The following is a 144,179-nucleotide window of genomic DNA, read 5'->3' as shown; positions in this document are numbered from 1 at the left end:
AAAAATGGAGCGTTGGAATATGCTCATCGACATAATCATCAAGAGGTTGATGTCACAATCACGGCATCAGGAGATTGACCATTAATCCTGTTGTCGTGCTTTTCTTAGTCGAGATATTGGATACAAACTAATTTTCGACGGGTTATCTCCTGATAGTAGTAAACGATAATCGAAAGTTATTTAGATCTTCCGACGTTGTTATTATGGCCACGAGAGTTTGTTACATTTCCCTACGTTGTGATTACAACATTAGGATGTCACATTTAGAAAACCGTATTCCTTTTCATTTTCCATATTCAGACTTGCCTCCTCCGTTCCGCGTACAAAAGAACCTATCTTTTGTATTTCTGATTCTTGTCGTTGCCACTTGCACCATTTAATCTCTCGTCATCGTCGTCTGTTGAGAGGCAGAGTCTCTCGCTGCAGTAGCATGATCGTTTTTTAGTTTGTTGTCACAGTCTATATCGTTTCTTGTTGCTTCATGCCGCTTCACACTGGTTTGCAATGTTGTTTAGTTTTTTATTTGTGTTTGATTCAGTATTGAATATAATTTTCTATGCTTTTAATGTGTACATTTGTTTGATTATTCAGATTATTGGTAGAAAATACATATTTGGATTTAATTTTGTTGGGAGTAAAAAAAGATTGGTTTGTTTATGTCTTTCAATATTTTTGGAAATTGTGTTGCTTGGAAGGTTTGTTTGTTCAGTTGATTTAGGTAAATGTAATTAGCCGAAATCAATTGGTTGTTTTAAGTATTGATATGTCTAATCTAAGCACCTAATTATGAAAATTGTAAGTTAGCTAACAGTGGCTTATGTTATTTTTCGTTAATTATTTGAGTATATGTTAATTGGTGGCTTATATGTTAATTTTTTTCCACCGACTATGCCTAACTATGAAAAGTTTAAGTTTAAGTTAATGCTTTTGGTTCAAGTATATGATCGTTGGAATGAGGCTTCGGTGTCCAAAGTCTTAAAAGGTGGTGTACAAAATAATTAAAACCCTTCAAACCATAAGGTCAACTTGTCACAACTATGAATCGGTACAACTTTTATACCACAATTACACACTTGTTTTGAAAGGTCATGCGTCTAGTTCAATGTTGTAAATGATATAGGTTGTAACTTGTCATGGACTACATATTTATTTCAAAAGGTACATAACTAAGAATGGATAAGAGATGGATTAAATTAAAAGATAAGTTGTCAATTCAGTATAGAGGATTCACCAAATTTCTAGATACGGTTGAATTCCACCTTAATAATTTGGAAAAAACAAGATGTCCATCCAAAAATTGTATGAATTCAATGTGGGAGTCATTAGAAAGAGTGGAGTGACATTTATTCACACATCAAATATCTTCCACCTATAGCCAATTGGTACATCATGGAGAACCAGAGGACTTAGAGGATTTGAGAGTCATCAAACCGATGAAGTAAAAGGCGCTCCATTAAATTTTCTAGAGGGCAATGGAATTGAAGAATATGAGATGTTTAATCTTCTAAAATAGCTGCAAGTTCGAATTGACCATGAATATGTATAGGAAGTTGAGAATGAGATGCCTATTAATGTACATGAAGGGGATACTACAAATATCGTGTACCAAAATTTCCTCATTAAACTTCTTAGTAAAGTTGATGCATATCAAACTTGTTAATTGGTGGAGTAATAAATCATCTGGCATGTTACTAGAATTGTTGAAAGAAGCATTTTCAATCGATGCCTCCATACCTAGTTCATTCTATGAAGTAAAACAAAAATTGTGTGGTTTGTGGTTTAGGTCTAGACTATGAAACTGTATTCATGCTTCCAAATATGATTGTATATTATGCTAGAAAGAATTCGTTGAATACCAACATTGTCCAACATGTGACGAGTCAGGATATAAGTTGACGATGTTAAAGGAAAGAAGATTTCGCATAAGGTGTTCGCCATTTTTCCTTGATACCTAGGCTACCGATTGTTTGCATTAAAAGAAGGTGCTGGAATAAGATGGCATCAAGATAAGCGAGTTCAAATGGATAATGTGTTAAGAATTCCAACTAATGCTAAATGTTGGAAGCATGTTGATTGTGAATTTTCTTGATTTTCTATAGACCCACGAAATATTCGTTTAACATTAGTTTCAAATGGATTTAATCCTTTTGGAAATATGAGCACTTCATATAGTATGTGGCCTATAGTGATAATTTCTTATAATTTTCCACCTTAGAAATATATGAAAGAGACAAAATTTTCCATGTCTTTGCTTATACCCGACTCAAAATCTCCTAGAAAAGAAATTGATGTTTACTTGCAACCACTAGTGGAAGTGTAAAATATCTTATGGAATAATGGTGTGCAAACTTATGATTGTTCCATCAGTGAATTCTTTCAACTACATGCTTCTTTGTTGTAGATCATTAACGACTTTCCTACGTATGGTGATATCTAGTTTGAGTACTAAGGGTTATCAAACATGTCCTACATATTTGTAAAGATAGTTTCAAATAAACAAATATGAGACGTGCTAGAGGTAGATGTTACTAAAAATGCTTTGCTTAAGTTACCAAAATTTGTCGGTAGAGTCTCTATTGATGAATATATTGAGGATGATACATTATATAAGGATGATGTTGATCCTATATTTACAGAACGACTGATGCTTCAACATGAAGATAATGAATTCATTAATGATTAAGAAGATAACTTAAATTATCTACTAGTGGTAGTTTGATTTTTTATGATTCAGAAAATGACGAATAACGTGCATGTAACTTTGAGATTTAAATGTTATTTTGCATTTAGTAGTACTTTTATACTTATTTGTATTGGTTGATTTTACTCTTAACTTTGATATTTGATTGTTATTTTGCAGGTACAGTGTCGAATCTGAATAGACATAATGAGGTAGAAGAAAATTTTCATGAAATGGACGATCTGCCACACACAGGATCTTCTATGGGACATACACTAGGTTAATGGATTGTTCACGTACTTTTTTTATGCCACAAACAGGAAAACAAGATATTTAATATATTTTTTCTATAGATACTAGCTCTGCGATAATAGGATTCATTGTGGTCATTCACGTGATATGGCTTCAAAGAGGTATGTCATTTAACATGAGAGGATTCCTATTGACATCCATATTGGAGATATTAAGAGTCTCACATTGGAAAAACCAAGGGGACTCATACTCCATATAACATAGATGAACTACTCCTCTCATTGCCAATTGGTTTTGAGATGGAACCCCATACTATCAAATTTAACATCATCTTGAGGGGACATGTTGGAAATTAGCCCATTAAGCCCAGACAAGTATTTAGTACAAGATAGGTGAATCCAAAGTGACACTATCTTGAGGGGGCATCTTGGTAATTATATTATTTGTAATTTTTTTCCATACATAGTAGAACCTTTACATCGTTGACTTGTCCAAGCTAGAATTTCACAAGTTTATTGAACATCAAATGAAAAAATCCTTTAAGGAGTACCAAACAAATTTACACAAGCATTACAAAAAACATGGTGGTCCTGACCGAGCACGCATCTAGGCAGTTTAAGAAATATTTTTTGAAAAGGTTTTTTTTCTTTTTTGAAAATGATAAGTCTAAATATTAACTTATTGAGATTCAATTATCTATTCATAATTTAATTACCTATTCACTTATGTTAGGAATCGTTGAAGAAAAATAAAAACAATCGATCAAAGTTGGAATTCAATCACCAGGCTGGGTCAAAGACATTCATTCATATTCAACATGACTATGTAAGTGTTATATGCTAACTATCTTTCTACATTCGTAAAACTGTGTTCATGAAATTCTACATATGTCAATAATATTGCACAACGTCAAGCATGGTAAAGAATTGGGAAGAATCGGCTTGTTTGAGGCAACACATAGTAATAGAGGAAAGTGGGTCAATCAAGCTGTCGATGATGCCAATATAAGAAAACAAATGTATCTTTACACCATTTTTCATAATTGGTTGGTACTTAGAACATGATAATAAGTTGCTTTTATTTGTTATCAGAATCAAATGGTAAGTTTCCAAGAGACAACAACTACTGTAGATGAATCACAACCATTAACCGGAGATGAAATCATTGATCAAGTTTTGGGTAAGCGACCAAGCTACTCAAAAGGCCCAGAATAGAGATTGAAACCTAAATCAAGTAGGAGGTGATAGTTCATCGAGTGATTCAACTTTAAAAATGCAATAAAGCGCATGCAATGGAAATATTGTGATGCCTTAATCGTGTACCACCAACGCATTAAAGGCCCTACGATAGGTCACTACCGCTACAAGAAAATATGTATTAATTTTCTGACGCACAACACGAATGCTAGGATAAGTAACGTCGAGAAAAAAGCTTCTCTAAGGCAGTAAAAGCTCCGTCGAGAAATGTTGGAAATCCCAACACAACATAAGGCGACAATTTTATAAGGTGATTTATTAAAAAAAATTATAAGCTTCTCCAGATGCCATGAACAATGGTGTCGAGAGAAGTTTATAATTTTTTATTATATTTAACTTCTCCTGATGTGATGCATAACAACATCAGAAGAAGTTTATGATTTTTTATTATATTTAACTTTTCCCTACATGCATAACAACGTCGGGAGAAGTTTATAATTTTTTTAATATATTTAACTTCTTCCAACGCTATGCATAATGACGTCGGTCTTGGTGAGGGAACTTCTGACGCACCCTAATCGATGTTAAGAGTTCTCCTTTAAAACCTTTTTTTAGATATGTTTTACAGATTTGAAAGGAGGTCGAAAAACGAGAGAGAGAGAGATTTTAGAGTTCCAAAAGTGGAAGAAGATTCCCTTTGTCGTTCACCATCTGGTCTTCCCGACGCACAAAATATAACATCGGGAGATCCTCTATCGACTCATTTTCCTTGACTTCGATCCCAACATGGATTTATGCGTCAGAGAAGAATTTTCCAACACTTTTTCATATATTTTCCAACGCCTTTGTGCATCGGGAGACATTCATTTTCTTGTAGTGTACACAAAGAGAGTATGCAGCGGACAACTGGGCAAGTTGAGGATACTTCACCTAAGAACAGTGATGTGACCCTGATGTCAGTAGGCCAACGATTGATTGTACTCTATCGTCCAATCCAAATTAAGGATAAGGGTTGGGCAGAGACACGTGGAGCTTCGAGATTGGACCACTTCCCGACGTCAGAAAGGGTAATCATTCTGACATGGGAAAACTCACTGAAACCTATAAATAAATGAATTCAGATTAGTTTGAAGTTGCTTTACCTATAACTCACTTAAGAGAGAATTAAGAAGATTTCTAAGGTTTTCAAATATCCAAAACAAGCCTGAATCCAATAAGACTTGTAGGAAAGTGAAAAGAAAACTCTTGGTCGAGGAAGCTAGTTGACCGTGTTGGTAAATGGTTATTTTTACAAAATGTTTTCAAGTTAAAAAGAATTTCTAAAATGTGTTTGAATCTTTCAATGTATTTATATTAAGACCATGAATTATATGATTTTCCTTATGCTTCCAAATTCTTAAAATGCATACGACTTGCAAACAAATATAGTTTATTGTACATTGGGATGATGTGATGAAACGTGGGTTCTGGAGAATGTATGAGAACTAATAAACGTTTAAATGAAATAATCTTTGTACCTTATGTGATATAGTGTCTTATCCTTGTTGTGTGATATGAGATAAGATGTTATATTTCTGCTGTGCCATTTGGAATAGAATGACCTATTCATGTTGTGTGATCTTAAATAGGATGCATCATGCTTGCTGTGTGATCTGACATTAGAAGATGCGTTATGCATAGTGGAATTGATGTAACTTAATAAATGCGTTGAGATTACTCCACATAGCTTCAACTTGACAAAAGAATGTAATAAACGTTTGAGCTGAGGAAATGAGTACAAATCATATGGAAAAATCATGTATGAGAAATACTTAACGCCCTGGAATGAGTGTTTTAAACTAAAAAATGTAATGATTGACTCACATGTTATTTATATAGTATGTTTTGGCAAAATGTATATGTTGTGTTAAGGAAAATTTGATTTATTAAAGGCATTAATAAAAGACCCCACTCACTAAACGTTTTAGCCTAACCTTTCAAATGTTTTGTTTTACCCCCCTTAGGTGACAAATGACATCCAAGATTGAACTTACAGCTTTGATCGTCTATTGTTCCTCCTCGATCGCATCACTTTGGTAGTGGCCATTGTCTATTCACACAGTATATAATAGCTAGGCAAGGAAAGTCCAAGTATTGTTTCATTTAATAGTCTGTATTGATTGTTGTAAGCAGTGCTAAAAGTACTTATCAATGAAATGTCAATGTGGATCTTGAAATCCATCAAATTCCAAATCCTATGTTAAATTTCTTTACGATTTTCTTTTTAATTCTACTTACTAGGCGTTCCACACGATGCTCGCTGAGAATATTATGTAGAATGTCTAAGCATTCGTGTCTCCATTTCCTCGCAGAGAGCGAAGTAGGCGAGACATGACAAATGCAAGCATTGTAAGCAGAATTTTGCTAATCCCAGTTAAAGTTGAAAGCGATGAAGAGGCAAAACAATAGATAAAATAAGAGATGGAAGAATCTCACACAAGACAAATGGAGGACATGAAAAAGATGATTGAACAAATGATGCAGTATCACGAGGACCATAAAATAGGTATAAACTAAATCTCTAATAGTAGACTCATACGTGTAGATGCACGATGTTATGGTTAATTATCATGCCATTATGGTAGCTCGTATGAAATATTTTTTTTTATGTATGTTTGATTGTAGACAAGTTGTGAGGGATTTTCGAGAAGATAATGTTTGGGGTAAGGAGTATTTGTACCATTGTTTGAATTGATAGGTTGTTTTGCATTTTCGTGTTTGAGGGATTGGAATGTTTGTTTAACGCTTGAAATGTTTGTTGTGATTTGGGGGGTGGGGGGAGGGATGAGGGTTGTTTTGAAAGAATTTGTTTCATGTGTTTGTATGAATGTTGTTTTGAAAGAATTTGTATGGTTGTTAATTGTTTGTATATTGATGTGTTTGTATGAATGTTGTTTTGAAAGACATTCATTTTTTTTTTCTGTGTTTGTAAAGGGTTGAGATATGCATTAAAATTGATGTTTGGGGTACTTATGATAAATTTTTCTAAACTATTTAAGAGTGTTTAGTTATTATATGCATTGCTTATTACTAAATATGGAAACTAATTGGGCCTCCTTGAATTAATTACTTATTATTGTAGGAGTTGAGGCGAACAAGAAGGAAAAAAGATTTTTTTTTTGTTTTTGGTTGAAGTTAGATGCTTATTAATTTAAACCTAGATGTATTTTTGGAAGAAAGTTATTTTAACCTTCCTTTCTATCAAGTCATGTATTGAAACAATGATGCCTTGTAATTAATCTTCTTTTAATTTGTATTAATAAATTTTAGACTTAAGCACAAAATGCTTTTGGGATTTTCTATTAGATTTTAATCTTATGGTTTCAATCACATCAAGTTTTAGAAATTAAAAAATCATAGAAACATGAATAATATACGTCTACTATTGGTTGTCCCCATGGGTGTCTCCCAACTCCTTTAGTGACGACAAATCATGTGTAATTTAATTTTCCAATGTATCGTTCCATCGAAAAATCTTAAAATTCTTATACGGTCTACTTAGGCTCCGACTCCTAAGTTTGAATTCCTCTCACTTCCACAACATGTTTCTTTAAACTTGTATGATATTCCCTCAATACAATATGCTTAGATTCCTCCTAAGAGTGAGATCCCCTTACATTCACTATAGTTAGGCTCTCCATAAATATAATATCAATATTGGACTCCTCCCCAAGTTCTACAAAGACTACCAAATCAAAAGTCTTAATGACAAGAAGCACATATATTTTCACTATCAATACATGAAGGTTGAGACTTATAGACAAATCATAAACTCAAAATGTTAAATACACACATTTTTCTAATGAGCTAACTAACCCCTAACCAAAAATGAAAGAGTAAGACACTCACACATATATATGGCTAGTCTATAGAATATTAACTTAAGAGAGAATAAATATTATTTGTAGGAAACAAAAGTTGAAGATATGCTGAAGAACAAATGTTCCACAAATATGCAAATCAATCTTTCATATATGGTAAGAATATTTTGTTGATGTAGCGGTCCCAATGTTTGTTGTTACATGTTGTCCAACATGGTGCTCAAAAATTTTTCCTTTAATAAAACTAGTCAATCAATGCATTAATAGAGAATTTGATAGATTTTATTATATTTGAAAATGTCCCTTATTGTTATTAAGGTTATTTTCGAAGAAAATTTTCAAAAATAGCAAATTTTACAAAATATTTATAATTTATAGCAAATTCTATCATTGATAGTCATTGATATATACTATAGTGATAGAAGACAATCATTGATAGAATCCAAGATTTTACTATAGCTTGTAAATATTTTAATTTATTTTGCTATTTTTAAAAATGCCTCTATTTTCAAATGGATCAAAATGAATCAAAATATTGCAAAACTTTATATTCTATTCATGATATGCATTGATAGCCACTAGTAGACTGCTACTAGTATTTATTAGTACTAATCTAATAGGAGTCTATCAATAGTGTGTATCACTTATAGAATATAAAGTTTTACTATATTTTGTTTCAGTAATTTTGTCATTTACAATAATTTTCATGGTGGTGGTGGTGGTGATAGTGATGGTGATGGTGATGATGATGATGTAATAATAATAATAAACTTTATTTATTTATTATTATTATTATTATTATTATTATTATTATTATTATTGATTTCATGTATACTTAACATTTTAAAGAGAGAGGTTAAAAAGAATCGGAAAGAAACAAGTTTAAAAAACTAATATTTTTATAATAAAAAGAATGTGTGGTTGACATTAGACTCAAAATTTATAATATTTTCAAGGAGTAGATTACTTAATAAAGAATATGACCTAGCAAGCTTAAATTTATTTTAAATTTTAAATGAAAAAAAAAAATATTATTCATAAGGATTCCCCTATAAATAACGTATTTAATTATTGGCAATCATTTCCTGCTGAACTGCCCCTAAGTTTTGTTGACAATGGAGATTTTTCTTTTCAATGATTTTCGGATTCATTAACTTTGGTACACATTTGGATTCTATTATATTGAAAAAAAAAACCAAATTCTAAAAACAACATTCACACATTTCCATTATATCAATTTAAACTTTACCCTTCAAAATACAAAATTATATTAAATAAGGATAAAAACATAAACAAATACATTATATAAATATTACAAAAGGGTAATTATACACGCACAATACACAATATATATTGAGACCATTTTTTACGAGAACTTTTTAAATCAAGCACGTTGAATTCTAATGAGTCAAGCGTATTTACATTTATTTTTTAAGTGATAGTTTTAGCTCATGGAATGAAGATGAGGTTGAAGGGATGAAAATAGTCAATTTGTTTTCAGAAGAATGAAAGAGAGAGTAATAATATTAAAGTAAAGTTAAAAGTAGAAAAGGGAGATGAAAGTAAAGTATTATTATTTAAACAGAAAATGTAGGATCCTTAAATAAACTAAATTTGATCAACACAAGTTTGTGTGTGAATAAGAAGAATAAACCCCACGTCCAAACTGCTCATTTCCTACTCCCAAAACAAAACAAAGCGGGCCACTGCTCCCACACACAATTAATTTTCAACTTTTACGCTATTATTATTATTATTATTATTATTTATACTTCCCCTTTTCTTCCTCCTTATTAATTCAACCCTCTCTCTCTCTCATCCTTCATTCATTCTTCATATGGCCAATGAGAACTCCACCAATAATAATTCCCTTAACTATCACGGTGAAGAATCGCCGGAGGACAGTGGGTGGACCATTTACTTTGAAGATTTCCTCAACACAGACAACCCTAACTCTCATAATCAATCACTCACTTCCTTCTCAGCTTCCTCCCACTTTTCTCTTGATGTCACGGACGCTGCCTCCTCCGTCGCCCATCGTAAACTACCTCATGACCACAACGACCAAGTTTCCGAACAACCCGGGTTCGGTTACAAGGATGATGATCATATCAACTTTTTTAAGAAGAGGAAGATGATCAAAGAGTTGTTTGTTAAAGATGAAGCTTTGGAGGATACTGCTAGCTCTCCTGTTAATAGTCCCAAGGTCTCTCTCTCTCTCTCTCTCTTTAATTTCTTTATTCTATTTTTGTTGTTAATTACCATAGGAATAGAGAAGATTAAATTTATTAAACTCAGATTCCTCATTTGTTAATCAACAGATATGATTGTAACAAATGTTGTGTTACAATTCTTCTTTTCAACCTATAAAAATCAATCATTACATTGATTTTTAATTACTATATTAAAAAACAATAATAAAAGTGACTTTAACGACCGTTTTAAAATCTCTCCCATATACCGTAAATAGGATAAGATTTTCTGTTTTATTGATCCTATGATATTATTTCTTTTTCTCAAATCAATTTTAAATTCATCCAAACTCTCGACTTTCGCTTAAGTTTTTGAGTTCAATAGTATTTTAACGATGTCGGGTTTGGGCTGATATATGAGTTTTCTTTGGTCTAAATATATACAGATATCTGGTTCAACCTACTTTAGCAAGAACCAGAAGCACAGAGACAATTTAATAGCTCCTGAGGTAAATATATATAGTGGTTTTTGTTTTTAATTTTCATTTAATTTACTCAAGCAGAAGAGAGTGGAAATAAGTTTTGGAAAAATATTAAATAATGCAAGTGTTTTGTTTTTTTTTTTTTTTGGTGCAGGTGGAGGAGAGAAGAGAAATGGATAATCTTATTGGAATTGGCAATGACTACACAGAACTGAAGAAAAGAGGGCTTTGCTTAGTACCTTTGTCTATGGTTCTTAATTATTTACCTCAATAACTCTCCTTTCTCTTATCTCTCTTCTTTATGTAAATATTGATCATTTGATGAAGGGTTATTGTGTATTCTATGTACAAAATGTGCATGTTGTAATATGATTGTAATCAAGTGAAGGCATTAGAAGAGAGAAAAGCATATGTATAAATTACTCATAATCTTTTTAGTTGTTTACTTTTATCTTTCTCAAATGGGGAGTAAATAAAATTAAAGAGATTAAATAATGATGATTTGAAACTTTGTGCGAAGAAAATGAATAATATATGGGAAAAAAAAAGTAAGATAACAATAATTAAGGGTATATTTTGGAAAAAGGAGAATCAAATTAAATACCATCCTTTTGAAAGAAAGAAAAAAGTGTGGCGGTATGTGACTAGAATGAAATGATGTCATGACTCAAAATAAAGCGTTCGGGTGAGGGTTTATCTAACAAAAATGATACATGGGACAATGTGAAGATGACCTAGCTAGAAAAGATCAAGAGAGAAAAAGATTGTCTACTAGTATCGTACTTGTCACACTCTCGAATGAGCTTTTTAGACAATTTGAAAGAACTTACTTTAGATGAATTAATGTGATATATAAAAAGTGTTGAATTAGGGTTTCCTACTTTCCTACTTTACTTTTGGTATTTGTATTTACAATTTTGGTCTTCCCTTTTCCTTAAATATCAGACCTGTAATGATTTCATTTTCCTTTACCCTTTGTATTTTTATTTCCTTTTTTGTCAAAGTCTGTCATGTCTATGTATATTTTGTATCTATCATTGCTTAATACACAATAAAGATGATAAAGATGATTACTTTGCGCCCTCTGTTTTTATCTTCTTTCCTTTCCAATTTTCTTTCTTTCTTTTATATTTTTTCTCTTGGCATCAGAGAATCAAAGTCCAACGTCATGTCTGATTTTAGTTTAAAACACCGCCACCATTAAAACCCAAAACACTTAGGTGACTATTGCCTCAATGTATATTGCCATCAACACTTCGTTTGGACACCCTTTGGGCATATCTCTCTGTTAAGCTTTATGAAAAAGATTGGCCTATCGAGAGGCATGGTTCTTGCTATTCTTCGAGGTCAAAAGGCCGATGGGTATGTTCTTGGCACAAAAACTCAATCACCTCAATCCTTAAAGTCAAATGGTGAAGCTGGTTCTTCTACTTCAATTATTAATCCAGTCTTTGAGGAATGGACAGCAACAGATCAAGCTCTTCTTAGATGGTTTACTTGGTTTGATGACTCCATTTGTGGCATCAGAGGTCGTTAATTTGACAAGTCAAGAGAAGTATGTTTGGCTCTGGAGGAACTCTATGGTGCAGCTAGCGGAGCCCGTATAAATCAATTGAGATCAATCCTTCCAAATACTAGAAAATGAACAATGAGAATGGCAGAATATCTATCCATGATGAAACAAATTACATCAAAAAATATGCAACTAGCAGGATCAACAATTTCTCAGGATGATCTAATAATCTCCTATGTCTTAGCGGGGCTTGACGCCGAATATATTTTAATTGTGTGTGATATTGAAGGTAAGAACTCTCCAACCTGGCATGATGTTTACTCAACCTTGGTAATATTCGAAACCAAACTAGTTCACTTGAATATTGTTAATACTAATGGAGATTTTGGAGATGCTAGTGCAAATTATGTTTACAGCAGGCAAACCAACAATGTTAAGAATAAGCAACAAACACTGCTTTCCAAGATATATCTCTCGAAATCATAACAACAACCACTTTAACAACAATCAATCTCAAGGAAGAGGTAACAATGTTAGTGGTGGCACATTTCAAAATCGAAGAGGCGTAGGTTCAATAACAATCATAGAGGTAATAATTCTAAACCCACTTGTCAACTCTGTGGGAAATTTGGTCATGGAGCTGCTCTTTGTTACCATCATTTTGAAGAGGAATTTGACAATCCAAGAGCAAACAACAGTCGGGTAAACAATAATACAACAACCTTTATTGCTACTCCTGAAATTTTGACAAATCCAAATTTGTTGGCAGATAGTGGAGCTGCAAACCATATCACCAATGATTATGGTAATCTTCAATTCAAAACTAAATATTATGGTACTGGTTCTTTAACGGTTGGAGATGGAACAAAATAGACCATAGCACATGTTGGTAATATTAATGTTTCTTCAGATCAAATGCCCCTTAAATTGAAAAATGTCGTTCTACATGTGCCACATATTCAGCAAAATTTGTTGAGTGTTGCTAAGTTAACTAGAATTTCATTCTAATTGTTACTTTGTGAAGGACAAGGAAACCAGGAAGGTGGTGTTGCAAGGAATACTTAAAATTGGACTCTACCAACTATCTCTCCCGCATCAATCTCCTTCCAAAGGCGAAGTTCAAATTTCTTTTACTTCTCCATCTCCTCTCCAGAAGTTGTTCGAGTCAACTAATAGTCTTAATGCAAAAAAGTTTTGTCGAGTCTTCCAATCTATCTTCTCAGAATCCTTATAAATCTACTAATGTCGTGTGTAAAGTAATATGGCATCACATATTAGGCCATACTTCTGATCGTATTTTAAATTCAGTAGTCAAAAGTTGTAATATTTCTTTTTCCTTCAATGAAAAATCTTCTTTTTGCAATGCTTGTCAGTATGGAAAATCCCATAGTTTATCATTTCCTATCTAAAATTCTTTTACTTCTCAACTATTAGAGCTCATTCATTGTGATCTTTGGGGACTGTCTCCTATTCCTTCTACTGCTGGTTTTCGGCTCTATATTAGCCTTGTTGACAACTATACTCATTTCACCTACATTTATCCTCTTAAACACAAAAAAAGAAGCTTTTTCTGCATTTATTCAATACAAAAACCTTGTCGAAAACAAATTTGAAAAGAAAATTAAAACATACAAAGTGATTGGGAAGGTGAATTTTGATCCTTTTCTTCTTTCTTAAAGGACAAAGGAATCATGTTTCGACATCCATGTCCTCACACAAGTCAACAAAATAGAATAGTTGAACGAAAGCATAGACATATTGTTGAAATGGGGCTCACCCCTCTTGCTCAAGCATCTATGCCCTTACGTTTTTGGTGGGATACTTTTGTCTCTGCTATCTATATCATCAATCGCCTACCCACACCAATCCTTAATCATTTATCTCCTTGGGAGAAAGCTTTTCAAAGGAAGCCCAATTATTTTTTTACTAAAATCATTCGGTTGTGCTTGCTTTCCATGTCTTCGTTCTTATCAAACACACAAATTTTAATTTCATAATACATTGTATGTTTTCTTGGACTACAACGAAACTCACAAAGGTTATAAATGTTTAAGCTCTAGTGGTCGTACCTACATCTCCCGTAAATGTTATTTTTTATAAAATTGAGTTTCCTTTCAAAAATGGATTTCTTACCACCTCAATACCCAAACAACAAAATTTTGAAACCATAATTCCTTTTCCCTCTTCACCTACTCTCTCTGTCGTGTCACCTCCTATCTCTTCACCTACTGATGTTCAGCACATTCCTTCACCCTTAGGTTCACCATCTTCACCTTGCCCCACATTCAATGGTCCTTCTATTCCTCGATGTTCAACCAACGTGGCAACACCTTCCAATTTTTCTTGTTCAGATCAAGTGGCAATTTCAAATGAAGTCAATGGAACATCACCTGTCACCATCCGGACACCAAGCTCAGATACTTGCAGATTCCTCTCAGGAAGTGGTAAATCTAGAACCTCATATAGCTCCATGTGAAATTGTTGATGTTTCCACATTGTTTCCCTCTGATAGTTTGCACCTTGATGAACTTCCTCAAGCAACCCAGCCTCACACGATCCAAAAGTGGTGTTTTTAGCTTAACACCCCAAATATGCCTATCATGTTTATGCTGAGGGTGCATCTCTACTTAATGTTGAACCACGTTCTGCCTTTCAAGCCCTTCAATCTGACCATTGGCGTGCTTCTATGAATGAAGAAATGAGTGCCCTATTAAAAATGACACTTGGACTTTTGTTCCTCCTTCTGTCAAATACAATCTGATTGGAAATAAATGGGTGTTCAAGTTGAAACGTCATCCTGATAGAACTGTCCATAAATACAAGGCACGACTAGTTGCCAAGGGTTTTCATCAACAACCAGGCATTAACTTCCATGAAACTTTTAGTCATGTTATTAAAGCTTCTACTATTTAGTCTCATTCTAGCTCTTGCCACCTCAGAATAATGGGATATTCGTCAACCTGACATAAATAATGCCTTTCTTAATGGGCATCTTGAAGAAACCGTGTATATGAAATAACCAAAAGGTCTTGTGGATCCATATTGACCAAATTATGTTTGCAAATTAAATCGTGCTTTGTATGGTCTTAAACAAGCTCCACGTGCCTGGTTTGATAAGCTTCGATTAACATTTTTTCTATTAATGTAAATTCTGTAAATTAGGCTAATTACATTACATTAGGCTAATTATATTACATTCCTTAGTTAATTTGTGCATTAGGGTATTTATGCATAATTTTCATACTCTTGTATAAATACAGAACTTTGACCAATAAACAAAACAAGGAATATTCGTCAGCATATTCTCCTACATGGTATTAGAGCTAGGGTTTTCAGGCTCTATCTCAATCGCCGCCGCCGCCGCCAACCACCCCTGAACGTCTCCATCCCGAATCGTCTTAATACCTCCAGGAAGAGCTGCGTCCCGAATCGTCTCCATCCCGCATCCTCATCGTGCCTCGCAGCCGTTCCGCCACATCTCGAACCGTCTCCGTCCCGTATCTTCATCACGACTCGCAGCCATTCCACCACAGCATCGGTGTCGCGCCGATTAGTCGCAGCCTCGGCATCGCAGGTGTCCATTTCCGCTCCGATCTGTCTCCATCGGCGAAGCGCCAGTCTACGCCGCTCCGATCTGTCTCCAATCTACACCGCTGAGATACGCGCCTCGTAGTCGTTCTGTCCTTATTCCTCTGTCGTTCCAAGCCGCACGCGACTTCTCTTCCAGTCGTGAGTGCAAGACGACGTCTACCGTCCGACGCCGCCCACCAGATCTGACGAATCTTTCAGCCGTTTGTCTTCAATTTTTTTGTCTCCGTTCCCAGCCGTGAACCCCTGAATCCAGTCGCCGCGACCCAGCTGTGAAGACGCTCACCTGTCACGAATCCCAGTCTTGCAAAGCAAATCTCAGCCGCAAAATACAGTAAAACCCAGATCTGACGAATCCAGTCACGAATCAGTCAAAACTCGGCCGAAAATCTGCATTGTTAACCTCAAATCAAACGAATCCAGTCACGAATCAGTCAAAACTCGGCCGAAAATCCGCATTGTTAACCTCAAATCAAAATGGAGAGAGACCATATCTTTAGACCCATTTCTACAATACTTGATGGTACAAATTATATCACATGGGCAAATCAAATGAAAAGTTTTCTTATTGGAAGAAAACTATGGCGCATTGTAACTGGCGACATCACCAAACCAACTGCAAAGGAAGGGGATAACACATTCATTGAACGTCTCGAAGATTGGGACAGTAAAAATCATCAAATTATCACCTGGCTTGGTAACACCTCTATTCCCGCTATACATGCACAGTTTGATGCCTTTGATGATGCTAAAATATTATGGGATTTTTTGTCTACACGCTTCAAGTCTATTGGTTTAGCCCATTATTACCAACTGCACAGTACACTTGTAAATCTAAATCAAGATATTGGTCAGTCTGTTAATGAATATTTGGCAGTTCTTCAACCCATTTGGACTCAACTTGACCAAGCGAACATCAGCAAAGATCATCTTCGCCTTATTAAAGTCCTTATGGGATTACGTCCAGAATATGAATCTGTTAGAGCTGCTTTACTACACCGGAATCCCTTACCCTCATTAGATGCAGCTATTCAAGAAATTCTGTTTGAAGAAAAGCGTCTTGGCATCAACTCTACTAAACAATCTGATGTTGTCCTTGCTAGCACATACACTCCCAACAGAGCCGCAAATATGTTTTGTAAGAATTGTAAGCTCTCTGGTCACAAATTTAGTAACTGTCCTAAAATAGAGTGCAGGTACTGCCATAAACATGGCCACATTCTGGATAACTGCCCTACCAGACCACCCCGACCTCCTAGCACTTCCACAAAAGAGAAAATTTTTACCAAACATGGTTCCTCATCTGTTGTTGCTGCGACCTCGGATGATTCATCCCTCATTCAGATAAGTGATCTTCAGAGCTTATTGAATCAACTAATTTCATCATCCTCTGCTCTTGCTGTTTCATCAGGTAATCGATGGCTTCTTGATTCTGCCTGTTGTAATCATATGACCTCTGACTCTTCTCTTATGTCTACTTCTAGCCCTACAAAATCTTTACCTCCTATTTATGCTGCTGATGGTAATTGTATGAACATCTCTCATACTGGTACCATTGATACTCCCAGTTTACATCTTCCCCATACTTACTGTGTTCCTAACCTGACCTTTAATCTAGTGTCTGTTGGTCAATTATGTGATCTTGGCTTAAATGTTTCATTTTCTCCCAATGGTTGTCAGGTTCAGGATCCGCAGACGGGACAGACGATTGGAACGGGTCGCAAAGTGGGAAGATTGTTTGAGCTCACATCACTTCGGGTTTCATCTCCTTCTTCCATCTCTGCTTCAGTCACTGATTCTGACACATATCAGTGGCATCTTCGTCTTGGTCATGCTTCCTCTGAAAAACTTCGTCATTTAATTTCTGTTAACAATTTGACTAATCTTACTAAGTTTGTTCCTTTTAATTGTTTGAATTGCAAACTTGCTAAACAACCTGCCTTATCTTTTTCTCAATCCATCTCTAATTGTGATAAACCTTTTGATTTAGTGCATTCTGATATTTGGGGTCCTGCCCCAATTACTACTGTTCATGGTTATCGCTACTATGTTTTATTCATTGATGACTACTCTCGATTTACATGGATTTACTTTCTAAAACATCGTTCTGAATTATCTCGCACATATATTGAGTTTGCTAACATGATTCGCACTCAATTTTCCTCTCCCATCAAAATTCTTCGCACTGATAATGCTTTGGAATATAAAGATTCCATCCTTCTTTCTTTTCTTTCCCAACAGGGCACTATTGTTCAGCGCTCTTGCCCTCATACCTCTCAACAAAATGGACGTGCTGAGCGCAAACATCGTCACATTCTTGACTCAGTACGTGCCCTCCTTCTTTCTGCCTCTTGTCCAGAAAAATTCTGGGGTGAAGCTGCCCTTACATCAGTATATACAATCAATCGTCTCCCTTCCTCTGTCCTTCAAAACACCTCTCCGTTCGAAAAACTATATGGTATTTCTCCCGACTATTCTAAACTCAAAGTTTTTGGTAGTGCCTGCTTCGTTCTGTTACATCCTCATGAACACAATAAACTTGAACCACGTGCCCGTCTCTGTTGTTGCTTCCTTGGCTATGGCACCGAACACAAAGGATTTCGTTGTTGGGACCCTCTTTCCAACCGACTCCGGATATCTCGGCATGTCACCTTTTGGGAACACACTATGTTCTCTCGTTTGTCCTCCTTCCACACCTCTTTCTCTAGTCCTCAATCTTTCTTTACAAATACATCTGTTGACCTTTTTCCTCTCTCTGAACCCACCTTGGATACTGAGCTTGCACAATCTTCACCTGCTACTGCAAATCTGGATCCACCGTCTGTCTCCGATGATGTTCCTGAATCGCCACCTGCTACTCCTCTTCGTCGCTCTACCCGGGTAAGAGAACCTCCCACTCATCTCACTGATTACCATTGTTTTTCTACCATTGTTTCCCTTGTTGAACCCACCTCTTATCAAGAGGCCAGTACTAACCCAGTATGGCAGAAAGCAATGGATGAAGAATTACAGGCTCTTGAAAAGACGCACACTTGGGACTATGTTGATTTACCTCCCGGTAAAAGACCCATTGGTTGCAAATGGATTTACAAAATCAAAACTCACTCTGATGGAACTATTGAACGTTATAAAGCTCGGCTTGTTGCAAAAGGATACTCACAAGAATATGGGATTGACTATGAAGAAACATTTGCCCCTGTTGCCCGGATGACATCTGTTCGCAGCTTGTTAGCTGTTGCTGCTGCCAAACAGTGGCCTCTTCTTCAGATGGATGTCAAAAATGCATTTCTTAACGGCAACCTATCTGAAGAAGTGTATATGAAGCCACCTCAGGGAACTTCTCCTCCTCCCAACAAGGTGTGTCTCCTTCGTCGCGCTCTATACGGTCTAAAACAGGCTCCACGAGCTTGGTTTGCCACGTTTAGCTCCACCATTACTCAACTTGGATTTACCTCCAGCTCTCACGACAATGCCCTTTTTACACGACAGACAACTCATGGTATTGTTCTTCTCCTTCTTTATGTTGATGATATGATTATTACTGGTAATGATCAACAGGCCATATCCGACCTACAACAATATCTTGGTCAACATTTTGAGATGAAAGACCTTGGATCTCTCAATTACTTTCTCGGTCTTGAAGTCTCTCACCGTTCAGATGGTTATCTGTTATCTCAAGCGAAATATGCATCTGATCTAATAGCGCGCTCAGGAATTACAGACTCCACCACATCTTCAACACCGTTAGATCCTCATGTCCATCTAACTCCGTTTGATGGTGTTCCTCTTGACGATGCAAGCTTGTATCGGCAACTTGTTGGCAGTCTTATATACCTAACAGTAACTCGCCCAGATATTGCATATGCTGTTCATATTGTCAGTCAATTTATGGCTGCTCCTCGAACAATTCATTTCACTGCTGTTCTACGCATACTTCGCTATGTCAAAGGCACCTTGGGACATGGTCTTCAATTCTCATCTCAGTCTTCCCTTGTGTTGTCGGGATATTCTGATGCTGATTGGGCGGGGGATCCTACTGATCGACGATCCACTACAGGATACTGTTTTTACTTAGGTGATTCTCTCATCTCATGGCGTAGTAAGAAACAAAGTGTTATATCTCGTTCCAGTACGGAATCTGAATATCGTGCTCTGGCTGATGCTACAGCTGAACTTATATGGCTTCGGTGGCTCCTTGCCGATATGGGTGTCCCTCAACAGGGTCCTACCCTCCTCCATTGTGACAATCGTAGTGCCATTCAGATTGCTCACAATGATGTGTTTCATGAACGTACAAAACACATTGAAAATGACTGTCACTTTGTTCGTCACCACCTCCTAAGCAACACCCTCCTCTTACGTTCTGTTTCTACTATTGAACAACCTGCGGATATCTTCACCAAAGCCTTGCCATCTAATCGATTCTGTCACTTACTTACCAAACTCAAGTTGATCGCTACTCTACCACCTTGAGTTTGAGGGAGGGTATTAATGTAAATTCTGTAAATTAGGCTAATTACATTACATTAGGCTAATTATATTACATTCCTTAGTTAATTTGTGCATTAGAGTATTTATGCATAATTTTCATACTCTTGTATAAATACAGAACTTTGACCAATAAACAAAACAAGGAATATTCTTCAGCATATTCTCCTACATTTTCAATGGGTTTCCAAAATTCAAAAGCATATAACTCGTTGTTTTTTCTCACTACCTTTGTTGATATCATTTTAGTCCCCATCTATGTTGATGATATTCTTGTGACAGGTTCCAACAACACTCTGATTAATAAATTTTTGGTTCAGCTCAGTCACACATTTTTCCTCAAGGGCATGGGAGACTTGCACTACTACCTTGGTGTTGAAGTTCACCGAACAGAGTAAGACATCTATCTCACCCAAACCAAGTACATCCTTGATCTGCTTGAACATGTTGACCTTGCTCATATTAAACCATGTCCCACACCAGCTATTACTGGTAAGCAGTTATCTCTATATGATGGAATTTCTATGGAAAATTCTACTATTTATCACAGTGCTTTAGGTTCCCTTTAGTATTTAACCCATACTCGACCTGATATCGCCTATATTGTTAACAAGCTAAGTCAGTTTCTCCAAATCCCACTTTCGTACATTGGCAAGTCGTTAAACAAGTTCTTCTTTATCTTAAGGGTACATTATACTATGGCCCGTTCTTACAAAAATCAGAGAATTTATCTCTTATTGCCTACACTAATGCTGATTAGGCTTGCAGTCCTGATGATTGTAAATCTATTGCTACACATTGTATATTTCTTGGGTCGTCTCTTATCTCTTGGGCTTCTAAGAAACGACATCTTGTTGCTCGTTCTAATATTGAATATGAATACCGGTCCCTTGCTCATACTGCTGATGAGTTAAGTTGGGTCATGTCTCTTTTATCTAAAATTGATTTTAGTCCATCCAAAGCTCCTATCATCTGGTGTGATAATGTAGGTGCCCTTTCTCTGGCTGCTAATCTTGTGTTTCACTCTAGAAGTAAACATGTTGAATTGGATATTCATTTTGTTCGGGATAAAGTTCTCGCTAAGGAGCTGGATGTTCACTATGTGCCTTCTCTGCACCAGCTTGCCGATGGCCTCACTAAACCTTTACCTGAGACACATTTTTGTGATATTCGATCCAAACTTGGTGTGATTTCATCACCCTCTCGTTTGAGGGAGGATGTTAGAACAAATCTGTAACGATTCTCCTTCTACTTTATTTTCTGTATTTGTATTTATTTTGGTCTTCCCTTTTCCTTAAATATCAAATCTGTAATGATTCTATTTTCCTTTACCTTTTGTATTTTTATTTCCTTTCTTGTGAAAGTCATGTCTATATATATTTTGTATCTACCATTGGTTCATACACAATAAAGAAGATTACTTTGTGCCCTCTATTTTTTATCTTCTTTTCTTTCCAGCTTCCTTTCATTCTTTTATATTTTTTCTCTCTGCCTGCATATGATGCAAGCCTCAAATCCTGGGGCTTTCTTTATGCATGAGGGAAAAATGGTTGTCACGACCTCCATCTTCTTTGATTAAGGCTGTGGCGAACGATTGGACAAAAATATTATCTCTATTTCTAGGGCTATAGTTATGCCCTAGCTAGTTGTGAGTTTCGAGTCCACGTTCATATTCAATCTTGAGTTTTTTTTTTTTTTTTTTTTTTTTTTGTATATCATGTCTGTTTCGTGTCAATTTGACCTTTATATCATTCTTTGTTAAAAATTTGAATTAAAAACTTGAATTTGTTCCTTTTTGTTAATGAAATGGTTGGATTTCTCCTGGTAGTCACATACACATACATAATAGAACTAGCTAGAATAAGTTTGATTTGGCTTTTAAAATTCTTAATATCATCTTTGTTGTAGTAAATCAAAAGACAATTTAACTGTGATAGCATTAAAACTAAGAAATAGACAATAGTAATGGCATCGGGAATTGGCAAAAGATTGTCGATGCATTAATACATGCGTCTACACCGCTTGAACGGCATCGAGAGTTGGCCTTTAAAAGCCCTACCACATCTGCGAAACACATTTCTGCAAAGAAGGGCTTTGTTTCTGAGAAACTTTTCAAAGAAGGGGAGGCTAGGGAAGGGTTTTCGGTGTCGTCGTTGCAGTCCCCACCCCTATCTCTTTCGATATGTAATATTAAACTTTAATTGATTTTATGTGTGCTTTGTCGAACTTAGGGTATTGCTTCAATTTCTTTAAATTATTCAACTGCTTTTTCTTCTCTCTCTTTGCTTCCTTAATTTCATCCCATGAAAATGTAATGTAAAATCAATAAATGTTTTCCATATCCTTCAAACTAGTAGCTGAATATATGCTTTGCGCTTGCAGTACTTGTTGTTCACTATTGAAGATTATTAACAAGTAGGGTTTGGGTTCTAAAGTAAGTCGTACATTTTCAGTTTTGCAGAAACTTTTTGTTGCAGTGGGTGATTTTTAGGGTATAATTGTTGGTTCCATAAGAATTAAAAGTTTCGGACGACTGTGATTTTGATCTTAAAGCTCGTCCTCCTGAAGGGCAGTAGAATGATGGCATAGTTTCAAACTGATAATGAAAATTTAGATTTTTTAGTTCTATGTCATGACATATGGTATTGGTCTCTGTTCAGCGAATGTTTGTGTTCTAATGGTTTCACAAACAAGTTGATGAAAATAAGTTGAAATATCTGTTTTCTGAGTTGTTTCTTCAATTTCTTCAATTTCATCTGCAATTATCCTACTTAATTAAAGATAGTTATCAAAGTTTTCAATTGCTTGAATGTGCAGGTTTTAACATATTATAAAATTTTTAACTTCCTACTTAATTTGATCTAACCCTTTTAACGATAAAAAATTTTCAACTTCTTGAATGGGCATGATGGCTCTCATGTTCTTAAAAGAGTTTGAAGACCAAAGGTCCACTAAAACTATTGTGGGAGAGATCAATAATCCGTAAGTTTGAGAAAGAGTTTGGTAGAGATCAATAATCCGTAAGTTGGTGTTTTTATAGGTGACTGTCCTATTTATATTTTTCCTTCTTTTAATTTAAGTATTTTATCTCTCTACTTTCTAACTATCCTTACTACATTAAGAGTTTGGGAGAAGAATCCTTTTTTACAATTATACCCCTTACAAAATTTTATATTTATAATATAGTCATATATTTTAAAATAAATATTAGTTATTATTTATTTTTTTAAAAAAATTCATTTATATGAAGAAAAAAGGAGTTCTATTCACTGAGTTTTCTAAAAAAATTTACAATATTATCGTGCCAAATTTTAAAATTACAACAATGTTATTCTAACAGTTATTAGTTATTATTTAAATTATATAAAAAAAGTCATTTATATGAAAAAAACATCCTTATCCTTACTATTATTCAATAAATTTTCTAAAAGAGATTTATTAATTATGTTATTTTTAATTGATTTATTATTTATTTTTATTTATCTAATATTCAAAAATAAAATCAATATTAACTTTCCAGTTTATTAATATTGATTTTATGCTTTTCAAATTCTTTAATTTCATTGTAGAATATAAAAAGTTTTTATCTATTTACTTCAATAATTTAATTTCTAAACATGGTGAATTTATATTTAATAATGAGATCTCAAAAGACTTTGTAACCTTTTAATTTCTTCAACTATGTATAAACTTAAAGAAATATAAATTGATTATTTACAACTAAATTTTCAGTTTATAATATTATCCTATATTTTAAAATAAATATTAGTTATTATTTAATTTTTTTAAAAAAGAAAAAAAATCATTTGTATTCAACATTAGCTACAAGAAGTAATGGTTCTGCCAATGCAGTAATGCGTCGTCAAAAGTAAAAAAAATGCATAGACAATGTTTACGCCTATGCAGAAAAGAACATCGACATGAGCGTCATGTGTGCCACGTCGTCAGAGAAAATGTCGATGTCCAAACAAGACGACTTTGGCATAGGGTTTTGGGTGACGCATGATTCGTCGACATGGTCAACACATCGATAGTAAGCTAATGTCGACATCGGATCAAAGCGTCGATAGTAGTGTTATGTCGCTGTCTGATCCACACGTCGACAATATAGTATCGGCGACATCAATAGGTATGCCAACTTAAATGGACGATTGATGCAACATCGACATAGCGTGGCATGACGCCCGTCGTTAGAGGCATCCATTCTAGATGCATCTGGTGCGTCAGAAAAACCTTTTTAATATTCTTTTTAAAATTTTTATTATTTAATTTTTAAAATTGATTCAAATTCTAAAACAAGACAAGTAATGTAAAATTAATTTATATTAAAATTAATTCAAATATAAAAAAAGTACAAGTTTGTAGTTCGGGAAAGTACATGAATAACCTAAACTAAAAGTAAAAAAACTAAAAAACATAATCTAAGCGGTGCAGATGCAATTTTCTCATGTTTTCAAACCTACAATAGCACAAAATTAAGTTTAAATATATATCACCAATAAGAAATTAATGAACGTAAAAGTAAAAAATTACGTACCTCAATGAAATCAGATCCTCTCGCTGTCAAGCATTTTCTTAGTGCTTCTGGTTACTTTCTTCTTCTATTTCTTGAAGACGAGCTTTTAGCTAGGTAACCTCTCTTGCATGCATCTCTCACTCGTACGATGTAGATGAACAACTGCCAGCAACGTGTACGAATTTTGGCCAAAGGCCTCAACCAAGACATTTTGAGTAGCCTTGTTGTCTATCCAAGACTGTCTCCCATATCTCGCCCCAAGAGAGTGGTTGAGAACCCTCTAGAGTGTGTTGGCACTAGTACAAAAGTGGTCTACAACGACAGTTATTTACTGTCGTAAACGAATTTCGCGACAGTTATTTTCAGTCATAGAAGCGGGAGTCATGGAAAGTCCTTCGACGACAGTTTTCGAAAACTGTCGCAATAGGTTATTTTATGACATGAAATAAATGTCGTTAATAATCAACATTCAACGACTTCAAATAACTGTCATAATCTATTTTATGACATTCAATAACTGTCATCATTTCTTTATTAACGACAGTTAACTAAATGTCACGAATTCATTTACTGTGACATGTATTAATTGTCATGAATATGTTATTTGCGATAGTTTTTTTTTGTAAAAATGTCATTGTTTAGTTATTGACGACATTTTTTTCCAGTCAACGATTGTGCAATCGTGACAATTTTTCGATAACATTAAATGTCATTGTTTTGCTATTGACGACATTTTTTTGCAGTCAAATATATTGCAATCGTGATAGTTTTAAACTGTGATATACTATAGTTTTTTCCTGTTCTCCATGCAGCTCCACCATTACACGAACCATTTGAATGACAATAATGTAGCTGAGAATGACAAATTTGAATTTATACAAGTTTCACACCAATGTACAAAAAAATAGCCAACACTTTAATATATATACACTATAATACAATTTATAATATTTGTACATCTTAATACAAGTTTCAATAATCCACATGTACGGAATCCTAGCCCTTAATCAAAAAATATTTTAAATAGCATTAGAATACATCTAACAAGATTTTCTGCAGAAGCATAAACGACCAACCGAGAATGTTCGTCTCTGGAAATGTTCTTTGAAAGAAAACTCATGAAGTTGTCGACTCCAGTTGAACCTACAAAGACAACATGAATATAAGTATCCATAACACATACGTACAGTCAATGAATAACTAAAGATGACTACAAGAAAGAAACATAATATTTAAATCAAGAATAACAAAAAGGGGTCTAGCTTAAGCCCTAGTCCAAGCCAGCATGATCAACCTCAATTAGAGCTAAGATCAAGTAAAAAAAAGTTCCTAACTTTACATCTTAAACTAAAAAAAAAGGTGTACTTGGCCTCGACCTTGGTCAAGATTGACCCTAGAAAAGGGGTACATAGTACATCATAGCTAAATGAACAATAGAAAGACACTTGTACAAATTTAAAATGTTCAATAGATGAAATAAAAGCTACATGATTATTAAAAAACGACACCTGATAAATTGGCATGAATAACAAATTGGTCAAATAACAAGAACCAAATAAAAGAACGAACAAAATTCTTGAAAACAAATTGGCATGAAGAACAAATTGGTCAAATAACAAGAACCAAATAATTTACGACACCTGTAAGTAGCTCCCACAACACTATCCCAAAGCTATAAACATCAGCTTTATGATCGTACGGTTTGTGCTCAATAACCTTGCAGTCACGAACAACAAACATTCAGAAGACAAACAAGGAGGAAAAACTACCATCCCAATAAGGAATAGCAATGCATCTACAAACAAAGCACCTAAATGCAGGATAATATTTTAGTATTGATGAATGATATGCCAATATCATTCCCTCTTGAAATAGAGAGCTATCAAGACTGTGAAAACTTGCCTTCAAAAAGTTCTATGATTCCAAGTCCAAAGTTATATAAATAACTACTCTGAAGTATATTAACGACAATAAATCATCAATGACAATCCAGATGAAGAAACAAGTTTCTATCTTCTTTCTTAGTTCCTTTCCAGAATTCTTAATACAACTATTGCACATCTGAAAAACTTCCTAGGAATGGATTGATGTTCGAGCCATATTAGTGCCAATAAAGACAAAGTATTGCATGGAAAAGACTACAATTATTGTCTTTAGATCTATCCAGAAATCAACATGATTCTGTAAGCAGCAGATCAATGGTTATGAAATGAAGATACATAATATTGCCATCAAATTGAATACCAGTAAGCATGCTTTTAAAACTAATAGGAAACAGAAGAGTGTGTCAAAATGACTTGGTAAGTTAATAAGCACGTCTTATTGATCAACTCACGAAGTAAATGCAAAAGTTTTATTTCTTCTTACCCCATATTCATCCATCAAAAGATTTGCAGCTTTTAGATCTCTATGGATGATATTCTTTTGATGCAAATAGTCCATTCCCTTCGACACATCAACTGCCACTCTTAGTAAGGAAGGAAAACTAAGAACGGCCTTTTGTTGATGTAAAAAGTCGTGTAAGCTTCCACCAGACATGTACTCTAACAATCATGGGAGATTAATTTACACAGTTATAATATAGGCAAATCTCATCAGCATTATATCAACAAAATGTGTAATAATTAGGTTACCTGTAACAATGAAAAGGCTTGGAGGCCTGGTAGATGCACCAATAAATTGGACAACATTCTTGTGCCGAAGTTTTCTACAAATTTTAGAAACAAGAGGGTGAAACGGATGAACTACTAAGGGAGTGAAGGCCTAGATTGTTGACCACCAACAGGTACTTTTTTTACCCAGGTAAATTGAACTTAACATTAGTTTCGATGTTAAAGAAGAAAGATAAACTAATGATATAAATAATGTGAAAACTACCTATGCCCCAATAATATTTATAGGATTAATGTAACACCTTTTGGCGATAAGACAACCAAACTAGCAAACTATGAAATTGCGATAATCACTTTTATAAGAAGAAAATATATACAAGAGACAAAGATAGAAAGAATTAGAGAACAGATAGCAGCATTGTGGAAAATTAAACTGTGATATAAATACCTCATGATATGAATTTCTTGCTTCTCAGTATGGAAAATGCAAGGTGTGAATAGAGGATGCCTTTTCTATATAACTCAACTAGTTAGAATTCAAATAACATCTGAGGTGAAGTATAACCATCCTCAGGAATGTAACCTTTAACAAGAATATTGGCAGCTACCTGAATCTTTGATATTTCTTCTGCCAGTATATCTTTTAGCTGCTTGGTATCCTGTAATTTCAACACTCCATGTAAAAAATCAATTCATGGATGGTATAAATAATATTTTTTTAAGAAAAAATAGATCAAGACCATTCTGAACTGAAAAAATATCCAATGTCCTGCCACAACCCATTCAATGTCGTGTGAAAATGAGAAAGAAAAGCCTTGGAAGACTATATTACCTCAATTACCCAACCATCAACTACAAAAACATCCAAGGAAAAGCCATCTGTTGTTGAAAAAGCATGTGCTTCTTGAATATTCAGCCCAATCTCAGAAAGTAAGGACGTCAACTGAAAGGTAATTTCTGCTATGAATGTCTCACATATAATAAAAAATTTAGCTAAGTCCAATAAATCATATTCGGTATTTACAACTAATTTTCTTCAAATAGTTGTGCTACAAACATGAGAATGTTACCAAAAGCATAAACGCTTAACTAAGAACATTAGTTCCTCCAACTATAATGACCCTTTCTACTATGATGAATTACTGCTTCAAGCCACAAATTATTTTTCCTTTTCCTTCAGAACCACATCTAAGAAGTATAGCATCAAGAAGGACAAATCAGCATAACATAAAAATAAAGATAAACTTTTCCTCTTCATCAATCCTGCTCCAATCAGCATAACATTAACATTAGTTTCGATGCTAAAAATAAAGAAAAATTACACCGTCGTTAAAGCGGCAGTGTACAACGATACAAGAAGACGGAGAAAACACGATGAACGGATTCAAATTCCAAGTAAAGAGGCGAAAAAGGTTTCAGCCCATAGCCATGACATCTCATTTGGCCTTGATTTCCTAATTCGAACGAACAAAAATCAATCAAAAATCAACCAAATGCTTCATTGAGGCATTTCATCAAACACATTGTAAGCTACCAAAATGTTTCATCACCAACCTACACAAATTCTTGAAAACAAAGAAAATAATTTTAAAGATTGCAAAGAAATCGGCACTAGCCATGACATCTCTTTTGGAAATGAGAAATTGGGATAAGATCTTACCGGCAAAACAATACAATGAAAATGGGATAAACTGAAACTCACGAAACAATCCAATGGAGACAACGAAGAACTTCATAGAGAGAGAGAGAGAGAGAAAGAGATAAGGAAGAGAAGCTTACCGGCGGAGGGGAGGGGTGACGACCGACGCCCACGATTTGAAGCTTCGGGTTGATTGGAGAGGTTTGGAGAAGACGGGGGTGGTGGCGACGGGTTGGTGGAGAAGTTTCGACGGACGGGCAGGAGGGGGGTGGTGGTGGCGACGGGACTTCAGACGGTCAGAATTGGGAGAAAGCCGACGGGACTTCACGCGGATGGGAGGAAGAAATTGGGGGAAATTTGGGGGAAAGTTAGGGCACGCGGATGGGAGGAAGAATTTGGGGAAAATTTTGGGGAATTTGGGTTTTTTTAAAAATATAAATATGTAAATTTAATTTTTTAAATATAAAATAATAAATTTTTTAACCCTAACATTCTATGACATTAAATAACTGTCGCGAAAAGTGTTTTCCAAAAAATTCCGTCTTTTCCCGCCAAAAACGCGAAATTTTCTATTTTGTGACAGTTTTTTTTTTCATTCATTTTTTGAGATATATAACTGTCATAGTAGACAGGTTTTCTTCTAGTGTGGGACTAGAGTTCCAGAATTTTATTATGTAATAAATTTTTTATTAATTAAGTAAAACGTGTAAATTAAATATACGTACAAAATAAAACAAAACCATAGCAAAAACTTACATGAACATCTGCAACCATTGATGAAACAAACTAGCCACTCCGAGTGTGTGTTTCCTTGAACAACTCCACATGGTCGATTAGATGTTTCCGTAAATTTTTGCCTATATCTAAGGAAACAAATGAAAGGGTTGAATCTCTCTCTCTCTATTTTGTTCTAGGCTCTCACCTAAACCTCAAGGTAAGGGAGAAGGATGGACAATGTGAGGAACTTTGATTTTCCGGCCAATTGTGCACACCTAGTTCAGAAGTGAAAAGTTGTATTTATATACCAGAATTGATATGGATTGACGTTGACAGGACAACACATGCCATTAATATTTTTGAAAAGTTGTAGATGTGATGTGTAGCCTGTACTAGTCGTCTTTTTCTGACTTTCCACCAACCCCTTCTGTCTGCTAGCGGTTTAATTGCTTAACATGCATTTTCTCGTGCTGAAGTGGTTGGCTAGGTCTCCTTGGTGCATCAATGCTATTCGTTGAGCTTCATTCTTCTTCGCTTAGAATCCTGCAACAGGAGCATTGAAATGTAATAACACATGGATGCAGTTTTTTTGCATTAAGCTTTTCACATAGTAACCAAATCACCTACTTTTTTTTCTTTGTTTTCTTCCATTTTCATGCGATAGAACTTCATTATTTTACTTAAAATGCTACAATAACTTTTATTTCTACAAGTTATCAGTATGTCCTTTTAATTTCTTTTATAGATCTAGTATTTTTGCCTTCTTGGGTTGATTTTGGTAGAAATTTGGTATCCACTTTGAGATTTTATATTTTCTTAATTCTTTTATTTTGTTATATATGTGTGTATTATAGCTACTAGCTAAAAATGTTTGTGTACGAACATGATTTGTTGTTTTTATAGGTGGCTATCGTATTTATATTTTGCCTTCATTTAATTTCTATATGATCTCTCTACTTTGTAACTATTATAGAAAAGACGTGTACTTGTTTGAAGAAAGGTTTGTATTGAACATTTTAGACATTTCACACACGTCCAAAGTTGCTTTATAGTATTGAACTCCTCATACTACTCCATAGAAGCTTTTGTTGTATCAAGTCCATTAGGCTTGGTATTGTAGTGAAATGACTTGATAGGACATGCCCTAGAGGCTTAGAAATCCTTACCACCATCGAGAATGCTCTTAATGGATACATTTTAGTTATGTTTATATTTATGTCTTAATTGGAGAAATTATTTTGACTAGAAGAACTCGTAAAGAACAAATATTTAGAAGACACCATTAAAGTGTTCTTGAAAAAGCTTGTCACTATACTTTAAGAAGCTTACGAGAGTTTTTCTTAGAAAATAAATGATTGAAGAGGGATAGAGAAACATTTGTTAAGTTCTTGTTTGGATTTGAAAAAGATAATTAAAGAGGGAGAATTAGAGAGCCTAAATAAAAAATACCTTTATTTTAATTTTAAGTTACAAAAAACCTAAAATTAAAATAAAACAAAGCCTTTTTTTTCAAAAAACAAACAAACTCCCAACGTTGTCATCGACGTCATAAGTGTAGTCATAATTGCTGACACCATCAATGACTAACTCCCGACACTTCTTTTCACGACATTGGGAAAACATCTCCCAATGCATTTTTCCCAACCCGACTCTTGACGCTCATATATGCATTAGGAGATCCTTTCTGGATCTCTCGACATATTTTGATATATTTCTCGACAATTTACTGTGTTGGGAGATACAAAATTTTTTGTAGTACGCATTTAGAATATTTAGAAAAATAGGATAATTTTTGAAAAATTATTGTAAGTGACAAATTGGTCACATATTTACAAAATATAGCAAAGTTTACCTTGAAAGATAGATAGAATATAGATTTTTGTTTTATTTTATAAATATTTTGGTTCATGTTTCTATATTTGAATATGCTTATTATTTTTATCACAAATAATTAAAATGGTATTTTATATGCAACTGAATATGATGAGAATGTTGAGAATGGCTATAATTATATTGATTTATAATCAATGCTTCAATTAATAATTAATAATATTATTATTATGATGGTTATAAACTTTGTAACCGTTTTATGGTTATAATGATATATTTAATTCATTAACCAATATAGATAAAAACCATTATTTTTTATATATATTTGATTCTGAAAATGAAAAGTTGTGGAAGTGTTCTTTTTCTTTCCAAAAACCCTGAAGCAAAATTTTGTCTGATTCCATTCCTTACTCTCGTAAGTGCACGCTTAAGTTGGGAAGTTGTGTTAATCTTGGGGAGCAATCGGCATATGCGATTTAGCACCGAGGTCGCACCCAAATTTTTCTTTCTAAGCAATGGTTCGACAAGGCACAACATCGATCGACATTTGTTTGTAACAATTTGAAAGCAAGATTTTAATCGATTTATTCTCTTTTCATATTTCAATCACTTCCCCACCCATGGCTCACATTGTTGTCGAAGTATTTTTTAGCAAAAGATATTGTTGTCTTTGATGAAAAACCATACCCCGCCGCAGAAATTAGGATTTCCACTTTTTGGTACTTATTCGTAAAATTCAATATAATCGTTTCCAAGCCCTAAGATCACATTCTTCCTCCTCCACTACTGCCATTTCTCGCAATCCTTACTCTTTTCACCCGTATATTCAATTTGATTCCTTATTCTGACCACCGCCAATTGAAAATCTCCTCAACGATGGCGAATCTCAATCGATTCTTGATGATGATCTTGCTGCTAGATTCACTGCTCTGAAGGCATTGTTGCATTCCTCGACTACTTTGCCTTCATCTTTAAGACCTATTGATGTTGACAAGCATTCAGAAAGATAAAGATGGTGCCTATACAAGTGGAGGATGGAAGAGTGAAGATGGGAGACTTAGTTGGAGTGCTTCAATAATCAGACCACCGCCACATCACCAATCAACTATGGAGATATCACTGCGAGCCCAAGACTTTTTGGAAATCCTTTATTGATGCTAAATACACCATCTCTGTTGTTGGCAATATTCCTGTTATAGGAAAATACAGCAGCACAAACGTCCTTTAGAGGTCTATATGTAAAAAGCTTGAATGGTTTAATAGCACTTAATGAAAAATAAACAATGGCAAATGTTTATCTTTTTGGCATGGTGATTGGAACAATGATAATCCTTTAAAGCTCAAGGCTCCTAGACTTTTTCCTCTTTCAATGACTAAGGATGGATCTATTGCAGACGCCTGGAATGATGATTACAATGATTGTGACATTAAAGCTAAAAGACCTCTTAATGAAAGAGAGATTAGTCTTTGGAACAACATCAAAAGAATCTCTCCTAATTATTTCCGAACATAGAGGTATGGACTTTCCTGTTTGAAATATAAATAGCAATGGTGCTTTCTCAACTATGTCTGTTAAATCTGCCATTTTTTTATCCAATACATCGGCTGAAGAGTCTTCCCATTTCAAACATTTGTGGAAGTCCAAAATCCCTAAAAGTGTAAACTTTTCTTATGCTCGATGCTCCACAACGATATCTTTACCTCTGATATGATAAAGAACAGACTCAAATCCATGTGCCTCTTTCCAAATTGGTATGCTTTATGCAAGGCTGAAAATGAAATCATTGATCATCTCTTCCTCTATTGTCCCATTGCACAATTACTTTGGATCAGAGTTGGAGTTTTATAGGGGGTTTAGAATGTCTCTATATCTCCCAACAACCTATGTAACAGTATTTTCTCCATCAACATCAACTCTAAAAAAGGTTCCGTTCGTTTTAACATTATGGCGACAGTTTTATGGGTTATTTGGTTGGAGAGGAACAAAAGAACCTTTAACAATAGTTGTCACAATTCCATCAAATTATAGGAAGACATTTGCAATTACACAGGACTGTGGACATCTAAGAGAAAATTCTTCTCTAATTATTCACTCTCTATTATCTCTCTAATTTCAATGATTTTTTATGATTGTACGGGCTTATATCTAGCCCTTTTGTGACTTTTGTACCCTTTGTGCTTTATTGAATATATCGGGTATGATAAAGGTGCTAAAAGGGTGCCTACCTAGTGGAAATTCTTGGATGCACCTACTAACCTAAAGTGGTATCCTTTTAAAAAAAACTGAAACTCAGGTTGTCATACCAAATGATGGTGAGGATCCTTTGTCCTATAAATAGGCAATGAATGATGTAGACAAGGACCAGTGAGTCAAAACCATAAACCTTGAAATGAAACTTATGTACTATAATTTAGGAGCTTGGAGATCTACCTAAAGGGGTGAAACCTATAAGATATAAATGGTTCTATAAAAGAAGGAGAGATTCAACTGGAAAGGTACCGACCTTCAAAGCTAGGCTTGTAGCAAAAGGCTATACCCAAATGGAAGGGGTTGACTATGAGGAAACTTTTATCCTTGTTGCTACAATAAAGTCTATAAAGATTCTCTTGTCCATAGCCACATTTTATGATTATGAGATATGGCAAATGAATGTCAAGACTATCTTCCTGAATGACAATCTTGAAAAGAGTATCTTTATATCTCAGCCTGAGGGGTTCATAACCTAAGGCCAAAAGCAAAAAGTTTACAAGCTGAATCGATCCATTTATGGGTTGAAACAAGCATCTAGATCTTGAAACATTAGGTCAGATACTGTGATCAAATCTTATGGTTTTGACCAAAACGTTGATGAATCTTGTGTATACAAGAAAATCAACAAAGGTAAAGTAGCTTTCTTAGTACTTTATGTGGACAATATCCTCCTCATTGAGAATTATGTAGGATACCTAACTGACATTAAAACTTGGCTAGCAATCCAATTCTAAATGAAATATTTGAAAGAGGCACAAAAATGTTCTTAGGATCCAAATCCCAATATGTTCTTCCTATTCTCTGTAATTCTCTGTATTTTTTAAGCATCTTAGCCATAAGAAAATTAGTTTATGTAATTGTTTTGCCAATGTACTAGTAATTTTAGGTTCCTAATTAAAATGAGTTTATGGTTCTGATAATTTTCACTGTGTTTGGGTTCTTATCCCTTCACTCCCAACTATCAATAGCTTCAGGTTCACACTGATATACGAGTTGAAGGTGGTTCCTTCTAGAGTTCGAATGAACTATTTGACCATCAAATCTCCTCGCATACCAATAGTTTCACATGTTTTGATGAAGTGAGCAACATGTTTTGGGTTGCCCTTTCCATCAAACTGTTAGAATTTTGATGGCCGACATCCATTCGACATTCTAAACATATTGTCAATCATCTTCGTATATGGCTTGGAATACCAAAGGAAAACAGATCCACTATATATGAGTTTTGATGGAATTTGTTATAATTTTCTGTAACTTCTGAACAACCAGTGATTCAATTGAGGTTGAATTTTGTGGTTGACTTTCTTGCAAAACTGCCTTTTGATCTTTGTCATTATTCTTGATGGTATATGTATGACTTGATTTAGCAATGTGCGACTCTCGATGTGATTATTTAGAGATGTAATCTCATAATTCCTTTCTTCAATTATCTTCATGAACATGTTGTTAACCTTCTTTTCAAGCTCTATCAAGAAATCGTCACTTGTATCTACGTCAACCACCATAACTGACATTATATTTGGGTGGGGCATCTCCTCACTTGAGTATTCAGAGGACGAAATGTGTTCATCGATTACAAGATTCTCCTTGACTATGATTCCACCTTTTGGTGGGTTTAACAGTTGTTTCCAAATGTACTTTGCGACCTTAAAGCGTGGCATATCACCAAACTATTGAGTCTACTTTGAGCGACTACGAGTATTTGGTCTCCTGCTAATGTCGCCTAGAGCCTTGAAAGTGTTGCCTTTAGATGCCATGACTTCAGAGAAAGAGATGAAATGTAAAGATGGTCCCACCAAGCATCCCAAACTGTTCACATGGGACTTCCAGAGAAATGTAATTAATGGAATTTGAACTTTGTATTGATTTATAGTGTAGTAGATACAATCTCTAATATTTACTCGTTTGAAGCTCTCTTTTGAATATAAATTAAAACCTAGAACTTCTTGTTCTTCGATCTTTAGGAAGTTGTTGTTGCAAATCAATTTGAGTTTCAATCTTCTAAAATTCAAGAAATGTTTAATCTTCCAAGTGTTCAATCTTTCAAAAAATGGTATCGATAAGAACTTTCACATCTTGAGAGGTTTAGAAGTTGGAATCTTCAATTTTTCGTTCAACCAAAGATATCTCTTCAAAATGACAACACCTATATTTATAGAATTTTTTTATGGACTTTAGGTGCGCTTAAGCCTATTTGCTTGTTGGACTTGGGCTTGAGCCCATTTCCTCGTTGGGCTTCGGATAATAGAAATTTAATTACCCAAATCAATTCAAATTATAATTATCAACATGAACTCGATTTTTCTGTGACGACATGGTAAGATTTAATTGGCCAAAATTTTTTATTCAACACATTTATTCAAAATTAATTTTATTTATTTGTCAAACACTAAGAGTTTGTTTGAATTGACTTGAAAAATATTTTTTTAAAAAAACTTATTTTTATTTAAACTCTTTTGATATAAAAAAATATTTATAATATATTTCAAAAGTTATTTTGAGTGGCTATTGAACACTTTAATATTTTCTAAAATGATACTTAATTTTTAAATTAAAAAGGGATATTTTTAAAAATAATAAAATAAATTAAAATATTTACAAGCTATAGCAACATTTTGGAGTCTATGACTGATAGTCTTATATTATTATAGCATAGTAATGACTATCAATTATAAAATTTATTATATATTGTATATATTCTGTAAAGTCTGCTCTTTTTAAAAATTTCACAACTTAATGAATTATAAACACCTTACAATTTAAAAAAAAAAAATTGATAGGAATAAAAGTGATTTTAACATTGTCAAAATCAATCATAAATACACTAATTTGACGTTTTTGAAAAAACCACTTTTTAAAAGACAGAATACAAAATTTAAGCATTTTATATTTTGTTAACTTAACAAATTATATGTTAGAAACACACACAAAAAAAAAAAAAAAAAAAACTTCAAAGTAATGTAATAAAAGTGAACCGAAGCGAACCGGTGTTCGGTTTAAGGTTCCATATAGACCAGTAAAGAGATGACTTGCAGAAGCACTAAACGACATCGTATTCTTGCCGCTCCTCTCGTTACGGTTTCTTTCGCTTTTGTTTGTTCATTCTCATCGGCGATCTTCAGTTCCCAAGCACCACTTTCTGATTCCTTCTCGCAAGGTACGCTCTTCAATGCCTTCTATATCGTAATTGTTCGTAAATATTCTGTTTAAGAAGTTAGATCTTTCTTAGAGATGTTTCGTTTGCGAATTTTCAAGCTATTAAACAAGTTGAAACGATGGAATTTTTGGTCATAGGTGTAGAGAAGTTGCAAAATGGAGGAATTTCTTGTGGCAGTTCTCTCGATGCTTCTTGTTGCTGCATTGGTTCCTCTGTTTCTGTGGCGACGCTATCAGGACTCCCGCTCCGGTCATGCACACGAAGATGAAGATCAGGTGTGGTTTTGGAGGATGGCTGATGAGTTCTTTGAGGGTTTATTTATTTGTTTTGTATTGAAATGGTATTGTCTTGGTTATCAATCTGTTTCGAAGAAAGGGTGTCGGGGGTTTTTACTTGGTTTTTGGAATCTTTCAGGTTCCTCAGAGAGAAACGGTGGTTCGTGCTACTGGTGGTGGCCGTCGTATGCGCCGGAGACCTGCTATGGCTGCTAGTTCGTCGAATGCAGAGGCAAGTCTGGAAGGTTTGTATATCAATTAGCTTTCTAAGTCTTTTTTTTTTTTTTTTTTTAATTTCATTAGTTTGTTATGTTGTTAATATCAATTGTAAGGGAGTATGGGGGCCATGTAGCTCAAGCTCGATTCACTTGGAAACTCTCCAATCAGTTGATTGATGTGTTTTAAATTAAAATGAAGTGTACACGACTGCATGCCACATCTGAATTGGTTAAGTAGTTGTAAATAGTAATCACTTAATTTCCTCCCTTCCAAATTTCTTCAAGTTTAGATTCAAATGTCGATATGCACTGTTAAAAAAACATTGAATTATGACCAAAGACTACTAAAAACTGGGACGGGAAGTAGCTAAAGGGAGATCACCTACCTACTGCCTTCCGTTCCATATCCATTTCATCCATATGGTATATTTAACATAACGTGTTGCAGCTGCTTGGATTTATATCTATATACACATAGATAGATTATGTTTATCTAGACATCAAGTGTACAGATTTTGTACGAGCTTGTCAATCCTTACCTCATAACAAAGAAGGTGAATGAGAAATTGATGGCTGTTGACCGCATGTTATTGGTATATTGAGCAAAAAGAACTTAAATATAGAGGTTTTTATTGTAATAATTAGCCAATACGGAGTTTGAAAATGCTTGGAATAACCAATGTGTGATTTTAACCAAGAATTTATTATTTTGAATATGGCAACTCTTTAACAATTACTCCTGATTATACAGATAATGCTGATGGAAGTGATGATGAAATTGTGGCTGAAGAATACCATGGAGGAAGAGTGTTGAAGAAGAAAGAAAAGAAGCGACAAGAGCGGGAGGCACAAAGACAGGTAACATCGCAGTGTGGCTCTTAGGTGCAGAAAAATGCAGATGTCTTAGGTTCTTAGATTCAATGTATGGCTCTTATAGTCTTCTTCTTTTTTTCCCACAATTTTTTCTTACACTTTGTCATCTTTTCTACTCATGTTTTTGAAGGCTGAACAAGCTTCACGTGACTCAAGGTTGACAAAACAAGATCGTTATGCAGAAATACGGAGGAAAAAAGATGAGGAGCGTGAAGAGCAGGAACGGTTACTGGTTAGTTAATCAATCATCTTTTGTGTTGAGAATTCTAAGTGCAAAGTAGGTTGGAACTTCTGAGGTTGAGTGGTCTATTTTCTTTGTTTAGGAAGAAGAAGCCAAGGCACGGAAGGCCAAGGAGGAAGAGGCTGCTGCACTTGAGTTTGAGAAGTGGAAAGGGGCATTTTCAGTTGACGCTGAAGGTACAACTGAAGCTGAAGTGGAAGGCGGAAATCAAGATTTGCTGACTGCTTTTGTGGAATATATAAAGGTTAAGCCTGTCATGTTGTTATGAGATGCTGTCTTTTTACCTTATGAGAATTCTACCGTTGGGGACATATTTTTGTGTAGGTTGGGACTGGGAGTGAGACCTGCCCATGAATGACTAAACCTGTCTATGCTTAGTTACTGCCTGTTTAATTTATGTTTTCCCTCTGGCACTTTTTCTGAAACCCTTCGTACATTGTTTTACAGAGTCATAAATGTGTCCCATTGGAAGATCTTGCTGCAGAATTTAAATTAAGAACTCAGGTAACTCAGATTATGGTTGTTGTGGGTATGCTTTCAAGATTTAGTTGTGTTCGTAGTTCTTTTTTCTACCAAAAAAAGAAATGGAGTCAGGGAGTTTCAAGGAGAATGATTTCCCACTCTTGGCTTTTTGATTTTGTGTATGTTCTTCCCTCAGTGGTTTTATGCAAATAGTACCTCTATTTATTTCACAGTATATTTCACTAATGCAGGAATGTATTAATCGGATCACCTCCCTGGAGAGTATGGGTATGCCTCTTTCATTTTTCTTCTCTCTGTCCCTCTTGTCTAACCAATGATCATGGATTTGTTTTTCATAATTTCTTGCTAGTTTTTACATTTGAACTTTTGATTAGATATCACGAGTAACGTTAATTTCCATTCCGATTGAACAAATGCATGAATTTTATAGGACGACTTTCTGGCGTTATGGATGATAGAGGAAAATACATATACATATCAAAGGAAGAAATGCAAGCGGTAGCTGATTTCATCAAGCGTCAGGGAAGAGTTAGCATCTCACATCTAGCTAGTAAGTCCAACCAGTTCATTGATTTGGAACCAAAACTCCAGTTGGTTGAGGAAATCAATGTTGAGGAGATAGCTGTCTCTTGATACACGTTAATTTTGAAAAGGAATGTTACACATCAAATAATCATTATCAACTAGTATATATTTTACCCAAAGATCGTGGGTGGAAGTCGATAAATCTTCATCTCTGCACAGGTTCTTCAGAACTATTGTTTTCATGCCTGCATTTTATGCTTGGATTCATCTCGTAATCTCATGCCTAGAAATAGAAGATGATCCATCTGTCAGGTCTTTTTGGTTTTGGAAAAAATGGTTGTGATGTATGGGAAACTATTGGAGGATGTTAATAGACAGGAAGTTTTCTGAAGTGAAGCAAATGGTGGTAGCGGGCACTCGAGTGGCTAAACAATTTCGCTGAGAATAGGACTAATGATTCACACATTTTCTTCTTGGTGTACTGTTTTTAATCGACAGAGTTAGATCCGTGAAAACAAATAATTAGTTGTTTGTCTTTGAGTAAGTGTTTTGAATGTTTATCATGTTTAGAATTGCTTAATACGAATGATTGTGATTTGAGGAAATAGTTGAGGTGGCCGGTGGGTCGTAAATTTACTCAAACCCTCACCGATTGCTTTCAATTGGTTCATGTAGTTGTCTTTAAAAATCCTAAAATTAAATGACTTTGGTGGAGTCCATGTAGTTGTCTTTAAAAATCCTAAAATTAAATGGCTTTGGTGGAGTCCATGGTACGGCAAATGGTTCCAAAAGTGCTATTTACTTGTTATTATGATTGATCGTGTTCCCGGGTCTACCTCTAATTCTATAACAGGTGAACAAAAGAAATTTGTACAACTTCAATCTTGTACAATTATTTCTACTAAGAATGTCGTAAAGAGTAAGATGTCGATCCATACAAAATCTATGTTAAGTAGATGTCAAGATTCAAGATTTTGATAAAATGAGTGGTTTGGTAAATTTTGCAAAAGTAAAGCAAGATTGTTTTTTATTTTTGAGATTAGAACATAAAATCTAGGGGTGAAATTGAGTTGGGTTGACTCAATCCAACTCATAACTCGAATTTATATTCCAACCCAATCCATAAAATATGGGTTGGGTTGGGTCGAGTTTTTTTTTCTTTTTTTTGTTAACGGGTTGGCCTGCGGAGGAGACGAACGGACAGGTCTCAGAGACAAAGAAGAGTTAGAGATTGGAGACGGAGGAGGGATTGAGATATGAGATCAGCTTGCAAAGGTTAAGATCGAAGACAGACGGAACGGACGGGTCTCACCGTCTCGGGTTTGGACAAAACGGACGGGTCTTGGGTTCTGACGAAACGGATCTGAGATGGAGAAGGAGACGCCAAAGAGCTTTGACAAAGGAGGAGACGTTGAAGAGCTGAGACGCCGGAGGAGATGTGGAGGTTGCGTGAGGGAGAGGTGGAGGCAAACAGTTGTGCATGCCTGAGCTGAGACGGAGGAGGAGATGCCGGAGGTTGCATGAGGGAGAGGCGAAGGCAAAAGCAAGGCAACGCGAGGGAGAGGCCGAGGCGGAACGGAAGGAAGTGAGGACTGAGTGACACCTAAAAGAAAGCTAATGGTTTTTTTTTATTTAAATAATATATATATATATAATATGTATATATATAATATTATATTAATTTGGGTTGGGTTGGGTTGGGTTGAACCGAATTGTTCAATCCTCCAACCCGAGACCCAACCCAACTCGAAGAGAATAAATTTTTTTAACCCAACTCAACCTATATTTTAAACCAACCTAACCCCTATAATATGGGTTGGGTAGTTCGGGTTATTCGGGTTCAATCCGTTTTCTTACCCCTAATAAAATCATTAAAGATGATTCTCTCAATCAACTAAATTAGGAATAAGGTTGATTGAATTGAACTTCCAATCATAGAATTAAAACCGAGAATTGAGAATTCATTCAAATATAAAGAACAAAAAAAACTCTTAATTCATACTAAATTTATTAAGAGCATTTCTATCGTTGGCGGTTTTCATGCCAATTCAAGTTTGCATTAAGTTTTTTAGTGTTTTTTTTGTTGTGACAAACTAAAGATTGGTGAGCCCTAATCTTTATCCTGATTAAAGGTTTGCACCTAATTTTCATGAGGAAAACCAAGAGATTAAGGTTGAGGTTGAAATTCCTAGTACACCATCTCTAGAAAATCTTTCCATCATGGATTCCACTCTATCTTATGAATCTTGTCTTGAGTCAACCAAGGAGTCGACTTGTAAGAGATAAGGTGGAATTTGTGCTGAAATTTGAAGATAGTCAAAAAATAAAGCTTGGGGTGGAACCTCCAATTTCTTGATTTCATGAAAATCGATCTATTTGCCTTAATATTTTCCTAATTTATCATGAGTCATGTCAATATTTTTCTTCTTTTTCTAATCTTAAATCTTATTTTCCTAATCTTTAGTCTTTTTTTATTGTTTAAAAAATGACAAGACTAGTTTTCATGATAGTTAGTGATATTAAACTAAGATATTGTTTGCATTTAAATTTATTTCAATATAATAATAGCTAACTCTAATGTCATTGCATGCCTAGTTAATAGTTAAGTCATGAACGACACTTGTTTGATGTTGGCTGTCTCCAATCACCCTAAAACTGGTATGCCAAAACAAAGGTGTATAATTGGAATGGATAAATAAACTCCAAAGTCTACGTGATAAAATTAAACCGATGATAAAAGTTGAGTTGTAATTTGTAAAGAAAATGAATTAATAAAATACCAAAGATTTTCCAAATTAATGCCTAATAACAAAAATTACTCAATTACTCATGGGCTCCTCACCGAACAGATTGTTATTTTTTAAATGCAACACCCTTGATACACTACAAGAAATTTGAGTTTTTCAATGCACAAAAATTTATTGAGAAACGAAACGTCGGTCGAAGGGGGTTTCTTCCGATGCACCAACTCCAACGTCGAAGGAGGTACTTTTTCCTGATGCATATTAATGCACGTTGGGACTGCCCAGAATAATTAATTATACGATTAGATTTTCTCTGACGTGACGTCAGAAACATCGAAAAAAGGATACATATTTCTGATGCATCACTAATGGCGTCGGGAATATGTAGGTTGTCCCGACGTCTACAGTGTCGCGTCGGGTAAGGGGCAAAGAATTAATTGTATTGTTTGTCTTCCTTCGACACGACGTTAGAGACGTCGGGAAAAAGGGTACCTATTTATTGATGTGTTAGGAATAGGTTGGCTATTCGACGTTTTCGAGCAGTGTCGGGAGTTCCTCTTTTAACAAAGCATTCTATTTTACAGAATTGAAAGAGAAAAGAGAAAGAAAATGAGAGAGAGGGAGACCGAGAAGAAGAAGAGATTTCTCACCTCACCGTCGGTCCCCGTTGTTTCATTGTCGTCTTTCACCGCTCGCTGTCGAATATGGGTAAGTAGGATTGTTTTATTTTAGTTTTGATGTAATTTATTTTTATTTAGATTAGAAATTATGATTTGAATTAGTTTTTGTTCCAGGAATAAGCTTTTGAATTAGAAATTATGTTTTAGGAGGGGTTTAGGGTTTAAGGTTTAGGGTTTAGGGTTTGGGGGTAGCATTTAGTTCAAATTTTATTGTTGTTTATTTTTTAACAGTTTCGTTTGTTAGAACTACTAGGAATTTGTTGTTGATTTCTTATGGCTATCCTGCAATCAATTATGGTAGTCTATTCTCTTTAGTGCAAACTTGGTTTAGAATTAATTAGATATAGTAGGGTGTTTGGTTAGTTTGGTTAGTTTGTTCTGGTTATCCTATAGTTAGGTAGCCTTTGTAGTTTGAACTTAACTTCAGTTAAAAGATTGGGAGGATTTGGCATAGCTTATTTATTCATGGAGTAATTAAGTTTAGGGTTTGATAGGAGGAATATAGGACTAATGATCAAACATATTTATGTTTTAGGTCTTTAACGATGGACAATGGTTGGATGAAAGTTAGGAATAAGTTATCGATTGAGTATAGAGAGGGTGTGTCCCAATTTTTAGAGATTTCCAAGTTCCATGTCGATGCTTACAGACGAATAAGGTATCCACGTAAGAGATGTATGCACTAAAATTGGTACTCATTAGAGGGTGTGGAGCGACATCTATTGACCATCAAAATATCCCCCTCCTATACAAAATGGTTGTATCATGGAAAGGCAGTAACTTCCATAGAGGTATTGAATGGTTTGATGAAGGAACCAGTAGTAACCCTTTTCATGAAGGAACTAGTAATAACCCTTTTGATAAAGAAGAAATGTTTGGTAGTTTAACGATTTACAAGCTCCGATTGAACACGAATGAGAAATAGAGGAAGATTTGGAGAATGAGATGCCCTTCAATGTTCGGATAGATATAGAAGAAGAAACAACAAACATATTTTCGGACTTATTGAATGAAGCTCGTAGTGAGTTATACCCCGATTGTTCTGAATACTCTTTCTTGAAATTTTTGGTTAAGATGATGCATGTAAAGGTTTTAAACGGTTAGAGTAACAATTCATTTGACCTGATGTTAGACTTAATAAAAAGTATGTTTTCAATGTGGGTACTAATGTCCCTAGTTCATTCTACGAAGCCAAATAAAAATTGCATGACTTGGGGTTGGGATATGAAGCTATTCATTCTTGTTGTTGACGATAAATGACTTTTCGGTGTATGGTGACTTATCAGGGTGGAGTATCAGGCATGTCCCATATGCATAGGAGATAGATCATCCTTCGGGATAAGAAGAAAAATATCTTTCTTGGGACATCGACATTATCTTTCTGAGAAACATGTGTACTAGAGAAGTAGGCTGCACAATGGAAAGGTAGAACGTAGGGCTGCTCAAGTGGTAATGATTGAGCACGAAGTAATAGAACAAATAGATCAATTGGATTTCCCAGTTCTGAGTAAACATCTTGCATTAAAGAAGAAGAAAAGAAAGAAAGCTCTTAATTGGACTAAGCGAAGCATTTTCTTTGAACTTTCTTACTGGTCGGACATCACGTTGTTGAGACAGTTGAGGATGACACTCTGAGCAGACCCGATATCGATCCTAATAGAACTAAGACATGCAAAGCGGAAATAGAATCGAAATTCTACCATAATTGCCCCTAATTAACATGTAACCCTAAATTAATCAATTTAGGGTTATAGGGAATATTACCTTTGAAGCTTTCAAAAATCTTCGATATCTCCTTACCAATTCAATCTGAGACCACCACTAGTAGTCACCAACTATTCTCTGGACAAAGAACCGGGTTGTGGGATCCAATTGGTGTAGAAAATAAATGAGATAAAAGGAAATTGGAAGGTAGAAATTTGTTCGGTTGAGATTTTGGAGTGTAATAAAAAGGTAATTTCTAAAATTACTAGAAAATGACAAAAGTTTTTAAACCATTTGAAAACACCACTATTTATAACCAAATGCAAAAATGCATGTAATTAATTTGCCCAACCTCAACACCTAATATTTCACTAACAATTAGTGAAACTTAGTGGGTTAGGTGTCTGCATATCATGTAGCCACAATCCCACTAAGGGTTAGTGGGATTATCCAACAAAATCTTGGATTTTTTCACTTAGTCCAAGGGTTAAATGGTCATTTGACCTTTCAAGTCAAAAGTTAATATTTTGACTTTTTACCATTTTGTCTATCTTGACTAATTTCGACCTTCCGAGTATGAATCCGCATTCATTTTTTTAAAATCCAAATCACATTTGAATATAAGGCCAGTCAAAGTTTGACTTTTCAAAATCAAAAGTCAACATTTTGACTTTTTACAACTTTGACAATTTCTATCAATTTCGAGCTTCCTAATATGAATTTGTATTCATATTTATAGTATTTAAATCTTATTTAAACATAAAGCTCTGTTTCTAGTCAGAAGATCGGCAACTATATCACTATATTTGTCGGTTTCTCTTTATTCTCTCAATTCTCCCAATTCGACTTATTTCATCACACTGTTCTAAGTTTATTATGAGCTATCAGGGGAACCTAATAGACCTATAGATCATGGGCTTCAACAATTCAAGATTAACTAGCTAAACTCTTTTAGACCGAGTTAATCAACATTCTTTAACTAACGGGTCATTTCACTAAAGTCCCGTAGTTGCACTCCCTCACTATAGATATATTTGTGTCCATTTGATAAAACCGTAATCAGTAAGTTAATCCTTCACAGGTTGTTTGTAACCTTGGCTGGGTCAAAATATTGTTTTACCCCCAAGACTACATCTTGCTCCTTAAGTCCCACTAATCCACTATTGAACAATTGGTTTAAGGTCCGACCTATAAACTTAATCCTTCTTGGGCCAATGAGAGGGTAGAGCTCCTTCTTCAAGACTTGGATTCAGTGCTTATTAGCATTATATATATCTAAAAAAAATTGTCGTTGTAGGTGTGGACGTGTTGAAGTATGGTATCCACGCTTAAATTATTTTAATTTCCTTTTTCATGTAATTTTTTTAAACAGTTTTGAAACTGTGTTCTTGTGAGAAACGTTTATTGAATTATAATATAATTTTAATTTTGATATATTATTTACTATTTTGGTTGTTCAGTTTTTATTTAAATTAAATCAAATTGGAATCCAATTGAAACTACAATTGAAACAAAAAATTAAAATTAAAAAAAAAACTCAAATTATTATTCCCAACACACATACTGCATCGAGAAATAGGTCTTCCCACAACGCATGTAAGATAGCATCAGAGATAATTTGCACGATGTAGCATCGGAAAACACCTTCTCCCGACGTCCACAAGGATGTCAAAAGAGTCATATAGGTCACCCCGACACCTTGACGTCGTCTACCAAATGCATATCGAAAAAAGGTCAATCCCGACACATCTTCGGAATGGATCTCTCTACACGAATTTTCTAAGGCCCTTTTCGACGTTGAAGAGCACGTTGGGAAAGATTTTACCGATGCGTTGTGTAATCCTCCCTGATGTCGTACTGCATCGAAAACAACCAAGTTCTTGTAGTCATAATTGGTACATAAAACAAGGTATGAAAAAAAATTAAAATTACTCAATTAAATTCATCGATAGTTTTTGAATTCTGAATCGAATATGACTTGCACGCACGCACAAAGGACAATAAGATTTTACCTTGAATTTTTTCAATGATAGGATGTGTTTGAAAGCTTCCACTGATGGATCTAATATGTTAATTAATAGTAATGAAGTTATTATATAAATTTTCTCCATAATTTCATTGTCTTTGCTCAAAACTAGCAAAGTTCTAAGTGTGAGTCATTATATATTTATTCATTTTTTTCTCTATAATTTTAATTTAGAATGTCGATGTCATTTTGAGACAATTGTTTTCGGTATCATTAAATTCGAAAATGATCGCTCAAAAGAATTTATAGTTACCGAAACCTAGTATACTATGAAAACATAGTAAGAGTAGCAAGTCTAGAATTGATTTTTTATTATCTTTTAAATATTTGAAAATTCTTTCAATTTCATTTAGGAAATTCAACTTTGACAAGAATTTAATTTAAGAAAAAATCTAGTTCTAAAAAGCAATAAAAGTGACACAAAAGTGATCACAATCAAGTAAAGACACATGTTCTTAGAATTATAATTTTAAGAATTATAATTTTATGAATGAGTTAGTTACTTTTTAACTTGAATTGTCACACTTCCTCCCGGAGCTCCTTTCCTGAAACCCCTAACATAGCTCCACAAGAGGGTGCGGGGACTGATAATTCATTGCCATAATTTGACAACTCTCACCAACCGACTAACTTGCTTGACTAGAGCAGTCATAACACAAATGTATGTTTCGCTTCTACTAACTAACTTAGTCTCTATTAGTTGTAATTTTTATGGTACAATAGCAAAAATGTAAACTTTATAACTTAGTGGAAGCTTAAACATGATATAACCGTACCCCTTTACAAAAAACTAACTTGACTCATATCAAAGGGCTTTAACAACAATAGTAGACATGCTCTCACCCAAAACCTAAACTTACAAAGCTCATATACTAGTCTTAAAGTTTTTTTATTAAACAATATAACTCTATTGGTCTAACAGCAGTAAGCTCAACACTTGAGGATACACAATACATACCTAAAAAGAGAGAAAACATTTGAAAGATTAAGTCGAAAGATTTAGTGAGTGATGATTTTATAAAACATGTAATTCATAAACAATTTGGCATAAAACCTTGACTTAAAGAAACATTCAAGTAGTAAGAAATCATTTCATAAACATGATACCTTGTAAACATTAAACATTTGATAACATAACATAAACCTTTCTTGAACTATGGATACATATAATCGAAGCACTACTAATACCTCATCATCATAAGACGGTTGGACATCAAATCACCCCATAATCAAAAGATAATTTTAATTTATAACTTTATTTTATAAAGTTTGATGACATTTTTTAAACTTTGAAAACTTAAGTGTATTTTTTACTATTGATAACGATATTTTTACTTTTTTGTTTTTAAATTTTGAAAGACTATAACTAGTATTTTGACACAAAAAGGTCCATATATGCAAGTGATTGGCCCTGTTTTATAGTACATATTTATGAAGTTATACTCTTTAAACAAAAACTAAAAACCTATAATAATGTTCTCTTCCTCCTCCATTCTATTCTTATCTCCCTCTCATCATAAAATTGAACAAATTAGTTTTGTGGTTCAGCAATTTAGTTTTTATTTTGTTCATATAAACAAACCACAAACCACAAACCGCCATAGAGTTCCAACCACATCGAATAATCTCTTACCTCAACATCAACCTAAATTTTAAAGAATCCAAAATCAACACCATTCATTCCCCTTTTCTAAAAAACATAAAAAATATAAACAATACATAACTCTCTAAAATTTGGGAGAGAGAGAGTATCCGTTAATTAGTTAGCTCAACTGTCAGTTTCAAACTCAAAAACTTCTTACCCAAATCTAACTTCGAAATTAAAAAACAAAAACACAGCACACTTCCAAATCTCTCGCCCACTTTTGCCGGAATTTTCACAATTCATCTTTTGACTAAGTCGTCTCCGTTTCCAATTACTCTCTTCTCTTCCCCCTATAAAACACCCCAACTTCTCCTCCTCTCTCTCAACGCCGGAATTCGATCATCTGTAGTTTCCGATCATGCCATGTTTGATTCACACACCCTTTTTGCTAACTTTTGTGCTTCTCTCCCATCTCCAGCTATGTTTTTCACAAGATTACATTATTGGTGGTGGTGCTAGTGATGGTGGTGGCGACTCTCTGCCTGAGGCAGAGGCACCACCGGAGCAAAATGAATGTAATGGGATATTCTTAACGTACACATTTTTTTCAAGGGAAAAAGAATTTCCACATGTGAAGAATGCTTCTGCCCAGGCTTGGGCGTTCAGAGCTCAGGCAACGTTGTTTGAACGCCGGCACCACGGAGCTGGAGGGTTGGAAGATGTACATTGGGTTTCAACATAGAGAGATTTTAGTGTCGGCGAGTGGGGCGGTGTTGGTGGACGGTTCGGATTTTCCGGCGGATGTGGGGAAAGGGGTGATCTTGGCTGGGTACACACAAACGGACTTGAAAACGGCGATAGAAACTGCCGGAGATTATAACCAAATGCAGATGACGATTGATATCACCGGAACACAATTCGGTGTGAAGAAGAATGGAATTCCGATGCCGAAAACAATTGGCCTTGAAAACGAAGGCTTTAAGTGTCCGCAGCCACGCCGTCATCGCAGTAATTATTTCTTGTTTCTCTTTCAACTCTTCAAACCTTTCAAATAACTTTTCTTATTTTAAAATAATTAAATGATTTATTGTTTAAATCATTGTTTTCAAATATGAAAAAATAAGCAAAATTTCACTCTATAATAGACTTCCACATTAGCTAATATTTTTGTTTCAATTTTATTATTCAAAATAATTTCTGATTAAATATTAAATTTATTTTTGAGTAGTTGAACGCTTTTTTTTCAATATAATTTGAACGTGTGAAAAATTATTTTAACAATTTTAAAATTGCTTGAAAAGATTTTCATTTTAAGATTTATGAAATTTAACAAACATTTAATAAGTGGACTTAAAGAACTTTGAATTTAGTGTGATGAAATTTAATAATTTTTTATTTTTAATTGTGAAATATTCATTTGGCAAGGAAAACTTTTTTGGAATAATAAATTTAAGGAAACTAATAGCATCTCAAATCTTACAAACTATATGAAAACTATAACCAACATACATTTTCACATTTTTTTAATTCTTGAACACAAAATGTAAATTTTACATTAAATAATTTAGTTAATTTTAATCTTTTTCACAATGTTATCTAAAATTGAAAATTTTATATTCTATATATATAGTTAGAAGAAACGAATAGTTGGAAAATTAAAAGTTAAAGAATTGAAGTATAGATTTAATTTGAGTTTTCTTTTTTCTTATTAAGAATTAAATTTGAACTTTGGATATTGTAATGATTACACAAACCAAATTTATTTGATCTAAATATCATAGATCAGATGCAAATTTGAAAGTGAAGTAGTAAATTTAGCGACGTAAAGGCTTTGAGCCTTGAGGACAGTAAATAGAGTAGACAACTAAGCAAGCAAAACCCAAGGCTTTTCCTTTGAAGTTTGAATAGATTGAAGATTGAACTCACTATCCCTCATTCATAAAGATAAACTCAAATAAGAACAACATTAATTCCCTCCATTTTTTACAGGCAAAAGCTATATGCACATTTGCTGCAAGAAAGACCCCAAATTCAAGGAAAAACCACCAAAGAAGACGAAGTTTTTGCCGAGACAAAACGGCGATCTCTCCCTCACCTATGATGTTCTCCAAGCTTACGGCAACAACTATCTCGCACAAGTCTCCATCGACAACAACAACCCTCTCGGCCGCCTCGACCATTGGAACTTAACTTGGGAATGGATGAGAGGAGAATTCATTTCCACCATGAGAGGAGCTTATACTCACAGAACTGATTCCTCAGACTGCATCTTTGGCCCTCAAGGCCAATACTATCAAGATTTTGACTTCTCCCAAGTCATGAATTGTGAGAAAAATCCCATCATTGCGGACCTTCCTTCCGATCGAGCCAACGATTCCAAGGTTGGGAAGTTACCCTTCTGCTGCAAGAACGGCACGATCTTACCGTCATTGATGGATCAAAGCAAAGCAAGGTCTATTTTTCAGCTCCAAGTCTATAAACTTCCTCCTGACTTCAATAGAACTGCCTTGTACCCTCCTCAGAAATGGAAGATCAATGGCATTCTTAACCCCAATTACAAATGTGGAGCTCCCATTAGAGTTGAACCAACAGAATTTCCTGACTCGACTGGACTTCAAGCCATAACCACAGCCATTGCTAGTTGGCAAGTGGTTTGCAACATTACAGCTCCAAAACCTAAACAATCTAGATGCTGTGTTTCTTTCTCTGCTTATTATAATGACTCTGTTATCCCTTGCAATACTTGTGCTTGTGGATGTGATGAACCTCAAACTTGCAACCCAAATTCTTCCCCATTGCTTCTTCCACCAGAAGCCCTTTTAGTTCCATTTGACAATAGAACTATAAAGGCAAAAGCTTGGGCCAAAATCAAACACTTACCAATCCCAAAGAAGCTCCCTTGTCCTGATAATTGTGGAGTTAGTTTAAATTGGCATATAAACTCAGATTATAGCAGTGGTTGGACTGCTAGAATCACTCTTTTCAATTGGGAAGAATACCCTTTTGAGGATTGGTTTGCTGCTGTTCAATTGGATAAAGCTGCTAAAGGGTATGAGAATGTGTACTCTTTCAATGGGACTAAACTCCCACTAGATATGATCAAGAACACCATCTTCTTTCAAGGATTGGAAGGTTTGAATTACCTGATGGGGGAGACGAATGGGACGGACCCGAAATTCGATCCGCGAGTACCGGGAAAGCAACAATCGGTGATCTCGTTCACTAAGAAGAATATGAGGAACCTTAATATAAGGGAAGGAGATGGATTCCCTTCAAAGGTTTATTTCAATGGAGAAGAGTGTGCAATTCCTCCTCATATTCCATTAGGAAATGATGCTGCACATAGCCTTCAAGTCAGCTCTGGACCTTTAACGCTGCTACTTACAGCTGTGGCCTTTTTCATAGCCATTAACTAAAAAAGCAGTTTTAGAGGAAGTGATTTTGGATGAGCCAAGTGGTGGGAGAATTGGTGTTAGTTCCATTGTGCTTGGATAGATGGAGGAAGGATGATGAACTGATGTTAAGGGAAGTGCTTTATAAATGGAGTTCCGTAAACTGTGTTTTGTTTGACAAGCTTTCTTTTTAACTGTCTCTTTGAAAGTTAGGGTTGTTTTGAAATGTATAGTCCTATTGGTTTCAGATGATCAACTGATTCTGTAGCTGAGTGACAATAACAAGAACAATGTATAGGTGTGGTTCTGTAATCTATATTTTCTTGATGTAATAACAGTACTGAACCTAATATAATTCTAAGAATTTCCACTTCTTAAATGTTAATAAAACTAGGATTGCTCTTTGGGTATGCTCTTAAAAGATTATTTTAAACACCCATGTCAAACCACTATTTTGGTCATTTCTTTCCAAATGTCTCAAATTAAAAACTATCATTGGATAACATCTATTAATGATAACAGTCATCATTGATAGCATCTAGATATATGTTGTCACCGGTAGCTTTCAATTTGAGAAAATATTATTTCACACTTCTTGATTTTTTCACATGAAAATCTATCACTAATAGCTACAATTAGTGGATATGAATGAAGTTGTTACTATTAGTGATAACTTGTCACTATTACGAATATTTTTTTCTTAGTTTTCTTAAATTGAAAGCTATCGCTGATAGCAATTGATAATTGTTATACATTGTTATCACTAATAGATTCTACCAATGATACTCTTGACTTGAGTAATATGTTATCAGTTGATATCATTGATAATGACTATCAACGATAGCTTTCAATGATAACCACTAAAGTTAGATCAATAACTTTCAATTTGAGAAATATGGTATCAGTTGCTATAGTTAGTTGTTATCACTAATAACTACTATCAGTAATAGATTTCAGTTTGAGAAATGTGGTATCAGTTGCTATCACTAATATCTTTTATTAACGATGTTGATATCAATTGATAATCATAGCTACTATAAGAAATTTTTTTATATTGTTATCAACGTAATATGATATCACTAACATTATCTATCAATGGTTGCATTACAAGAATATCGTTAATAGCAAGTATAAGCGATATCATTATAATAATATTTTTTTATAAGTAATATCTCCTTGGTAAACATATCAAGTTTGAATTGATGATGTTTAATTAGCTATCAATTGATATCTTTTATGGCTACTATCAATGGTTGCATTACAAGAATATCGTTAATAGCAAGTATAAGCGATATCATTATAATAATATTTTTTTATAAGTAATATCTCCTTGGTAAACATATCAAGTTTGAATTGATGATGTTTAATTAGCTATCAATTGATATCTTTTATGGCTACTATCAATTATATACTTCTATTGCAATCACTGATAATATCTATCAGTGATAGAAAAAGATGAATATCATTGATAGCATTTATAAGTAATATCCTTAATAGGCTACTATACATCGATGATATCAAGGTAATGTTACTATAGAGTGATACTGTAGTTATTTTTTTCTCGCATAAATGGACAAAGAAAAGAGAATAGATTAACTTGCTATGTAACTACAAGAAATTTTGGATCTCTCGATACTGCTTTACATCGTCGAAAGAGATGGCGTTGAGAGATATAGGGTAATGCGACAGGAGATATGAGAAAACTCCCGACGCATTACTTAGTGCGACATGAGATAGAGGGTAACTGTCGATGCATTAAATAACGCATCGACAATGGTTGGACAACTCCCGATGCATTTTTGGCAGCATCGAGAGTTATCTTTTAAAATCCAACAATTTCAAGTCTCTCTACCTTTTTTCTTTTCTTCTCTTTTTCCTTTTCCTTCCTTCATTCTTCTACCGTCTATGTCTCCTTCAGGATTTTGATTAAACTTCCAATTCCTCCTCCTCCCCTTTTTACCCTTGTTTTTCTTCTTTTTGATATGTATTTTATAAATCTGAGAAGAAGGGGAAGGGATAGGTTTCTATGGAGAGAGGTGCCACCATCAGGGTTTAGGGTTTAACATCAAGGCTAGTACAACATAAAGAAGAAAGAAAGAAGATGTCATAGTGGCACCGACAGTGGCCCACCGTGTGCAACGGCGGACCAGGTGGATAGATTTATTTGTTTATTCATTTTCCATTTAGCTCTCTGGACCTTGTTCTTTATCTGTGTAATGGGGTTTCTAATTGGCCACTAACCCAGTTACCCCTTCTGTTTGGTGCTTTTGATTATGTTACTTGTCATTGTAGGGTACCATTTTTATACTTTTTATATATATATTTTATGATTTTAATGAATCTGCATTTTGGTTCTTGTTAGTCAAGATGTTAAATATTCATCTTTAATCTATGTTGTTGTTGTGTTTAATTGTCTATGGACTATGACTACTTTGGCATTTACATTTACCCCAAGCACGAGAAAATATGGGATAAAATCAAAATAGGATTCACTCTAAACTTAAAATTCCATCCTCTTGAATCTTAAATTTAGACAAATATTGTGATTTCACTTTGGGAAGAAATTATGATTCAGCTTAAGAGGTAAAAATGGCAAGGCCTGTACTTTGAAAAAATGTTTGTAAGGAAGGAGTTCAATTTTTGCATTTTCAACTTTAATGAATTTGAAAGTAATACTAATTCTGAAATATTTGGGAAAGATATCAATTGTGTGCACCAAAGAGAATTTAAAATATAAGTTTGGGATGTTTTGAATGAAATGTTCTTTATATGAAATTCATGAACAAACATCACAAGAAGAGGCAATTGAGTGAAGTAACGCGAAGAGAAGTAAAAAAAGAAGTAGGTGGTTGTGGTCTTTCACGAGAAAAAAGAAGGCAGAAAAAAGGAGTTTATCTTCCCGAGAAGATAAGGCAAAAAAGGAGTTTAGCTTTTCGAGATGATAAGGTTTGCGTCTTGAGAGAATGTCAAATCGAGAGTTGACACTTAGATTACGTGTCAGACTTGGTTTGGCTGCATTGTGTGACAAAGCAATAAAGTGACACGAAGTTATAATTCATAACCGGTAGGCAAAGATAGTAACCGGTTCAAAGGATTAGTATAAATAGGAGTAAAGACCTGAGAGAAATGTTGTTATTTTTGAAGTTTCGTTGAGAGAGTGTAATGAGTTGAGTTGTTGTGACCTTCTTAAACTAAACACTTTTGTGTGGGTGATTTGTAAGCTAATGTTTTGTAAACATTTTCTTAATAAATTATTTCTAAATCTGAGTTATACATAACACGTTTTGTATCTCTTTGTGTTATTGTTAATGTTGTCTTGATTTAAAACAGAAAACTATTGCTTTCTATGTGCTGATTGTTAATGGTTTCATGTGAATGACTGATCCAACAAGAAAGGAATGAATCGGGAAACTTTCTAGATGTTGTGGATGGAGTGAACATCACAGTAACTCGATTGCAATATACTGGCGAGAGTTAATCATAGTAGGCTTGGCAAGGGGAATGATTCATGTTCTTGGTGGAAATGAATAAGAGAAGCTAATGTGAGATCTCTGTGATTTATCAAATGAGGCGTTGGAAGATGCGTTTAAGAAGAGAAAGTGATTTTGTGCTTGACTTGTATTCCCGAAAAGATTTTCTAAAATCTTCACTCACTAAGTATTTGACTTACATGTTTAAGTAACTTTTCCTTCCCAAGGAAATTAGGCGTTGAGGCCAAGTAAGAAAAGGTTAGATGGATTGTGACGTGGGAAAGTTGATCAAGTAAACCCATCTTCGGATGGTTTAAAGTTATTATGTCCAAGGAGAACTGCATTCCATTTTTGTGTGTGGGATGAGTCTTGTCCTTGAGATGGGTTGCTAGATGATCAAGGAGAAGGATAAGAAAAAGGTTCTTATACTCCTAAAAACTTTGACACAAAGAGTAGCATTCCAACGGAGGAAGGAAGGCCCGGAGCTTAGAACTTAGGTTTTATTTAAGTGACTTGCGAGGAAGAAAATATAATTGTAAAGTGTTGAAATAATTAATAAAATCAAAGTTGTGCTTTCTATCCTTCCATCGTGTTGATTGCTTAGTAGTTTTGAGTTTAAATGTTGAAAGCTGGACTATTAAGCTAAGTTGGACGTTTTAGTGTTTTCCACTTCGCTGAGTTGTAAAGATCTCCTGAGTTCGAAGTTGAAACTATGCAAAGGAGACTGATCTGAGAAGTTCCACTTACTAGGCATTCAATCTGTTATCTCGCGGAGAGGTATGCATTGGGTGTCTAGATAGCACATCTCCTTTTGGTGGCATGAAGCGGCCAGTGGGACGGGGCGTGACACCTACCTATCTTTAGAATTTTTTAAAGCATATTTCAAACAAACAAATGAATATAAATAATATATTTAATTAACTAGAACAGTTTTGGACTCTTAAGAAAGTAAGGGGTAAGTCTATTCAAGTCATTGATTTCTTTTACGATGACTTTACTTGAATCAGAATACTTCAGTCATGAGGTTTAGCTTTATGTTAGAAAGCATTCTTAAAATTTTAGGAATCCAAAAGCTAAAACTATATATATATATATGTAAGTATAAGTCCAAAATTTGTATTCAAAAGATGCCATGTCAACAAGACAACATCATTTGCAATTTTATTTGTTTCCTGACACAAAGGGATTAATTTTATTCAAAGCCAACAAGTGCGTAATTGTTATTATAATTTTTTAAGATTAATTTATTTTTATTTTAGAAGATTCACTCTTGAAATCATTATCCATTCTCTACTCAGTAGGAAGCTTTCTCTATATGTTCTAAAGGTTTCACTATCCTGCTTCCAATAGAAACTTAGTTTAAACTCTCTAGTGTTAAATTGGAGTAATAGTGCTTTAGAAGATGAAACAAAGAAGCAAGAAGGTAACTCTTTCACTGTTTCTATTTTTTATGGTCTCTTTGTTGGTGTCTTCATCTATAGTTATAGTGGAAGCAAGAAAGCAAGAAAGCAATATCACATCAAGATCAAGAGCAAACATCAAAAGCAAAAAGGTGTTGGCAATGACCATGTCCAGGCCCTACACTAACTCCACTTCCTGATTACAATCAAGCTCGGTCCATTTTTAATATCTTGTCTTTTAGAGCAAACGTCAATGGAGTTTCTGATGACTCCAAGGTAAAAATTGTATAAAACAACCTCAAAAAACATAAATGAGCATTGAGATTCTATTTACCATGCTTTTGTTTTAGGATTTGGAACTTGCTGTTGCGAATGGCAATGGAACAGAAGTTGGTCAGATAATTGCAACTACGTACAGTTGGTGGTCGAAATGGAAAACCGAAATAGGTGACTTTTAAAAACCTGCTTTTATTGTATTTTATTTTGTGGCACTTCTCCTTCTCTCTATATCTCCAACTACCACTCTTCATTTCAAAGAATAGAAAGTTATGATATTGTAACATTTTCAATCAAATCATATAGTCTCTGATTTCTTGTAGGTAAAGTTGTTTGAAAATTTTCTTTTCTATAGGGATTTTGTTATAGTGCGCATGGTTGGTACTGGTTCTTTTATTGTTGTCTTTCAGGTACTTGATTCTACCGTGCATGGTCTGGTTCTTTTTACATTATGAGGTCGCGATACAATTTTTGAATTCACATGCAACACACTTTTTTTGGTTTCTGATCAAATCTCGGGGTGGATATATATACCTTCCATGTAATAATGGAATGTATTTTAAAATAACGAAATAGATCTTCTGATGCAGTATGTTGTGTGTCAGAAGATCCTCTTCCAATGCTTTTCGCTCAACTCCAATCCCCATGGGCCTTTATGTATTGCGAGATCCTTTCCTAGCACATTTTAGTGTATGTTTCGACGCTTTAGTGCACCAGGAGATCCTCATTTTCTAGTAGTGGCTATCAATAATAACTTTGAATCACTAATAACACACTATCCATATGATAATTTTTATTGCTAATAGTATTTGAAATTGATATAGTTGCAACTTAAGTTGATTATTGATTTCAGGTTATGCTACCAACATTTATATTATATAGAAATTCAAAGTTCAAGTTATTAGTGATAAATTCATGAAAAACATATTAACATATTATGCATGTTGTCATTGATAACATGGTATAGGTGATAGAAGTCTTCACTGAAAGCGTGAGAGGAAGGAAACATGCATAATATCTCTCCATTCCATTTGTTAGAAAGTTGAGAAGATAAGTTAAGAGTTTCCCAAGAGTCTCGGGCTAAAAGCAAAGAAATCTTGGAGCATCTCGAGGCAGTGGCAGACCAAGATTGAAATACAAAAAGAGATTTAAGGATAATTTCGTGTGAACGGAAGTTCATAGTTAGCTCATAATTAAGATTAAGTTACCTAAGACATCAATAAGAAACTCTGATGGATAATCTCTTTGGATGATAGGAACTCATTAAGGGTATGGTTTTGAAACTCATGGTCATTGTCACTTCCTTGAAATTTTGCATTGAATTGTGTTTCTAAGGTGTGATAGAAGTCTCAAAATATGAAAGTTATCTCAGATTTATTGGAGAAGGGAAAGATCCAAGTAAGGCAGGTGTGGTCATCAATGAAGGTCACAAACCACTGTTTCTTAGAAGAGGTAGTGTCATGCCCCGTCACCAAACCATCTGACATTATTATGTGAGGGTGTGACCGCCTAAGCTTTCTACACAACTCTCACCATAAGATATTAGGCATATGGTCTAGTAACCAAACAAACCAAAAGAACGACATAAAAGAAAGTTTATTTTCCAAATGGCAGAGATTCTCTAAAAAGTTTTCTAACGTTTTCTCGGTAGATTTTTTGTAAGAAAATTTTCTCTTTCTTTCAATTGACAAGGGTCCCTATTTATAGACCCGGGTGTACCACAAATTAGGAAACTTTAATAAAAATAAAATCAAATTTTAATATTATATTAATAAAGTAATTTTAATTTTCCCTAAAATGAAATATTATGGGATTTTGTAAAAATAAAAAGATATTTACTTTTTCCTGAAATGAAATAAATGAAATATTATGGAATTTTGTAAAAGTAAAAATGATTTATTTTTTTCCTAAAATAAAAGAATTTACTTAAAACAAAGTAATTTCTTTTTTCCTAAAATGAGTTAAAAAGAAGATTTTATTTATTTATTTATTTTAAAAATGAGTTAATGAGAGTTTATTAATTTTTTTTTAAGAAAAAATGAATACAAAAAAGTCAAATGTGGTATTATTAAAGTGATTTTCCTCTTAGTTTCTTAAAAGAAATAATAAATATTATTATATAAAAAATTCTCTTCTTTTCTTTGAAGAAAATGATAAAAATATGTAGGATAAAATTAGGTTGCTACAACCCTAATTGTATACCATAGTTGTTCGAGTCTCGCCATTTTTTCCTTTGTTACTATAACTAGAGGCATGTATCAAATAGTTTATAAATAGTCCATTGGACCACACCAATGTGAGGATCTCTTATGCTAATTGGCTCTCGAATATCTCAAGACCAGACGAAGGAGAAGTGAGACAAAGGTCAAGCCCACCAAGGCCCAGATCTCATCCAGTGCCAATAATGTTGTTTTTCAGTCTTGTTCTCAGAATATATAACCCTTTAACTTGAGGAAAATCTTCAAGTCTATTTAAGAACAACAATGAACATTGGACTACAACTACGAGTAAAGTGTAATTTTGTCAATAATGGAAGGATTGCTTTGTAAAGATGACTTTGGAGATCAATTATAAAGAAACAAAAATCCACAAAAAGTTTTTAAGGAAAATAAAACTCAGGTAAACTATAGTGGAAACAGAATATATATAATTAACCATATTTCACGTTGAAGAATAACGAGGCATCTAGAACAAAAAGAGAATGAAGAAGAAGAATGAAATATATTTTGAAGGCGAACAAGGAAGAAACAACATGAAGATCCACTAATCATTCTTAAAATAAAGGTTGAAACTTTTAATTATCATTTAGATTGTTCTCAAATGGAGGGTCAATTTTAGATTTTTTTTTTTTCTTTTTCATTGAAACTCAGATCACAAGATATGAATATTCTAAAAAAGAGTGAAGCAAAGCATAAACCCATTTGAAATCAAGAAATCTAAAGGAGACAGATTATCAATTTTCAGTACCTTAGAGAAAGCTTCAATGGCACAGTTTTGTGAGGTTTTTCCATTGCCATTTATCTTTAAAAGGCCATTTGATTGGCATTCTAAAGCTGCACCAAAAAGAGTACCCAGATTCCTGTTAGTTGTTGGTGATATTTACTTTTCGGGATTTTGGAGAAGAAATTTAATATACTTCCCGTTTAAGAATTGTAATGGCTAAATTAGGGTTTGCATTTGGGGCTGTGGTTTGTGTGATGATGTTTTTGCAAAAAGGTGAGGGCACTCAATTCATAGTTGGAGGAGCAAAGGGATGGAGTGTTTCAATGGCACAAACTTATAATCAATGGGCAGAAGCAAACAGGTTTCAAATTGGAGACTCTTTAGGTATGTGCCTTCAAATTTCATACTTAATATTCCAAAAGCTACAACCAAATCCAAGACTCAACCATTCCATTCCCATCTCGTAATTAGGAACTTATTCATTTATTTTATTTTCTTCTTTCAACTTGGATCTTTTGGCCAAAGTTATACTATTTTGTATTGTATTCTAAAAGATCAAAGTTATTCTGTCTTAGTGTATTCTAGATTTGTTGGCAATATTTGATTATAAACTAATTGTACAAAACCTACGTTGGTCACCTACCTAGAAATTAATTATCTAGAATTCTCTTAAACACCTAAATATTATAGAATCGGATGGGTTATCCGCTAAGATTAGCGTGGGTGCAGGTAAGCTAGTCCAAATACCTACAGATCTTAAAAAATATTTAAAAAATAAACTAATAGTACAAATGATTAATCATGGGGCATGGTCATGGTCCTATATGTTTAGAATTTAGGGTAGAATTTCTTCTAGGAGAGGAAACAAGAGTAAGCTACGCATTAAAAGCATAGTTAAGGTTATGGTCCTATATTTTGCAGTTTTCAACTATGATGGTGGCCAAGACTCAGTGCTTCAAGTAACACAAGATGACTACACTAATTGCAATATTCAATCTCCAATTAAACAATATTCTGGAGGCCATTCCGTTTTCCAATTTGACAAATCTGGGCCTTACTATTTCATCAGTGGAAACAAAGACAATTGCCTAAGAAATGAGAAGCTTGTGGTGATTGTGTTGGCTGATAGAAGCAATTCAAATTCTAATCAAACCACCACTTCTCCAATCTCTGCTCCATCTCCATCTCCATCTCCATCTCCATCTCCCCCAAATTCTACTGAGCCAACACCTTCTCCTGCACCGGCAAATGATCAAACGGGTGCGCCTTCTCCCCCTCCGTCAGGGTCAACTGAAATCAACCCATCTACACCACCTGCTGAGGAAATCAATCCATCTCCTCCAACTACTGGGGTAGAGTCTCCATCTCCATCTGCAGGGACTGTTGAGATTAACCCAGCACCTCCTGTATCAGGGCCACCACCAAGTGTCGGATACTCGATCATCTCGGGTAGCTTTGGCTCCATTGGAGCGTTTGTTGCAGCTGTTTTCTTATCTTTCTAAGTACATAGATCTATTCTTTTAAATCTTTGTAAATGGTATATTTACCTTCTCAAAACAAATATTTGGTGGCTTCGTGTATACAAAAATGAGCAAGTCAATGTATTTTCTACTGTGAGAATTCTCTATGTTTTTAACAGTCAATCAATTCAACCAGTTCATGGAGAGTTTGCATTTTCCTAACAATAAAAAAAGATAAAAATCTTCTCACTTTCTCAGTTTAGAAGATTACCTGCTCAGAATCATTAGAAAATGTGAATGCATATAATTGAATTTATTCTGGAATTCAAATCCTACAAAATCATTTTTCAAGCAGGAAAATTTTCAACACAAAACCGCTTCTTTGCTTGTCTAAAAAAGCAATATGTGTAATATATATATATATATATATATATTCAACTAAAGTTTCACAAGTCTTAAAAAAAGCGGCATGTAGTGAAAATTCCTGGTAAAACTATGACTATCAAAAATTTTTGCCTAATTCAACTTTCTTCATGAGTCTAATAGTATTGTGCAGGAGTGCATCCAATATTCCAGCCACCTGTAACATAAAGGAACCACCAATCAGACCATACTGATCATCAACAAGAGTCGAGGAATGAAATGGATACGTATACTCACAGTAAAAACACCTCCAATTATGGCACACACATTTGTGATAAAATGTGAAAAGGACTTTTGGTTTTCCGTAATCACAACCTTTTGATGCAAAGAAAAAGGAAGGATTTAAGGTGTGGCAAAAACCATATGTACTACTTAGAACAAAAATGCAGTCTTTAGATTATAAATCAAGAGATGATAAATGTTTCAAATGTACAAAACCTGCATGGGAGAGAGCACAAAATGGAATTTCACAACCGGTATATATAGACTCTGGGATACGCTGCTGTGTGCTGTGTATTCATACTCTTCAAGTAACTTGCCTGATCTCCTCGTCAGCACCTCTGTTTTAACTATTTGAAGATAATGCTCTATCTGCGAGGGCAAATACAATGACAAAACAGTATATTTAGTGCACATTCAGCAATATCACATTGTTCATAAAAGTATATCACATCGTTCATATTTGTGTATTCAGGAGTGCATTCAAAAGATAGTACTTTAAATATATATATAAGACATAGAAATGTATTAGCAAAGAACAAAGGAGAAATTGCTTAGGGGTAGGGAGCGAGAGAACCCCCTCCCAACAGGATCTAATTACAAAATAACAACAATAATAATCTAATGGTTGAAAATTCCTACAAAAAAGAATTGAAATCTGTGAACTTACTTATCTTCAAAAAGTCTTTTATTCCTTTCAAGCTGAAATTATGTGTGTTAAGAACTGTAATAAAGTAAAGTTTTTTTCCTTTTAATATTTCAAAGTATTTATATCCAATTAGATATACCTTCTGCATTATAAACTTCAAAGTAATTTGGGAATCAATATAAAGGGAAAAAAACAAAAAGGATAGGAAGTATTTTAAGAGAGAAATACAGAGGGAGAAACTATTAGCATGGAGAGACCAGTGAAAGCAAGCATGCTTAGAAGCAGCAGTTAAAAGCTTTTCATTGATCTCTCTTTAAGGCGATGCAAAATAATTTATGTGTAGAAATTCAATTGTATAAAAGCACACAATATTTACTGTCTATAATTATGAACAGTAATTGCTGACTTGACAAAAAAAAATGCTCACGATAAGCAAGTTAGTATCACTGACTTCACAGACATGCGCATGGTGAACACTAGAACACAAACTATTCAGGAGATCATATCCAAAAACTTACGGTAACATTTGCACCCAAGTCCCGCTGATTAATAAATGACCGCCCATTCAACCTGTCATGGCTTATACCAATGTACGGAATTAATTGTTTAGCATCACTAAATGCCTTGGGGGAAATCTTCCTACCGAATGAAAGGTGAGATATGATGTGTGACATATTCATTTGAGATGCATCAAATGAATGAGATTCTGAACGAGCTGCAATTACAAGGCTTCCTGGAACCTGCAAAGCAGTTAACTTCAGCAACAAAACTCCAAAGCTCCAAGAACGCAGGGACAGTTTATTTTAACCAATCAAATTGAAGAAATATGAACATCAAACATCAAGAGGAAGAAATTTTTTAAAACAAAAAAAAGTTAATTCCTATCAATTCAAATGAAGTAGATGCAAAAAGTTCCCCACTTCTTTTTTCTTAATTATTATTTAAGTATGAATTTGACCTTCTTTACGCGAACATATCCTTCAATCCGGCAGCCTCCTGCTGATGGAGCAGGCCTCTTAACATTTCCTGTTTCATTGTTGGATTTGTCCTCCAAAGCTAGCTTTTGCGATCCTGCTGGAAGTGGTGCAATCAAATCTTCCATTGTCTGAGAGAAAAAATGTCAGAGATCAGCTAGTGCTGTTGTCAGATTTATGTACAATTAAATTTCTGTACGGTTAAAATTAGGAAAAAAATGCACTTTTGGTCCTGGGGTTGGACATAGAATTTGGGTTCTTGAAGTTTCAAACTCTACAATTCGAGCCTCTAAGATTTTTGATAAACTCGATTTTAGTCCTTATCCTTACAATTAATACTTTTGGTCCTTACTGTTAATTATCAGTTATGTGGTGCTGACTGCTGCTTGGATATATTTTAATTATTTTCCAAGAGATGTGGCACAAATCGATAAATTCTATATCTTATGCATATTTTTTTAAACAAGAAACAAGACTTTATATTATTGATATAATGAAAAGAGACTTGCTCAAAAGATAGAATGAAAAAAAAATAAAAAACTGTTAGGATTCCTTCATCTGGAAACAGAAAAATCCCAACAAAACACTCTAAAGAACTGATCATAGCAGTGATGAATTTTTTATTTATTTTGATATCCGTGAGTGTCCGGGCCAACTTACGTTGACTTTGACTAATCTCACTGGACAACCTGTCTGACCCTACAACATATTGGTGTCAAGAAAACTCATAGGAAATTAATTCATAGGTAGGTAACTACCATGGATTGAACCCATGACCTCTTAATTAGATATTGAGACTGTCTCCATTCTTACCACTGGGCCAATCCAATCCAAGGGAAATTTACAAGGATAATAACAAGATGAACAACAAGCAAAAGGATAGAAAAGAACTAAGCAATCCAGCACTTTCTAGAGGGGCGGTAATCCTCTCCCACAAGCCAAGTTTGATCACCAAATTCTCAATAATTCACCTAGCACTCAAAACCTCTCTTAAACCTCTTCTCCATACAGTCCCCACTGCCACAGTGTGCTTCTTCTCATGGTCCCCACTGATTATCACATTTCAGTTACCATCATTCACACTACTATTATTTCCACTACTTCTTCTCTCTGTTGGAATTCTTTCCTTTTTCTAGGCTTTTTCCTTGTTAGAATACTAGAATAATTATGGAAAGATTATGGGAATGTATTCCTTATTTTCCTAAATCTTGCCACTTTAGGTGCCATTGTCCAATCAGGTATACCTCACTCCTTCGGTCTTGTTAGTATTGATGGGAAGAACCCCTGGATTCTGGATTCTGGTGCCACAGATCATTTGACTGGGTCCTCTGAACATTTTGTATCTTACATTCCTTGTGCTGGGAACGAGACAATTAGAATTGCAGATGGCTCCTTGGCCCCCATTGCTGGAAAGGGGAAGATTTCTCCTTGTGCAGGGCTCTCCTTACATAATGTTTTGCATGTGCCCAAACTATCTTATAATTTGCTTTCGATAAGCAAGATCACTCATGAGTTAAACTGCAAAGCAATATTCTTACCTGATTCTGTCTCTTTTCAGGACTTGAGCTTGGGGAGGATGATTGGCACTGCCCGGCATAGTAGGGGACTCTACCTCCTTGATGACGATACCTCTTCTAGTAGCATTCCTAGGACTAGTCTCTTATCTTCCTATTTCACTACTTCTGAACAAGATTGTATGTTGTGGCATTTTCGTTTAGGCCACCCTAATTTTCAATATATGAAACATTTATTTCCACATCTCTTCTCTAAAGTTGAGATGGCTACCTTATCTTGTGATGTGTGTATTCAGGCCAAACAACATCGAGTCTCTTTTCCCTCACAACCATACAAACCAACCCAACCCTTCACTCTTGTTCATAGTGATGTCTGAGGACCATCCAAGATAACAACCTCATCTGGAAAACGGTGGTTCGTAACCTTCATTGATGATCATACCCGTCTTACCTGGGTCTACCTTATCACTGATAAATCTGAGGTTTCCTCTATGTTTCAAAATTTCTATCACACCATTGAAACACAATTCCATCAAAAAATTGCTATTCTTCGGAGTGATAATGGTCGGGAATTCCAAAACCATAACCTTAGTGAATTTCTTGCTTCCAAGGGGATTGTTCATCAAAACTCGTGCGCCTACACTCCTCAACAAAATGGAGTGGCCGAGCGAAAAAACCGTCACCTTCTGGAAGTAGCCCGTTCCCTTATGCTTTCTACTTCCCTTCCTTCATACTTGTGGGGAGATGCTATTCTTACAGCAGCTCATTTAATCAATAGAATGCCTTCTCGTATTCTTCATCTTCAAACTCCCTTAGATTGTCTTAAGGAGACCTACCCATCGACTCGTCATGTTTCTGAGGTTCCTCTTCGTGTGTTTGGGTGTACCACTAATGTCCCTAATTTTGGCCTAATCAAACCAAATTTACCCCTCGGGCTTAGGCATGTGTGTTTGTTGGGTATCCCCCTCACTAGCGTGCTTATAAATGTTTTCACCCGCCATCCAGAAAATACTTTGTCACTATGGATGTTACTTTCTGTGAGGATCGACCCTACTTTCCCGTTAGCCATCTTCAGGGGGAGAGTGTGAGTGAAGAGTCTAACAACACCTTTGAATTCATCGAACCCACTCCTAGTGTCGTGTCTAACATCATTCCTCATTCCATAGTCCTACCCACAAACCAAGTCCCCTGGAAAACGTACTACAGGAGGAATCACAAAAAGGAAGTCGGTTCCCCTACTAGTCAGCCGCCGGCTCCAGTCCAAGACTCTGAACCTCCTCGAGATCAAGGTATGGAAAACCCTACTGAACCCTGTACTAAGAATATGATAAGTGAGAATGACAGGTCTAATGTTGTTTGTTCTTGAAAACGTGGAAGAAAAGGACAGTGGTGATGAGATTGAGGTCAGAATAGAAACCCGTAATAATGAAGCGGAACAGGGTCATACAGGAAAATCGGATGAGTATGATTCCTCTCTTGACATTCCCATTGCTCTGAGAAAAGGCACCAGGTCTTGTACTAAACACCCCATTTGCAATTATGTTTCCTACGATAATCTCTCTCCTCAGTTCAGAGCTTTTACAGCAAGCCTTGACTCTACCATAATACCAAAAGATATCTACACTGCTTTAAAGTGTCCTGAATGGAAGAATGCTGTCATGGAAGAGATGAAAGCTCTTGAAAAGAATAGTACTTGGGACATTTGTACTCTACCTAAGGGACACAAAACTGTGGGATGCAAATGGGTGTTCTCTCTCAAATACAAAGCTTATGGTACTCTTGACAGACACAAGGCAAGGTTAGTTGCGAAGGGATTTACTCAAACCTATGGTATTGACTATTCAGAAACTTTCTCTCCAGTTGCTAAGTTGAATACTATTAGAGTTCTGTTATCTGTTGCTGTGAACAAAGATTGGCCTCTATATCAGCTGGATGTTAAGAATGCCTTTTTGAATGGAGACCTCGTAGAGGAAGTCTACATGAGCCCTCCGCCTGGATTTGAAGCCCAGTTTGGTCAGCATGTGTGTAAACTCCAGAAATCTATATATGGTCTGAAACAGTCTCCCAGAGCATGGTTTGACAGATTCACTACCTTTGTCAAGTCCCAAGGGTACAGGCAGGGACACTCTGATCATACTTTATTTACAAAGGTTTCCAAAACAGGAAAGATTGTTGTTCTAATAGTTTATGTGGATGACATTGTTTTGACTGGAGATGATCAGGCAGAAATCAGTCAACTAAAGCAGAGAATGGGCGATGAGTTTGAAATCAAGGATTTGGGAAATTTGAAATATTTCCTTGGAATGGAGGTGGCCAGATCTAAAGAAGGTATCTCCGTATCTCAAAGAAAATACATCCTTGATTTGTTAACCGAGACAGGTATGCTAGGATGTCGTCCCACTGACACTCCTATTGAATTCAACTGTAAACTAGGAAACTTTGATGATCAAGTTCCAGTTGATAAAGAACAGTATCAACGCTTCGTGGGTAAATTAATTTACTTATCTCATACTCGTCCTGATATTTTCTTTGCTGTGAGTGTTGTCAGCCAGTTTATGCAAACCCCTAATGAGGAACACATGAAAGCTGTCAACAGAATCTTGAGATACTTAAAATCAACACCTGGTAAAGGGCTGATGGGAGCATATGCATTCCGTACATCCCGTCGAGTCAACAGGTTGCTGATGTTCTTACCAAAGGGCTTCTCAGACCAAACTTTGACTTTTGCGTTAGCAAGTTGGGCCTCATTGATATTTACGTCCCAACTTGAGGGGGAGTGTTGGAATTCTTTCCTTTTTCTAGGCTTTTTCCTTGTTAGAATTCTAGAATGATTATGGAAAGATTATGGGAATGTATTCCTTATTTTCCTAAATCTTTTCCTTTTTTATTCCATTGTGTACTCTATTTATTCTCCCCTGTACCTATTGTTTTATTCATTAGAAAATAATAACAAACAATCGTGGTTTTTCTCCCGGTACTCGGGTTTCCACGTAAATTGGTGTGAACTCGTTGTCTCTCTTTCAATACTTCCCTTCTTGCCCCTCCTTGTATATAGCACAATTGGAGGTCTTACAAAACCATTATTTTAGCATACGTCTTGAATAGAAAAGCCCCCAATGATGCTAATGTGGTAAAAAAAAGTTGTTTATTATTTTAGCTAATATGATAATATTTCTAAAAATAAAAAAGGGTCATTTCTCTCTTCTTTCAATCTTTCCTCCCTCTTTTCTCACCCACCCATACCACCCACGATTCATTGCTCATCATCCCTAGATCCAACACACTGACACCCATTCAACAGCTCCCACCCGACTCAAATTTAAATATTGAAGCTTCAAGTCTAAACTTGAAGTTTCATACCTGAAACATATTTCGAATTCAAGGGAATTCTCATTCTTTAGGTTGGTGGTGCTCATTCGAATGTTCTTTGACGGGTTACTAGAAAAAGGAAAAGCATTGGGTTTGTTGAAAATTGCAGCTCTGTAGGGAAGCTCTTGGAGTATGGAGGCATTGGAGTGAGGAGAGAGAAAAATAGAGAAGGAAGAGCGAGGCTGGAAAGAAGAAAGATAAATTTAGTTTTGTTTATATATATTTAATCATGTTACCCTTGTGGAAGAAACGAGGACTCTCTTTTTCACCCTTTACCAATTTAATAAATATAAATTTATGCCACATCACTAAACAGTAACAGTAAAGAAAGGCCAAATCCAGTGTTCTAAAAAGACCTCTCGGACACGCACCTAGGCTCAAGGACCAAGTCTGATGCCTCGCCTCAAGGCAAGGCTCACAAAATAAGGCTCACACCTTTTGTGAAACCCCAAAGCTCAAGCCCTGCGCCTTGGGGCTTTTCCATTAGTTTAAGAAAAAGTAATAATTAGAGATTTTTGTCTCTATTAATTAAAAAATAAAATCTACCAAGCCTAAATGCAAAGTTTCTTGTGGTTAGGGATCTTTTTCTTCATTTTCCAACTTCAGCTATGCTTTCTCTACTTAATGTAGTACTTTTATATATACTGTGCCTCAAAAGAAAAACCGAGCTTTTTATTACGCATTGCGCTAAAGCCCCAAAATACTATTGTGCTTTATTGCACCTGAGCTTTAAAAAACACTGGCCATGTTCGCTTTTTATTAACTACAATAACGGAAAGCAAGTGTATTTATCCCTTAAAATTATAAGAAAGTGTAAACATGCAAGTCATCTTCATTATAAAACTAAAATGCAGCTCAAATTTGGAGCATGATGTAATAGTGATTCAAAGTTGAATGTTATATAACCTTAACCAGCGAGTCTGTATCTCGATCTCCATAGTAAGATTCATGGTCATGGTGTCCATGATCATCCCTACAAAAAGAAAAGAAAAAGGTTCAATGACCTAATAAATATGCAGCAGCTTGAAACCCCAAAAAGAAGGGGTGTGGAGAAGCGGAGACCTCTTATATCATATAAGAAGAAAAGGGATAAAAATTTCAGAATGAGACTATTTACTCAAACTGGGGTAAACTACAAGTTCAATAACACTGCTACTATGTTTGATCAGATTCCCTTATTTCAGTTCAATACAATTCTCTAGTTTTCATGCAGGCCAACTGATCGAGGTTCTTCTGAAATTACCTTTTTCTGGAAGTCAATATAAGATGACTAAAAGGAAATAATCATTGACTATCAAGAAAATGCAAGGACGTGCTGAGAAATAAAATTGTTCTAAACCCATGTTGCACAAGCAAATAAATTCCTCCTTTTTTTTCTCCTAAGAAAAGCAATTTAAATTCATAATTCATCAATAACTCCTGCACCTCTACATATTTTTATCAGATTCGATTAAAATTCAAACACAGAGAGAACTAAATAGTGATAAAAGATCTTACAATTATAATCTGTTTTTTCATGCAATTTATTGTCATTTTTTGTTTTTGCTTCTTCCTGCCAATTACCGTTTGCATCACCAATCATTGCATGCTTACAAAAACCTTGAAGGCCTTGCAAACAGCACTTCTACCAAAGTTTTTAAAGAAATAACCAACTTGTGTCCCAAAAAACTAGGACCTGTTTGATACACAATCTGAAAACAGAATTGTGAAAACAAGGAATTTAAAGAAAACAGAGTTGTATTTCATGTTTTTGGACGTGTTTTCTTGGTGTGGTGATGGCAACGTTACCCTTTACAAACATATATGGAAAGGCTCTATTCCAAAGAAAGTCTGATTCTTCATTTGGGAAGTTAGTCATAGAGGCATCAAAACAGCCAATGTTCTTATTAAAAAAGGTGCCGTGTATGATTTCTACTCCTAATCGGTATGTCTTATGCCGTTGTAGTGGGGAGACTATTATGCATCTTGTGGTTTGTTGTGAATATGTACAATCCTTCTAGACAACGATTCTCTCACTTTTCAACTACCACATTGTCTTCCAAAATGATCCTCTCACTCTTATGAATATGCTCCTTATCGGCCATCCATTCAAAAACAAAAAAGAGACCTGGTGCTTCATCATCAAAGCATTCTTTTGGAACATCTGGAACGAAAGCAAGCATCGTACTTTAGAAGATAAGGAACCCCACTCACCTTTTTTATCATCTTTTGTATACAACCTTCATTTAGTGTATATTCGCCCCATACTTTCTTGATTACAATCTTACTTACTTCTCTTATAACACAATGGAATAGTATGTAGTAATCTCTCACAGCAGAGGTGCCCTATTAAAATTTCATATGTTTCTCAAAAAAGAAAAAAAAGTTAATAAAAAAAAGTCGTGTGCTTGATAGCATATTTAAAAGTTAAATTCCAATTTTAAACATTTTCAAAATGTGTTTGAAAATGTATTTATAAACTATAAAGCTAACTATATTAATCTTACACACTAAATATTATGTTGAATATAAACTAGTACTAATTGATTTATAAACTTGTTTTATGTTAAATTTTTGTATAATTACTGATTTGTAGTATCATATAATATATTACATATTTTAATAAACAACAATAATTGACTTTATAACATGAAATACTATATTATCTAGATTTTAAAACTTTGGATACTCTAGAAACAACTTTTTTATATTCATAAAAAAATTGTTTTCACAATTGCATTGTTTGGATCACACAGTCCAAAAACAGTTTTCCGAAATAGAATCCAAATCGCCAACCAAACATATATTTGATAAACACGGTAAATCTGAAAACATAAAACAGAACCTCAGTTGCGTACCATACCAAACAGGCCAAAAACAATTCTGCAGTTATCATGTGCAAATCAACCAACATGGACAAAAATAAAATATTATAGACAGCAAACTTTTTGGATAGAAAATTATATAGACAGCAAATTGAACACCATCACCACCATAATGGATGAAACGGGAATCAGTGAGAACAAAATAATCGATGAGATTCTGAGAACAAAATATATACATAACATGTGTCGTAAGAACTGGATGGAAATACTAATTTATCAAGGAGCAGTTCATTTACCTTACATCACTTCCTTTCCGAAAAATGCGGATAGATGGATAACCTTGTATGTGATGCCTGAATTTCTCATTGTGAAGCATGGTTAGTAAAGAAACTAATTTAGGCAACCAGTGGTCCAATAGAAGATTAAAGAGAAAGGGAAAAAGCCACTAGTAAGGGAATATTATAAGAACCAAAGATATAAAACCTTGCCGGCATTCAAGAGAGCTAAGAAGAATTGATACTATAGACATCAAAATAGAATCATAACAATTATGGATACCAAATTCCTCTTCAGATAGGTAAATCAAACACTTTGACTAGTTTGGAGAATAGCATACAGACAGACAAGATCAACTTTCTGTTAAGAATAATGGCGTGCTACAAGGGCACTATACGTACTCAGAAAAAAAGGTGATAAAAGCTAAGGAATAAAGGTTATTAATGGCAAGCCAAGGGATACTGATAGTTGGTCTTTCTGTAAGACAATTTGGTAAGGTCTATTGGGTAAGATCTATCAGGTAAGTTCCATATATAACACTAACCCTGCATGGGGCAGGGTGTTAGTCATCTTTACACATTAGAATTCTGGGGGAGGAATAGAACCAGGTCTCCGGAATCTACAGAAAATAATGCAATGTTTTTCTATATTATATAGTATCAAATTAAAAAAGCTATCACTTACTTCCGACACAAATCACCTTCTTCTGTGCAATCAACTTTTGCCATAAGAATTCGTCCATCCAATTCTGGATCGTATCTGGATAAACACGTGTTTCATTAAAAAATAGATGGCAGTGACTTAAGAGGGGTAATAAACGTTACTATGATAAAAAAAAAACTTTCAGGATTTCTAACTTTAATCAAACATAATAATAATAATAAATAAATTTTAAATAAAGAACCAAAAGCAGAGCACCTTTCTCTTATAGTTTTGGCAGCCTTCTCCCATGAAGGTTTCTGGAATATAATAGAATTGGTAAGAACATTGAAAACGGTAATGTATTTTTCCAGTGCTCATGATGGAATTCGTGTGCCAGGACTAATTACTATAATGTTTGCACAATGGCGCTATGCATGACCAACTATAGTATAGCTAATGTTTTTGGGCCTAAGATATGTACAATCCACGATAATTCTAGGTCTCAAAGATAAAGGACGACAAGCCCAAGATTCAGCTTCCTAGCTTCATCTTAATTAACATTTGATCATATCAGATTCCTAACATAATAATTATCAGAGAGCAGATGAAACAGCATAGACCATGCAAAACATGTATGAATTTGTAGCTTTCATAGAAAATGATCTGTTCAAGAGTAGGACTTGGAGCAAGTTTTTTTTTTTTTTTGAGAAGTGAGGTCAAGACACAAAGTGCTAGAATTTTTCAGAAAAGACAATTGCATTAACATTAACAGTCATGAAATTGTCAAAGAACAAAGGATCCAACCCTCGTCTCCAAGAGAACTAGCAACTGTTTTTTGTTCTGCCAGCAATGTTTCAACTGTGATAGAATAGTCTATAAGTAATTCTTAAGTAGTTAGTTTACAGAAAAAAATCAAAAACTTCATTTTGATTGGTTCACCATATAGATTCTTAGTTTAGCAGGAAATGGGCAGCTTAAAATTTAGGATGAAAGAGAACCATATACATAATAAAAATTAAAATTCAAAGAAAAATCAAGTACTCGAAAGAGTTTTCACAAATGAATATTAATATCCATTTGCAAATAATTTTAGGATCTTTGTTAGCCATATATAATATAAATACAAAAGCGCACACACAACAGAATCAAGCTTACCAGCCTATTACTCCAGTAGCACCATGGAGCATAAAAATTAACCACCAAAATAGGATGCCTGCAGAAGTGCAATTTGAAATGTATCTAAAGAATTGCATTGATCATAAAGATAAACCAGTTAAAATTAAGAAGTTGAACTCAAAAAGTAAAAATTTAAGCCCCTGATATTAATATTGCTTACTGATTAGCATATCTATCAAAGTTCCGAGTATTCAACACAGCAGAACCTTCATTGGCCTCTTCATCTACTTCATCCCCATGCTTAATCAAATTTGATAGTGGTCCTGAGTGAAACTCAGATCCAGTGGACCGCAAATTTGAATCTATAGAAAATTTACGGATCGTTTTCGTAATATTCAACCTATTCTGTAGAGGAAGAAAATACTTAGCCTGCTGTAAGCCAATGAAGTTCAGAAGGAACACACTCAGGTATTACATGCAGAAACAAGTGAAGATGTTTGAACAAACATAAACTTAACTTGCTTCATATATTTCTGGTGGTGTGGGGAACTTAGACCACTCAATTGTTGTATTGATATTGCTCAATCATATTTACAAACACATTTTTGCATGGGTAAAAGGCTGACGAAATTGAAGGATAAAAACTTACTGTTCCTAAGACATCGTTGACATCTACAGCAGCAAATTCGCATGAGAGTGCAGGGAAACTACAATGGAAGAGATAAAGAAGGAAGATGGGTGAGAAACTAGTCAATCAAAAACTTTATTTTATTCTATTTTTGGTTAGTAATATAGAAAACAACGTGTGGGTCAATATTCTTTTCCTTTTTCTTCCTTAGCGTAACCTGTACCAGGGATCTATTTTTTTTCTAAGAAAACCACTTCCAATAAGGGCTTCCGTGACATGTTATATAAAGAAACATGCAATACCTGATATTAAAGTCCATCCGTAAGAAGTCACCATCAGTACTATTGTCAACAATTACAGATGTAGACGTGCTAACACTCAAATAATTACTCAATTCCTGAAATACAAATTTAAAGATCAAGACCAACAAAAACCTACAGAGGAATATAAAAGGATAAGAGCAAATTGAACAACCAGAAATAAGGAAGATGGCTAAACCACAATATTAACAAAAAGACAGGCAAGCAAGTTGAGCTAGTTGTCTTTAGATTGGGTGGAAAGATAACCCTGCTTCATGCCCCAATAGTTGATTTTGAATATTTAATTAAAGAGAACGAAACAAAGTACCATTCCAAATAAAAAGACCATGGACAGAGCTGCTACTATTGATAATCCTGCACCAGATAATGTTGCCTCCGTTAAATCTCTTGGTATTTTCCTGCACATAAAGAAATATGTCAACGTGTGGAGTACTGCATTTGCAATCAATTCAAGCCTCTTAACCCTGGGTAAATCAACTAAGGCTAAATGCATAACATGATTCAAGCCAGAATCAAATTCCAAACGAATGCTACATCACTTCCAAACAGGCGATTAGGTTGCATATTATTTTGATCTGGAACAACTCTGCGAAAATTACAACCGCCAAGAACAAAAAAAAGTAGATGTAGATCATTTGACGGAAAAAAAAAAAAAACAAGGCCATAAAAACCTCGTACAAACCACCATTCGACCACCTCGCCTTCCAAATTAAATAAAAAAAAAACAAAGAAGCCAATGAACACAAAAATTCCAGAAGCCGATTTACATATACCGCCAACTCCAATCACAAAATTCTGACAAGAAGAAAGGCTTGAGATAAGCAGCAACATTTCAAAGAAAAAGCGTAAACAAAACATAATAAGAAAAAGAAGCGTGGAAGTGCATGACATATCGCAGAAGTGGGTGTTTGAGAAACAGAGACATGGTGTAAATACGAAATGCAAAGAAAGAGAAAGAGATCTAAGTGACCTGTAGAAATCTACAGATTTGAGCTTGGTGGAGGAAATCATGGCTGCGAAATCCACTCCACAGGCTCACTCTCCAATGAAATTTCCCAAGATGAAGAAGAAGAAGAAGAAGAAGAAGTTGGAGGAATTTGCGTGATTTTGGTAAAGAGAGAAGTGTCTCGTCTCTTACAAAGGCGCTTCTCTACGACATCAGTTGGCTCCTCCCGAGTGTAAATCAAAACCAACTTATTTAACAATACGTTTTTCCTATTTTGGAGATATTAGCTTAACTAGTCACTTTTTTAAACAAATTAACATATAAAAATATGGATAATAGAGCTCTCAATTTTCCGAAAATATCAACCAAAAAAAATGTTGATATGGTACATAATTCTAGTAAAATAAAAACAATGTTTTCAAATTTTGAATTTAAATTAATTCATAAATAGGATTCTTTTTAACCCTATCAAAATATTTATAAATATACGACCAAAATATCATAGTCTATATCTATTGAGATGTTGGCCAATAATCATCGCTTCAAAATGGTCACCGAGGTTGGGCGTTGGTGTCCATCGAAAAAATTAGTCAAAAGTTCATGATGACGGTTGCCAAAAAGCAGTCACCGAAAAATGGTGACTAGAGATTGTTGATGATGGTCGATGAAAATTTATCATTAAGAAATGGTCATCGACATTTTTTTTTGCAACAATTGTTATGAAAACAATTGGTCATAGTTGGTCGTTGAATGTTGCTCAAAGGCAGTTGTTGGAGGCAGTGTCGACAACGGTCGCCAAAAACGGTAGTTAAAGGTTAACCAACGACAATCGCCATAAAACAATCACTAAAGGTTTGCCAGTGACTATCGCTGGGAAAAAATCATCAAAAGTTGGTTGACAACAGTTGTCTAAGGTTGGCTGACAATGGTTGTCGAAAAGCAGTCATTGAAAGTGGGTCGATAGCAATGCCGAAAAATGTTGACTGAAGGTTGGCGACAGTGGTCATTGAAAAACAGTAGATGGAGACATGATTGGAAGTTGTTCGGCAACAATCATCGAAGGTTGGCAGTGACCATCACTTGAAAACGATCGTGAAAGTTGGTCGACGACGGTCACCAAAAGTTGTTGTCAAAAAATGGTTGGCGATGATTGTCAAAAGTTGGCTGACAACGGTGGCCATTAAAACCAGTAGCCAAAAGTTAACCAACAATGGTCACCGAAGAAAATATCTTATTTCATAAATGTTAGATTTTATGTCCTAAAACTCGTTGTTTGTAATCATATTTTGTTTTTTCAATAAATTGGTTATTGAAGATTTATTAGTGAAATTGTATACTCTTTTCTTACTCATTATTTATTTATTCTCTCACTTTTCAAGGCCCTAATTACTTATTTATTTTATATGAGAAAAATTATTTGTTCTTTTTGTCCTAATCTTGATTTTAGAATATTAATATTACAATAATTGCAATATGAAACATAATGGTGGTTGATCAGAATAATTTAACTTCATTTGTGATTTTTTTTTTTTACTTTTTTCAATGTATATTTTAAGTTAAATTTGATTTCAAATGATTTTGTTTTGTTTCTTTTATATTGGTTTTGTTTTGGTTTTACTTTGTCTCAGTTTTATATACTAATGTTATGAAATACTTATATTATATGTATTAGTTGGTTGATATACTTACTATGTGTTTTTCATTTTTTAAATTTTATTCAGTTTATTATAGTATTATTAAGTATATGAATGATATAACTCAGTGTATCATTATCAAGTACATCAACAATATATTGTTAAAGCATATCAGTAAAGTGAATCATTATCATGTATATAAATCAAGTTTACAAGTGTATATCAATAGTATATAAAGTATATAAGTAGGACTCCAAACATATCAAGTGTATTTAATCAATCAAATGTCTAAGTGTATTTACAAAGTGCATCGGGTATATCAAACATATCATGTACATCAAACGTATCAAATTTGTTGAGTATACCAATGGAGCATGACAAGTTTATTAGCGTTGTATCAAGTTTATCAAACTTATAAGTGAAACTTTTAAGTGTATCAAACTAATCAAGTGTATCAAGGCCTAAAGGGTATCAAGTGTAACGAGGAGTATTATGTGTTTCAAGATGTTTCAGGTGTGTATCAAAAAACATCGAGTGTATCAAAGAGTATCAGATGCATCAAGTGTATCTATGAAATGTTTCAGGTGTATCAAGAAATATCAAGTGTATCAAGGGTTATTAGGTGTATCGAATGTGTATAAGGTGCATCAAATGTATATCAGTAACGAGGACATTTACGACATTTTACCTCTTGATGTGTGGGCTGGGTTTTGCTTTTGCCATTTTGAAAAATTATAAAGTATATTTGCTATGTACTTAATTATTATAACTTGTTTTATCATTTTTGCAAGTGCTCCTTATAATAACAAGAACATGATGAATAAAAAAAAAAAACTTATAATTTTCTTTATATGAAAGCATTCATATAAATATAAAAGAAGCATTTATAAAAAAATTTGATGATCTCTTCTTAGAAAACAGAAAACTGAAAACATAAAACAAAAAGAAAAATAAAAGTTACCGTACAAGTGTTTTTGTGAGATACTACCTAGTTCTAAAATCATGTTTTATATAAGTTAAAGAATGTTGGGATGAAATCAGATATATTAGAATTTTTTATTGAAAATTATACGAATTATTTACATAGTTCTATCAAATTATATAGATGAAATTTTAACTTTTAAAACTATAAAAAGCTCCAACTTTATGCAAATGATAGGACGACATTTGGTCCTAATTTTTATTGGGAATATATTTCACAAATTTTAGTTTCACCATGATTTATGTAATGTTTGTAAAACTTAATTTTTTATTATGTGTGTGAAAATAATAAATAGAGAACTACTGTAGATGACAAAATTGTGTTGAAAGTATTTACAAAATATAGCAAAATTTACCTTTCTTGAACTCAATGTGATGGATTTAAATAAGGATGAGTAAATTCCTTGCTTCAAGCATAATATAGTTCAAGAGGAAGAATTGTTGAAATTTGTTGATGAACTATCTTCTGCAAGAGGGCTTCAATTTTTGCACTTGTAAAAGAAATGAAACAAAAATTAGTTACAACTACTTTTGTTAGAATAGAAAGTTATTTTGTTTCAATAAAATAACTAATAAAAGTCTTGTAGTCTCAAGGAGAAAATATACAGAATAAATTCATGGAGATGTAGTATGAAAATATGTTCGTATTTGTGTTTTGAATCTATTTTCACACTGAATGTTGAATAAAAGAATTTTTACCTTTGAAGAAAACATTTTGAAACATGCTAAGGAGAAAGAGTGATAAATGAAATGCATCATATTGACAATAAAATAGTACTTTTCCCAAACGTCCAGTTTATGCAATGTCAGACGAATGTCCCATATTACAAAAAAAAAATGTATATACATTTCATACATGTTATGTATTAAAGGGAAGACATATACATTCAACAGAAAATGACCTACTTTGGCAGAATGTCGATGTTTGCCTAGTACTTCGAAATTGTGGTCTACGTACACTCGACCACACTACATAAGACAATGGTGAAACTTACATAAGAACACCATGTATTAGAATATATGTCTCTAAATAAAAATATAGATAATGGTGCGAGAGTGTACCTTATAGTTCGTATCTAACGACGCGTAACAAAAATAGCCAAATCAAAAAGTTAACAGGTAAATTGGAACAATTATACAAAATCTAAAACAATGTTATACTCTATCTCAGAGAACGGAAGTTCGTTCAGTTAAATGAAATTAAACTTCAAATGACAAATAAACTTGTTACGGACAGACCAATGCAAAGAGACCTTATTAGATGTGGGGATATGAAGGACATTGCATCCATATCAAATGCGGTGACACGAAGGGCATAGATAAAATGTAATGCAACATACGGAATAAAATCATGGATGAAAAAAATGCATAAAACACATTATATGTAGTGAAGTGAAGAACATTCAATGGAGAAAATGAATATGGACAGAAAAAATACGTACCAATACGGAACGTCACACAAAAAGATGCACAACAATGGATGAACAAGTGACCAACAAAGGAGAACAACATCAAATGAGGAAAGGGGACAATATATATAAAGGAAGGCAGTAGCAAAGTAAATGATGCAACAACAACCAAAAAAAAATTAATCCTACTGTCAAACGTGTTGTGTTGACAAGACAAAAATAGGCAATGGATGGTCAAAGAAGCATTCACAGGCATGCCACACAAGTCAAAGACAGTCAATGCATGTGAAGGAAAGAAAAAGTTTTTTTTTTTTTTAATTTTCTACACAACCGACATGAAAAAACAGTAAATAAATACTGAGCCAAAGAGGAAAATAAATTCATTAAACCAGAAGCACACAAAAAGTCAAAAATACAATGCACAACAAAAGGAAAACGAAAAAAAAGAGACTAATCCAGTGACACGGTGCAACAAACAGAAAATGAACATTCAAAGAAAAATGACTATAAACACTTCAAGAACGAACATGGAACAAAAAAAGAAATGACTAAACAAAATAAAAGTAGTAATAATGATGATCAAGGAGAACATGTGAATGCTCGTTTCAACCAAAACAATATGCATATTCAGGAAACTAACTCATCATCGACAGTCGAATAAAAGAAGAAATATTACCTCGACCCTACCTTGCTCAGAACCACCAAAGCCATAACCCTCGATTAGTATCCGTCACTCATCAGAGGATGAAAGGTCGTCGCAGCCACGGAGGTTAACCAAGCGGTAAGGAAAGTATTATGAATGATGTAAATACCATGTTTTGTCCTGCATTTTTTATTTTTTCATTTATTTATTTATTATTATAATTATTATTTTAAAGAATTTGAATTTGAATTTGAATTTAAATTTTAAACTTTAAATCTTAATTCTTAATTCTTAAATTTTAAATTTATGTTTTAAAACAAAAATAAAAAATAAAAAATAAACACATTTAAAAATAAAAATAAAAATACAAAGGTTAAATAAAAATAAAAAGGTTGTTTTTTTTTTCTCAACCATCCCCTATTTTTGTTTTCCTTCCGCTCGTACTTTTCCACTCTCCCACTTCCTCACACTCTCTCACTTTCCCCCACCCTCCCACCTTTTCCCACTTTCTCTCCGTAATCTCTCAAATATCTCTAAACATTTTTCCATCCCAATTGGTTACCACAAACCAATCTCATCCTAGAGGATAGGAAGATCTCCAACGGGTGGTGTCCCCTCAGTGATTTATAGATTCAGAGACGTCATCGAAAGTAAGCTCTCTTTATCTTTTAATTTAAAAGCATACTAAGTTCTTATTTAGAATTTTGATTCTAAATTTTTACCAATGTATTGGTATTTTAAGATTTTTAAATTAATTTGAGTAACAGTTCTTTAAATTTTTATCCCTTCAAAGTGATGATTGCTTGCAAAGATATTGAAAATGTGAGAGAAAAGTAAAGGGCAAAAAGGCAACTCTGCATTTAATTTCTCCAAAATCACACTTGTCTAAAGGTTGCTTTTACAAAAAAAAAGAGAAACCTTTTGTTTCTACTTTTTTCAAGAACTGGTATCAGAGTCATCAGAAGAAAAGAAAGAAAATGACTACTACGCAGTTTGAAATTGAAAACTTTGATGAAAATTGAGACTTTACCTTGTAGACAAAAAAAATTACCGCAATCTTAGGTTCACAAAAGGCCTTGAAAGCTTTAGAAGACCCTAAAGAACTCCCTGAAACTTTAACCAAGTCAGAAAGAGAAACAATGGAAGAGGTAGGTCACGGTACACTGGTTATGAATATTACTAATAATGTGTTAAGACAGATAATTGAAGAAACCACTGTATTTGCTACTTGTGAGAAACTGAAGGCGCTGTATGAAAGAAAGACCTACCAAATAAGATGTTCATAAGAGAGAAGCTATTTTCATTTAAAATGAATCATAACAAGAATCTTGATGAAAATTTAGATGAGTTCAAGAAACTAACCAATGCTCTTAATCAAATTGGGGAGAAATTGGGGGTAGAAAGTGAAGCTGCTATTCTCATTAATCCGATCCATGACACCTACAAAGAAGTGAAGACAAAAAACAAGACTTCAAATGCATCAGAGTCCCTATTCTTAAAGGAAAAAATTGTTTTAGAAAAACCAGAAACAAAAATCAAAGATCAAGCAGAGATAAACCAGCACTGAAATGTTTCATATGTCACAAAGGACATGTTAAAAGAAATTGTCTTGACAGGGGGAAAGAACTTCTGAAGAGATGAAAATAGAAGATATAGACCTTACGACAGAGAAGACTTCAATCGAAACAGAGATTATCAAAGAGAAGCTCGAAAAAAAGGAAGAGAACATGAAAGTGATCACGAGCCTATTGGCAATAAAACTTTTGAATACACTGAGGTGTTAGCAGCCACCAATAAAAAAGCCATGGAAATTGAAATTGAGGAGGAAGACTAGGTTTAGACTCAAGATATACCTATCATATGACCTCTAAGAAAAACCGGTTTGTTAACTACAAATCACAGGAGGGAAACTCAGTTTACATGGGAAATAATCAAGATTGTGAGATTATTGGTGTAGGCTTAGTGTTGTTGAAGCTATCTGACAACAAGGAGGTTCTCCTTAAAGGGGTAAGACATGTTTCAAAGCTAAAGATAAACCTTATCTCTTTAGGTATGCTTGATGATATAGGATGCCTCATTTATATTGAAAGATGACTCATCAAGGTGGAAAGACAAGGTAGAGTAATTCTTACTTCAAGAAAGGTGAAAGACTTGTATACTGTGAAAAATGTGGTCAAACTCAAGTATGCTCTAATTTCAGAACTGAGAAAGAATTGGACCATAACAGAATTTCGGTCTATACCGGCACCATAATATCTGATTGGGGAGGAAGATTAGAATTAGAGATTGATCAAAAAGCAAGGATATGGGCTCGTGTGAGTAGGAAACATAAAATATCTATTCTAGTTCTATCATCAGCTATGGGTGAAGTAAAAAAAGACTACCCTCAATCCCATGCATGCTAAAGTATAAAATGAACTAGAACTATGACATCGAAGACTTTCATATATCAGTGAAAGAAGGCTTACTGAACTACAAAAAAATGGTTGATTCAAGCTAGAGGAGTAAAAAAAACTTGGCTTCTGTGAACACTGAATCTTTAACAAGTCTAAGAGGCTGAAATTCTCTAAAGGAGAACACCATTCAAAAGCCACCTTGACTATGTACATGGTGATCTTTGGGGACCAACTAGGACTCATTCTTGGGGAAAATCAAGGTACTTTTTATCTCTTATAGATGATTTTTCAAAAAAAGCATAGACTTATCCTCTCAAATCTAAACATCAAACTTTTGAATGTTTTAAAAAGTGGAAAGTTAAAGTATAAACTCAAACTGAAAGGAAGGTTAAATACTTAAAAACTGATAATGGTCTAGAGTTTCTTAGTAATGATTTTAACTTTCTATGTAATGAGTTTGGTATATCAAGGCACATAATAGTTGCTTACACTCCTCGACATAATGGAGTTGCTGAGAGGATGAATAGAACATTGATGGAAAGAGTGAGATGTATGATTTCATAGGCAAAAATCTCAGAAAATTTCTAGGCTGAAGCTTTAGCTACTGCCACCTATTTAGTGAATAGAAGCCCATGTGTTTCTATAGACCTGAAGACTCTTGAAGAAAGATGGACTGGAGCTACTCCTAAGCTCTCTAATCTAAAACCTTTTGGGTGTACAACATATGTCTACATCAAACAAAGCAAGATTGAACCTAGAGCTTTTAAATGTATGTTTATTGGCTACCCTAATGGTGTCAAAGGTTACAAGCTCTGGGATTTCTCTTAAGAAAGAAGCCTAATAAGCTGAGATGTTGTTTTCGAGGAGAATGAAATCTATATGGAGTTTATCAAAGTAACACCTTCTGCTGAACAAAATTTGAACGAACCTTCTACCAGCCACCAAGTAGAGACTCATTCAAATTTGAAAGACTTAAACCCTAACAACAGTGATCAACTTCCAACAAAAGCTCTACCTAGCTTTCGTCCTCAAGAAGAAGTAGAAGAAAATGCAGAAGACTTGACAAATTATAGCCTAATAAGAGATAGAGGGAAAAGAACCATTAGGCCTCCTTCTAGATTTGCAAGAGCAGTCTGCATAGCTAACTCCTCTACATAGACTATAGAAGATGAGCCTTACAGTTATGAAGATGCTCTAAACAGCAATTGATGGAAAGAAGCCATGAATGATGAACTTAATTCACTTTACAAGAATGATACTTGGGAACTAGTAGAAAAGCCACATGGAAAAGGTATCATTCCTTGTAAATGGGTCTTCAAGAAGAAGATGATTGGTGATTTAAATGACAAATTAAAATTTAAGGCAAGACTAGTAGCTAAAGGATTCAAGCAAAAGGAGAGTGTAGACTATAATGAGATTTTTTTCCCCTATTGTGAAGCACACTTCTATAAGAATCCTACTGGCTATTGTACCATGTGAAAATCTTGAGCTGGAGTAGTTAGATGTTACTACCGCTTTCCTACATGGAAGCTTAGAAGAAGAAATCTTCATGGAGCAGCCTAAGGGTTTTGAAGTAAAAGGCAAAAAGGAGCTGGTGTGTAAACTAAATAGGTCTTTATATGGCCTAAAACAGTCTCCAAGGTGTTGGTACAAACGTTTTGATGACTATATCAGCCTGATAGGCTTTATTAGAAGTCTATATGACCCATGTGTCTACTACAAGCAGCTCACTGAAGGTGATTACATCTATCTTTTACCCTACGTTGATGATATGTTACTAGCAAAGAGAGATCCAATCAAGTTAAAAGAAATCAAAGCTCAACTAAGTGTTGAATTTGATAAGAAAGACTCAAGGGCAACTAAGAAGATCCTAGGAATTGAAATCTTGAGAGATAGAAATAACAATGAGTTATCTCTAACTCAGAAGACCTACACCAACAACGTACTATGTAAATTCAACATGGCTAGCTCAAAGGCAGTTTCTACACCTTTAGCACGACACATTAAAATATCCGCAAGAGATTCACCTAAAGATCCGACTGATAAACAAGCAATGAGCTATGTACTATATTCTAATGCTACAATTCAAGTCTTGTCAGCTGGGACATGGGAAACCTAGGCAAGATCCATTGTGAGGCAACTAAATGGGTTTTCAGATACCTATTTGGAACAAAAAATGGGGGTTGCTTTATAAACCTCATAATGATTTTAAACTACGAGTAAGAGGTTTTGTGCATGCTGATTTTGTTGGAGATCCTAATAAAAGAATATCACTAATTGGCTTTGCCTTCACTTTGGGAGAAAACCTTATCAATTGGAAATCAAATTTACAATAAATAGTTGCCTTATCAACTACTGAAATAGAGTTCATAGTTGTTTCTGAAGCTGTGAATGAAGTTATGTGGCTAAGGGAATAGTCTCAGAACTAGGCTACAAACAAGAAACTATAGAGCTAATGTGTGACAACCAAAGTGCAATTCACCTCACAAAGAATCAGCAATACCATGACAGAACTAAACCTATTGATGTGAAATTACACTTTGTTCGAGACATCATTGAAAAATGAGTGGTGAAAATCCTAAAAGTTAAAACTGAAGAGAATATTGCTGATTTCCTAACAAAAGCCCTACCGAGATCTAAGTTTGAACTATATTTGAATCTACTCAATGTGGTGGATTCAAATAAGGATGAGTAAATACCTTGCTTCAAGCAGAATATAGTTCAAGAGGGAGATTTGTTGAAATTTGTTGACGAACTATCTTCTGCAAGAGGGCTTCAATTTCTGCACCTGTTAAAGAAATGAAACAAATTAGTTACAACTACTTTTGTTAGAACAAAAAGTTCAACAAAATAACAAATAAAAGGCTTGTAGCCTCAAGGAGAAAATATACAAAATAAAATCATGGAGATGTAGTATGAAAAATATGTTCATATTTTTGTTTTGAATCTACTTTCACACTGAATGTTGAATAAAAGGATTTTTACCTATGAAGAGTGATGATGTAGGCTACGTGCTGAACCACTATAAACTTCATCTTGTTCACTTTTCTCATCTCTTCATCTATAAACTTCATCTATAAACTTCATCCATTAAGAAACCCCTTTCAAAACATTTTTTTCTTCTTCCTTACTCTCTCGGTGAACCATGCAACAAAAGAAATACAAAGAAAGGAAAGTGATGACATCTTGCAAATATATTGAAAAGGTGAGAGAAAAGTAAAGGGCAAAAAGGTAAATCTACATTTAATTTTCCCAAAATTACCCTTGTCTCAAGACTGCTTTTACAAAGAAAGAAAAACTTTTTGCTTCTTCTTTTTTCAAGAAATAAGCCCTTAATAACCACTTTATTGAATAAAATATGATTTTAAATTTCAAACTACGTGTTTTAGGACATAAAATCTAACAATTCCAACTCCCTTTAGTTGTTCTAACTCCGAGTACTATCTAAAGAATTTAGAATCTATGACTACGGACGACAATCATCTTGGAGGGAAATCACACATCAATATACGATATATGTAAATTGACAATAAAGATCTAAAACAAAATTGGTATAATTAGAGCTAGACATATGTAGTAGATACATTGTAAGAGAGAGAAATTTTATGCAGGTGAATTTCACCTTTTTAAGTTTATATTTGTATAAGTGTGCTTGCAAATTCATATTAGTGTTGCCATATTTAAAATTAATTGAATTAACTTTGCCATTTATCCAAGCATCATTTCAAAAATTATCCCCCAAGTTTTAAACAACAGGATTTAATATCATTTAATTTCTTCAAATATTCTTATTTTCTGAAGATAAATGAGGAATATAATATGTTGAAACAATTTAATTTAGATTATAAAAATGACCATCAACCCTAAATTTTAATAGTTTTAGTTCTACCCCTAAAGTTTAAATTTGTTTTAAAGCAAACTTTTCCATACAAGTGGCATAGAAGACAGCTAATAATAGTGATGCACGTGCCAAAGTGAAAGGATTGAATTACACTCATAGATCACTTTATGACTATGATTCAATCCTACTCTTAACATTGCAAAAATAGTCATTTAATTTTAACGTTTTATCATTAAAATTGTTTCAAAACCAACTATTTATTAGCTTTAGGATTGAGGGTACAAAATAATTTTTTACGCGTGTTTAACCGATTAATCGCAATGTATTTTTGTTATTTCATGTTGTAATTTTTTTTCTATTTAAAATTATTCTATGTAGTGTAAATATTTTCGCGTTTTGTTCTATTTTTGAAAAAAAAACCACACACATGTATAATACAATGATAAAATAAATTTTAAATATAGCACAAAATTTAGTAACATACTAAATACACACGGTTACCATTGTGAGCACTTCTTCCCAAATTTCTCAAATTAAAAGTTATCACTAATAGCTTTTTTTTTTTTTTATAGAAATGACTAGCTTCACACATTTTCTGATTTTCTCACATTGAAAACTATGACTAATAACAACTATAAACGATAGCTACTGATAGTTACCATTAAGTGTTACCACTAAAAACGACAATTAGTGAATATCACATATAGTTACTATAAGTTGTTGTCACCAATAACTTTTATAAATTATTATCACCAATGTCTGGTATGAGTTGTTATCATTGATAATTAATGATATCAATGATAATTTTTCATTTACCACCATTACAAGTGCTTCTTCTTGAGTTTTTTTAAATTGAAAGCTATCATTTGTAGCAATTATCAGTGATAGCAATTTATAGTTGCTGCTGTCAATGATAGATGTTATTAGTGATAACTTTCTATTTGAGAAATATGTTATCTGTTGCTATTATTGATAGCAACTATTAGTGATAACTTCTATTAGATAGTCACGTAACGGTAAACTTAACATTATAAAAAAAAATTAAATTCACTGATCAATGTTTGTTATTTTTATAAATATTTTATGATTGTGCAAATTTTTTAGTTTATTTACTAAATTGTGGTCTTTGCAATAGTTTTCATAGATTAAAGCTACCAAATAATTTATTTTCTTTGCAATATACATATCAATCTATGCATAAATAAACTTTTGATTTTTAAATTTTTAAAATTTTTATACTTTTAAATCTATTATAATAAATTCTAATACATTTATTGTTAATATTTTTTTGAAAAAGTATCTATCTGTTCCCTTTGTTTTAGATATAATTTCTATTTAGTGTTTTTTTTTTTTTTGTTTCCAAATGTAACATTTTTATAGTTGAGATTTCAATAATACTCCATTAAACTTAAAACAAAAATATATATATGAAAAATTGTTAAAAAAGAAGTAAAATAGATGAAATATTTAGGATGTGTAATAGATTTTTTTGTGTTTTAGTTGGTTTTTTCTATTTGATTGTAAACAGTTTCTTTTTATGTATATATATTTTTAAAAACCTTTTTCTTGTTGGAGTATTTTAAAAAATATAACCACGCGTCCAAATATTTACACGGTATAGAACCATTTCGAAAACGGAAAAAGCCCACATGTCCACAATAGAAAATACAAAAAATGTTCGTTATTAATTGACACATGATTGTTAATTAGCACCGTACCCAGTGCAAGTAATATATTTGGTAAACGATTGTCTAGATTTGACTATTTTTTGATACATGATTGTTTAGATTTGATCATTTAAATTTAGCTACACAAATCTAAACGATTATTTTTCAATATTTTTTGGTACACGATCGTTTAGATTTGATTGTTTAAATGTTTAGATATCCAAATGTAAATGATTTTCTTTCAAGATTTTGTTTGTATACAATTCTTTGGATTCAATTTTTTTTTTGTATACCATCATTTAGATTTAAATCTAAACAGGTTTTTTAAAAGAGTTTTTGGTACACGATCGTTTAAATTCAACTACCTAAATCTAAACGATTTTTTAAAGATTCATCGTCTAGATTTGTCTACCCAATATTACAATGTTTTTTTTCACGATTTTTCATATTTGGCACACGATCTTGAATAATTAAATAAAAATTTGAATTTTTTGTATAAAAAAACTAGATCTTTTATATTTGGTATACAATTTTGAACCAACTAAAGAGTTTGAAAAAATTGCAAAAGAAGAAGAGAAAATGACGATGGAAAGGAAAAGAAAAATTGCATGGAAAGAAAGGGCAAACCTAAAATATTTTAAAAAAATAGTCGACTTCATGTACTTTTTTTTATTTTGTTACACACGTTGTAAATATTTTGGTGTTTTGTTATATTCATGAAAACTAACCTTTTTTTTCATTTTTTTAATTTATTTTAGTTTAATTTACATAAATGTAACAAAACCTCTACATATTTATGACTCGTATAATAAAATAAAAAAAGTCCATGAAGTCCGATTATTTTTTCATAAATTCCATTTATTGTTATGTATTTTCCCCTTTTTTCTTTTTCTTTTTTTCGATTTATTTATCTTCTCTTCTAGATTTATCTTGACAGTCCTGACCGTTAAGAAAAGATCCCTTATTTTGTAGACACATATGCAAAAATGGTAAAATACGTAAGTTTTTGGGTTGGGGCGATTCTTGACGATAAAACCTTCAAGAAAAGCATTGTTTGATGGACAATACATACAAAAAATACATTAATATTTGATGAGCATTGCCCATCAAGAACTCATGGAAAAACAATTTGGTTTGCCTTGATGGGCAAAGAATTAATTTCCTCGATGAGCCCATTTTACAAAAACGTACTCTTCCTCGATGAGCATCGACCATCAAGGAAAACCTTTCTTAATGGTAATGAACTCTTAAAGAAATTAAGTAAGTAATTTATTTTTCAAATTGTTTTTCTTGATAGACAACGACAATCAAGTACCTTCCTTCATGGGCAAAAATATAAAGTTAATATTAATATTTATATTAATTGTTTCACTTTCTTTTTGTCATATATATTTTGTTATTTTATTGTAATTTTTCTATACATGTTTTTGTCTGTGGAAATTTATTTTTGTTGATGGTGATGGAAAATTTTAACCCAGTTCATTTTGTTTTCAATTCTCTAGTGACTTTTGCAAAAATAGCAAAAAAAATTATGAAAATAAAGTCAATGTCAAAACATTTTCTAAATTTGCAAAAGTAGCAAATTTAAAAGCGATAATCATCTGATAGTCTTATGATAACTGTCTGATATTCATTTGATAACCGTCTGATATGATTAATTACTTATCATAGTTGTCATATTTGCAATATGCAAAAAATAGGTGTTATGAGCTGTTTTTTTCTAATTGTTTTTTTGTTATCTGATGCAATATTTTCCAAAAAAAAATTATGGCATGAACCAATCATAAAGAAATAATAATAATAATTAAGAAAATAAAGAAAAGAGATAACGTGAGGTAAGCGTCCATCTCTCACGTTTACCCTAGTGTTTTTTCAATTTTGTTTTTTAAAAAATATTCAAGTTTGTCGGCAATATCTCGATATCTCTTCGAAGTTTGATATTTTAAGTTGCAACAATTTTAACAACGGTTGCAATAGAGTTGATTGCAACAATTACTTATAGCGTTTAAAAATGTCACAATAAATTGTTGCAAATGGACTATTATTGTACTGATTTATAATTGATGTTTCAATTGAAAATTAATAATAATAATTATTCAATACGTTTTATAATGAGATCTTTTAAAAAATATAACAAAGCGACAAAATATTTACACGACATACAACAATTTCGAAAACAAAAAAAACTCACGGGCCTACAATGGAAAATACCAAAAAATGTCCCGTGATTGATTGGCATCCAACTCGCATTTGGGAAACAAAAATTTAGATTTGACTATTTTTCCCTATATAATCATTTAGATTTGGGTCAAATTTAAACGATTTTTTTCAAAAATTTTTGGTACGCGATCGTTTATATTTGGTACACGGTCGTTTAATTTAATCGTTTAAATTTGGATAGCCAAATCTCAACAATTTATTTTCAAGATTTTTTTATACACTATCATTTATATTTGGTTATTATTTTTTGTACAAGATCGTTTACATTTGTTATATTACTAAATAGAGGTATTTGTATTAATTTGTGTCGGGAATGGCTATCATTGTATTGATTTATAATTGATATTTTAATTGGAAATTAATAATAATTATTATTTAATACATTTTATAATTCTAATAATTATTCTTTTTCTATATAGATTTGAACTATGGACTTCTTGTCCATGGGACACCCAAGTTTGGGAAGGAGTGGAGAGATAGGTAAATGTAGGTTTGTCAATATCTCTACACTTTCACATGCCGCTACTATCTATCAGGCATGGGGACTAAAATAATAATAATAATAATAATAATAATATATAATGATTATTAGAATTATAAAACGTTAAGTTTCATAAAAATAATAAACCAGTAAAATATTTACAGCCCATGTAACAAAATGAAAAGATCCACAACACCGATCATTTTCTTTAAAAAAAAATTATGGGTTTACCCTTTCTTATCATCGTCTTTCTTTTCTTCTTTTCTGCGATATTTTTTTATTTTTGTCGTCTTTTTATCTTCTTCTGCAATTTTTTTTAAATATTTCCATTTGCCCTTCCTTTTCATATCTTTCTTCTGCAATTTTTTTCCTTCTCATCGTCTTTTTCTCTTCATCTGTAATTTTTTTTTTCAAATTGTTATTTGGCTCAAGATCGTGCTATTTTTTCAAACTGTTATTTAGTTTTTTAAGATCGTGAAAAAAAAATTATTGGAGTATTTGATTGCCAACGTTTTAAAAAATATTATATCGTATATGCCACTCATTAGTTGCAACAGTTTCTTTTATGGATTAAGTATATATTTATACTTTGTAATTTTATTTTTCTAGTAAAAAATTTGATATTAACAATCAATTGTTAGTAGTCATGACGATCAAGCATCGATATCAATGATCAAGACGACCACCTACCGATGTAAAGACGATCAATGGTCACCGATTGATGGTAAAGACGGTCAATGATCGTTTGTTGATGGTGAAGATTGTCAATGATCACCAACTATAGAGACGATTGGTTGGTAGTCAACTGTCATGAAAATCAGTCATCAAAAGTCATGACATTTGGTCATTGACCATCATTACTATCGTTTGTGAATAGGTACGACAATCGATCATTAATGATGACAATGGTTGGTCGTCGACAATCATGATGTTTGTCTGACAAGAGTAACATTTGATTTCCCTTTTGTGTATAAATGAAGATATGATAAGTGAGGAAGGTCTAAATGCAAGTATACACGGTGAAGAAGTGATAATTCCTAGATATTCCCAAGTGTCGAAGCTCCACAAGGAGTAGTTTGAAATTATTTTGCAAAACACCATTTTGGTGATGAGTGTGTTTCAAGGATAACCCAAACTTGTAAGGGTAGTAGTGCCTCAACATTCCTAGCAATGCAAAACAGCTAATGAGATCACATCAATCATGACTAACATAACTTGGTCAGAATGTATCTCTGTATAATAATCCTTTGGATCATTTGACTTGGCTCCCAGTGCTTAACTTCCACTTTCCATAGTTAACTAATTCATGCATTTTATTGAAAAATTCTTTATCCCTAAAGTGAGTCAACTTTTTCTATTCCTAGGTTGTAAGACGACCTATGCTGTTGTAATGAAATCATGATGTCCCTTAGCCTTCTCAGCACTTAGATTCTGCTTTGATGCATGCTAAACTAAATGTCCAATTCAATTTAGCATTTTTTAAACATAATTCTTTCAATCAACAGAGAGGTAAACAGTGTAAACATGTCGTGCAGTGTATTCAATCTACTATGTTGTACCAAAGGAAGTTTCCACCCTAGTGAACCACCAATTAAACTTAACACATGCTAGATTGTGAAAATGACCTCAAATTGTTCAAACCATGATTAACAACCTGTCTATGAAAAATCAATAATCAGTTATTAGTAAGATTAAACGATGAAGTACAACTTAAATAGTACATTCTGAGCCCAAAAATCCTTGCTATTTTAAATTTGTCAATTTTGTTTAGGTGTACCAGATTTAGGGTGTGCGATGTGATTTCATGATCTATCATATAGTAGTCATTTATTAGAATATATGTTGGGTTATAAACTCAATTCATTTTTTCAATATAATATGCATTATCTAATGTATTATACGTTATAACAATATAAAATAATAATTATATAACTTTTTAGGTTAAATTACAAATTTGGTCCTCATAATTTTAAAATAATAGAATTTAGTCTTTATAGTTTACTAAAATTTAGTCATTTTGGTATGATAAATCATATAAAGTAGTCTCGCTTGTATGGACTATTTATGAAGGTTTTCAAATCATAAAGATGATATATGAGGTTTTGTCAAAACTATAGGTTAAACTCCAACTTTCTTCAAACGATAGAAACTAAATTGCAATTTAATCAATTTTGTAAACATAAATTATATTCATAAATAAATGGAGTTTTTTTTTTTTAAATATAATAAATCGACGAAAAATTTACACTGTATAGAACAATTTTGAAAAAAAAAAAAAAAACCCATACATGCTCACAGTGAGTTATACCAAAAATGTCCAAGTCAACACGCAATTAATCGGCCACACGCGTGTGTGTAATTTTTCTTCTAAACAATCATGATACGCGATTGTGTAGGAAATTATACACGATTGTGTAGGTAGTATCAACATCGACCACACACGCACTTGAAAGGATCATGATACGCGATTATGCAGGTAATGATACACGATCCTGTAGTTATTTTTAACGATGGAAATTTTTTTATAATCTAAACGGTTGTGTTGACCATGTTAAACGATTGTCTTGAATATGTAAGTGATCGTTTAGATAATGTCAAAGTGATATTTAAATGATGTTGACATTCTGGAAGAGTACTACTTGTAAAAAAGAAAGAGAAGATGAAGAAAGAAAGAAAAAGAAGATTAAAAAAAATGAAGTGAAAAAATGTGAAATAGACGATGAATAATAGAAAAGAGAAGTAACCAATTGTTGAAATGTGGTTTAAATTTAATTATGTTGTCTAAAAATTCTTACAAAGAAACTCGGGAGGGTTTGTGTTGGGGGGAAGGAAATTGTTATAAGGTATTCCCACCTAGTGGATCTGATAAACACTATGGGTAACAAAATCAAATAAGAGAAACTTTTAATCGCTGGATGGAGCAGTGCCGTATTCCTCTTTCAAACCTCCATTGAACCATTCTCTCCTCCGCCCACCCTCTTCTTCTAAACACTATTATTATTCATTTCAGAGAGAGGAGAGAGTATCCCTCATCCATCAACATGATTGCTCGAACTCTATTCACTGCTTTCAAGACATCCATTCTTCCATCCTCTTCCTCCCAATTGCTCCCCCTCTTCTCCTCCTCACCTTGTCGATCTGTATGCTCTTCTCTCCTTTCTTTCATTTCCGTTTCATCATTTTTCATTTCTCTCCAACATTTTGCTATGGAATTGTAGGTCACCACCTTGGTTTTGGCGGAACACGATTCCGGTTCCATCAATGCCGCTTCCCTTAGCGCTATAGCGGCTGCCGCTTCCTTGAGCACTCACACTTCCATTTCCCTCCTCTTGGCGGGCTCTGGGCCTTCGCTTCATCAAGCTGCTCAACATGCTGCCTCTTGCCACCCATCTATTTCTCAGGTATTATCATTTACTCTCTATCTATCGCCTTTTACATGGAGATTCGACCGCCCAACATTTTTTCTTCACATATTCTTTTTTTTTTTTTTTTTTTATGCATTACCTCCTAGAATTAGTCCAAATTCCAGGAATTTTATGGTGGTTGTTGCTTTGTTCTATTCTCATTCGAACATTTGAGGAGTTATAACCTTCGTCCTATGCCATCTTTTTAGAATCAAGATAGAGTAATTAGAGTGATCTGTGTTCTTCGTCGTTTCCTTATTACTGATATCGGAGGTTAAATGTTATTTAGGTGCTTGTTGCTGATTCTGATAAATTTACATACCCCTTGGCAGAACCTTGGGCTCAGTTAGTCCAATTGGTTCAACAGAAGAATGGGTTTTCTCATGTAATTGCGGCTTCAGGTTCTTTTGGGAAAAACATTCTTCCACGCGCTGCCGCTCTTTTAGATGTTTCTCCGGTTACGGATGTCGTAGCTATATCTGAATCTCGACAATTTGTGAGGTTTATCCTGTTTTTTAGACTTAAATCCTTGATTATATTGACATTTATGCAACTTTGTGAACTGTTTTAAGTACCTACAGTCTACATTAATCCTAACAAATGTGTTTCCCACTAATTTAACCTTCCTTGTGTATGTAGAAAAACATAATTTTCACTGCTGATGTTGTTTATGGTGGAGAACTTCATTCAGTGGAAAAATACTTAAATTCTCTAATCCTTGTTTTTCAACATTCCAATTTCCATGTTTTGTTTTGTTTTTTTTTATTTTCGAACCTCAGTTTGCATTTTTTTGTATGCCAATTTCGTCTTGTGACTATGATGGAGCACTTAAATTGTCCATGTCCTATTTTTAGTTAAGTACATTCTAAATTGATGTGCAATAGTTTTTTTCCTTACAAAAGAAGAAGGATGACTGACAATACAATTTGGAACTCATAATAGGCCCATATATGCTGGCAATGCGCTTTGTACAGTTAGATACACAGGAGCTGACCCTTGTATGTTGACCATAAGATCTACATCATTCCCAGTGCCTGCAAGATCTGTTGAGTTGGCATCAAATAAGTCCGCTATATCTCAGGTTGATCTCTCAATGCTTGGTGGAGGTAAGCCTACAGCCTACTTTTCCATCTCCAAGAATTCTCCACACTCTAGAAAAAGGAAGCCATAATAGCATCAAGAATTGAATGCTTCTGCTTATTTGATTAACCCAAGTTAGTTTTGATGATTGTTCCATCCTATTAAGGGAACACTTTCCATAGTACTTCTCTGGATCATTTTAATTTCTGTTATATTACTTTAGTGGCCTGCCAAAGGATTAGGACATGTAATTAGGTCTAATGAGTGATATCAATCTTTCAGATTCTATTGGAAAATCTAGATACGTAAAGCAAACATCTCCGGAAGCAGAACGTCCTGATCTTGCAAATGCACGTGTTGTTGTCACTGGAGGACGTGGTTTGAAAACCGCTGAGAACTTCAAAATGATTGAGAAGCTTGCCGAGAAACTTGGTGCTGCAGGTTGATTCAGTTTGAATTTTTGAATTGAACTTCAAGTTGTTTTTCCTTCTGCATCGCCTTCATCATTTATTTTAATTTTTTCTCTGGTTATAAAATATTGATTGTCAAATTTCCTAAAAATATCATGGAATTTGGGGGCACACGCAGCCTATTAATGAGAACAGAAAACATTAGATCTCAAAACACTTTGCATAGAATACTGTTTTCTATTTATTCTACAGTATCAAAGTAATCAATTTTGTCAACCACAAATAATGAATATGTTGCTTTCTTCATTCTCTAATCTTATAACCTAATCTGATGTTTCTTCTCTTATTTGTTTAGTTGGTGCCACACGTGCTGCTGTTGATGCTGGATTTGTTCCCAATGACCTTCAGGTAATTGCCTTCTTGGTGCTTTTCCTTCCAAGTTGAGAGTATTATTACATCTGAATTTTGTAATTGTAGTTTGCCTAATCCAAATTAACCATCATGGGTTGGTCTATAATGAAAAAGGAGACAAAGTCTCAATAAATTGGCAAAATGTCATGGATTCAATCTACAGTGATCAGCTATTTTGGAATTAATTTCCTATGAGTTTTTTTGACACCAAAATATTGTAGCATCATACAGGTTGTCTTGTTAGATTAGTCATAGTACGTGAGCTTGGATACTCACGGATATAGAAAAAAGTTAGTGTACCTAATCCAAATTAAAAGTCAACACTGAAGTTACTAAGTTAGGCATTTCACTGGAACTTGACTGAAGGGAAGGTGAACTTTTAGATCACCCCACCCACCAGAAGTTCAAAGAGAAATAAAATTAAAAAAAAAAAAACTAAAACAAAAAAATTGTCCAATTCCTTCTCTCTTGCCCTTTCTTTTCCTTTGTAATTCTTTTTGTGGAAAATATACTTGGTATGTGCAAATATTTTATATGGATAGTGCCATAACACATATTAACGTGGGTTGAATTTATCCATAGTTTTTTATTCTTTTATCGAGTGCAAATTTCTTCGATGATCCTAGTTAAAACTCTTGTGTATATCAGGTTGGACAAACTGGTAAAATTGTAGCACCAGAACTATATATGGCTTTTGGTGTATCAGGAGCCATTCAACATTTGGCAGGAATCAGAGATTCTAAGGTTATTGTGGCTGTGAATAAAGATGCAGATGCACCAATTTTTAAGGTCAGCTCCCCCTCCCCTAAAACACACACAGAAAAAGGAAAAAAATCACTGTTAGTTTAGGCCACAGGCCGATCTTGGATGCTTAAGGTCATGTTTGGAGTGGTAAAATCAGTCTTAGTCTTGTCGTGTTCAAATTCAACATCCTCTTATTTATTCCGAATCAGTACGACTAGATTATAAGTATTTCAAAACGTAGTGTAAGTTTATGCATTGTTAGATTTCATATAAATGTATCCGAGGTTGGTCTGCCGCTGTTTTTACATTCCAATGAATTAATTGTCTCTAATATGCAGGTTGCTGACTATGGAGTCGTTGGGGATCTGTTTGAGGTTATACCCGAGTTGCTTGAAAAGCTTCCTGAAAGTAAGTAACCTTATCACTAACTGTATTGTGCGGGAACGAGTTCAAAGGGCATTCCATTATCTGAGTATTTGGGTCATTTATATTAAATACAAACAAAAAGGAATGTTACTTTGAGAAAATCAAACCCCTCACCACGAAATCTTTAAATTAAGGATGTAAATATTCAAAGGAAATAAAAATATACATCTTTCCAAATATATGGATGTAGCCTCTATTGTGAATGTGTGATGTGAAAGTATAATGAACTTGGTGTATTGATCCTTTAAAATTTCATATTCTTTTTTAGTTAGAAAAATAATCCTTGAGGCTTTGTTTGATAATCATATATATAGACAATACCTTAAAACATCTTTTTAAAAATGTTTTCATAATCCAATTTGAGAATTAAGAAAGTTGTTTTTAAAAACTTGTTTTTGTTTGTGATGTGAAATTATGGTAAGAAAATTGGAGACAAAATAGTTATTGAACAAGTGTTTGTTTTTCAGTTTAATAAGAGTCTGTTTGATAACGTTTCTATTTATTTTTGTCTTTGTTTCTTATCTGTTTTTCATTTTTTGTTTCTTCTCTTTTGAAAATTTTGAAAATAAAAGTAAGACTATGTAAGGATAACTTTCACATTTCCTGTTTCTTGTTTTTTTGCAACAATAATATATATGTTCCACATTGAACATAAAAAGTATTTTATCGAAAGATTATGTCATCATATGAATTTTAGGACATCTAAAATAGAATAATAGACTTATATTATATCATTTATATATTCTTCAAATTGGATCGACATTGTTATCTCCAACTCAAGTCATTTGTCTTAAATAATGTTGAGTCGAATACAATTAATTCAATTTAATTGTCGAATTCAATTTAATTATATAATTACGTAAATATCATGGTTGGAAAATATTAAAGTCATGCTAAATGTTTTAGTGGGAAAATGGTTAAATTCTACTTGGTTTTCTGTAAAGAAATTCTACTAGATATCAGATCATATATTAAAGATATTGGAACTAAAATAATACATAAACATGCATATTGCAAAAATTTAAAAATATAACAAACCAATAAATATTACATGCTATAAAATAATTTTGAAAAAAAATACCAAAAAGGTCTTGTGATTAATTAATATCCAGTGACTGTAGTATATTTCTAAAACTATTATTTAGATTTGGCTATTATTTGGTTATTCTTTGTATATGATCGTTTATATTTGATCTAAGATTGTTTGGTTTAGATTTGGCTATTGTATGTACATTTAGATTTGTCATTTTTTTTTTTCAAATTTCTTTGTACATGATGGATTCAATATTTAATTTTTTTTCACTATCTTTTTGCATGACCTTCTATATTTGGAACAATTAAATAACAGTTGGAAAAAAAAACTACAGAAGAAGAAGAGGAAAAGATGATGTAAAGAAAAAAAACAAGAAGAACAAACCTAAAATATATATTAAAAAAAAACACGTAGTTGCAAATTTAACAATTAGATTCAAAATAATTGAGTATATAACAACATTTAAAAAAATTGCAAACATAGCAAAATTTGTCAAATTCTATAAATGATAAAAGTCTATCATTGATAGATCATGTTGCAAATATTGGTCTATCGGGATAGTTTTGCTATATTTGCAATTTTTTTAAAATGTTGCTATATCCTTAATGATTATTCCTAAAATGGTCATCAATTATAATTATCCAAAAAGTTTCATTTTCATAGACTCTTTCATTTTGTTATACGGACTCTAAATATCTGGTTGATTTTTATATTTATGAAAATTAACATAAATTTAAATATAAAAAAATTTAAACTAAATATAATAAACGGAGAAAATATTTACGGTCCGTGGAATAAAATGAAAAAATTCCATGAAATTTACCATTTTTTTAAAAAGGTTAGATTTGTCATTCCTTATTATCGCTTTTCTTCTATTCTGCTATCGTTTTTCTTCTCTTTTCCTCTTCTGCCATATTTTTTCTTTTTATCTTTTTTCTTTTCTACAAATTTTTTAAAATATTTATATTTGCCTTTCGTTTTCATATTCTTTCTTCTGGAGTTTTTCTTTTCATTCCCATAGTCTTTTTTTTTCTTCTTTTATAATCTTTCTTCTTTTTCTTTTTCTTTTTCTATTCGTTTTTTTCTTTCTTCAGTAATTTTTTTATATTTTTTTTAAATTGTTATTTGGTTCAAGATCATGCTATTTTTTTTCAAACTTTTATTTGGTTTTTTAAGACCTTGTGTCGAACATAAAAGATTGTGGAAAAAAATAGTTGGGATATTGAATTGTCAAATGTAAACGATCGTGTACAAAAAAAATAGTCAAATGTAAATGATGGTGTACAAAAAATTGATTTGACTACTTTAATTTAAACGATCGTATACCAAAAAATTTTAGAAAAAAATTCATTTAGATTTGGTTACCCAAATTTAAATGATTAAATTAAAAGATAGTATGTCAAATTTAAACGAAATCTAAATGATCAAATCTAAATGATGTATAGGCAAGAATAGCCAGATTTAAACTATCGTTTTCTAAATATATTACGCACTGGAGGTAAATTTTCATGGGATAGTTGCAAATTTAGCAATTAAATTCAAATTAATTAAGTATATAGCACAATTTTTTAAAAAAATTGCAAATATAGCAAAATTTGTCAAATTCTGTCAATGATATAAATCTATCATTGATAGACTATGTTGCAAATATTGGTCTATCACTGATATACCATATGAAGTCTATCAGTGATAGTTTTGCTATATTTGCAATTTTTTAAAAAAGTTGCTATATCCTTAATTATTATTGCTAAAATAGTCATCAATTGTAATTTTTCAAATTTTCATAGGGCATTTTTTATACTTTTCATTGTGGGCCTGTGAAGTTTTTCTGTTTTCGAAATTGTTCTATACCATTTAAATATGTAGATATGTTGTCGTTTTGTTATATTTTTTAAAAGATACAATTTTAAATATATATATATATATATAAATAAAGAGAATTTTGTAAATACAAATATTAATAAAAAAAATAATGAAATGAAACAAATTCTTCAAATAATAATAATAAAAAAACACAAAAATGTAAAAAACAATATTGATTTTAAGATGAATCTAAATATATAACCAACGTGAGCTTAGCTCAACTGACACTCGACAAGAGATCTTAGATTCAAATCCACACCCAACATATTTTAGAAATCTTTATATCACATCTTTTTAGTTGACTACTTTTGTAAAATTTCAAATTATGTTTGTTAGCCCATTTTCCAATCATAGTTCTTTTTTTCCAGATTTTTATTTTTTCTCTAAGTTACAACGAAAATCCGTCATTGGTCACAATGTTTTCTCTTAAAAGATACAAATCTAGTTTTGTGTAAGGGAATTTATTAGGATTTTTACTCTAATTATGGAAATCATATTCACCTATGGTATTCCTTTGCATGAACAACATCATCATTATTATAATTATAGGGTGAATTTCTAAATTTAAGATCATATTGAAAGAAGGATTAACTAAAATTTGAGAAATAAGAAAAAGTAGGATTAAAATTGAGGAAACGTAGAGTATAGAACTCAAAAAATTGTATCCAAACCTATGGTATTGTATAGTTTTCTTTATTATTATTAAAGCAAAATTTGAGCATGACACAACTCCACTTACCTTAACACTTATATTATCAATTTCAATCTTTTTATACAAGAGTTCAATTCTTACTCTTCCTAATTGTTCATTTTATATACAACAATTGAATCAGAAAACATTAGCATATATACTAATATTTTAAACAAATTAAAAATATAACAAAATTTATCAAAATATATAAATGATATAAATTTATTATTGATAAATCATGTTACAAAAATTAATAGACTCTTATATATTTATAATTTTTCTAAATGTTATCATATACTTCATTGTTATTATTCATAAAATTGCAACTCAATCTAATTACCATTATATTATATATGACAAACACTAAACTGTATTTGTAAAAGTACATCTTTCTTCCTATAATAGAATTGGACATTAGTTTCTATCATTATTTAAGTTAACTAAATATTATTTTGCAAACAGTTTGAGATATATTAAATTTCTATTATTTTATACTAATTGTATTAATTATTTATCATGAATACTTGATCTTTGAATTGACTTAACAAAAAGATATTTACGAAGGAATTCAATTTTGTTTAGACTCATTTTTTGTAAAAGATGTTTGAAATATACTTTCAAAACTATTTGGGGTGGCTTCCAAACATTCTATTTTTTTTTTCCTCAAAATAACTTATTTTTTAAATTAGACATTTGAAAATACAATTCAAATGCACTAGTCATCGAGAATATGATTATGAAAAAGAAATTATTTTATATTTCATATACGCTCCTCCAACATCAATATCGAGAGAAATATTTTAAAAATATTACGTGGTTACTTCAATATTTTCACGTAGATTTCAACTTTGTTAGAGAGGTTGTAGATGAACATCACAACTTTTGCTCTCCTTAAAATGAGGATAGAGAAGAGTTAGGTATCACTTAAATTTCTTGTCATGGAAGGGGAGATAGAAGAAGAAGAGTTGATGATACAAACTTTTTTTTAGATAGAAGGAGACATGTTTTGAATTTGGGTTTTTGTTTATTTCTCTTATCTATTGAATCAATCATATATATAATAATTTAGAAAAAAAGAATCATAAAATTAGATATTTATTTAAATAAATTTTGAAATATATAAATATCTCATTTAGTAAAATTACTCTGAAGCAAACATAATAGTTCAAAATCACTGCTAAATATTTAAACTAAACTAATTCTGTTTTCAATTATCTTAATTTTTCTTTTATTGGTACATCAACATGTCAATTGACCTTATGATTAGTATTTTAGCCCAAGTAAACCATTGTTGGATAAAACATACCAACGATACATTTGATATACCATATTTAGCGTTCAAATTCGTCTTGTTGGCACTATTGTGCATATTATACTTTCACATATATTTGAAATTGCATTGTGAGGAAGTGATGATTCAGTATCAACAATTCTTTTCAGAAGAAATTGATGTACCGATGTTTTTTTTCTTCTCATTTTGGAGTACATTTATTATTGATGTATCGAGTGATGTACTTGAAATAAATTCAGAAATATGATGTATTATATTGACTTATGAACCGCAAATTTACTTCAATTTTGAGGATTGGTGAAGTGATTTTTTCTGAGAAGATTAATAATTTTGCTAATTTTAGTTGGTCCCTAGGGTTGTTTGTTTGATGTTTTCTTCAAAAACAGTTTACATAGTAACTTTAAAATAGAATAAAATTGTCCAGAAGAACATTTTAACAATAGGTCAAGCTAGGACTTCTAACCTTGCTCATTCGAAGATAAGAGTTGGATGGGATTTTATTTTCTCTAAATAAAAGTGTGGAATTGTAGAGTAAAGTTTCTGGACCTTCCTAGAAAATGAACACTTGGAAACATTTCTTTTTCTTAATTGTTATTATTATCAAATCGTTCTTTGTTTATACACAATACTGTGTTATTTATATAACATTCATTTTAGAAGTTGTCCTTGACCCATTAGGCCATATTACAACATATTATATTTTATACCATACTAAAATAAAAGTAGTTTTGGGTCCAGTTTTATTACTACTAAACCATCCCAGGAGGGTCAGAGGGCATCGGAGCCGCCTAAAAGCCACCGCGCAGGCGGAGGACAAGGTGGAGTGTGGACTCTTTCTGGATATTGTAATCAGCCAATGTCCGACCATCCTCCAATTGTTTTCCAGCAAAGATCAGTCTCTGTTGATCTGGAGGAATCCCCTCTTTGTCTTGAATCTTCGCCTTCACATTGTCAATGGTGTCCGAACTTTCGACTTCCAATGTGATTGTCTTCCCTGTTAATGTCTTCACGAAAATCTGCATTCCACCGCGCAATCGGAGCACTAAATGCAACGTTGATTCCTTTTGAATGTTATAATCTGCCAGAGTCCTGCCATCTTCAAGCTGCTTACCAGCAAAAATCAACCTCTGTTGGTCCGGTGGAATACCCTCCTTATCTTGGATCTTAGCTTTCACATTATCAATTGTATCAGAGCTCTCCACTTCCAAGGTAATTGTTTTCCCGGTTAAGGTTTTCACAAAAATTTGCATACCCCCACGAAGACGAAGAACCAAATGCAGAGTAGATTCCTTCTGAATATTGTAGTCAGCGAGAGTTCGACCATCCTCGAGCTGCTTACCAGCAAAAATAAGTCTCTGTTGGTCAGGTGGTATACCTTCCTTGTCTTGAATTTTAGCCTTGACATTGTCAATGGTATCAGAACTTTCCACCTCAAGGGTAATGGTTTTGCCAGTAAGGGTCTTCACAAATATTTGCATCCCACCGCGAAGTCTAAGCACCAAATGGAGTGTAGATTCCTTCTGGATATTGTAATCGGCAAGCGTTCGGCCGTCCTCAAGTTGCTTACCAGCAAAGATAAGCCTCTGTTGGTCGGGTGGAATGCCCTCTTTATCTTGAATTTTTGCCTTTACATTGTCAATTGTATCAGAGCTTTCCACCTCGAGGGTGATTGTTTTGCCAGTGAGAGTTTTTACGAATATTTGCATCTGTTAAGAAACCAATTCAACGCATGGCCTCAGTAAGGTGAAAAGGTCAAAACATAAATAGCTCAAGAACCAAATCTATATACAAACAGTCCAAACAAATTGTTAAATTAGAAGAATTCATGAACAAAATTTTAAAATCTTCAACTTCTCCTTACAATCTTTTTAGCTCTCATTTGGGAAAACCTAACTGTGAATTGAGATTGAATACGGGTTCTTATTTACACAGGAGAAAAGGATAACATTCCAAGATAGCCCAGGAATTGGAAACAAATAAAAATAAAAATGATTATTGTAGAAAAATAGAAAGAGGAAATGGAGAAACTCCAAGAAACCCAAAATCAATAGGGGAGGAAGATAACATGGGAAGCGATACGCAGCAACACGAAAAGCGAAACAGAAATAAAGATGGAACGACAAGGAATTGAACGAATTATACAATCCAGTAACAAGTTAGGAGGGAACTTTAAAATCTTAACTTCTCAATACAATTTTTCAACCAATCATCCCTACTTCACTTCTTGGATCCATCCTAACGGTGTAGAAAATCTCATCGAATCGAATATATAAAAGTCGAGAGAAAAAACCAACTTCTTATTTGCAAAATCGAACACGAATTCAATCGTTTCTTTGTGAAAGATGTGAGAAAACGGAGAAATTAAAACCAGCCCACAAAAACCGTTATAAAATCGAACTACAAGAGAAAAAAACAACAACTCTAAAAAGAAAAGAGATTGAATAACAAAGAAATAAACAAACCCAACTTCAAAAGTCCTTCAAACCCAAGAGATCAACAGAGAAAGAAAAGTAGAAGAAATGAAATATACATACCTTGAGATGAAGAGAGAAGGCGACGAAATGGGAAAAACGAGCTTTAAAGGAAAATCTGGAAGACAAAGGATTAGGGATAAGGAGGGGGTGAATTTATAGGAGCCAAAATGCCAAAATTAAGGGAGGAGGTTTAGAGGAAGAAACGAATTTGAATGGCAGTACTTGGTCTGCAAGCCACGATTTGGAGAACTTCGGTGGGGACTCTAGAAACTTCGGGAAACGTGACACACCTTTATTTTGTGTTTAATTTTAGAACACTCTAATTATGGGGGAAATAGTCCAAAGGGACCTTCTAGGTCTAGGGATTTGAAACCACCTTACCGTTTTTAGGATTGCTTCCTTTCTCACCCTCCCATTTCATACTTTTCCAAAATAAGAGGAATATACCGTTATTATCTTTAGAAATTACGCTTTTCTTCTTCATTTTTATGTATGTATTTGATCTTTTGTATTTGTTTGGTTTTTGTGGTGGATGGAAGGGAAATGAGAAAGAATATGGATATTAGTATAAAGATTGGGGACTTTCCTCAAATCTACCGAATTAGGTGAGATAATTTCAATCAACTTTGATTTGGTTATAAGATGCTCGTATAATGTCAATCCTTTTTATATCTGCTTTGTTATTAGAAATTAAGAAAATCTCCAATTTTTTCTAATCAATGATGATATGTTTGAAGGCGGTTATGGTTTCTAAGATACCAATAGTAACCCGTCAATTAAGGAGTACTTTAGTGTCATTTCCTATTCAAATGGTCCAAAATACTAATTTATCCTTACTCGAGCTTGATCTTCAGCTTATCCTTGAGTACAATGTTGTCTTGAATGAGGTGATTTGAGTCTATTGACTAGTAACATGTGTATGTTAGAGTTGGGAGACGATACAAATGAGTTGCTTAGCATGGATTCCATGTAGAGTCATTAGATGATAATATTAATTTCCCTCCATTTTCCTCCTTTCGTGTCATTAATTGTAACTATAACATTAGGGTAAAGTCACATGATTTGATAAACTAATTACCAATTAATATCTAAATATTAATTACATTTAAAGCAATCCTATAAACACCACCCTATGTTCTTTCCTTATAGATATTAATTAATCTTTTATTATTTTTAATTCCAATAATCTTTTAGCTCTCCCATATTTTAATTCATTCTTTTAGAAAATGATTTTCATTTTTTTTTATGGTTACAAAATCATCTACTAACTAAATAATTTGACAATTCACGTCAATAATAAATAAAGAATTTTTTTTTGCATATCTCTTCTCATTCTACAAATTTAATTCACTATATAAAACTCATTATGTTAATTGAAAAATATCATTCTCTCAAACCTGCAATGTTTGAAACCATGTCATTGGAGCATCACATCAAGTCACGTACAAGTCAACCCATTGAAACAAAAACCAAAATAGAGATCTGAAACACCAAAAGTCATTAGCAAAATTAACAAAGATAAGTATTGGAGTATTGTTGATTAAGGTAGTATACACAATAGTTATCAGAGTAATATCAATAATAGCTTAGTTAAAATTTTGTAGTCGACAAATAATGAACAAAAGATTTTTGTCACGACGATGCCAATTAATAACTACTCATGTTAATTACATTTTAACTACTTAGCAGTTTGGTTTGGAGATTGTCTTTACCCTTGTTTTATAAAAGCGGTTCTAAGATTTACTTTTATTGTATTTCATAATATGGATTGATGGCTATAAGTATACAAATCATTATTAGCAATATGTAAGAAAAAAACACACACATTCCAACAAACTAAAAAATATTTTTTAATAAAAAAATAATAAAAAATATACTATACATATTTGAAAATATCATTAAAAATGTTTGAGTCATTGTGTATATTACACAATACCCAATATCTCTATTAAACAAATAATTTATTGTCACAATTTTTTTTTGATATATTTTTTTAACTCCTCTTAAATTATTTTTTGGAAAAGACATATTTTAAATTTTAATAGAGCTTTGACTATTGACTTGCATAGTACATGTTGTCACTAGTGATAATGAAAATACAAGACTATTATCGCATTATGACGTTGATAATCTAACACGAATGTTAGTGTCATTCGTACTAATTGATAAACACTCATAATATGATAGCATAAACACTCATAATATGATAGCAATAGAAGTAGAATGTACATTTAACGAAGAATAAGTCATGGAAAGAGGACCAATATGTGAAAGTAATTCGATGACTCTTGATGACCAATTAAAGGGTTCAGTGGGCAGTGACGACAAACCATGTGTTAGTGTTAGAAGCGGAAGCATATTGAAAAATTAAGGGCTTGCTCTACTGTCGTCTCATATGAGTCATCTTTGAAGAAATCCAAGTTGGTTATTTGATTTTAAGTAAAAATGATTTAGCAAAGAAACTGTGTGCCTTTGCCGTCAGAAAGAATTTTCAATATTGTGTCGATAGAATGAACAAGAAATTATATGTTTTAACATATGTTAACTTGAGCTATTTGTGGAAACTTAGGGCTATTAAAATGAGAGATTCTGATATGTGTTTAAAGTTTTTAAGTATGTTAATACTCACACATGCCAAAACTTCTTACGAAAACAAGATCATAAGCAAGTTAAGCATTGGGTTGTAACTGAATTGATTAAGTCGAAGTACCAAGATGTTAGTTGTGGTTACAGGCTGAAGGAAATAATTCAAGATTTTCGCAAGGAGTATGAGGTGGATATTACTTATAAGAGGAAGTGGATGACGTGATACGCTGCATTGTTCATGGTAAGAGGACCCTTAGAGAATCTTACAGTTTGTTAGCTCGGTATAGGGAAGTGTTGAAGATTTCTAACCCTAGTACCCAAATACGAGTTAGAGACCGAATTCTATGGTCATTTTAAGTACATGTATATTGAACTTGGGGCTTCCATTAGAGACTTTTTTTTAACTGTATCAGGCCAATAATCGTAGTTGACGCTAGGGGTGTTTACAGTTCGGTTTGGTTCAGTTTGAAGCTAAAACCGCATCAAACCAAAAAAATACAAAAAAAAAATCTCATCCAAAATCTAACTGAACCGCTCATATGTGTCAAACTGAGTCGTAACTGAACCGCTTATGCATAAATATTATAATCGAAATCCTTTATGAACATTATACATAAATAAAAGTCCCACAAAGTTACAAACATAGATTAAATTAATTTGTACAAGACATAGAAGTTTCAAACATTGAAGTCTGAAAGTCCATCAAAATAATTCCTACAAAGTTACACTTATACCGTACCCTAAGTTAGATTTATATATTATTTAATTATATATATATATATATATATATATACACACACATTTAATTTTTTTAAAAAAATAAATGGGTTTGGTTATGTTTTAATTGGTATAATGTCTTAAACCAAACCGAACCGCATAATAATCAGTTTCAATTTAACACAAACAGAATTGAAGTGCATGCATTCGGTTTCAATTTGATTTTGGTTTGGTTGCAATTTAGTTTGTCAATCGGTTCGATTTTCAACTATTTTTTGAACACCCCTAGTTGACACTACAAATTGCTTAGGAAAGTACAAAGGGTATCATGCTTAGAGCAATGTCGGTTGATGCTAATAAACACATATATGCTCTTTGTTGGTTGAGGGATAAAGAGTGATGAATAACAGACGTGGTTCATATGAAGATTACAAGCAACAATCGATGTGGTGAATGGACTAATGTTTGTATTCGACTACTATAAGAGTATTGTTAAAGTCGTCACAACATAGTCTTCTAGATAATTTTCACACGTTGTGTATCCATCGAGCTTAAATTTGATGACAGAGTTCAACAATGGCAACATGCGTGCAAATTTTATATTAGCAGCCAAAATATATCATATTTCAGTTTTATTGGAACAAGTTGGCTCCGTATAGAGGGTATAAAGGTATCTTACGAAAGTAGGGTTGCCAAGGTGCGCCTATGTATACGAAGGTAGTATGCGATTGCTGGAATTTATCTCCTAAAACTCGCAATTTATAAATTACATTCAATAATATGATTATTGAATTATTTATAAGTGAAATACAATATTATAATCTGTAATCCAATAAACTAAGGTCATAAGGCTATCCTGTAGACTTGAACTTTATGTAGAAACATAAATGTGGATCAAGTTCAAGATCATAACCTAAATGGTTCATAGTATATGAATAAGGTTAGACTCCTTATTCTGGTAACACTATGGAGGCATCTTTACCCACAATGTAATATAAAATTTCTATTATCAACATAAAGATTTTTCTAAGCATATGTGCTTAATGTTGAATCATGTACGTCATTTATTTTACAGTAGCAAAATGTCGAAATAAGTAAATATATGATAAAAAAAATATGTGTTATGAATTGAAAAATAACGACATTAAACAAGTGTCAGCATATAAGCATTTATTAAACAGGAACAATGTCATAATAGCACCCTTTCTTGACAAGAATTATGTGTAATGGAACATTTAAACATGAAATGAAATAATTGTCGTCAATAATGAATAAATGACATTTTTTATATGTTGAGTTATAGATAAATGTGACACATTTAAAGCGCCAATATAAGGGTATTAATAACAATGATATCAAGTTATAGATAATGGTGACATATTTATTGCATCAAGGTAAGGGTATTAGTGACATAATCTTGATGTCATCTAAGCATATTTAACGACACTTTTTTTCGAAGTGTCGTTAAATAGCCTTTCTTGACAGTGGCTTCAATGACGCAAAAATTGTGTTGTTGAAACTCTTTACGATGCAAATTTTGTATCGTTAAAACCCAAATTTCTAGTAGTGATGTGACCTGTTTTGTAGTTAGTACAAACTATATGATCTTGAATCATTCATGTAGAGACATGAAAGTACGATATCCTATGTAAAGAGTTTGCATAAGACCGAGCCATTAAATAGTCACTTTTATGTACATTATAACACCATTGACATTTTAAAACTGACTATTGATTTTAATTTAATGATCTATGTAACTTAACCTTTAATCCTGAGCTAACTATGAACTCTTGTTTACATGTGATTATCCTTAAATCTGCATAGGTGAGAGCAACTCATCAACGTTGGCTCAATGTCACATCCCCTTTTGAATTACATGTTAGCTTAGTCTGGGAGGTGGCTTAAAGCCAACTGACATCATTCTCCTCCAATGATACATGTCGACTCTATTAAACCCTTGAACCTCTTATTATAAAATACTTTATATGCAACACCATACAACTAAACTTAGATAACCCATAGTCATACATTAAGTGCAACCTTGAAATAACCCACTTTTAGAAAACAAACCTAATAGAGACATTATAACAAAAAACATATCCAACTAGGATTTACACAACTATAACATCTAGAGCTTACACAAACTGTAAATTATCTAATTCTTACAAAGACATTTACACCATAACAAAATAGACTCAATGTACAACTCCACCAACGTACTGGCAATCGATTTGGGAGTTTTTAGTAAACAAAGGCAGCCTGTTAGGCACCCAGAGCTTGATCTCTATCTGAAAAGTGGGAAATCATTTGAAAGGGTGAGCTATAAAGTCCCGTGAGTGACTAAATTTAAACATGACTTTCTAATAAATCTATGCATGCGATAAATTTTCCAATCATTAGGCCATGTCAGTTAAGCAAAGCATTAATCATAGTCATTATAAAAAAACAGCTTTCTCAACTATTTAGCAAGTATAACTATACAATCTAACAAGCCATTTCTCGTTCATAACACAATATAACTAACATAAATTCTCTACATTATGTAGGATTTTCCTTACACAATTATCATTCCATATCATTACTAGCTTTACGATGTGGTGGACAATGCCCATCACCCCCATCGTCTTTGCCATGGTGGGCTCGCTCATCACCACGACAACATCATTGTTACGAAGCTAAACTTCAAACACAACATAATTTAACTTGTGTGTTCACACGACTCCATACAGCCTCAGGCTTAATAACTTAGTCATTAGAAACTCATAATATCTCATGAAAGCATTTAAGCATGCCTACTTATTCTTTTCTTATGTAAAACTCAACTTGTTCATGGAAATTGAAAATTTATAACAACTTGCTACCACATACTATGTTTAAAACAACATCATTGCACCTATTTCCAACAACTCGTTATTATGTGCTCATACATAACTTCATTAATGTAACACCCCATCCCGAGCACCTGCTTGCTTAATTCGAGATGTGGTGTGAAGTCAACCGACATTATTTTCCTTCTGAATAACACCAGTTGATCCTGACTTCTAAACCTTTTACAATGTTTAACAACTTGAATAAAATCAATATTACGTAGTGAAATAGCATGAGAAACGTACATTAACAGATTATATTACATAACCTTAAAAGAAGTCAAGGCTAAAGGCCATTGATTTTACAAACTATTCTTTTTAAACCAAACGAAAACTGCAACTGCGCTTAACACTTTAACAACCTATGTACATAACATGAGTAAACCTAAGTATTAACCAATAGAGTAGTAAAACTATCTATAACTTTACACAATAGACTTGGAGACAACGGTCAGGCTTACAAGTCACGACCTCTACCTGAAAAGTGGGAATACATTTGAAAAGGGTGAGCTAAAAAGCCCTGTGAGTGACGATTTTATAAAACATGCTTTCAAAACGATTTAACTTTAAGTCCTTGGTTTTTTTCACAAATAAATCATAAAACATATCATTAAAAAATATTTTTGTATTTTTCATTACTAATCACGAATCACACTGATGGAATCATAGACACTCTAGTGGACCCACATCCTGTGATATGATATTTACGAGATAGAAGCTAGGCATCAATAGTGTCCTCGTTCATTATAGCTAGAATGTGATAGAAACTAGATGTTCGTGTAGGCCCTCATCTCTTGAGATGGAACTAAGCATTTGTAGAACTCTCAGCTCATTAATCTATGTCCCAATGATAGGATACTAGATATCTATTGAATACCATTATCAAAGGAACCTCTGTGCACATGTTATATCCCCCAAATGGTTGCTATATATATCTGACGATATAGTCTAGAACATGCTTAAATACTTTGAAAAATTATCATAAACATGCTTGTTTAATTTTGTTTGTTTACATTAAGAAATACATGCTTATCAAATAATTCAAATTTCATGCTTTGGAAACACCTTCTAAATCAGTATACTCAAATATTCATACATCAGAACTTACTTAATGTTGGAATTTTTGTCCTAAAACTCATAGATTGTAAATATAATACATTGACCATTATTAATAAAGTGTTGTAATTATAATTTCAATAAATGTTATTGATTATATTATTAGTTTTTTTTTAATAACCCAAATCCAATAAACTAACATTCTAAGTTGTTTGTGAGTCTTGAATAGTATGTAGAGACATACAAGCATCAATGTTTGAGATCAACTTAAAGGGTCTATAGTACAGGGATAAAGTTGGATACCTTATCCTCATAACACTATAGATACAACTCACTTTGTACATGATACAAACACAATGATCCAGCGAGTTCGTGTAGGTGACATGCGAGTAAGGGTATCCTATGTAATGAGTTTGTATAAGACCAGACCACAAAATAGTAACCACTAGATGTAACTTCGTTATCTAGTTAGGTTTTTATTTCATTAGGATGACCTAGGTAACTTAGTATTAATCCTGAGTGTATTATGAACTTCTGTTTGCAAGAGATTGTCTTTTATTTGTACAGATGAGAGTAGCCAGATTGCCAACTCAATATGCTTAACATTTTGGAGACAAGACCGAGCGGAGAGTTGGAAACATAATTATACAATATGGAATTCACTCATGCCCTACTTTATGGTAAGTAGATGAGTATTCCTTTAAATGGTGTCTCCAGGACTTAAACAAAGGTCATACCCTCTCTATGGCACGAGAGGAGTTTATGTTTATTGGTTGGACCACAAACAAATTCTTCGTTAGAGAAGCATTGATATTTAAGGACTAAGGTAACCTAGGGGTAAAACGGTAATTTGACCAAGTTGGTGTTATGAACACTCGTGAAGGACTAACTTACTTTTATTGGTCTATATCCGTGGACTCAAAAATATGTCTACAATGAGAAGAGTTCAGTTGTGAGTCTCTAGAGAAGTGTACACACGGTTAATGAATATTGATTAACGTGATTAAGGAATTTAGCTAATTAATCTCATATCGTTGTAGCTTCTGATTTGTAGGTCAATTAGGTCTCCTTCCTAGCTCGTAAAGGGTAATGAGATTTATTTATTGGTGGTAATTTGAAACGTTCAAATTTACTTTGGAAATTAATATAATGTATGATGATACATTATAATATAAAGTTTATATTTTAATCAAACTTTATTATATAAATTTAATTTTAGATATGATTCAAAATTAATTTATGAAAAATAAAATATTTGAATGAGTTCAAATATTAATTTAATGTGAATTGCATTCATATTAAAATTATTGGTTATGAGATAAATTTATATTTGAATATGATTCAAATCTAATTTAAGTTAAATATAACATATTTAATTTAGCTATTAATTAAGGGGGATTTTTAAAAATAGAAAAATTGAGAAACTATTTACGGCTCATAGTAAAATTTTAATCCAAGCACAAAATGGATAACTAAAATTTTAATCCAAGACCAAAGTATCCATATTTTTTTGGTATAGAGTGTAAATACTTTCCATTTTCTTCTATTAATGTAAATTTCCCATTAATCAATAGTTTATTTAATTTGATTTGATTAAATTACTTTAAAACTATAAGATATTTGTGAGATATTCATTAAATATGATTTAAATGAAATATTAATTAAATATAATATAATTAATTATTAATTGATTAGTGAATTAACTAATTAACCAGTTGATTTGAAATTTCTATTAATTTAATATTTTTAAATTAATAGAATCACATGATTCTCTTCTACTGCCTCAAGAAAGGAAATTATAAATATGTAAAAGAAAAACATTTTTTCTTAATCAAGTCAATGTTTTTGCTCTCTACAAAAATAGTTTCTCACTAAACATTTTTCCATTCTGATTGGTTCCCACAAACCAGTTTCATCCCAGAGGATATGAAGATCTCCGACAGGTGGTGTCCCAATTTGAAATTTTAGTAGATTCAGAGGCGTCAAACTAAGTAAGTTTTTTTCCTTCTCTAATCTATAATTAAAAAGCATGCTTAGCGTTTAAGTTATAAGTTTTTGTATAATTTTGCCAATGCATTGGTATTTTCGGATTCTCAAATTAAATTGAATAATGGTTCTGTAAAACCTTTCGTTGCCAATGACTTTTATCCCTTCACTTAAAACCTTTGATAACAAATCATATTTGTAAATCAACTTTAAACTCATTTTGTCACTCATAGATAGTAGCTTAAACTCTTGGTCTGTAAACTTGTCCAATCTCCTCTTGATTTGAAATAACAGAAAATAATTTCATATAATTCCCTTTAATCATAAAAACATCAAAACTTTACTTAAAACTTCTCAAAATATCAAAAACATCCATTTGGCATGGTTGGTGCACATGGGGTGAGTGGCATGGCTAACACGCCCGCGCATGGCCTGGGCAGTCCAACTGTGTGCTAATCTCACAAGGGGTCTTGCCCATGTGTGCCTAACGCATCTCGCATGGCCATCTTACGAGCATCCAACGCATCTTGCATGGTCGTTGTGCACGTGTAGAGCTTATCGGATGCTTGCATGGCCGCGCACTCATGGATGTGGCTTACCTTGCGCGTAGGCGATGCATCCAACCCATACTCAACTGTCCTTGCTAACCTCTTTCAACCACAAATTCATTCCCATCTCGTCTAACAATCCATGACTTTCGGCCAACCACGTACACTACCAAGAAATCACTTTTTTGGCCATAACCTTAACTTCACTTTAGATTTTAATAATGTAAACTCCACAACTCAAATGAAAATATTTCCTTCTACAAAGTTTTTGAAAAATGTTTTAACTTTCTTACCTCAAAATTTCAGCTATAAACTCTTCATAATGAGTTCTTTAGACGCCTTGAAGCAAAAGCTGCTCAGATTTCTCCTAAGAATGACCTTTCTCTCTTGTTGGCGAAATGCTTAATTTTGAAGGTACACCTTGAAAGTGAGCGACTCTTTAAATTTTTCCAAAAAGGTTGAGGTGGAATTTATTATCCATTTTTTTGGGTAAGTTGTGGAATTTACTTATAGGTTGAATTGGATGGATGAAATTATTTAGGACGTTGATTCTACGTTTGTTTATGTTTAGGACTTGATTTATTGGTTTTAGTTCGATTGAAGAACTTACATAAACTTGAGGTAATGGATTTTCTACTGGACTCAACAATAAAAATTAAGATGTATCGACTGTATGTATTGTAATGTTATATCTAAACTGAATTGGGATGACGGTTATGATGTATGTTTGGATGTGAACTTAATGTGTAATGTCTACTGTGTTGACTGGGAGAAATTTATATATACATGTATGGATTGATGTGGATGTGGAATGACTGAAACTCGTAGATGTTTCCTATATAGGGGTAGTTTTGAACTGGTGTGTTTTGGTTTAGACTAAATGTATGATATTGTTATGGTTGTGTTCTTGTGAGCTAAGGAGACGTCATGGTTGTGCCCTTGTAGACTGAGGAGGATATTATGAATATTTAGTTTGTTGACTGATGTACTGTTATGTTTCTGACTAACCTTGGGCTAAATTAGAGTAAGACGACTGTTTGGGGTTAAATGAGGAGTTTATGTGATGAGGATATTTAACTGAACTGTGAATGACTGTTAAGATATTTAAAATGGACTGAGGGGAAAGTTATTAGTTTCCTATTGGGTAGTTACCTTGCCGGTGTCCTACGGGATCACCACCCCTTTGTGCATCCTTCGGGAGCACTAGACTAATATGTGCATCCTTCAGGATCACAAGACTGATATGTGCATCCTTCGGGAGCACTAGACTGATACGTGTTTCTGCAGAACACTAGACTGATTATGTGTCATTCGGGGCGTTAGACTAATTGCATGTATCATACGGGATCACAAGACTGTGACTGTGCAGGGTACTCCATAGAGAGCTAATAGTTTATTTACCCCTAATGAGACCAGTAGCGGGTCTCTTATTGAGTATGTTTATACTCACCCCTTTTATGTTTAACTTTTTCAGGCAAAGGTAAAAAGGGTGGCAAACCGGCGAGGATTGCCATAGGGAATATTTTAATTTGCTTCCGTTTTATGTTTTTCTTTTTTTTCATTAGTACATGAGGTTGTTTAAAATATTTTGTGATGAAATTGAGTTTACGAACTGTTATTTTGTAAACAGTACTTTTAAAGTTTTGGTTATTTGAAATAGGGCTTGACTTAAGTTTGTTTTCTTTGATCGTATGATTTCTAATGAATTTTACTACATTTTGTGTCAATCAAGGTCTCTTTGTCAAAATTAATGACTTCGACTTAGTTAGAAAAGTTGGGTCGTTACAAATAATATTTCATTAATTAGACTATATATGGAAGGAAACTTCTCACCTTAAGAAAATAATGAGGAATTATTACAATTTCTCAAAATTTATCCTAGGTTAGTCTTCGAATAAAGAATTTTTTTTAAAACATTAATTAAATTCATTTTTTCTTGGGATCATATCTTAGACTTCCAAAGTTGTGATTCCTCACCTCAAGAAATCTAGAAAATCGGACTCCCAAATTTCTTAGATTCCATTATAGGATTTTATTTAAAGAAAATGGTTAAGTTATTAAAAAAGATTGATTTAGAAAACTTTATGAAATTATAGATTAAATTTTGAAAATTTAAAAACATTAAAACTAAATTATAACATTATAGATAAAATTTGCTAAATGATTAACAAAGAGTTTTTTTTTTTTAAAAAAAAAAAGCATAGAGACTTTTAAATTGGAATAATTTTAAAACCTTGAAAATTTTAAAATACAAAAAAAAAAAAAGTTACCTTTTAAGTACATATAACAATAATCATTATGATATTAATGTGAATAAGTAAAATAAAAGAAAACATAATCAAGTAAATAAAATAAGGAAAGAAAAAAAAAGTAGTGATAGAAAGAAATATAAAGTAATAATAATAAGATAGTTAATTTTACTTTTTATTTTTATTTGTCAAAAAATTTATTTAAACCCTATTCACCCATGTAAGGTTACCATACTCATCCAACAAGGCCATAAACTTAATTTTTATTTTATATTTTGCCACAAGTTCAATTGTCCATTTACATTTTTCTTAGTTTTCAATTTCATGTTAATTAGATGAAATTAGAGTGTTTCATTATGATTCTCTTCTGTTGCCATGCTCGTATTTCTATCAGCAATACAATTAGATGACAATTAGATGACAATATTGTAGAGTGCATCAATGCAGTTTTGAAAGATGCGCTGGCACTATCTTATATTTGAATAATAATGATATAATTCTCTACTGGTCATTCCTTCTCTCCATATTTTTAGAAAGAAGAATAAAGATTAAGAGCTAAAAAAAAAAATCTTATGCCTTTTTTTCTTTTTCTCTATTATATAGGGAGAAGAAAAAAACTAAAGTTTTTTTTATATAAAAATAATAATAAAAGTAAAAGAAAGCCAAAAATTTTTTTAAAAAATCTTATACAATTTTTTCATTCTCTCTGTCTTTAAAGAAAAATAGAAAAGAAAAGAAAGATCAAATCCCAAAGAAAATTACTCATCAATGAGGTGCGGATCCTTGAGAGTAAAACCCTGCCACATGCAACCTTTAACAAAGTCTATTTCAACAAGAAATTTGATTTGGTAAAGAGAAATAAAAAAAAAAGTACTGAAACAAAAATAAAAAATGTAAAGACACTAACCTAATGAAATGAATAAAAAAAACTACATTTTGGAGAAATTTTTCTTCGATTTCGGAGAGATTCTTCCAAAAAAATATTTTTTTTGTAAGAACTTTTTTTCTCCTCGAAGAATTCTTTGTCTAAGAAACTCCTCTTTTTTCCAAATGACAAAGGTTCCTATTTATAGACCCGGAATGTACCACAAATTAGGAAAAAGTAATAAGAATAAAATTAAATTTTGATATTATGTTAATAAAACAAATTTTCATTTTCCTAAAATAAATTAAATGAGATATTTTGAGATTTTGTAAAAAATAAATTAATACATCAAATGAATATTAAAATACTTTTATTTAAAATTAATTTTTTTTCCTAAAATGTTTTAGTAAGTCAAAATTGATACTAGAATATTTTATTTAAAACAAATTTATTTATTTTTTCTTAAAATAGTACAAATAAGATATATGTGATATTAAAATAATAAATTGATTTATTTTTATTTTATAAAATAATAAAAATGAGATATTATAAGATATTATGTTATTACAATTTTTTTTACTTTTTTAAAAAATAAATAAATAAAATTTTAGCCAATATTACTAATATTATTTTAAAAGAAAATTATTACATTATTTTTTCCTACATTCAGTCTCGATCAAACACAACCCCAAGATCGCCAGAGAGCTCTTCAATTCCCTCAATCTCTAAATCTCGTTCGAACAACACCAAGTTTGGCTCCATGATTACTCTTCTATCTTTAAACTCATCTGAAGTTACTCAAGGCTGCTCGAGATTCCACTTCTCAAATGCTTTCTATCTTCCCTTTCGTCAGGCAAGATCGAGCCTAAACCTCTCTACCTCGAGATTCCTTTTCCAAGGCACTTGTTCTACTTTGCTAACTCCAAAATGACATCCCGATTCATTTAACTTAGCCTGAGACCTATGAATAATTCTTAATTGTTCCCAACACTTGATAAACAAACAAAATAAGAGGTACGTGCATTACACCCAATATGCCTCCTAATTCATGGGTAAGACTGGATGGATAGTTGGGGACATATGGTGTAAGATGAAATTCACTCCTAACCTCTTTAGAGTCAATAGATAGATTGTTCCCTTATGTACCAAATTTAGGTCTTGAACAAGAGGCCTCACATTTTCATTGGCTTGAAAGGTATTCGGTTTATAGGTTGGAGTTTAAACTAGTTTTTCATTAGAAGATCAATGGTACTTAAGGAACAAGAAGTAATCTCAAGGGTAAAACGGTAAATTGATCTAAATGAGATTATGAACAACTTGTGAAGGGTTAACTTACTAAACATGGTTATATATCAGATGAATATAAAAATATCTATTATGAGGGGAATGCAACTATAAGACTTTAGTGGAATAAACAAATGTTGATTAGCTTGATCTAAAAGAGTTTATTAGTTAATATGGATTGTTGGAGCCTATGATCTATAGGTCTACTAGGTCTCTCTACTAACTTATTGGTATAATAAAATTTAGAACAAGATGATAAAAAAATTTGAATAGTTCGAATTAATTTTTAACGAATTTTTTTAGTATAAAATGATATTGAAATAAGATTTAAATATCAAAAAGTTCAAATTACTTCAATTAGATTGATCGGGTTTGATATAATATTATTATTTTATTAATATTAATTAATTAGATTAATTAATACAAAATTAAAAAGAAATATTTTTAGAAAATCAATTTTGAAAAATCAAATTGAAATTGAATTTCTTGAAGAGGTGAGATTTTTTCTATTTCTTCCACCTGTTGATTCCTTGGATGAAGTGTCACAATTTTGATAATCTTAATTCACTTATAAATATTGAAGTTGTTGCTCAATTGTAGTTAGGTTTTTGGTGGAGATTGGATGCAAATTTTGAAGATTTTTTGAAAAAATTCATATTCTTACTCTTTAAAATCTCATCAAAATCGATCACCGATTCAATTCCACAATCGTGTTCTGTAACCAAAGAATGGTGGAGAGAATTTTGTGGTCGTCTAAGGCTTGGAATCAATAAAAACCATCAAGAATCGCAGGAGAATTTCAAATTTCAAGTAAGTGTTCTTGAATTTATATGTGAGAATTTGCACTAGATATCAAAATCTTTCAATAAAATTAAGTCCTTATCACCTCTATTTAGCTGATTACTGCATCTGTTTAATTATTTGGCATCCATTTGGCTAATGCCTTAATTAATGAATGTGTTCTGGATTAATTATTTGGCCTCCATTTAGGTGCTGCTGATTACTGCATCTGTTTAATTATTTGGCATCCATTTGGCTAATGCCTTAATTAATGAATGTGTTCTGGATTAATTATTTGGCCTCCATTTAGGTGCTATGTTAATTATGTTAATTATTTCATTTGGTTAATTAATTAAATGATGTGTTAATTATTTGATTGATGTCTTAATTATTTAACACCCATTTGGCGATTTAATTATTTGCTATCTTTTTAATTATCTAGGCACCCATTTTACATTATGTGTTAATTGTGTGTATCCATTTGGTATCTTGCTTTAATAATTATCCATTTGGCATATGTGTTAATTATGCATTTGAAAATAACTATTCATTTGACATACTCTCTTAATTATGCATTGTTAATTAATTAGCACAATGTATTTGACAGTTTTAATTTTTGGCATCCTCCACTGTGAGCTAATTGTTTGCATATTGTTAATTATTTTGACACTCATTTGGCATCTTATGTCAATTACTCATTCAAATTATTTGTATTTTGTATTAATTAATTAATCAACGTGCATATTGCTAAAATTATTTAACATCCATTAACTACTGTGATTATTTATTGACATCTTGCATTAAACTTACTTTGGCATTCTGCAGTTAATTATTATTTCACCCATTTGACATCCTCGTTTAATTATCCATTACTCTGGTCTGACCTAATTAATTATTTTGCATATTTATGAATTAATTAATTATTTTTTATATTTCTGAATTAATTAATTATTTTGCTTATTTCTGTTTGTGCATTAATGAATTATTTTGCATCTTTCTGCATTAATGAATTATTTTGCATCATTCTGTATTAATTAATTATCTTGCATGTGCTGTATTAATTAATCATCTTGTACATTTTGCATATTGCTTACATTATCATGTATTTGTTTAATGTATTTATTTTATCTCAACATATTACCCTTCAAGTATTTTTCAAATTTCATAATGTTTTGTTCATTGTTATTATTCATTTTCCAATTGAAATATAAAAATGTAAATTGGAGAAAAATATTGTTTTTTTATGAATTTTATAATTTAAATTTCATGAATACATGAAATTTTTCTGTTTGAAATTTAATTAATAAATTGTTTTTAAATAAACACATTTCATATTTTAAATGAGACTGAGTAGTGTTTTCCATGAATTTATTAATTCTTAGATACATGAAAATTCTCATTAAACACATATGATAGATATTAAAATATCAAATTTTGGTGTCTTAATATTCTTAAGGTGAATAAAAAAATCTTTTAAAACAAAAATAAACTTCATTTTTCTAATGGCTCCTATGCCAGCCATAATCATCAATTCATGCATAGGTTTTACTTTCTTCGATATGAATTGATAAACATGAGACATTTAAACAAAACCTAAATAAAAACTTTCTTTTGTGAACCTCTATAATTTAATTTAAAAGATAAAATTGGGTAACCATTTTGTGGGTGTTGTAGGGTGCTAACACCTTCCCTACACACAACTGACTCTCGAACTTAAATCTCTAAATGTACGCAAACCATTTTTTTCTTTTTTTGGGTGACCAATCACACCCTAATGTGGTTGGTGGTGACTCCAAAATTATTTATTAAAATTAATTAAATGGGAGGTCGGCTGCTCCGCGTAGCGATCACGTCGCGACAAATCGTACACTAATTATTTATAATCAATAATAAGTAGATTGGTAAGGCATTCAACCATATTGTAAAAAGTATTCTAATGGGTTTTTTTTTTTCTATTAAGAAATAAAAAAATATAAATAAAACTAAAAATTGAAAGACGAAACAGATAAATTTTCTAGTTAATTAGATAAGAGACTATAGTTTAATTACATTTTGAAAAATTAGTTGCATTATTTCAACTACATTAGGTTACGATATTTGCAATATGCTAAATAGAGGTGATAAGGGCTTAATTTTATTGAAAGATTTTGATATCTAGTGCAAATTCTCAAATATAAATTCAAGAACACTTACTTGAAATTTGAAATTCTCCTGCGATTCTTGGATTCTTGATCGTTTTTATTGATTCCAAGCCTTAGACGACCACAAAAGTCTCTCCACCATTCTTTGGTTACAGAACACGATTGTGGAATTGAATCGGTGATCGAAATTAATCAGCGTAGTAATCAAGCAGTAATCAAATAGTCAAATGAGTGTCAAATTAATTAACTACTACCTTAAATGGATGCCAAATAATTAAACAGATGCAAAACAACTAATTAATTAGGGTAGCAATCAAATAGTCAAATGGGTGCCAAATGATTCAAATGATACAAATAATTAAAAGATGTGAAATGAGTGCCAAATGATTAACACAACAACTAATTAATGAGGGTTTAAATGAATAATTAAGACAGCACCCAAATGGGTGCCAAATAATTAAGCTAGTATCATCCACTTGAATAAGAAAAAAAAGAACTTACAGGGTCTGCCTTAAATGCAAAATGTTCTGGGTTGATCCTCTTCTCCTCTTCCAAAAAAATTTCTTTTACGTGTCTCTCTTCTCTATCAAATAATCCTCCTAGCAAAAAAAAAATTTACCCTTACTTGAATCTTCTCATTCTCTTTTTATAAGGCAATGTCTCATTTTTTAGATAGAAGTGGAGTAGGTTTAGATAGTGAAATGAAGTACAGTAGAGAAAGGGGAAGAATGTGGAAGAGTGGGAGAACGTGAGAGATTGCGGAAGAAGGTAGAAGAGTGGGAGAACGTGAGAGATTGCGGAATAAGGTGGAAGAGTGGGAGAACGTGAGAGATTGGGAGAAAGTGGGAGGGTTGTGACCGAGGAAAACAAGGGATGGTTGAGAAAAATAGGGAGAAGAAAAAAAATCTTTACTTTTAATTTTAAATATGTTTTTGTTTTTGTTTTAAAACATAAATTTAAAAATTAAGAATTTAAATTTTAGAATTTAAGTTCAAATTCAAATTCTTTTAAAAGAATAATAAATAAAAAAAATAAAAAGGCAGGACAAAATACGGTATCTACACGGTTTATGATAAATAACTATTATATTAAAAGGTGGAAGGTAAATTAATAATAGGAAATTTGCACTCGACATCAAGATCTTTCAATAAAACTAAACTCATATCACATCTATTTAGTATATGCAAATATGGTAAAAATTATTAATAATATTGGACAAATAAAAAATTATAATTTATTTGTATAGATACCAAAGTTACCCCCTTTCCTTCTTCCTAACCTCATCAGATAAAAAATCATACACATCGCCTACGTGCTTGAACGCCTCTTCAAAATTGAAATATGGATTCTTATTTGGATACAACTATATTGTTTCTTTAACATGTTAATGTGAGCGAATGACTCAACTTGAAGAGTCGGAGGACACTCAAGGAATATGAAAGGAAGTGAGGATTTTGGTGGCACGCATTAAGGTTTGGATCGAGGAGATGGACTCGCTTGGAGTACTTGAGAGCAGACTTGAGATTGAAATCTCTGAACCTCTTCTATGCCAGTTCTTTGAGACTCCAAGCTTCTGATTTCTTTTTGGTTAGTCCATTCATATTGACAGAGCGACGGCGACGGTGGTGGAAGAGAGAGTTTCTAATCAGATTTTGCTGCCTTTAGAATACAAACGAGGAAAAAGAGAATGATGTATCACATGGAGCTCTGATCCACTTTGTTGGACTTGAAAATTTCGTGACGATTAGAAGGTAAAGATGACAATCAGAAGACAATCAAATTAAATGATTATTTTAAAAGGTTAACTAAAATTAAAAAAAAATTAAAAAGTAGAATGTCACGATCAGATGATAATCAAATGTCTATTTCAAAAAGCCAACTAAAATTGGAAAAAAAAAAGGTAATCAAAGGATAATCAGAAAGTAATCAAGTGATACAATTTCAATATTTTTGTCGTTGTGTTTAAGCTTCCAATGGTCATTTTTCATAGTGTTAATGAGGTGATCGACAATGTTATATAGATTACAAAAATGAAGAATAATAAAAAATTTACTTAGAAATTAACAAAAAAAAATGTAAGGTAATCAAATGATAGTCATAATGTAAAAGAACAAATTCTTAGCAATTGACAAAAAAAATGGAAGGTTTATATGATAATATGGTGGTAATAAAAAACTACTTAATAATTGACAAAAGATGAAAGATAATGAGAAGGTTATCGATAAACTAGTTGATAATTATAAAAAAAGGCCAATAGATAGTAAATGATCTCACGTTAAATTAAATAATGATGAGATGGTAAATCACTATCATTAACAATTAGATAATAATGTACATCAAATAGCATTCAGACAACAATCAAATAGTAATCGATATCATTGATAATTAGTGGTAATAAGATGCCAATCAGATAGCAATTAGACGATAATCACATTTTTAACTATGAAGACATTTTGGTCATCCAAAAATTTCAATTGGGTTGGGCTTTATAATTTGTCATTCCTGCAAAATTTAAAATGTTAGGCATGTTGGCTTTTTGGCCCTTAATCTCAAATTAATTTATTTTAATTATTTAGTTAATTTATGTTTTGATGATAACAAATCTGATTTTTTTATTGACAATTTTATTAATTTGAATAGACCATATCGTAGAGCTTGGAAAAATGATTCTAACGCCTCTTGAATCACCCAAATCGAAGTTCAAACGAAAAAAATATTGCTAAAAGAAGCTTAACAGAAAAATACCCGAGATGGTAACATGGCGATCAAGCATTCAATTTGAACCAATTAGAGAAAGCCACTTGGAGCAATGGAGGAGTAACAAATGTGGCTTTTGGTTATGTTTTATTAGCTTTTTATAAAGAAAATGAATTTAAAAAGAAAATGACTTTAATATTATTATTTTTCCTTGTGTCTAACGGCTAGTTTTTTTTTTAAATTGTGATGTTGCTTTATTGGTTTCTTTTTAAACAAAGTATTTTGAAAAGACATATTATTATATTATTATTTGTATTGTGTCTAACGGCTAATTAAGTTTAAATCTCAACCATTCATTTTTCTTTTACTTATATCTAATGACCCAAAATGATTTTGAATTTTTTTTTCCTCTGTTTTTAAATAGTTCACTTTTCCCAAATTTTAAATGAGACAAGTTCATTAATTCTTTACAATCCTCAAAAAGTGCAAAAAGCCAACATTGTTATTCTCTCTAAAGCTTTCAATTTTTATTCTTTACATCTTATTCTTGAGAGCTTCTTATTGTATTGTGATGATTAAATTTGTAAGCTTCAAATTGTATACTCACTCTTTTAGAGAGTTTTCTTTTGTGTGATTTAAAAACTTCAACATATTGTACTGGTTGGATCCTAACCCGTGGAAAGGATCGGGTTTGCTCTTGAACCCGAAAAAGGAGCAAGAATCGGTTCGGCTCAAATCCGTGGAAAGAGTCAAAAGAAGATTTTCAATCAAAATTCCAAGAGGTGCTTGGGAAAGTGGATATAGGTTGAGTTTAACCGAACCACTATAAAATTACGGTGTCTTATTCTCTAACTCTTTTCTAGTTATTTTTTAATTCAATTTTAGTTACATATTCTTATTGGTTGAGTTTGATTACATGCTTCCATTCATATCTTTTTATCAATCTTGTTATTTAACAAAGTTTACAAAGTTCTTTATTTAAATTAAAAAATATCTAATAAGTTCATTTTACTTTTTATTTGTCAAAAAGTTTATTTAAACCCTATTCACCCCCTCTAGGGTTGCCATACTGATCCAACAAGGCCATAAACTTAATTTTTATTTTATATTTTGCCACAAGTTCAATTGTCCATTTACATTTTTCTTAGTTTTCAATTTCATGTTAATTAGATGAAATTAGAGTGTTTCATTATGATTCTCTTATGTTGCCATGCTCGTGTTTCTATCATCAATACAATTAGATGACAACTAATATCGTAGAGTGCATCAATGCAGTTTTGAAAGATGCGCTGGCACTACCTGTCACTGATTTCATGGATAACATTAAAGGCATGCATCAATAATTATTCTCCAAGTGTAGAGAAATCACATCAAAACAAGAATCAGTATTGTTAGACCACGGAGAATCACTCATGAAACTTGTTGGTATGAGTTCCAAAAGATATGTAGTGCAACAAATTGATCACCATGAGTTCGAGATTGTAGACGATCATCTAAATCCTCAAGTTAATATGCATAAGATAACTTACATTTTTGGCGAATTTGGTTACTACAAGATCCCATATTTTCATGATCTTGCTGCTTGTAAGGTTAGAAACATGAACCAATACACCTTATGCTCTAGTGTCGTGACCTTTTGGTTGCCTAGTTATGTTATTGAGTCAAACTTCTTGGTCTGCCATGTTTCTAAATGGAAGACTTCAAAAGGATTCATTGATAGAATAATCCTACCACCACAAATAGTTAGGCAGATTAGTCATCATCAAACGATGAAATTCATAATTCCACCATGATACCAACTGTCTCCATCCTCGTTGCTCTCATCATTAATTTCACCATGATGCCCATTTTTGCTACCCAACGCTACCTCCACTCTTAGAGCTATCTCCACTCTTAGATCAAATACAACTCTATCGTTCATAAGAGCATTCTCTAACTCCCTCTCAACATCTGTCATAACCAATACCTCTTTTTCCCTCGTCTATAACAATGTCTCAACAAGAATCATGCAATATAAGAGACGTAGAAAAATTAAAGGAGAATGAAATATGTATCCAACAGCTATCTCTCGAGACTAAAAAATCCCTTTGCAATACTTTGAAGGGCATCGAATAGGAGCATGACCATCATAGTATACGAGGCACAACAACCTTAATTAATTAGGAAAATAATTTTTTTTGAGACATTTGTAATCATGTCTATACAAGTGATTTTTCTAAATATTTGTAAAAAGAGGGGTCCATTGGCAGATTAGGCTGGAAAAGAAGGCCATCAGTTTTTCTTTGGATTGTCAAGAAGAACAACAAATTATGAGTTTTACTTTGGAAAAATAGCAAAAATAGTTTTAAATTGTTAGAATAGAAAAACATAAGAATTAGAAAAATAAATGAATGAAACAATCCCTTAAATGCCTCTATCCAATATGAAAAGTACAATTATTCACATAAACCCCAAATACATTGTAATTGAAATTTACATATGCTACATAAAATTTTTCCTCCAAAAACATAAATATTATAAAAGTTGTCATTAATGTAAAGCTTCACCTCATGCCTGCAAAATTTAAAATCTATTTCAAGGTCCAAAAGACGCAGTTCATTTAAAATAGGTAATTGCAAAATTGAGACACATTCAATCTAAGAGTTTGAATGTGGAACAAACATAGCTGAAAACTTCAAGTTGAAAAGGGGAGCATTATTGATACTATAATAAATATGAAATCATGAAATTATACCAAAGAATGCAAACTTTATATATTTCTTAGCAAGATACACATCGGTGAGTTCGTCCACTCAAATCGGTGAGTTCTTCATACATTCGAGATTCATTTGAGCTCTTTTCTCTTGTTTGCACGAAAAAAATTATCCCTCTCACTGTGTTTGTCTCTTGTCTGCTGTCTCTCTCTCAATCTCTTCTTTTCTTTTATATAATAAAACCTAAAGGAAGAAGATTCAATTAATTGTAAAAATATCATTGAATTCAAATTGTTATTAAAAATATATTATCTATTATTTAATAAATTGTTTAAAATATAAAACATTTGAAAATTTTGTATATATATTTGTCATTATTATAAAGGAGGTCGTTCCAATCTTGTTCACCAACAAAATAGCAAATTTAATTAAAATTTATCAAATTTGAAGATTGTTTGCAAAATACATTTTTTAATAAAAATCAATCCAAATAAGTGTACAATTTAAAATATAAATTAAAATAACTATGTATTATCTAATAATTTTTTTAAAAAAAATAATTTGAAATATATGTAATATGTAAATATTCAATTAGTGATATCCATTATTTTAGGGATTAGATTTCATAATACTTGAATTCAAAATAATGTGAAATCTAATGAATAAGGCACAATTGAAAATCTTTTAACAATTTTTTAGAGGAAATATTTATTAAACATAAGTTTTATGAATTAAATAAATAAATGTTAATTAATTTGATTTAAATACTAAAAGTCCAAAAATTTATTATGAATTCTAGGAGATATTGGAGAATTTTGTCAATCCCGAAACTATCATAAATTAGTTAATATTTTTCAAAACTGATTGTAGTTTGCAAATATACTGTATATGTAAAACACGTATTATCCTTCGTAAAGGAGTATAACATACACACTATACTTCTTGATTTAGACACGCATAACAAGAATGATTAGAAATAAAACATCTAATTAAAATAAATATGAATATTAACGTGATTAAAAAACACAATGTGAAAAAATAATTATTCGATACCAGAGGCACACTCTTATTTTTAATAAAAATCAATCAAAATAAGTATATAATCATAATTAGCACGATTGTAGGGTTGATAAAACTTTAAATTATTATTAACCATACGTACTATGTATTATTTGATATATATTTTTTTTAAATAACCTGAAATATAAATAATACAAAAATGTTTCATTTATGATTGTCATTATTTTAGAGATATGTTGTAATATTTGAAATCAAGATATTATGAAATATAATGACTCTTGTTTAAATTCTCGTAGCTATTTTTTTTTGTTAACTATTCTTACTATGTATTATCTAATAATTTTGTTTAAAATAATTTAAAATATAAATTATATGAAAATATCGAACTAATGATTGTCATTCATTTACGAACTAGATTTCATAATATTTGAATACAAAATAGAAGGATTCAAAATAATTGAGCAATTTTTTAGGATAAATCTTTATTAAACATAAATTTTCTCAATTAAATAAATAAATCTTAATTAATTTGATTTAAATTATAAAAATCTAAACAATTATTTAAAATTATTGACATATATTTAGGAGATATTAAAAAAATAAATATTTAATATTTTTCAAAACGGTTAGTTTACAAATACACTGTATATGTGAAAACACGTACTATCCTACTACAACTATAAACAGGTATAAATCGATTTTGTCAAAATTCTTAATATTTGGGAGATGTGCTATTTCTCAAAATGTTATATTAAATTTTATCATTCTCACGTTATTTTTATTATTATTTTTGTTTTTAGTTTTGCCCTTTTCCCGAAATTTGGAATCCACGAAGGACGAAAATGGTATTTTGAGGAGTTTGTTTCTCTGCTCCAAAGTCTTTCTGCACCGGAACCGCCCTTACCATCGGCGTCGGATACACTCTTCGCTTTCCGAATCAATCCTCCGGTACTTAAGTCTCCGGACTACACTTAACTATGTAATATTCCTTCATTAGGGTGTCAAGTTTTTTCATTTGCTGTAAAGACAGTAATGAAATTCCCCATTTTGATCTCCATCAATGAACGCTTCGCAAGGCTCAGAATTTTACTCTTGGGCTATGTTGGCGATTTGCCGATTTGGGTCATTCAGCCCAAAATCTACACAAGACTAACTCTATCCTTCACTTATGTAGGGCCAATCAGTACAACGTTTTCGATAACTTTCCTTTGTGCTCAGCTCACAATTCAGATCCATCATGCCGACCGCTGGCCCTCGATCTGGTGATGCAATCTTCGCTAGTGTTGAGCGAGTGGTAAGCTTCTCAACTACTAGTCTCTCTTTTATTTTTGTTTCTGCTGTTTGGTTTCTGAGGAATTTTAAGGAAATATGAGGGAAGAGGGAGGAAATTTTACAGATGTATTCGAAAGTACTTTTTTTAGGTTTTTTTTAATTTCATTTATGTTACTGGGTCATCTTCTATTGATAAGAAGCTAAAGGTGAATTGATGTAGAATGCGGAGCTGTTTACCTTGACTTATGGAGCGACTGTCCGTCAATTGCTTACGGATCTAGAGGAGGTTGAGGAGGTTAACAAGCAGCTCGATCAGATGTAATTTTACTCCACTTCTTCGTGCTTTTTTATCTGATTTCTTTTTCATAGCTTAAAATTCTGCTTTGTCCAGAGATAAATTGTGTCTTTTTGTCTGAATTAGCTATTTGGTTTTGTCTACGCTTTTTTATTTCTTTGTTGTTTCTTGACTCTTATCTTTGTGTGATATCATAGGAAGGCTAAGACAATTAGAGGACATGTATAGCAAAATTGTTATACCTCTGTGGTGTACCAAGTTTTGTACATTATGGAAATTTTTTTACATTCCTTCTATAATAGTTTTACAGAAGCATTGTTATGAAATGTGCTTGAACTTTAGCTGGAGAGTTTAAAATTAGATGCATGAAAACCACTATGGACTGACCTAATTGTGTTGAGGCATGTGAGAAAAATGAAGGAACGTGGAGAGATTAGGTTCAAACTTCATAATGGCCACTTACCTAAGACAAAATCCTACAAGTCTCTTTATAACAAAATGTTGTAGAGCCAAAACTGCTGTCCAGGTATGATGGAATTATATTCTCCTATTTAGTTCTTTCATCTTCTGCACAAAAGTTGGTTTTTCATAAAAAAGAAATAGTGTGCATGACAGGTAGATAGTAGGCATATTATGCTTTTCAATACTTCCTATGTTCATTGATAAACTACTAAAAACTCTTTAGTGTTAAAACTTAATGCCCTTGGGATAAAAGCTCTTATGTGGAGCTTGTGGGTGCAAAGGAATAGGAGAATTTTCAAAGATAAGTCTTCTTTTCTTGATTTATTTTTGTGCTGTTTTCAGTTAAATACTTCTTTGTGGTGTCATAACTATAGTAAATTCTTTTGTAATATTCCTATTTCCTTGATTCATGTGGATTGCAATCTATTTGTAACTTGTAAGTAGTTCCTTGGGGAGGGGCTTTCCCTCCACCCAACCCTTAGGATGTTAGGTTTTGCCTTTTTGAATGAATACTACTTGATATTTCCACCCCCCTCCCTTCCCCGCCCCCCCCCCCCCCCCCCCCCCAAAAAAAAAAACCTACAATATTGAAGTCAGGCTGATCGATGAGTTTCAGTGATCTGACTAATTGTTTTTCAGGGGTTATAATATTGGAATCAGGCTGATTGATGAGTTTCTAGCAAAATCTAATATCTCTAGATGTGTGGACTTCAAAGAGACAGCTGATGTGATTGCAAAGGTAGATTGTAGTTTAATACAGATCCCAAAGTATTTTATTCTTCCTGAAAACCATCGCGAGGCTGTTGAAGTGCCCTGTCATCTCCCATTCACAACATGATTTTCACATATTCATATTAGTTAGATGGGCACTGCTATTTTTGGCAGTTGGCACTATCTGAAATTTTGACCTGCAATTGAGGGGCAGCTTCCGAGTGCAGTCACAGTGTATAAATTTTGATGCAATAGGCTTTTTGCAGCTAGCTAGAGTGGTTCTATTCATGTCTATTTGAATGTTTTATACCATTATGAGACAGGAGTTCTCTTGTTTGCAGGATTTTGATCATAATGTTAGACGCTTGGTGCATTTTACCTATGACTATGAGTGTGGTCCTTTGTAACAACAGACAAAAATAGAAGTTTTGTTGGGGGATTGTGTGAAGAGCATGGTAGATTTGTTAGATAATATGTGAAGGCCTTAGCCACAATTTTATTTATCAACCGTGGGAAAGAATTTGGGAGCTCCCCAATCTCTCCACACTTCTCTAATGAGAGTATACCAAAATCATTTAGCCAAAAAGATACCCTTACCCTCCCACTCAAGACACTTAAAGTAATTGCTTAGAGAAATAACAAAATACTTCTCCCCACTCTAACAATCACATTCCCAAGGGCCCACACAAATGGAAAACTACCAACTAACTCTCAATCATTCTTTCTTCTTCCTATTCTTGTCTCTACGGGAATACACCTTTACTCTGGTATCATTACTCGTCCCCCAAAGAGCCACCTTGTCCTCAAGGTGGAATTCAGGAAACTGTTCTTGAATAAGAGTGGCTTGTTCCCATGTTGCACTTTCAAGTGTACCCTCACTCCAACCGATCAAAACTTCTAAGTTGTCCTCCTTTTCTATTGTTTTGTGAACTCCCAACACTTCTACCGGACATAATTGCATAGACAAATCAGCAGCCAAATCTTTTGGAATTGGGAACAGTGGCCTGTTTGAACTGCGAAGAACAAAAACATGAAAGACCGGTATGCAAATGGACCAATTTGTGCCATAATCATAAATGGACCAATGAATCTTGGGGCCAATTTGGGGTGCTTAAAACGGCTGAGAGAGGACTGTCGGTAAGGGCGTAACTTCACATAAACCCAATCATGTACCTCCCTTCTTTTAGCATTGGCATATTTGACCATTCGCTGCTGTGCCTTTAGTAAATTGGCCTTCAATATGCCCAGAATTTCATTTCTTTCTTTCATCAAATGGTCTACTTCATTCATCAGACTCGAGCCCTTCACATATGGTATTATAGGGGGGGTGGCTGACCATAGAGAGCCTCGAAGGGGGTCATCAATGTGGCTGTATGGACAGTTGTGTTATAGCTCAATTCAGCCCAAGCTAGCCATTTAGCCCATTGTTTAGGTGTGTTCATAGCAAAACACCGTAGATACGTCTCCACCCCTCGATTGACAACTTCAGTTTGACCATCCGGTTGGGGGTGGTAAGTGGTGCTTCGTCTCAATTGAGTTCCCAACAACCGCCACAACTCTTCCCAAAGTAGACTTGTGAAAATACGATCACGATCCGACACTATACTTCGAGGGCATCCATGCAAATGAATAATCTTTCGGATAAAAACAGCAGCTATCACTTTTGCACCAAATGGATGTTTAAAGAGAATGAAATGTGCATACTTGGAAAGACGATCTACAACTACCAATATGACATCGTAACCCTCGGATTTGGGGTGACTCTCAATAAAATCCATACTAATATCTTCCCATACACGGTCTGGAATGGGTAATGCTTGAAGGAGACTGGCCAGAGTTAAAGACAAATATTTGGCTTGCTGACACACCTACATTCAGCAACATAGGTGCGGATATGTGCTTTCATACCTCGCCAATAGACCTCCCTTGCTATCTTTTGATATGTTTTCAACGCACCATGATGGCCCCCTATCGGGCTGTTATGGAATTCAGCTAATAATAAAGGAATAGTAGGTGAATCCTCTGGAAGAACCAAATGACCATGAATGTGAAAGCATAGAACCTCTCATTGTAGTGAATATCCATCTGGGGCTGGCTGTCCATTTATCAAGGATAATCGATTACTGTTAAAAGATTCATTTCCAGCCACTTGATCAATGAAAACCAAAGGATTTAGCCTGCCCACAACACTTATGAGGTCCAATTCACATATCGGTGGTAATCTCGATAAGGCATCGGCCGCTTTGTTCTCCAATCCTTTCTTGTACTTGATCACAAAATCATACCCCAATAGTTTAGCGATCCATCTCTGATATTCTCCCTCGATTGCCTGTTGTTCAAGAAGAAACTTCAAACTTTTCTGATGTGTACGCACCACAAAAGGCTTATCCAATAGATATGGTCACCATTTTTTAACAGCCAGTACTATGGCCATAAGCTCCCGTTCATAAACAGCTTTAAACCTATGGGTAATAGGTAAAGCTTGACTGAAAAAGGCCACTGATTGTTGATTCTACATTAGGAGAGCCCCAATTCCCACTCCCGAAGCATCAGTTTCCAGCACAAAACTTTGTGAAAAATCAGGAATACCTAGCACCGAGAAAGACATCATTGCTGACTTTAACTGCTGAAATGCGTTCTCGGCCGTCTCATTTCACTTAAAGTTACCTTTCTTTAACAATTGTGTCAAGGGCAGTGCAATAGAGCGGTAGGTTGCAACGAATTTTCGATAATACCTTGTTGCCCCAAGAATCCACATAGCTCCTTCACGTTCTTGGGTGCTGGCCATTCAACCATAGCTTCTATTTTTGTTGGATCCGTTGCCACCCCCTCTGAAGAGATAATATGGCCCAAGTATTCAATTCAGTCTAGTCTACCGCAAATTGGCATTTTTTAAAGTTTGCTACCAGTTGACGAGCTACTAGAGTTTCCAAAACCATAGCCAATTGGTGCAAATGCTCATCCAAGTACTTGCTGTAAATTAAGATGTCATCGAAGAAAACCAAAACAAACTTGCGTAAATATGGACAAAGAACATCATTCATGATTGGAATGTTGCCGGAGCATTCTTCAACCCAAACGGCATAACAAGGAATTCATAGTGCCCCTTGTGGATTTGAAACACTGTTTTATGAACATCGACCGATCGCACCCAAATTTGATGATAACCTGACTTTAAATCAATTTTAGAAGTTATGGTTGCCCCAAATAATTCATCTAACAGTTCATCAACAACAAGAATCGGATACTTATCTGGTATAGTGGCAAGGTTCAGTGCTCGATAATAAATGTAAAATCGTCAGCTACCGTCTTTTGACCCGATCTGATTCCTTCGGTGAAGTAATCGTCGTGGACGAATACGACGAATTTTGGCTAGGGTTAATTGTAATCAGTCTTGATGTCGCGACCCAAACCGATGCCTTTGACCTGGTTTTACTTCCTGACCCTTTGGCCCACTACTCGGCATTTTAATTGATAAATTAGGGTTTCCACTTGCCCCATGAATTCTCTTCAATTGGACCGTTTGATCATCTTCAATTACTTGGACCATTAACATTTTAGCCTCTAGGCCCACTGGATTCAATTTTCGGATCTCACTTTGGGTCTCTTCCTTCAGCCCACACACAAACTTACTTTCTAGGCTGCGTCACTCATATCTTTAAGACCGGCTGAAAATTGTTCAAACCACCGCCAGTAACCCCTCATGGTGGTCTTCTGCTGTAATTTAATAAACCTTACCTGTTTATCTCCTTGGTCGGACGACTTGAATCTCACCCACAGAAGCATTCAGAATTCTGCCCAGTTGTTGTCTTGCAGATTTTCTTTCTATCCTCCTTCCATTGATACCAATCCAAAGCTTCCCCTTCCAAGCACAGAACCGCCGCATCCAGCTTATCTCTCTCCGTCAATCTATTCACCACAAAATAGCGCTCCACACGATGTAGCCATCCATCCACGTTCCCTTCTTCATCCCCTTTAAATATTGGCACCTCCAGTATTCGTAGCCTCATGTCGAAAAGGAGTATCTCATGGATATTTGGTGCGCATGGTACTCCAACTCCCTCATCCACCATCGGGTTAGTTTCTTGTTCACTTTTTTCTTCATGAACTTGTTCCTTGTTCATTATTCCCTTTCCCTTGTCTGTAATAGTTTTTTGACTAGATGTGGATCCTTTTGAAGCACTTCCCATCACTCACATCCCTTGTATCAACAATTTCATATCCTCACTCAATTTTGACTGATTATTCTCAATCTTTTGTTCGGCCATTGTCCTTCGAACTTCTACTTCCGCAAATTGTATTTCCATCTTCCTTTCAAATGCTAATTGTTCATCTGCTTGTAAAAATTTTGCTTCTACTCTACTTTCCATTTCAGTCATCCCTGTGGTTACTCCCTCTAAATTTTCTTCCTCCCTCTAAATTTTCTTCCTGATCAATTACCTTAGCTTCCATCTTACCAACCATACCAAGAAAGATGGCTCTTATACCAAAATTGTGAAGGCCTTAGCCACAATTTTATTTGTCAACCGTGGGGAAGGATTTGAGAGCTCCTCAATATCTCCACACTTCTCTGATGAGAGTCTATACCGAAATCATTTAGCCAAAAAGACGATACCCTTATCCTTCCACTCAAGACACTTGATGCTCAGAGAACTAACAAAATACTTGGCCCCACTCTAACAAACACATTCCTAAGGGTCCACACAAATGAAAAACTACCAACTAACTCTCAATCATTCTTTCTTCTTCCTATTCTTGTCTCTACGGAGATATACCTTTACTATGGGGGGTCTATCATAATAGTGGTGCCCTGAATAGGCATTCGGATTTATCTGGAATTTTGGCTTACAATATCTGGTAAATGAAAGTTGAGGCCTTTTGAAGTGTGGAGATCTTAAATTCTTTTCCATTTTTTATTAGGTTGGTTTAAAGATGTTTTTGGGAGTGAATGCAACGGTGACCAACTGGGATGCTGAAGGCACATGCTGCAGCATTGTTCTGGAGGATAATCCATTAGTAGACTTTGTTGAACTTCCTGATACTTGCCAAGGTCTCCATTACTGCAACATTTTAAGTGGAGTAATTAGAGGAGCACTTGAGATGGTGAGTTATTTGAATATCCTCTATTTTCTATAATTTTGCTTGTTATCATCTTCAGAATTGTAATTAGACTTACAAGACAGATAGACCAAGGCTTGTTAACATCTGTCATTTTTGTACATTATATGCTTAAAAAATGAGTTTTATGTATTTTTCTCTGAAAATTTATTTAAGTATATTCGATACATTTCTAATCTTGGACCTATAGTGACTATAAAATTAGTGTCTAACACGTATATTGTCCTAAACAAGCATTCGATGTGTCCAGCTGTTGAACATGCTACCAAAAGATGTTTGTGTTTCTTAATCATCATCATGGCTATTTTAGATTTTGTTCTTTTTGAGAGATATATTTAATATATTTGATACACAATTGACATTTTAGAGATTTATTGATGTAAAATATAAAATTTGAAAGTTCAAGAATGATACAAATTAAAAGTTCTTATTCGACACATTCTAAAATTCAACGACCCAATAGACATAAACCTAGAAATGTGGGGACTTAACGACCTTTTAACCACACTTCTCCCTTTATGTTATCAATTCGTAGGTATGAATTTAGTTTATTTTTCTGATTGTGGTATGGTGCTTGAATCAGGTGTCAATGAAAACAGAAGTAACATGGCTACGGGACATGCTGAGAGGAGACGACAGTTTTGAATTGCAAGTAAAATTGCTGAAGCAAGTCCCTGAAGAATACCCTTATAAAGACGATGAATGAAATCACCCACCAAAGTAACTCTTAGTTTCACGTCATTTCCTTCCGTCTTGTTTTTTTCTTTTTGTTCCGTTCATTTGTTCCAGGAAGAGATAGTTACGTTTCTAATTCCTTCAACCATCTAACATTGTAATCAAAGTTATATTATATATATGTTTTCTATTGTGATGGATTAAAATGAATTTATATGGTAAAATAATTTAGAATGAATAATAGTCCGTGGCCGGACTGCATAGGATTGCATGGTTTTAACTTTCATCTGTAGTTCTACGGCAGTAGTGTTTTCGTTAGAATAGTTGTGATTGTGCTGTGAGAATATTTGAGATGTGTGTGCCGAGTTTTCCCCAAACACATTATTGTAGAAAAAAAAACTTTTTTTCTTGATTCGTAGTTTTCTTTCCTATAAATTAAGAAAATAATTGTGGTGGGTAGCATTTTGAAATTATGATATAAGAAATATAACACATTGTTTTTTAATTTTACAAATATGACAAAATCTTCAATTATAAAAAGTACTATTCATCTTAAATTTGTAATTATTTATAAACTACTTTTAATAACTTATTTCTATTCGTGTTTTTAATGTCATGATCCTTTATTTATTCTCTTATTTTTTAAAACTCTAATCATCATTTATGGAAAAATTACTTCTTACAATCTTGATTTTAGGATATCTATAGTACAATAATTGCAATTTAGGATATCAATAGTACAATAATTGCAATATGAAATACGATGGTTGTTGGTTGATTATTTAATTTCGTTTGTAAATTTTCTTTAGTATTTTGAGTTATGAAATATAATGGTTGTTGGTTAGTAATTTAATTTCGTTTGTAATTTTTCTTTAGTATTTTGAGTTGAATATGATTTAAATGATTTTTGTTTTATTTTTTATATTGGTTTTGTTTTGGTTCTACTTTGTCTAAATTTTGTATATTAGTGTTGTGAGCTACTTAAACGGGCTGTAAAGAAGAATAACAAATTATAGGTTTTACTTTGGAAAAATAGCAAAAATAGTTTTAAATTGTTAAAATAGCAAAAACATAAAAGATAGAAAAATAAATAAATAAAGCAATCTCTCAAATGTTCCTATCTAAACTTAAAAATAAAAATAGTTCACCTAAAATCATAAACCTTAATTACACTGTAATTGAAATAGGATATGCTACATAAAAATTTCCTCCCAAAAACATAAAATTAGAAAAGTTGCCACTATTAGAAAGGTCCACCTCATTCCTGCAAAATTTAAAATCTAATCATTTTTTTTCCTTAGATTTCGGCTGCTTACTTCCTTCTTCATTCAAAACCCTAAAGATAGTTTGAAAACGATTTAAAAGCATTTGTTCATCCAATCTTGAAGAAAATGATATCACAATACAACAAATTTATTCGAAGGATAACCTAGCAGACTTATTTACAAAATTATTGCCTACTGCAACCTTTGAAAAATTGGTGTACAACGTTGGAATGTGACAACTCAGAGATTTGAAGTGATGTTTCCATAAGAAGGAGTAAATTCTATTTATATATACTCTTTTTCCTTCCATAAGATTGTTTTTCCAATTGGGTATTTTCCTAGCAAGATTTTAACAAGCATATTTCATATATGTAATATACACCTGAGGAGTATTATAAATATTAGTAAAATAGATGTCCATCGTCCATTATGTTTCGTGCATATAGCCAATTGTCACTCTCCCTCTCATTCAACTCCTATGTCACGTATCTTCAAGATGCCAAGCTTTAGTGGTCATGTATTCCACCTCAAGCTTGCCACATTTTCTATAAAAAGTGACATTTGGTGGGTTTTGGAAGACACACACATTGACTATGTCACACCCCCCCCCGACCACCCCTTCTTGACAAAGAGACGACGTGGATTCAGCCTATATCGCTCCTTTAATTTCTCAACGACACTAGCTGACCCTTAGCAACTAACCTTTGAATGAAACATACACCAAAGCAATCAACACAATTCATAAATAAAATAGCAGTATAGCCAATCTATTAACAAAATATATAAAAGTCTTATACAAAGTTTTAACACAACCCTGCTTAACTTAATTACAAGATTCACTCAAAACCTGACTCTAACTCTTGCCCTTGACATTACATGACAGTAAGTATCAAGTTCAAAACAATAAGACAATGTATTAAAGGAAGACAGAATCCTTCAGCAGACAGACAACAGTGCATCAAGCTTCTGAGAACACGACCTCTACTTGGAAAGTGGAAAACATTTTAGAAAGTATGAGTTAAACAAGACTAATGAGTGACTAGGTTTTTAAATAACATTTCATAAACATTTAAGCAATAATTAAAACGATATATCATAAATACATTAGCTTTGTAAACATTTAGAAATCAATAGCTCAAGTACTGTTTTTCCTCGACTAGAACCCAAGAATCTACTCCTCAGGAGATGGTAGAGCTAATCAATACCAAATTCAAACCCTAGAGATGAGCATCCCCAACTCAGTTCTTCAAAGATATGTGTCCCTAACTCTATTCCTTAGAGATAAGTGTCCTTACCTCGAATTCATCGACACCCCATGATTTACCTCATAAAGCTATTTTGAGATAACTAGCATTAGACAAAACATGTACAAAATCTTAAGCTTGTAAACAATGTTTCAATATGTTAAAGAATCTTTTTGCATAAATCAAACCATAAACCATAATCATGTCTTGTCACACTCATTTTTCCTGCTAGCCATAAATATTCCTCAGCAAACATGCTTAATCAAATATTTTAAGAAAATCGTATGGTTTAGAAATTATTCATAAATCAGATAACTTAAAGCATGCTATACATTTCAAAGCCAAGCTTTGTAAATTCCATGTAAATTAATATAACTCAAATATTTTGCTCAAAGTATTCTTTAAATAATAACTTGTATATCATGGTTAGAAACCACTTTACAAATTCATTTTTCACTATGTTAGGATATTTTGTCAAATAGTAATTCCTAATTCTTTTATGAAAATATTTAATGTTCCTATTATTTAGGAATCTTGATAAGATTGATTCCTTTGATTATGGAAAAGATATCTACTTAATATATTATGAGTATATACATATATATATATTAGATGTTTTTGGTTGTTGCATGTGTGAAAAAATATAGAGAGTTTATGGAAGAAAATTACGAGTTCGCCCGAAGACAACCGAAAAAGGTGAAGAATGTCATGACCATCTGATGTTGATCTAATCACTGTAGTTGTATGTTTTGATATGATTATGAAATAAACAAGAAAAAAGGAGTATGTCGATGAGAAGCCGACTGAACTGAGGGATCAGTCTATAAAGACAAGGGGAGCCTGTATCAAGTCTTCGAAGAGATTCATCACATCCTCAAAGGGAGCCTGAGTTTATTCTACACGCCTTCAGGAGGAGCCTGAGTCTACTAATAATTACGTCTTAATTATTTAATGTAACAACTGAGATAGTTACATATTATGAATCTCAATAATACTCCTTATTTGAGCAGAAAAGCTCCCCAGATGTAGGTAACATTTGTCGAACTGGGTTACCAAAGTGTTCTGTGTTTTTATTGTCTATGTGCTTTAGCCAAACGACTAGTTATAAGCTTGCGATATAACTAAAAGACATCTACCTTTTTTTTTTTTCACATTCACATATACAAAGCTTAAATCCTTGCCCTATACATTTTTCTGATTTCTTCACCTAAATTAATGATAATTAAGTCCAATAAATTTCCCTCTCTCATGGAAAGATCAAAACTCTACTTAGAAATACAAAACATCACCCAAATACCTTTTTGCATAGGTTAGCGAGCAGACATCACTAACATCATTTTCTTAAACTTGTGCCCAACTTGCCTCACTTTACCTGACACTCGATCCACTTTGATCACTGCCTATAATCAATGAGAAAACTTTCTTTTACAAAGTTGCTTAGAAATGTCTTAACTTTCTTATCTAAAAATTTCTTCTAAAAAATTCAATAGATGTTTCCTATAGCTTTTGAAAGGTGAACACCACTCTAGTTCGTTCGAAAAATGACCTTCCTCTCTTTCTTGAGTCCAAACTCAATCTTCCTCATCTCACTTTTATTTGGTAGTCCTACTTTAAAAACTAGCTTCAAAATATAAAAATTTTCAAGTGGCTTGAAGAAAAATGCACGAGTGGTTTGTGAACACTCCTCATTTGAAGTGACCCTTATATAGAGCACCTTGCATGCTAACCCCTTGACACCTTCTACTTGCTGAAAAAATAGTCTTTTCATGTTATGGACACTTGTGAACCCTTGACCAATATGCTAAGAGTGCCCACAAACCTTACAACCTCGCCCATTATAAGGTTCCACACCCACAAGCCTTCTACCAAGATAGGAAACCTCACTTAAATGGCCACATGACCCTTCCTCATGCACATAGTCTCCTCGCCAAACCACATGGCCACCTAGCTTCAATCCCTAGGCCTTCTTTCCACAACAGTTAGCCTACCAGCCCTTCATGCCAAGCTTCTTCTCGCCTATAAGGTGAAATTGGCCACACAAGACAATCCCTTAAAGGTTCTCTCGCCTAATTCCACACATCACATGTCTTGGCCACCTAGCTAGTCATGTCTTTGGAGACTTTCAACCTTCCTCTTGGCTGCCTACCAAGTCCCTCTTGTCCTAGCACATGGACTTGCCAACCCTTTTCACACTCCAATGGCTGACAACCTTATTTTCTTTAACTTTTTATCACTTGGCTTTTTTTAATCAAGCGACTCTAAATATTAAGAACATCTTAAACAACTTTATCGTGACTTCCCTTCTTTCACCAATCATGACACATTTACAATGACTCTCTTTGAGTTACTTCCTCAATCTTAACTTTAGTCTAAACCTATCATTCCAAGTTCTTAAAAGACTTAAGTATCCTTGGGTATGGGGTTTATAAACTAAATTCCCAAAATTTTGAAGAGTGTGGAATGTATTGGTGATTTTTTAGAGAGAATTTATTTTCCTTAATTTCTTTAAAAAATTACTTTATATATTATATTATAACTATTTTAATTTTATATTTTCCCAATATAATTGGTATTTTGGTTATGCCTAATCTTTACAACATCAAATATTTATTCCAAATCTCAAAAATTGAAATGTCTACAAAACTTACATACATAATCAAACATGATGTCAGAATATAGGAAGAAAATATCTATTTAAAGAAAGATGTAAAACAATCAAATGGATCTTACATAAATATGAAACAAAAAGAATAACCAGCCACTAATGTAGTATCTTATTGTTCAATGTAATTAACTCAAATATAGTTTAGAGTGTGAACTTAATTTAACATAGACCAGTCAAAATCATATTATATTGATTTACTTTCATTCAAAATATATATTAAACTACAAGTTAGGATTTTAAAACTTTATGAACTTAGTAACAATATTTCCTAAATTTTTATTTAAAAAGTCCCAAATTTTCAACATCATATGATTCATTTCTAATACATTTTCCAAAAAATTTAAATTGCTGTATCAAAAGTTTTTTACTTTATTAGACATTTTGAGGTTGAGAAACTAGGTTTCTGTTGTAAGGTGGAAATCTAACTTTTTATATCAAAATTAAAAATAGGATTGTAGTGTTAACTTGGAACGATGAAATAAGATAAAAATTAAGATTTAGAACAATGGGTTATAACTTCAAATAAAGATAAAAATCATTTCTAGGTATGTATCGAACGACTATTCTTATTTTGTACTAAAAAGGAAAAGTTAAGGTCGAAACTATCACAAAAAATAGGGTGATTTTGTTGGGGAGAAAAGTCGTATGTCGTTGCAGGACTTTCTTTAATCCAGTCACAACCTATATGTGGTAAGCCACATCTTCATGTACGAAAGGTTGGTGTATAAACGATTGACTTCAATATTTTGTTTAATTTTTTTAGTTTATTTAATTGTCTTTAATATTTTTTAATTATTTGTTTAATACTAAATCATAACTATTTTAGTTAATAAATGAAATAATAAATAGACTAAATTTAAGCACAAATTTCATAAATATTGTAACACCAGTTGATTTTTTTCTTTCGCTTTGTTCTTTTCTTCTTTAAGCTTCTACTCATTTAATTTTGTTATTTTTTTTTGTTAAGTTTCTAATATGACAATGACTTTGGTGTAAAGGAGAATGCAGTTTCATATCATTTCTAATTGAAAATTGAAGTTCATATCATTTTCAATTATCACAAACTAAGCATGATCCACATATATATATATATATATATATATTTATCTGCAACAGCTTCGCTCTATCGTCGTCATCTATGTCGAATACATCTACAATTTGTGTCAACAACATTGAGCCGTCTTGTTTGTTGAATAGTCTACATTTACCAAGTTTTGATCACACACAGTGAACTCAAATCTCTGACAAATCGTGTTCCAATGAGTGCTTGTGTGCGACTTGAACAAAATTATTCTATAAGATTAAATATAATAATATTATACAATAATGTTCAAGCCATGTAATTACAAAACTTATTATATTAAAATTCATACCATACAATAATAGTAAGTGTCGTCGAGTGTGATAAATCGTCTCATAATTGAATTGTAATAGAAAAAGTAGCCATCTGATATAGAGTTGGGTCATGTGTTGCTTCTCCTTGTGCACAACGATATCATGACGTGCATGTCACGTCGTGATATATTCATCAGACATCTTACTCTAGTCTTGATCGGGTTTATCTCTTAAATCAATTTGGTGTAGTGTTGGGTTTGTAAAACACAACGATGGTACAATTTTTCGCATACCAAACTGTCGTCCAATCAGTCCAAAGTCAAATTTAGTCTCCAATAACAGTTAAAATACATCTAGATCAAGTCTAAATTTAAACAATCAAAGTTTTCATTCCAAAATATGTCCAACGCATCTATTTTGTTTTAAGAATATACATATTAATACATCAATTCCAAATTCAAACAATCAATACATACACGCCATAAAAGTTTCATTCCTAATACAATACATTTATAGACTATAAAATGATGAAACTCAAGAAAATCACACCAATACATTTATATTAATTTGATAAACTAAAATATACAAAAAAGTACCATGACTACAAACCTTAGATCAATGTCATCAATGGATAACGAATGGTGGGACGGGACAATGGTAGGACTAAAGACGATGTGACCACAAAAGTGAAGGGCTGTTTTTTTGTTTGTTGGAAACAAATGAGGCAAATGGATACTAGGATGACAGAAGTGGTGGTAGCATTTTGTTGGTGAATAAGTAGTGTACTTGGTACACGTCTCCACCTTTAAGTGGTGGACCGGGTACATGACTTGAAATTGAAGTCGTGTACCGGGTTCATGACTTTATGCATGTTGAAAAACTGGTGTTGTTGATTGCGATATTGATAGTAGCAGACATCCTCTATCGTGCTATATTTTACAATAAATATTTAAATAGCATTATTTAAAAAAAAAATGGTGCATTTGGTTTAGGGCGCTATATTTGTGTTATATACACATATATAGTTTTGAAAGATTTGTATTACAATTTACAACTTTTGGAGAGGGAAAAAGAGTTGCCTTCCCTCCACTAAGTTTTCTTAATCTGTGGTCGGTCCCATCCCATCCCATCTGGGCTCTCTTTTCTTTACCCCCAACAGCATTATTGTACCCTTTTTTTTATTCTCTTCTCATTTCTTTCTTCTTTTTCTTCTCCATTCTCACCGGAACCTATTTCTTATTCTCTGGCAAACATGGCGGAATCCGGCTGGTGCTGCAAGTGCTGCTTCAAGTTCATCATAACAGCCGGCTTTTCAGCTCTGTTTTTATGGTTAAGCCTTCGAACCCGCAAACCCAAATGCTCAATCGAATTTTTCTACATTCCAGCCTTAAATCAATCCCT

At 33.0% G+C, this 144,179-nt stretch overlaps 9 protein-coding genes, 1 long non-coding RNA gene and 1 other non-coding gene across 20 annotated transcripts in view; 7 read left to right on the top strand and 4 right to left on the bottom strand.

Moving 5' to 3' along the window:
- Positions 1–9,735: 9,735 nt before the first annotated feature.
- On the top strand, positions 9,736–11,157 carry LOC105435101 (vascular-related unknown protein 4). Its single transcript, XM_031883217.1, has 3 exons — positions 9,736–10,194; positions 10,627–10,689; positions 10,817–11,157. The coding sequence occupies exons 1-3, from the start codon at positions 9,826–9,828 to the stop codon at positions 10,934–10,936; spliced, it is 552 nt and encodes a 183-aa protein (XP_031739077.1). The 5' UTR covers positions 9,736–9,825; the 3' UTR covers positions 10,937–11,157.
- A 15,805-nt stretch (positions 11,158–26,962) lies between these two features.
- Positions 26,963–29,316, bottom strand: LOC116402641 (serine/threonine-protein kinase STY46-like). 8 transcript variants are annotated; one of them, XR_004215102.1, is made up of 7 exons: positions 29,159–29,316; positions 28,702–28,833; positions 28,212–28,322; positions 27,988–28,038; positions 27,828–27,892; positions 27,401–27,474; positions 26,965–27,310 (listed from the first exon to the last, which is right to left on the bottom strand). XR_004215102.1 is itself a non-coding variant. In XM_031882158.1 (3 exons), exons 1-3 carry the CDS (start codon positions 27,830–27,832, stop codon positions 27,099–27,101), a joined length of 291 nt encoding a protein of 96 aa, XP_031738018.1. In that variant the 5' UTR covers positions 27,833–27,981; the 3' UTR covers positions 26,963–27,098. The 8 variants fall into 8 exon arrangements, 1 of the variants encoding a protein (XP_031738018.1); XR_004215100.1 differs by lacking the exons at positions 28,702–28,833; positions 29,159–29,316 and having other exon boundaries at positions 26,963–27,310; positions 28,212–28,646; XR_004215103.1 differs by lacking the exons at positions 28,702–28,833; positions 29,159–29,316 and having other exon boundaries at positions 26,963–27,310; positions 27,828–27,887; positions 28,212–28,646.
- Positions 29,317–36,813: 7,497 nt separating this feature from the next.
- On the top strand, positions 36,814–40,230 carry LOC116401635 (DDRGK domain-containing protein 1-like). 2 transcript variants are annotated; one of them, XM_031881787.1, is made up of 9 exons: positions 36,814–36,973; positions 37,111–37,248; positions 37,388–37,493; positions 38,218–38,324; positions 38,470–38,571; positions 38,663–38,824; positions 39,028–39,084; positions 39,294–39,330; positions 39,494–39,696. In XM_031881787.1, the coding sequence occupies exons 2-9, from the start codon at positions 37,129–37,131 to the stop codon at positions 39,694–39,696; spliced, it is 894 nt and encodes a 297-aa protein (XP_031737647.1). In that variant the 5' UTR covers positions 36,814–36,973; positions 37,111–37,128. The 2 variants fall into 2 exon arrangements, with proteins under 2 accessions (XP_031737647.1, XP_031737646.1); XM_031881786.1 differs by lacking the exon at positions 36,814–36,973 and having other exon boundaries at positions 39,494–40,230.
- Positions 40,231–48,745: 8,515 nt separating this feature from the next.
- On the top strand, positions 48,746–51,850 carry LOC101210142. Its single transcript, XR_004214860.1, has 2 exons — positions 48,746–49,335; positions 50,317–51,850. It is a non-coding gene; the product is annotated as a COBRA-like protein 10 (transcript).
- An 8,051-nt stretch (positions 51,851–59,901) lies between these two features.
- LOC101212992 (early nodulin-like protein 3) lies at positions 59,902–61,463 on the top strand. Its single transcript, XM_011653167.2, has 2 exons — positions 59,902–60,192; positions 60,730–61,463. The coding sequence occupies exons 1-2, from the start codon at positions 60,021–60,023 to the stop codon at positions 61,308–61,310; spliced, it is 753 nt and encodes a 250-aa protein (XP_011651469.2). The 5' UTR covers positions 59,902–60,020; the 3' UTR covers positions 61,311–61,463.
- Positions 61,464–61,511: 48 nt separating this feature from the next.
- On the bottom strand, positions 61,512–78,195 carry LOC101213231 (protein disulfide-isomerase 5-4). 2 transcript variants are annotated; one of them, XM_031882493.1, is made up of 15 exons: positions 78,167–78,195; positions 74,510–74,600; positions 74,185–74,279; positions 73,904–73,961; positions 73,475–73,659; positions 73,294–73,351; positions 72,415–72,455; positions 72,181–72,255; positions 71,517–71,573; positions 69,323–69,389; positions 63,518–63,664; positions 63,078–63,299; positions 62,130–62,282; positions 61,929–62,006; positions 61,512–61,848 (listed from the first exon to the last, which is right to left on the bottom strand). In XM_031882493.1, exons 1-15 carry the CDS (start codon positions 78,178–78,180, stop codon positions 61,771–61,773), a joined length of 1,419 nt encoding a protein of 472 aa, XP_031738353.1. In that variant the 5' UTR covers positions 78,181–78,195; the 3' UTR covers positions 61,512–61,770. The 2 variants fall into 2 exon arrangements, with proteins under 2 accessions (XP_031738353.1, XP_004151953.1); XM_004151905.3 differs by lacking the exon at positions 78,167–78,195 and adding an exon at positions 75,173–75,389.
- Positions 78,196–80,181: 1,986 nt separating this feature from the next.
- LOC116402882 lies at positions 80,182–85,310 on the bottom strand. Its single transcript, XR_004215553.1, has 4 exons — positions 85,197–85,310; positions 84,911–84,999; positions 81,178–81,255; positions 80,182–80,922 (listed from the first exon to the last, which is right to left on the bottom strand). It is a non-coding gene; the product is annotated as an uncharacterized LOC116402882 (long non-coding RNA).
- A 7,975-nt stretch (positions 85,311–93,285) lies between these two features.
- On the top strand, positions 93,286–97,112 carry LOC101217942 (electron transfer flavoprotein subunit alpha, mitochondrial). Its single transcript, XM_031881749.1, has 8 exons — positions 93,286–93,560; positions 93,639–93,821; positions 94,114–94,325; positions 94,767–94,930; positions 95,187–95,345; positions 95,670–95,722; positions 96,374–96,514; positions 96,808–97,112. Exons 1-8 carry the CDS (start codon positions 93,462–93,464, stop codon positions 96,883–96,885), a joined length of 1,089 nt encoding a protein of 362 aa, XP_031737609.1. The 5' UTR covers positions 93,286–93,461; the 3' UTR covers positions 96,886–97,112.
- Positions 97,113–102,326: 5,214 nt separating this feature from the next.
- LOC101210864 (polyubiquitin) lies at positions 102,327–104,578 on the bottom strand. Its single transcript, XM_004146797.3, has 2 exons — positions 104,308–104,578; positions 102,327–103,479 (listed from the first exon to the last, which is right to left on the bottom strand). The coding sequence occupies exon 2, from the start codon at positions 103,477–103,479 to the stop codon at positions 102,562–102,564; it is 918 nt and encodes a 305-aa protein (XP_004146845.1). The 5' UTR covers positions 104,308–104,578; the 3' UTR covers positions 102,327–102,561.
- A 23,945-nt stretch (positions 104,579–128,523) lies between these two features.
- Positions 128,524–136,549, top strand: LOC101223076 (trafficking protein particle complex subunit 3). The gene is made up of 6 exons (XM_011653165.2): positions 128,524–128,684; positions 128,911–129,030; positions 129,229–129,326; positions 130,405–130,504; positions 135,397–135,579; positions 136,178–136,549. The coding sequence occupies exons 2-6, from the start codon at positions 128,974–128,976 to the stop codon at positions 136,298–136,300; spliced, it is 561 nt and encodes a 186-aa protein (XP_011651467.1). The 5' UTR covers positions 128,524–128,684; positions 128,911–128,973; the 3' UTR covers positions 136,301–136,549.
- A 7,285-nt stretch (positions 136,550–143,834) lies between these two features.
- LOC101211124 (protein NDR1) overlaps positions 143,835–144,179 on the top strand; it is a 987-nt gene continuing 642 nt past the window's right edge. The window contains exon 1 of the mRNA XM_004151979.3: positions 143,835–144,179. This exon is cut by the window's right edge and continues 642 nt beyond it. Within this exon, the coding sequence (XP_004152027.1) occupies positions 144,031–144,179 (149 nt within the window). The 5' untranslated portion in view covers positions 143,835–144,030.

The sequence above is a fragment of the Cucumis sativus genome, chromosome 3 (assembly GCF_000004075.3).
Source record: "Cucumis sativus cultivar 9930 chromosome 3, Cucumber_9930_V3, whole genome shotgun sequence".
Classification (NCBI taxonomy): domain Eukaryota; kingdom Viridiplantae; phylum Streptophyta; class Magnoliopsida; order Cucurbitales; family Cucurbitaceae; genus Cucumis; species Cucumis sativus.
This window is presented reverse-complemented; position numbering and strand designations above follow the sequence as displayed.

Bases quoted from the DNA above. Each gene is read 5' to 3' on its own strand.
- LOC101223076 (XM_011653165.2), top strand. From the start codon at position 128,974: ATGCCGACCGCTGGCCCTCGATCTGGTGATGCAATCTTCGCTAGTGTT. The intron at 129,031-129,228 runs GTAAGCTTCTCA...GAATTGATGTAG, and splicing joins TCGCTAGTGTTGAGCGAGTG to AATGCGGAGCTGTTTACCTT. The intron at 129,327-130,404 runs GTAATTTTACTC...ATTGTTTTTCAG, and splicing joins AACAAGCAGCTCGATCAGAT to GGGTTATAATATTGGAATCA.
- LOC101217942 (XM_031881749.1), top strand. From the start codon at position 93,462: ATGATTGCTCGAACTCTATTCACTGCTTTCAAGACATCCATTCTTCCA. The intron at 94,326-94,766 runs GTTTATCCTGTT...AACTCATAATAG, and splicing joins GAATCTCGACAATTTGTGAG to GCCCATATATGCTGGCAATG. The intron at 95,723-96,373 runs GTAATTGCCTTC...TGTGTATATCAG, and splicing joins TTGTTCCCAATGACCTTCAG to GTTGGACAAACTGGTAAAAT.
- LOC101213231 (XM_004151905.3), bottom strand. From the start codon at position 75,213: ATGATTTCCTCCACCAAGCTCAAATCTGTAGATTTCTACAG. The intron at 62,283-63,077 runs GTAAGTTTTTGG...TTGCCCTCGCAG, and splicing joins ACTTGGGTGCAAATGTTACC to ATAGAGCATTATCTTCAAAT. The intron at 61,849-61,928 runs GTGAGTATACGT...TTTATGTTACAG, and splicing joins TAATTGGAGGTGTTTTTACT to GTGGCTGGAATATTGGATGC.
- LOC101210864 (XM_004146797.3), bottom strand. From the start codon at position 103,479: ATGCAAATATTCGTAAAAACTCTCACTGGCAAAACAATCACCCTCGAG.
- LOC105435101 (XM_031883217.1), top strand. From the start codon at position 9,826: ATGGCCAATGAGAACTCCACCAATAATAATTCCCTTAACTATCACGGT. The intron at 10,195-10,626 runs GTCTCTCTCTCT...AAATATATACAG, and splicing joins CTCCTGTTAATAGTCCCAAG to ATATCTGGTTCAACCTACTT. The intron at 10,690-10,816 runs GTAAATATATAT...TTTTTGGTGCAG, and splicing joins ACAATTTAATAGCTCCTGAG to GTGGAGGAGAGAAGAGAAAT.
- LOC116401635 (XM_031881786.1), top strand. From the start codon at position 37,129: ATGGAGGAATTTCTTGTGGCAGTTCTCTCGATGCTTCTTGTTGCTGCA. The intron at 38,572-38,662 runs GTTAGTTAATCA...TTCTTTGTTTAG, and splicing joins AAGAGCAGGAACGGTTACTG to GAAGAAGAAGCCAAGGCACG. The intron at 39,085-39,293 runs GTAACTCAGATT...TCACTAATGCAG, and splicing joins AATTTAAATTAAGAACTCAG to GAATGTATTAATCGGATCAC.
- LOC116402641 (XM_031882158.1), bottom strand. The intron at 27,311-27,400 runs GTAACCTAATTA...CATGATTGTTAG, and splicing joins AAGCCTTTTCATTGTTACAG to AGTACATGTCTGGTGGAAGC.
- LOC101212992 (XM_011653167.2), top strand. From the start codon at position 60,021: ATGGCTAAATTAGGGTTTGCATTTGGGGCTGTGGTTTGTGTGATGATG. The intron at 60,193-60,729 runs GTATGTGCCTTC...TATATTTTGCAG, and splicing joins TCAAATTGGAGACTCTTTAG to TTTTCAACTATGATGGTGGC.